We start from the raw sequence: 144,179 nt of genomic DNA, 5'->3' as shown, positions 1-144,179 counted from the left end.
TCATCTGACAGCAAAGCCCCGGGATGCCCGACTGGACTAAAGGCTTATGGGAAACACTGGTTGCTATAGTGTGTGTCTCTTCCTGGCTCTCTTATTTTTGTATTTCCTAATAAAATGGACACCACTGCAGTGGCTGTAAATGTCATTATGTCTGCAAGGACACGTCGCAGGTGACCAGTCAGTGGGTGCATGGGATTAGTCGCGATCTGGGGTGGGTGGAGAAAGCAGTCATGTGACTCTCCTCCTGCTGTCCCTCCTGTCTCCCCACGCTCCCACCCATAAATCTCTGCTTTACTGTCCTCTTTACTCTGCCGGACGGTGATCGTCGGACGGTTGAAAGGCAGAGGTATTTATGACGCAGCGTTCGCTCCGTTCTTCCGTTCCTGGAGCTCCCTGAACCCAGCCACTCAGTATGAAGTGCGGGGTTTAAAGATAGCCGTCAGTTTTGCTTGGCTATCTGTTCTGTATAAGAGAGGAGTGTGTGTATAAATATATAAATGTGTGTGTGAGCTGAGAGGAGGAGCTGAGGCAGCAAGACCAACTGGACTAAGAGGGGGGTGTATTTTGAGACCCGGCCCTGGCATTGACCGCTCGGCTAATGTGAGTGGAGAGCAGACGCGCTGCGGTTGTGGCGGTTTGTCTCATGGGTTTAGCAAAACCACAGAACATGTGCAGGTACACAGCTAATAAAATCAACCATTGCTATTCATAAAAAGAGGCAGGAACTTAGGAGAGGGAGGGACAGGGGGAGAGAGAGAGAGAGAGAGAGAGAGAGAGAGAGAGAGAGAGAGAGAGAGAGAGAGAAAGCTGACTCATATGAAGCTGTCGGGTCACCTTGAGGAGATGGACAATCTGAGACTGTCTGGCATGTTTTAATGGATGCTTTGGTAGAGGTCGAGAAAGAAAATCAAAGAGCAAATGGTGGATTGTGAAAAGAAAAGAATAAAAAAACGTAACAACATTTGGAACCTTTGTAACAGATGAGCTGATGGCCAAATTAAAAATAAATTAATTATGAAAACAATGACTTCCATTGACCATTTGATCCTTCTGAAGAGAGAAAGACAGTTGGGTTTGTCTTTCCCTGCTTGTAGCTAAGTTATTTAACTAAAATGATGAATAAAATACAATTATTAAACACCTTAATATTTCCTCTTTAAAACTGGATGTCAGTAAGTCATATTCTTCCCTTTTGGAGAATATTCCTATGTGCAGATGTGTTGTTAAGAAAGCTTTCTGATGCTTTATATAAGTGCCTGGTCTTGGAATGACAGACATATTAATATCCACTCAGCTATGCCATATATCAATCACAGATGAAAAACGAGTTCATCACAGATATTAAAACGTAAGATATAAAATCCCCTTTCCCTCCTGCAGCTGTTATTATTTTAAATGTGTTGGGCCATTAATATAGACAATCACTTAAAGATCAACTTAATGTATCTTCTATTTGTGACCCCCAAACATTAATGAAGCTGTTACCCCTTGACAAACTGATTCCTGATTAAATCTTCAACAGTTTCTGGTGAAATCTGGAAGCAGTTAGCACTTTTAGGGTTAATTCAGCACATCAGTCTTCACCATTTTTAGATGTGCTAACAGCCATGGCATTTACAGTCAGCATGCTGTTTAGGCATCACTGCTTCAGAAGTAAGATCAACTTTCATGTCATGTAGTTTGCCTCGCAGAGTAAAATCCATCTGTTGTGCCCAAAACGTCCTACAGCTGTGCATTCAAACAATTATCTAAAATACATTATTACAAATTAGCACCTGCTTAAATGTGGGTGTAAATAAATGTTTTATTTATTAGCATTTTTATTTTGTATTCATCTCTGCCTCTTTGGACAGTGTCATAAAAAACTTGCAGCACTGGAGCACATTGTGTCAAATGGAAGAATGCACAACAGAGGCGTAAAAATGCAATATATATATATATATATATATATATAGAGAGAGAGAGAGAGAGAGAGAGAGAGAGAGAGAGAGAGAGAGAATCTACATTCTATTAGATTAAAAAAAAAGTAGAAAAAATGGTTTAACCATTTCTACCATGCTGCAAGTTTCTTTGATCCCTGGACAATTTTCTGATTGATCAAAAAGAGTTAGACTATTCACTTTGTCTTTGGCAGAATAAATCGGGCGTTTCGTGCGTCTGGTCCAGCGCAACGTGCATATGCCGCCACCTGGTGGCCGCTGATGAGAATCGCAAATTCCACCCGGATTTTCCCATCAGGCCCTAAAATCTGGGTTTCTGTTGCGTCGAGATTGCACACGAAACGTCCTTTAAGAAAACCATCATATTAATTGACCAGGAGATGAGTGCGTTTGCAAGGGCAGCGGTCATAACATGATCGCGTTGCCGTAAACTGGCGTCGCGCATCTGCGCAATCAAACCGACCCAATCAGGGAGCGGCCTGGCATCCTGCGTAAAGTTGGCACGCTCTCAGGAACTCGTCCGTCATGGCAAAATAGCGGCGCCAAGAACTATGCCAAGAAATAAAAGCAAGGCCACGGCGCGGGACGAAGGGGTGGCGGGTCGCGAAGCGGAGCCGCCGAGCGCCATTCCGGCAGGCAGGCAGCTCGATCGGACGCCGCCGCCGCGGCACACGAGTGCTAAAGCTGCCCGGACAAGCCAAGAATGCGAGTTCCCGCTGAAGGATAAGGTAGCATGCGACAAAAAGTCACGCTTCATGTTGTCGCGGATGAAAAACAACAATAATAATAATTACAGGGTGGCGCATATCTGTTTTTATGCACTACAGATTAAAAGTGAACGCCTGTCACTCCTGTCTCCGTATTTGGATTGTGCGGAGAGGAGAAGCGTCCGCAGGTCCAGCGCCACGTCGGCGACAGGTGGGTGGACGGGCTGCTGACGTCACCAGACGGAAAACGAACTCCTGCGACGGTGTCGTTCAGTCTTACAGCGGGACGATCGATCGTGGACGGCCAAATTGCATGTATGCAGGAAATTAGAGAATATCATTATTATTATTTATTATTACATATTTAGATTAACTTGTAACGTTCTTATTGTCTAACTTGTGTACAGAATCTACAACAAGACTGAATAAAAAGGTTGTATTCATAGTTAAGGGTCCTAATGAACCAGAACTGATCACTTCATCGATGGTAACTTGAAAGCACGCTGTAAGTCGCTCTGGATAAGGGCGTCTGCCAAATGCCGTAAATGTAAATTATACAATTAAAAATACTAAGCACAAACACTATTACGTAATACTCCCATCAGAGTAGTAATCAGGTGATCCAAAACACAGAAACAGCAACAGGACGATGCATCATTTAAGGTAAAAATGTTTGATTGGTCCTAACTGAAACTTGCAATCGATAGGTTGTGGGTTCAAGTCCCAAACCACCAAGGTTTCACTGAGGTCCATTTGATCAGGTACCATCCCCACACACTGCTCCCCGGGCACCGGTCATGGCAGCGCACTGCTCATCAAGGGTGATAGTTAAAAGCAGAGGACACATTTCATGTCACCGTATGACACATGTCACCGTATGCTGTGCTGCAGTGTTTCACCATGACCAAAAAATCCTTTTCACAATAGGCAGTCAAATTTAAGATTCATGATAGGGTTTATTGTCAGTACAACAGTATACACAGTATACCGTGTATTGAAATAATGTTTCACACAGACCCCCCCCCCCCATCATAAAAGAAAAATAAATATCTATATACACACTAAACTATACTAACTAAAACTAAATCTTAAATACCGTATAAATGATGTCTATAAGAGAAAAGTTTAACTTTTCTGTACAACGAACAGGTCAAACAGGACATAACTGGACAACATAATGTAGGATGCTTGTACGTGGTACGAAGGTTTTGTTTACAACCGTTAATGATGTGTGTGTTGGGGCGTATGCCTTTGGAACCCCTGTGCTCTACAATGCAAGGCCGAGTTCAGTAGACCGCCTGACCAGTTTCCTGCCGTAGGTCGGCCTCATGCCAGGTCATGTCGGGTGGGGGTTGGTACAAGGTTACCGGTCAACCGCTCTGGCCTTGCTCCACAGCGAAGATGTGGGAAGCAGACAATGACACGTTTGTGCAAGGAATGGAGGGCTACGAGTGGACTGCGGCCGACTTGGAGTTTGTTAACCTGGTCAGGAAGAAGACCCAGCTGCAGCAGATCCAGGTAACGTTCTCCGCCGAAGCTCTCCACGTGAACAAGTTGGGCTCTAACCACCAAGCGATGACGCCTTTTCCTATGTTTAGCATGTAAATAGGACAAGGAGCTGAATTAACTATGAAGCTGGTGATCATGGAACTGTTCATCTATGTGAAGCCTTGCAACTTTTACAGAAGCAGCTGGCAGAGTTGGAGCAGACTCTAAAGGCCGAGGGGCTTAAGCGGGACAAAAGTGTGGCCACTCGAGAGAGCACACGAGGCGAACTCCTGAAGGTGAGCCGCTGTTCCGCCAAGACCACGCTAAGCGTGGCGACCTTGCATGTGGCTCGCTCAGGATGATCTCCCGGTGTTTCCGTAGATGCCATCGTCCGATCAGCTGCTGCAGCTTAGCAGAGATGTCCTCTCCAGGCACCACAATTCCTCTGAATTGGAGAATCTTGATCCCAAGTCGCTGCTGGGCCGAACCAAGCTTGAAGATGTGCGCCGTGCCATCACAGAAGAGGCAGCGCATGTCGCTGAGCTAGATGGCAAAGTTGCCAATGCTCAGAAACTCCGGTAAATGCATCTGCTTTCTGACTTTCTCCGCTGACTGGTAATACGTGTTTTGATTTAGTTTTATTAAATTGGTAGTTGCCTAGTGGGTAGCACACTCTCCTATGAACCAGAAGACCAGGTTCTATCCCCACTTACTGAGAGTCTCCAGGGGGTCTGTCCCTGTAACTACTGATTGTAAGTCCCTCTGGATACGGCCATCTGGTAATTGCTGTAAATGTAAGGGTAAAATCGCTTTAAAAAAAGCAAGTGATGTGAGATCTACAAACATGCTGTATGTCTGAGGTTCCAAACCATGTTCCTGGAGGCTCCTATCTTCATTGCATTCTTTTGGGTGGTGGACCTAATAATGCTTTTGCCACATTGGAATCATGGAAGGCTGATATGGCAACCATAGCATTTCGAAGTGTAAAATGCAGCTAAATTTCCAGCTACTGATTGGAACAGTAATTCCAAATGGAAGACTGGCCTCCTTCTATGCACTTTAGAATCCAAAGGGAATCGACGGTATATATTGATTGGCACCATGTTTTGAACATTTCCGTGCTAGAGGTTTTTTTTTTCTTTTTTCGAATTATTCATCAGACGGAGCGTTTAGTTTCACTCTGGGATTTCCAATTTCTGCTTAATATCCATTTGGATACAAATCAGTACAAAATCTAGCGAATGTATTCCATGTGCCCGAGTATCCCTTTTCAAACGAGCACCTGTCCGTCCACATCTGGCCCCGTTTGCACAGCCTCTCCCCTGATTGGCCACTTTTGAAAACCAGATGCTTCCAACTCTTTTGGCCGCCGTGCTTCATACTGAAGTCTTAATGTTCAAATCCTATGAATATTCTTCCTTAAGGGAGTGGACTTTGCTGATCAGCTTGCAGATCAGTGACTAACTCCAGCAACATGTGCAGGCTTATGCTTACTGCCAAAGAATCGTTCAAAAAACTGTGAACAATCCCATAAAGGTCTTCCAGTTGTAGAACTGCATGGAACCACAGAATACCAGAACCAAGTCGGGTTCTTTTTATATGTAACCTGCACACACATGTGATTTGAACTACAGTTTTTTTCATGTGGGTTCAAGCCTCATTAATGAGGTACGCTGCCAAAAAATGCCATTAAACGCAGTTTAATAAAATATTAAAGATGAGACCATTGCTTGCATAGGACAGCCAGCACTTTCTGAGTAAAGTCAATGTGAAGTGTAACAATGTTAAATTGATTATATTCTCGCAAATTCTTATCGCAGGGACCAGGAGGAGCTGAGTCTCAAGGAGCTTGAGAAGCGTGTCCTTGTTGTAAAGGTAATACTATTCAGCTCTGCATGGTTTCATGGGACTTCGGAGCAAATCAATAAATGGTTTATCCTGCAAATTCTGTCATAAAACACCAGACACTGGAGTTCATCCTCAGTTCTTTTCCACAGACAACTGTGGAATCCTTAAAGAACAGTTTAGCAGATTCAAAATCTGTGGCAAGCAAAAAGGTTTGTGTTTAGTTATTTTTTCCCTCTTCCTCTCTATATATGTACAAATTTGTTTATTATAAATCTGGCTTCAAATTTCCAGGAGGCTTCTGCTGTCAAGAAACCAAGCGCTCGCAAAGCCCCGAAGGTTCCAGAGGAAGAGACAGTGGTGGTGAGACGCTCAAGCAGAATTGCTCAGAAACAAGCAAATAAACGAGGGAAGGAGGCTGTAAAGTGATTTTCTCAATTTCCATTGAAATTTCTACAGGATGAGGCAGTAATTTTAGTTGGCGCCCTCGTGTGGACACAGATCTGTATAATATGCCATTGATATTTTGAGAAAAATCTTTTTTTTTTTTTAACTGTCCAGCACACCTCATGTTCGTGTTTATACTGTTTTTTGTTTTTCCTAAAATAAAATCAAGAAATTATCTAATTTGTTTTTATTACATGATAGCACTGGGGTAAAAACTCTGGCCTGGTAGTTCAGGTAACTGTGTGTAACTTATTGCCCTGGCGAAGGTTTTTTTTGCTCGTCATTGCACTATGTAGTGATTTTATGAAAAGGTTGATGATGTGGAACTTGTGGAAGCAAACCGTGCCCGGAAGGTTGCGGGTTCAAATCCCAAACCACCAGGCCTTTCCAAGTCAGTCTTTTTTTTTTTTTTTCACAAAAAATTCACAACAGGGGAATTTCAACTTATATTGTTTTTTTTTTTCCTGAAAGAACGTTTACTTCTCATGTAATCATGCAGGAACATCCCTATCGCACCATTTCTCCAGCACAGGTTCTGTGCACTCGCACAAACACACATCTGGCATGTAGTAGCCTTGGGGAAAGTGGGCGGAAATGAAGGGTGAACACAAAGAATCAACCAAAAGCCTCCCAGCTATGTCTGCCTCGAGAGGTGAGACAAGGAAGGGAGGATGCCAGCGTGATCTTAGCCTATCATAATCAAGCCCACCACCATTAAAAAAACAAAAAAACTGGTGAACAACCTGGTCCAGATTTGATTTTCCTCGTTCCAGTTAAATGGGAAGATCCTGGTGTTGAAGTTGGTAACATTTTCAGTACCAGTGGACTGGAGTATTCAGTTACGATTATATGAGCAGTAATGCTTTCCAGACTTTGAGTGGTCCTGACCAAACGGTACTGTGCTCCTCAGAGCAAAGTTGTGCTGATAGAACAAGTTGGCATATTTCTTTTATGCTACATATTCTCTGTTCAGCACAATGAATGCAATTTCTGTGTTCTCCGCATTTTAGATATGGTAAAATATTGCATTTATGCTGACTTGTTCACGGCAGTTCTCAGCATAATCTAAAATGTACCATTCTTGGTTCAACAGGCGTTTTTAAAACCCATTTCTTCGAGTACAAGTACACCTTCTTCTGTGTTCTTCCGTGTGTGTGTGTGTTCCTCTGTGTGCTCGTTTAATACAATTCTTGTGAATTCATATCCTTTTGGCAGTAGAGCTTTTATTTAATCTGAATATCAGACCTGCCCCACCAAAAATGTCACTTACGCCGAGATTGCTCTGACCTCTAATTTCAAATACAAACAATTTTTTTGTTCATTTACTCATATGCATATGCATGCATTTGCACATTTGTAACTCTGCACTGTAATTACTAATTTCACAGTTTTTTTTTTTAGTGCTGCCTGTCTTCTTTGTTGTCCACATGTTCTGTTTTATGTTACCCTTGTTACTCTTGCACGGCTTGACTTCTGTCCCATGTTTTTGCACTTTATGTAGCCCGGTTTGTCAATGTCGCACACGTGCACAGTGTGTATCTTTGCTTAAATGTTACATGTAGCACCAGGTTCCAGTTCCACTTTATAGTGACCAACATTCACTAATTACAGTTTCGGGCCTCCAGAGTAAGTCAAAGTTAAGTGTTATGGGTATAAGCTGGCGTTTCCTGCTACACCTCCTCCCGGTTCCAAGTTAGAGAGAAAGAGAAAATCTGGTTGTATTATACTGTACCCTCTCTGCCCCTGTCACTCAGCAGCTGAGCCAGACACGCAAGGCTCAGTCTAGACAAGAACCTACAGAGCTGCTTTCGGACACGGCCTTGGCCAGGCCTTGAAGAAAGCGTTGAGGACAGGCAACCGTTATGAACACAGCACGACCGAACACAGCGACTGCCTCATTGTCGTGAGATTTCAGCTTTTTTTTTGAGGAAGATTGATGTACCCAGCTTTCTAGTCCGACTTCATTATTAGAAACATGGAACACCCTGACTATGCTGGATTCATTCTGCACATGAATCAAAGCACATCTGGTTTTGAGCAGCTGGCAGGAGAAGAACCACTGTGGCTTTTTTTCTTGCAATTTTTCTGCTGTCCAAATCAACTGGTATCATTCTTAAGAAGGCCTATTCTTTGTAGTCCTCCGTCCTGTCTGTTTTCACTTCTCTCTTGTTTAATCTCACGTGCTGCAGAACACATTAAAACAGACAGCAGATTAAGCCCTAAATGTGGAAATGAGCTGCTTTGTGTATAGTATCTTCCCAAAGGGCGAAAATACAAAGTAATGGCGAAATCTCGAGGGTTCTCGGAATATAAACATCCAACGCAGACCATCTGTGCTGCTCAGTTTGGTGAATGTCCGTCACCAATCCAAAGTCTTCAGTAATGCTCGCTATTTGACAGCTTTACTGGATTATCTCGGTATGGGCGTGGCATCTGCCCCCCTAAGCCCCCCTGAGCCTGGTTTGCCCCCTACCCCTTCCGAAGGGTAGCAGATAACCAACGGGGGTTTATAGGGGCGATCTGCAAGCCTCGATTACCCACAGAGAAAATACCCAGATAAAGAGTCCCTGGCCCAGTCATCTCAGGGAGAGGCAGACGGTTGCAACAAAGAGAAAAGCAATAAAAAAGGCGCTCTTAGACTCACTAGGATTGAGGAGGGATGAGTTCATATCCTTAATATGGCTGGATGGACCCCAGGTGTCTAGATTGCAAACCATGGAGAGCTGGAGAATAAAGTGCCTGCCATGCTTCCTTCTTCTGACACAAGTGGATGTGCTGCGGATACGTTTATCTATGGTCTGTGGAATTGGCATGTCAACCATAAATGTTTGATTGAAGTTTGTTTTTCACTTTGACAGCCGCAGTTGGACAAAATAAATGCACAAGAGTAAGAACTTAATCCACATGCGATGTGACAAACTAGATTAAAATCTACATTTTACTTATAAGTGTAACCAGTAATGGTTGAGAGCTAATATTTGAGGGCTTTCGCTAAATCTGATAATCACACCAAAGATCCATAAATATGGATCTTTATTTCAGGGCAGACATTTAAAATGAAATGCTGACATCTTCTATCTGAGGGCACATTATTTCTAAGCCATGATCTACCAGGTAGAAGGAGTGGCCTTGCTTATTAGCATATATACAGTATATCCCCTTTTGCTATATCTTTATTATTACAATTATTTGAGAGCAGGTCTGACTGACACATTTCACACTTAAAAAAAAAAAAAAAAAAAATTTAGACGACACTTAGACGACATGTATTCAGAAACACATACTATATGATCCAATAGGGTCCAAGTTTAAATGTGCTGACAATATAGGGAATCGGCTTTAAAAACAAAGATATTCAAAATGTATTTATGTAGCATTAGCGGTCAATCTTCAGGCTGTGGTATTGCAACAGTTCTGTTTGGGCCCGTAACCCGCCAGGAAGCCAATACTTTCTGCCAAACCAGTGGATTTTGTGAACCCTGCGTTGATATCCAGCCCAGAAAACATTGAATCCAGTGTTTATATGTCTTGTGTTTGAGCAGACTTCCACTGAAGGTCACCCTGCATTCTAGCCATGTCATCTCTGTATCTGGTTCCCATCCCTAGTCATAATAACTGTGCTGCCTGGCAGGAATGAAAAGTTATTATTGTTGTATGATGTCCAGAGGCCAAAAACTTCACCATGTTCTTGGAATTTTTCTCCTTAAACGCCAGATGGCAGGGTTGAGTCCTCTCAGCACTTCACATGTGATCAGTTGAGGTATAGGTGTTCACATGTGATCAGTTGAGGAATAAAGAGGACTCTTTATTGAAACAATCTCTTCGCCAAGGACCACCTTTCCAGTATAGAAATGCAAGACTGTTTGAACTGGACAGAGTGTCAAAAGAAGGTCATGGAGGGCCAAGTAAAACCTCGTAAAATTGTACAACCTAGAGAAAATAGCTAAGGTCAAACACGTGCGACAGTAGCCTTTCCAAGCCCAGTCGAGATGTGAGCAGCAGGACACGCTGTGGGGAAGAAGTGTGAAACCCAGGCACTTCCAAAACCAAAAACCGCATGACAGACGCCAGCACGCCTGACAACTCTGTTTGATATGTTTCCTGAAGGTATACTGCATCTCACAGTGTATCGCCGCTCTCTCTGCGCCACAGGACTGGATCTGTTCGACTTGGCTTCCAAAATGCTTGTAAACGCAGAAACAACTGACAAAAAGATACAAAAACACTGAAGCAGCAAACAGAAATAATGATAAATGCAGATAAAAGATAAAATGATAAACGTATTAATATACACAAAACTACAACAAAGCTGGTGCAATAGTGTCCTACTGTGACGTCCCAGGCCCTGGGTTTGTCACAGAAGGTGCCCATGCACCTGATAATTGAGTCCTGATCCGTCCCAGCTGGCATCAATTGGACTTAATGGATTGGGACTCCATAAAACCGGAATGCAGCATGCAGAGAGGGCTGCTGCATTAATGTGTATGCGCGCGGTTCTGGCCTTATGACACATGCCTGCAGGTTTGTTTTTGTTTGTTTCCTTTATATTGGCCATCATACCATTTTCCTTTGTTTGTAATAAATCCTATTTGCAAGTATGTCCCATCTCTGTGCTTGCTTCAGCCCGTGGACATGACACCTACATAAAAAATTCTGGTTATACACATATTATTCACCTTTTATTTATTAAACGTGCTCATTTCAGAACATACATATTTGTCTGTATTTAATTGCAGCAACAAGAAATAAATATTAGTAGCCTAGTGTGTAACACTCTTGCCTCTGAAAAGAAGTCCAAATTGCACGTACTATAGTTGTGTTCCTGAACAAGAAGGCTCTCCGTGTAACTACTGATTGTTAGTCGCTCTGGATATGGTCGTTTGATAAATACCATAAATTTAAATTAAAGTAATAATTGAACCTGCATATTAATGAAGCTAGTGAATACTGGATTGTTTTAAACACAGGGATCAGTTTGCACAGGGAACAAACATGTCTCTCAGAGGAGAGTGTAGAAAAGTGCTGAAGTCATTTGCTTTGCTACTTTGTGCGGAATGCCTGCAGGAAGAGTGCGGTTTCAAAAAAGCGAAGCGAGGGGAAAAAGCGAAGCAGTAAAACAAGCAGTCGCCCAACTCGGCTAAGTGCCGAAGAGAAGCTTTAAAGTACAGCGCATCAGACTAAACATTTACACACTGTCTGCATGCAAGCTCCCTTTCCTACATGGGAAAACAGGGTGAGTAAATGTTGTTTCTGGGGTAACTGGGTTACCAGCACCACACCACCCCCTTCCCTTTTATAAAGTCACAGGTTCAAACCCCACTTACTACCACTGTGTCCCTAATCAAGACACTTAAACCTGAGTGTCTCCAGGATGTCTGTCCCTGTCACTACTGATTGTAAGTTGCTCTGGATAAGGGCACCTGATAAATGCTCTAAATGTAAATTGCTGTGAGGTGTAATGAATTAACGTCTTCAGTTGCAATGAAGAAGGTCTGATTTGATTAAAAAAAATTGTATACAGCAATAATGATATTCCACAAAGTTCTGTTTTAGGCCCACTGCAGGCAGAATTTCATGACTGTTTCTAGTCTAGTACTATATTTTTAGCTCCTGACGACACCTACCTATCTTGTAAGATAAATTCTTTCTTCAATTTCTAAGAGCAGAAATTCTTTGTTGTCTTCAAATTGTCTCAACAGCTAAGATAAATTAAATTATATTTATACAATTTTATTTTAATATTATGTTCTCCTCATTGGAGCAATAACTTATCTCAAGGCATCATCGTGACCAGGATGCCCAAGCATAGTTAGCAGAGTAGTTTGCTGAGACTGTCATTTCATTGGTCTGAAGGAAAAAAATGCCGCCAGTGTCTTCATGTCAGTTTGTCTCTGCTCTCATCCTTTCATTCTTTCTCGGCTCAGTATTCTGCAGCCAGCCAGCAAAGCCAAGGGTTTCTTTGATCATAATAAATCTCATCTTCATTATAGTACTTCAGCATCATTTGATAGATTGGAGGGGGGCCATATGGTGTGTACACTGGACCAGCACTCTTGGAATATTTGCCCAGTATGAGCTTGAAATATTTGTAGAGCTCAGAGGAACATGCAGTGTTTGAGGTGCTCACGACTCTGGTATTCTAAAATAAACGTACAGAGCAGCACAGCTTCAAAACCAATGCTGTGGTGAGTAGTGATGACTATTTAAGTCTCTGATTCAAAAGTCCAGTGTCTCAATGTTCTCACATGGGTCATTTTCTACACTATTGCATGTATTGAAAGATGAAAGATTAACCTTCATAACTCCCTGTTCAAACATCTCCACAGTTTCTGTATGCTGTCTAGATGAAAAGAATTCACCCATCTATGGACTTCTATCCTTACATACATCCAGGTCAATCCAGATTAGGTATCACAACCTTCCCAATATCGTTCAGGCCTGCACAGTCATTCCCAGTCCATTTACTGTTGAGGTCAAAAGTTTTGAGATTGACAGAAATACTGGTTTTCAATTCAGTTTGGTAATTCAGTTTTTTGTATTATGGCAATTTGCATATACTCCAGAATGTTATGAAGAGCAATCAGATAAATAGCAAAGTCCCTCTCTGCCATGAAAATTAACTTAATCCCCCCAAAAATCTATTTCACTGCATTTCAGCCCTGCCAAAAAATATTTTTTTCAGTGATCCTCTCGTTAAAACAGGTGAGCATGTTGACAAGCACATGGCTGGAGATGTCCTGCTGATTGAGTTACAACAGCAGACTGGATGCTCAAAATGGAGGGTGATGCTTGACATTATTGTTAGTCCTCTGTTAACAATGGTTGCCTACAAGGAAACACGTGCAGGCATCCTTGCATTGCATCAAAAGGTTTTTCACAGGCCGGGATATTGTTGCTACTAAGTAACCTAAATCAACCATTTATCAGACCATCAAAACCTTCAAGGAGAGCGCTTCAAGTGTTGTGAAGAAGGCTTCAGGTTGCCAGGATTGTCTCCTAAAGATGAATCAGCTGTGGGATCGGGGTCACACCAGTGCAGAGCTTGATCAGGAATGGCAGCAGGCAGGTGTGAGTGCATCTGCATGCACAGTGAGGCGAAGAAGAAGGGCAGCAAAGAAAAACATCAATTTAAATGTTGGGTCCGTGGCCAGAAAACTCTTTAATTGAGAACTTGTGGTCAATCCTCAAGAGGTGGGTGGACAAACAAAAACCCACAATTTCTGACACGCTCCAAACACTGATTATGCAGGAATGGAATGCCACCGGTCAGGATTTTACCCAGAAGTTGCTTGACAGCATGCCAGGGCAAATTGCAGAGGTCTTGAAAAAAATGGGCCAACACGGCAAATAATGACTCTATGCATAAATTTGATGTAATTGTCAAGAAAAGCCTTTGAAATGTATAAAATGCTTGTAAATGCAGAAACAACTGACAAAAAGATACAAAAACACTGAAGCAGCAAACAGAATTTGTGTTGTTCAAAATTTTGTTGTGAAAATTTTGGCCACAACTGTAACTGTCACAAGGGCCAAAAACAGGGGAAACAAAAGGGGAGAACCTAAACTAACCTGCAGGCGTGTGGCGATTGCCATAGCTGAAAACAACACTACACATGGGTTGCACGGTCTAGAAAAAAATGTGGCAGCCTCAATGGGCTGCTCAACAAGTCCTTAAAACCCGGCTCCAGCCATGTCTACCTAATCAACCACACCTATTCCATGGCTGGAGCCCTGATGTCAAGCAGATTTTATAATTATTGGCACAACTCATTATGGTTGTTGTAAGGATGTGAACTGCAAACACGAACTTAATCAGTTTAATATATTTTCCTTTTTGTATTTCAGGTTATTCCAAGTATGAAACTAAGTGCAGTGCCACTACTGTAAATATTCTACACAGCAGCAAGATATTCTGCTCATCACTGGCAAGTTTAAGCAAACTATGTTTTGTTTTTCATTTTTAAATACTATTTGCATATTTTGTTGCTTTTTTTTTTTTTTTATACAGTTTTGCTGGATTGCACTTCATCAACATTAATAGGCTTTAACAGTTGTTTAAGGTTTGTGTTTAAAAATGATTAAAAATTACTTGAATGTGTCTATTTTATCTGAAATGTGACTACTTTAACACTGTTTGTCAGAATGTCAGAATGTGCCATTTCGTCAACTTGGAACATTTAATTTATAAAACATGTGTTGGTGGAGGCCAGACAAATTCATTGGGACCAGCATGCTTTGCAAGTGCTATGAGCACATGGCACCAAACAGACTAGGACTGCTCCTGAGTACATGCATGTTATTTAGGGGTTACACATTTAGGGAAGGTGGTGGATTTAGACACCATTATGAAGTGTGCAGGACTGAAAAATAAAAGTCGCCGTTGTTTCAAAATAAAGCAATGCTGTTTTTCAAAAAAAAGAAAGAAGCATCTTTCTTTCTCCCAGTGCAATTGTCACGTCCCTGTCTAGGGGTCAGGAAACATGACAACAAATGAGGGGAATGTGTGCAGTGGGAAGACACAGATACCAAGCCCAAGTGAAATATTGTGCTTTTATTTACAGTGAGCGGTGAACAACAAAAAATCAAAACTACACAACAAAGCCACAACTAACCACACTTATCACTAACAACAAAGGCTTATCCAACCAACACAATCCAAAACTCCAACTTCAACTCCAAAACTCTCCTCTCACTTCCTCCTCCTCCGGCTCCACAACAATGAGCCCCGAATGGTGGCTGGAATGGTCCTTATGGTCCTCTCTGTCCTGTGCGTTGATTGGCTGCCAGTTGACGAGGGAATTGGTGGGTGGAGCCGTGAGCCAAATCTCCTCCCCCAGCAGACAGCCTAAAAGAGAACACGCACAAAACAGAGCACCCCAAGCCATTCTACGGCCTAAAGGACGTAACACAATGAAGGATCTCCACAAATAGTATTTCAATTTGAGTTTACTATTTGGCCTAGCTAGGCATGTTTAGTCACCAAAGAACATTTAATTAATATAATATTACATTTTAACTTCGGTCTACATTTTGACATGAGAAGAACAACAAAAACAAAAATAACTTCATTTAAACCAACTAAAAATTTTAAGGCGCAATGGGTCACTAGACAGGTTTTAGAAGGAGTAGCCAGTATGTTTTACAGTGCAATTTAAAATTTACCATTCAGTCAACTTGGAACTTTTAATTGACACAACATAATTGTAAGTGGAACTGAGAGTGAAGCACAGCACATGGTGAACACAATGGCAGTTCGGGATTTGAACTGGCAAACGTCCGATTACGAATCTGTTTCCTTGCCTGCCAGGCCACCACTGTCACCATTTAATTGACATAGTGTTACATTTTAAATGGGTCTACATTTAGACTTGATAAACACACAAAAAAAAACTAATTTCTTCAAACAATTTCAATTGGCCAAGTAACAATTGTAGGTGCACCTCATTTTTTAGTTTGAGTAGCCAGAATTTTTTTTTTTTAAAGATTGTTCAGCTCCTCATTTCACTTTAAAGTGAAGTGATTGTCATTGTGAAACACTACAGCACAGCACACGATGGACACAACAAAATGTTTCCTCTGCATTTAACCATCACCCTAGGTGAAACCTGTTACACATATTTTATGTTAGACATAAAAGTGTATTATTTGGTTATGCTCGCAATACTTGCATATTGGTTTTCATTGTATAATTGCAACATTTGCAATACTGTGGTCTGTAGCAGTTGCTAAAAGCATTTCACTGCATATCATATCGTGTATGACTATGTATGTGACAAATAAAATTTGAATTTGTGAGCAGTGGGCAGCCATGAAAGGCCCCTGGAAGCAGTGTGTAGGGACGTTACTTTGCTCATTGGCACTCGTTGCTCAGCAACTTTCCGATTCCACATCACATCAAGGACTATGATGAACCATCTGCACTATTCCCTTTAAATCTTCTTCTTGTGCCTCATGCTCTTTCAGCATATCTTATGGTTCATACTCTTGATAAATTATAAATTCTTTAAAAAAAAATTCTTAAAAACATTGCTTCCTTGTTTTATTCTGACAATACAAATGTAGCTAATCTCAGCTAAATGCACTTCAATTGAATGTATTTCAGAAGTCCCTCTGAATAAAGATTATCAATAGAACTAAAAAGTATCAATGGAATTCACAAGAACACTAAAGGACAACATGACCTCAGGAAACAATATCTGACCTTTGGCTGAGTTTTTGAATGCTGCCACCTAAAGCTTGATGTCTGGATGAAAGGCAGTGTCCTCAGCCAAGTGTCGGTGAGTGCATGTTAGTGCACTCTGGGTCCAGGCGGAATGTGTGGAATTGTTTGCTCTGTCTGCCTCTGTGCTGCTTCTGGCAAGGCCCAGAGTGGTGCTTCCCTCATTGTCTATCATGAAATTGATGAATTGATGTATTTTATCTGACTGAGGGCTCTATATTACAGTAATAAACCACAAGGCTATGATAACATGAATTTGTCTTGTATGATGGTTAAAAGTTCTCTCTCGGTCTCTCCACAATTCAAACAGCATCTGTGAGCGTCTTCAACAGCAAAAGCGAATTCATTGTTAACGTTCCAGTTTGTTTTTTGGGGGGGAAATGAGAATGATAATAATGAGCATTTTCATAGAAGGTTAGAAATAAAACAGGGCTGCATGAAGATTAACAAATGCTGTAACTGGTTCCTGATGCAGACATGTCTCTGTTTGTCATCGTATTAATTGGAAATACATTTAAAAAGCAGGGATACACACAGAATGAAGTCCAGCACATTTTCTGGGGGATTTTTGTGGTTGTGTGTGTTTTTAAAAGAAAAGCAGAGATTCTGATTTTGCTGCAAATTGCACTTGAGTTCAACCACAAAATGGTGCAGCGTGCAAAAGAGACATCCCTTCGGATAACGTAGTTAAATGCTGGTTTTTATTTTTGCTGACCATAATATCCTAAAAGTCTATGAAACCTTTAGCTTTCTGGCACAAAAAAAGCTAAACATGCCAAAATAAAACTGTAACAATTAAAAAAAAAACACGTCCAGTGTTGTGTTTATTATTACTAACCACATTTGCAGTTTTGTATATTTGAAAAAGGCAAAGCCTAAACCTTTCATAAATAAAATCAAATCAGCATTAATACTTTTTCAACATCTTACTTTTAGCAATTTAGCTAAATTAAGCTGTTAAACCATTGTCGAATTCTTGCTTACCTTTTTAAGTGGTATTCGTATTACTCGGGCAATAGTAGGGCAATGGTGGCCTAGCAGGTAAGGAAGTAGACCTGTAATCTGAAGTTTGCCTGTTCAAATCCCAAACCGCCAAGGTGCCACTGATATAGAAAGTCTTCTTATGGTGTCTTCTTCCAGCCATTCTATTACTATGCCTTTTAGCCAACACACTGATGCCAGGAATCATGCATCGCTCCACGCGCCTTCACGTAACATTTGTTCGCTCCATACTGTTTATTTTCATTAGCACTCTACATTAACATGTCAATGCCAAGTATAATTTCTTTAGGTATTTTGAACTTCTCCAAACACTTGGATCATCTTGCTTGGATCATCCCACATCTTTTTTTATTAAAACAAAAAGGCTGGAGGCAAGAATCAAAATAACTCGTCCCTCGAATAACTATAGTCCAATATCCATTAATAAAGGTATGTGACCAGTAGCAGTCCAGAAAAAGGGTTGTTATGCTGAAGAATTCTAAATTTGTTTCAAGAACATGTACCAGTGACACATGAAATTGTCCTCTGTTTGACTCTTTGGCACTTTCCAGGCAGTGACAAATGACCCAGTGACATGGTGGGACAGGATCATTCCAGACAGGTTATTCTGTGGAAGCCTCTACTGAAACGTCTGGGCTTGTTCAAACTGTAGCCATGTGAGCAATCCACCCTGCTCCATGAGCCTGTTTCATCTCAGCCCATGCCCTTCCACAGGGCCAGACAGCTCCAATCTCCACAAAGGCTGTGTGGACCTTTTTTTAAACGTTTGCTTTATTTATGACTTTTTTGCATTCTGACGCTGTGCTTCTGTATATATACTTTTATATTTAGATTGTACGTTTTGGAGTTGCCAAGTCTACTGTCTGCATCTACAACCTACCTTCAAATATTGGACAAAATGGTTCTCAGTCAGGAATCCAGTGGGCAAATAGACCTTAAGTCCATATGTCAAACACCCAGACCAGCTCCCGATCCCTCAAAGACTTCATCATAGCCACTGGCTCTAGACTAAAGGGGGGTTTGCATCTGCTTTGGGACTTTTGGTACATTCCATAAAAGGCCAGACATTTAGCTCAAAATGTGTCCAGACTGGCCAGATGAGAACCGGATGATCAGACAGTGACTCAGTTCCCTTTGACTTTACCAGCTACTGGCTCTGCATCAACTTTTTTAATTACTTTCGACTTGAACGAGACCTTCCAGGCAAAATATAAATGACTGCCACATCGAAGGAGTCCTGCAATAAGATATCCACCAGCTTGGCTGGATTATTCTTATAGGCAAATAAATAAATGGCTGAATTGAGGGGAAAGTCTAACAGAGTGTTGTGGTAGTCACTCATAAATCAAACTATTATCCAGTGGAAAAGGACTCCCAGGAGGGTAGCCATGGTCTGTTTCAGGTTTAATATGCAGTGGCATTTGTAATGATTCATTGTGGGAATGGTGTTTGAGTTATGAAAATATCTGAAAACACCAGTTATTATGCTTTATCAATTATTAAGCATATTTCTTATAGATTTGTTGGATTCTAATGTTTTCCATAGTAAAATGCTGTAAAATTAAGTGGGAATCCAGGTGTGTTATTATATACATCATTTGACATTATAATGCTTGAAAATTATTCATTTTATTTCAAGGACTAATGTCAGCGCATGGCATAGAGCTCTGACATTTGAAATCTACTTTGGCCAACAGCATGAAACTCAAGGTGAGATAACAGACGTCCTAGTGATGGGTGTAAAGGGGTAATGGGCAGCTAAGCAGGAACAACCCCCTGGACAGGGCGCCATTCCTTTACAGGGGAAACGTATATTATATGGATGAATTATATAACATAATATATGACTTTAGATGTAATGGTTTTATTATAAGCCTCTTAAGGCCATTTTAATGTCCTTTGACAAAAATCCCAGGGTTATTAGTTTAACCACAAAATGACACTCACAGAGTGACACCTGTTCCTCTATGCAATTCTTTTTTAATTATGCTCACGTAACCATTTGTGGTTTCATTTCTGCATGTGTAATTTCCATTCACGGGCGTCCTGTTTTTTTACACGAACTACCCCAGATCGCAAGAAAAAGAAAGTCTGTCTTAATCCAGACGGGAGATCAACAAAACTAACTCACCCTTTTAAAAGAACAGTGCTGACATTATGTGTGCATGGGGAGCTAGCCCCTGCACTTTATTCCTTTACAAGACCATAAATCTTCATAAGGGAAAATGACAGGGTGTTGGCAGGAAATACTTGCTGCGAATGATTGGTATCTATAATGCAATTCTGGCATTTTTCTCTGTTTTTATGAGGAGCAGCATATAATCTATTGCATCAGACCATCAGTGATTGCTTGCTGGACACTTACCTACGCTTATTTTATTGTCTTAGTTATTGAGTATGTGGGTCAAAAATGGGTCTGTTATAAATAAATCTAACTATATCTTTAATTTAAGCTACAATTCATTTCCCTTAACTAACATTAGTACAAGTTACCCTAGCCTGTCTATGGTCCTGCAGTGGCTAGAAATGGCGATAGGTCGAAAGAGTGCTTTGGCCATTTTGCTTTGTCATTCAGAGAGCGGCAGCTCATATGGTCGGATCTGGAATGTCTTTCCTTATGTCGTCATAAGGGGAAAGGTTACCTCCCCTTTCTCATGCTTTGTCCGCACCCTTCCTCTAAAAAAGTAGCTGAAACTAACCGTCATGTTCTAAACGTGTGAAGCATTGCAGTTGGTCTGTGATTGGATGTATGAGCACAAATGTATTTTTCACCAACATTGTGGTTGGTGAATGGTGTTGATGTCATAATTTCCGTGAATGCCTGCTCACTTCTATAGGCAACTCTCCTCCTCGTACCACCTCTCTCCTCCTCAGTATTATTTAAAGCTACAGACACCGAAATGCCGCATACTGGGGATATCGCATTGTGGGACTGGATCAAAGAACGATATATATATATATATATATATATATATATATATATATATATATATATATAGATATATATATATATATATATATATATATATATACTATATATTATATTATATATATATAATATAATATATATATAGATTATATATATATATATATATATATATATCGTTCTTTGATCAGTCCCACAATGCGATATCCCCAGTATGCGGCATTTCGGTGTCTGTAGCTTTAAATAATGACTGAGGAGGAGAAGAGAGAGAGGTAGAGATGATATATAGATAGATATAGAGAGAGAAGATAGAGATAGATAGAGAGAGATATATATATATATATAGAATAGAGATATAGATATATATATAGTATATATATATTATATAGATATATATTATATAGAATATATATTATATATATATTTATATATATATTTATTTATATATATTTATATATATATATATATATATATATATTTATATATATATGTTATTAATAGGGGACCTGTAAAAAAACGATAACAAAATGTATTTCAAAACTTTTGAAAGTGAAACAACAAGGTGACCTTTATTCCAGATATGCAGCTCATTATATTTCATTTAATGTAACCCTGAAGCCAAAAGGACCCCTGAAGAAACCAGAGGTCCTTTAGCAAGGCCAGTTGATTTCTCTTAAATATCAGATAATTTCACCTGAATATACCTGACGTTTAAGAGGACAAAATTGTCAGCAATTGTTTATTGTTAAAGTAGTAAAATGTGCAAGTATGTTATGAATAATGGTCTTCGTAGGTTTTTCTCGTTCAGTGTAATGTTACGCCACTGCATCATCCTTTGGCATTTCAGCGAACGTCCAAACATATTCATATTGATTCAGAATTCCTTTGGATGGCTTGCATATGGATCAATCTAAATCATCCTTTGTGTAGAATGATTCATTTTATAGAGAGCCTTGAAATTCCAACATTTTTCTGGACACATTGAAAAGCAACTGAGCTTGTGTTGTTAAAGCCTTTCACCAGGACCGACTTGCTGATCTGACAGCTGTCACAGAACAGCTCATGTAGCCGCTGTTGTCAGGCCAGAAGGTGTCTTTGGCTGCTGAGGCAGTGACTAATTTGCCACAGGAAACGTCAGAGCCAGATAATCGCCCATTTCCTACCCTTCCCCAGCATATTTTATTTTTCTTGCAGTCCATCCGAACCTCAGCAAGTAAGCACACTTTTGAGGTGTTGAACTGAATTTATTTTTTCCAAAGCCTTTGGATTTGCGAACATGTCATCACATACATCATTTGCCAAGACAGAGAAGTTCATGGTGATGTTATTTGGAAGCAGCTGGAGGATGTTTGAGGAAATGTGAGCTTACTTACTGAAGACTTCTTTAAAATGCATTTTAATCTTTAACTTAATGAAATGTGCAAAGATCTTGCAAGATGATTAATTTTTTTGTCCTTAATGCATGCAAAAAGCAAAAAGAGAAAATAAGAACAGAACAGTAGTAATAGTGCAAATAGTAAAAAATAATAAAATAACTGACAGGTATCATAAAAGGGGACTTTAATTAGATAAGTGAATTGGAAAAAGTAGCAGCATGTTGTGATGGATGAAAAACCAGACATAATACTGATCCTGAGAAGATCACCTACAGAATGGGGAAGAGTTGTATTGTCTTATTGCCATGGGTAAAAAGGACTTCCTGTGTTCTGCATTTAGAGGCAATGAGACATGTACCAGACCAGTTTACTGTCTATGTGTATCCCAAGGTACCAGTAATCTTCAACTACCTCCACATCAACTCCTCTGATAGTGACTGGGGTGGGAGGAGGGGGCTGCATCCTAAAGTCCACAATCAGTTTCTTTGTCTTTGCAATTTTCAGATGGAGGTGGTTCAGCTCACACCACTCAACAAAGCTATCCACGACCCTGCTGTATTCATCCTTCTGTCCATGTCTAATACATGCCAAAATGGCAAAGTCATCTGAGATTTTCTGCAGGTGACACCACTGAGACCTGTTTTATCCGACGTGATAAAACAGTCCCCTGTGGCTCAGGATGTTATCTGAGTGGCAGCTCTTCAGCCTGATATGCTGTGGTCTTTTTGTCCCTTTGCTCGTAATCCAGACTACCATTAAAGCACCCACCTGTATTTCACTGACCTTTTTTCCCAGCATTGATGGAAGTCAAATGATGTTTAGCCTTGAAAATTAGAATTTTCTCTCTGGGAATTATAATTTTGCATGGAGACTCAGACTCAGCTTGTTGCTTCCTCTGCTATTCTGACCCTGGCTGAAGTCTTGGCTGTTGCTTGTCTGTGGATTCATGTTGTGTGTTGTGTTGTGTTGTGGTCTGAGCCTCGCATGCAGAGGGCTGTGCAAATAAAACTTGGGTAACTGCCGCTTAGGAAACAAGGATGTTAGTTTTTTTTAACCCCATTGAACACTTCACCAACATAAATCATGAACTCCTCATACACCTGAATCAACTTAGGCCTTTCAGCCCAATCAGCGAAATTTGACAAAGTCCGGTCTCTGAAGATAAAAGCAGTGGAAGCATATGTGTGTTGATACCATATATTACAGTGGGTTTATTATGCACCTTTCTTTGATGTGCATGCACATGGGATCAATTTTATGAAACCCCGCACATAGATATTATATCTATGATGAATGTACATTGTCTTGTGTTGTGTTGGTTTAATGATTTTGCAAAAGGCAAACATAACATCTGAATTATCTATCAAACCAGCAGTGTGTTTTTTATTATTAAAATAACAGCTGCATATCAAGCATGCTGAACTCTACAAAATTACTGCTATAATTTTGAGCTATGCTGCAGTGAATTGCTTGAAACCCACAATGATGTCTACTTATTTTATGCACCACACCCCTTTTTTTTTTTTACTCCAGCCAGTGTTTTGGAAGCTTGACTGGAAAGCCTTAAATTCCTCATTAATGGCAGTGCTTCCACAAAAACATGTGCCTCTGAAAGGAAGCTATCAGATCCTGGCCGTTGTGTAACTGTCCTGTACCTTCACAAGTCCGGAGTTACATAGGTCTAATTAATTTGTGCCTCACTTGAGCATTGGTCTACCAGGAAAGTAGCCAGGAATATTCAGTAAATATATTTGCACATCAAACTTCAAAGCTTGCTTTCTGGACCCTTTAAATGTATGTATGCAATGTTAGGTAATTAGTGGCATCTTGTGGCCAAAAGGAAATTGCAGCTGAAAAAAGACTGAATACGAAGGGGGTGGGGAAATTGGATACAGGAACCCCAAAACAACACTATGACTGTATGAAATGTATAATATCTTAAATCTTATTTGCTTCCAAATTTCAATGGTGTACAGTAATCAGAGTTTTTATTACCCTGGTAATAATGTGTGCTCAGTCTGAAAAGACATTTATTTTACCTATTTGCTGCATCATTGAAAGCATTACAGGCATGAGATTAAAAAATACCTTTACTTTGATTACATTCTCTGTTGACCATAAATTGCCCATTATGGGTTCAGAGTCCATCATGAATTATGCAGTGATTATCAACAAACATATGTAAACATGTTTTTCTGTTATCTATGTATTACATTTTCTTATTTTCTTTTTTTTTCTTGCTATTTCTTTATTTCCTCTTTCCAAATACATTGGTATGTACAATATTAAGTTTAAGATTTTCTTATTTAGCTTTCACACCGAATCTGCTCACCCAGGAGCAAAATATAAAGTGAAAAAAAAATTTAATAGACAAAGCCACAGCGTGTGTGTATTATCTGATTGTGTTATTACTTCCTTAATTATTCTAACGTGTAATGCCCACACATTTGTGGGAATTACATTTTGCCGCTATAGTCGCCATAAAAATACAAATCTTACTCTACCCCTGGGAAATGGAAAATGCCCTTGAAATTTACCAAATTACTTCCTGTTATATTTAAATATTCATTAATGGCATTTAGCAAACACCATTATACAGAGCAATTTACAGTTATAGGGACAGTTGCCCTGGACACACTCAGGATTAAGTGTGTGTATTAAACGTGTGTGTATTTGTATTTACCTGCATGCTGATGCTACATCAGCGTTGGAAAATGCACGACACAGTTCTAACTGTTTTTCATTAAGCTTTATCCAATCAGCTTTCACTTTCTAGGACTTACTTAGAATGAACTGTCGAGTAGGATATGCATCAGCACTCATAAGTGCTGAATGAGAAACAGTTTAAGGCCTTTCAGCCCAGCCACCTGAATGCTAAGTTGTTCTGTAATTATGTAAATATGAGGAGGAGATGACCATTCTCAACCGCTAATGTGCCATTTTAGAGGAAACATTGACACAATTACTTAACTGTTTCAAAAGTTGAAAGCCACGGGTTCAAATCAGCAAGAGTAAACAGTATGACCTGGCATGTTTTCATTTGGTCATTTATAGTGCAAAGACTGTGTCCTGTTAGGTTGCAGTATTGCCACTTTATTGTATGTGAGAATGAGGTTTTCACAACGTCAACCAGACCGTTTTATGATAAATATTAAACAGTGTGAGGTTAGGCTCGGTGTTCTCTTATTGTAGTTGCAGTCTCTCAGCCAAACATACTCTTGGTTCCCACAAGCCCCATGAGCTACGAAGCTGTTTTTGTCTAGCCTTTTTTTGTTATTAAATCTGAATTCAGTCACATTGCCAAACGTAAAAGAAGAAGAAAAAAAGTGCTCACCAGGAGTTCTGGATAGTGCAAAAAACATTACACGAGTCTGAGACACCCTGTAATTTGCCCCTGTGTTGGAGAGCATCATGGCAGTCTTCTCAATAGTCTGCTTTATAGATCAGGACCATTACAAAACTAAAGTTCTAAATGTTCTCTAGCCTGTGACTGGATTTTGTTCAAGGAGGTTCCGTGGCATTTTTAATGTTCTGTTTAAGAACTGGGCAAGCTTTTTCTTTATAAAAAGTGTCATTTTTATAAAGTATTTTATACAGTCATTTCTGTTTCAAGAGGGACAGAATTTTATTTTGAAGATCATTAGAGATCAAGGAGTGATGAAGACCACCCGGAAAAGCAAATAATTTCAGAATTCCGAAAAAAATATAAGCTGTCTGTCACAACCACGAGCTGAACAGGGAAGGAAGCTCAGGCGAAGGTCATTGTGGCAAAAAAGAGATTTATTGAACATGAAACAACACGGCACAAGGGCCAAAAACAGCAGAAACAAAGTGAAAATAACCCGAAGGCAGGGAACTGAAAACATATCATAATATTCCATAATTGATGTTACATAATTCCAAATCATATTCCATAATTGCAAACTGTGTTCTACTATTTATATTTTTTATTTGATTAATGAATATTGAGCTTGAACTTTATCCTGATGCATGATGATGGCAAGTATTATGGAATGCTCTCTGTTCAAACGGCTTTCGGCTTTCTTGGAACAAAATCTCTAAAAGTGACTTCTGCTCTCCTCTTCTACTCGAGGTATAAAGAAGCCCACAAAGCTTCGGATTCTCTTCTTTTCCCAGACCTGCCCTTGGCTGTCACTGCCGTGCTCACATTATTGATGTTTATTTACGCGAGTCCCTGAGTGGGCGAGTGAAGTGGATTTTTGTTCACTGTTTGTAATGTCTGGGATGGACGTTTTTTATGTGTTGATTGTGAATGGCACAGTGTGGAAGTCCTGGCTCGCTGCCCTGTCCTGGAAACCGGGGAGTTTGCATGGAACACTGGGAAATTAAAGAACGCCCCAGGTGCCTGGCCTGCGCTGTAGTCGCATGCCTCTGCGTTGTAGTCACATGACGTCTGTCACGGGGGAAGAATTTCACTTTTTTTGTCATGAATGTCAACTAGACTACTGGCACCAGGTCTGTTGCATGGATCCAGGCACATATATGCAGGACTGGATACAGCTGAAGGATTTGGGATCCAAAACTGACAGTGCAAGGTAACTTATGAATTGGAACTGTTCCTGTGTACTCCAATGCTTCCAAAGCAAATGTGTTTGATTGTACTGTAGAGAGTGTGTGTGTCTGTGTGTGTGTGTGTGTGTGTACACACACACACACACACACACACATACATACATATATATATATATATATATAGAGAGAGAGAGAGAGAGAGAGAGAGAGAGAGAGTTTTTATTTAATTATTTTCTTAGGCACCCACAGTCTGGCTATTTGCAAAGACTAATGACTACACAACTTGACATAAATGAGGGCAATTACCTTCAATGACTACCTTCATAGCATGCACTTACTGTTTTACCAAGTTGGGCTAATGTTAGCATGTGTCTGCCAGTACTTACAGTACACTGGACAGTGAAAGTGTGTTACCATAGAGACAAACACCACAAATTTAAAGGCAAAGCAGCAGTCAGAATTTTTTTGACATTTGAAATCCTGGTATTTACTGGTTAATTAAAACTGGTTAATTAGTGTTTTTTTTTTTTTTGCGATTCAACCAGAAGAGCATGTCGGTAAATAATGACGGTGTTGTACCAAGGGAGCTGCATTCATTTTACAGACCACACGTTTTTCGTTGTTTTTTAATCCATTGACATCTGGAAACAACACTGTCATCATGATCCAGAGTGCCGTTACAGATCAACAACGAGCTGAGACGAGTCAACAGGACATGACCAACATAAGAACAACACAAAGCAGAATTTACATAATAACACATATAAACAATACTACAACACAACTTTGTAACTGTTAGTTGGTCGACCAGCCCTTCCTTGTCTTTTAAAATCTATTAAGCACAGTGAGATTAAACTGGATGAAACTCTCACCATCTGCAATGCTTTGTCAGATCTCTGGCAGTGTTCTTTGTCGTAAACGGATTCTTCTTTTCCACTGAAAATGAGCATGTTAAGACCTCTGGCGGCCCAGGTCATGGAACCTCATGAAAATGGATTTTGTCACAGCTAAGCAAAATTTGGAAAAGCGTATGGTAATTACTGCTGCAGAATGTTCCCATAAGTCTTGTACCGTCTGGGTTTCCTCCTTTTGGAAAATGAGACTCCCAGTCTGGAAGTGTTTTTGATGCAGCGTCCACCTGCTAGCATTAGTCACCACCCTTAACGGCCAATCTTCCAGATTAAATCTTGTTGATCAAAACCACAGGAAACACGCATTAATAACGCATTCATTTATTTATATTAATTTATAAAAGCAGCACATCAGCAGTGGGGAAACTGTGCAGGTATTATGAGGTCAGTGTTTCCAGCAGCCAGTTCAACATGATTCAGTATATCTGTGTTTTCACAATATAATAAGTGAACCTTCATATATGCTACATTCATTACACAAAATGTTATACATTGTTTGAACTTCATCTAGTATTTCAATGTACTGAAAAACTACCTATAATCAATAAAGAAGTCATTATGCAGACATATACATCTTACATGTATTTTTTATCCCTGGTTAGAGCAGAAGCCTTTTTATGACCTTTTCTGAAACATGTTTAAAACATTAAAAACACATTGGTTTCATTTAAAGCCCATATGTGAATATGGTAAAATGCCAGTTCTTGTTATCCTGCCTTCACAATCCCAACCTGGCAACACAAATCCATTGAAACCTGCTCACCTGAGCCGAACGAATGACTGAATGAGCGGATGAACTATGAATGGATGCATTTCAGCTAATCCTCCTCCATACATCATACATTTTTCTTGGCACAAGAAGTCAGTGTGTGTGCATGGTCTTCTGATGTAATGGACTGTTACAAATTGTATTTGGCAAGCAGCGGAGTATCTGTGGTAAAAAAAAATTGTGTTGAGTGATGCAGCAGGACACAATATTTTCATTTGAGATCATTTTAAATGAAAGTGTAAAATGGCCCGTGCCATTCTGGACCACAGTGGGCTGTGCGGTCAGCCAAATGTACCAGTGGTGGTGTTAATGTTTTCTCCATAAACAGGAACTTTGCAGTGATGACGTGGGCAAACAGGCGACCTTACAACACAAACAAGAACATATTTTCAATACTGTGCCAAATCTGAACCATGTGTTCTGCCTGTACTTTTGACTTTTCCTCTAAATGTTAGAAGTTCTCACCCTCTGTCTGCTGCAGATCCTGGCTCCGAACTGACACATACAAATTGGTTTCAGATCTCCATGGACACCTTTTGTACTATAGAGGAGCTGAGATTCACATAAATGTCAGGAATACTTAGAACACAAGTCAAACGCGGGAACGTTTTTCTGGATGTGGTGCTTCATTTGTGGGCATCGGTTTAAGATGTTGGGCGACCGTGCGCTGATTCAGTAAATGCCATGGATCCTTCTGCCTTTCCATTTCTCTCCCTCTCCCTCTCTCTCACTGTCCCTCTTTACCCACCTCCTCAGAAGAATGAAGTGGCCCCACCCACCTGTGCATAAAAGTGTACTCCATGCTGCTTGTTGCTGCTCAGTTTCTGTCTGGGAGTCTCCTGTCCCACTGAGAGAGGTAAGCATGCTTTCCTCACCCTCACAAGCTGACTAGCAACTTATCTAGAATATCTTCTGCTATTCTGCAAAATACCACTTGACTACATTTGTCTACCTTTTATTACTGTCTACTTCTTGCTTTATTTTAAATATATAATTGCATATTATGTTTAACACGAATATCGTGTATTTTTTTATGTATCAAGTGTACATGAGATATGCCATATACATGTAGGTAGCATGTTAGAATCAGAATCAGAAATCTTTATTAATCCCAAAGGAAATTGCTTAATTGCTTTATTATAGTAGTGGTTTATCTATTTTATGCCAGATTGACAACTTAGTTACTACCTTGTGTCCCTGAGCAAGACACTGCATTGCTACAGGGGAGCTGTCCCTGTCTGTACTGATTGTGAGTCACTCTGGATAAGGATGTCTGCTAAATGGCATTAATGTAAAATGAATAGGATCTGAACCTGGACCACAAACTCATGTAATCACATGTAATCCAATTTGTCCAATTCTGACCAGTTTGTTCTGCTTACAGTGTGACAGCAACTGCGACTTCATTAAAACATATAGGCTCTGAAGCATTAGGCTGAAATGGTTGCCTCTACTGCGACTGTGCTTGCTAGATGCAACTGATGTACCATGAGGTATCTAGATTTTATTATGCTGGATGCTGGGAATCCCATAAGGATGTTTTTTAGTAGGTTGCAGTCTGGCTGCTTCTCAACATCTCAGCATCTCTTTCAGGATGGCACAGTGTTGGCTCCAGATTTACCGACCCTTCTCTTTAAGATGTGAATGTGGAAAAATTCTTCCATGTTAAAGGTACCTCCTGTGGGCATTCATTCCCTCATAAGTCATTTTGTGACCCAGCTCAAGCTGGCGTGCGTAAGGCAGCCAATTTTCTATCACAACAAATAAAAAAATGTTTTTTGGCTGGCAACCGTGTAAACTAGCAGCCAGAATTTTGGACGTACCTAGTCTGAGAGGTTGTGGAGACTAAGATGGAAACCACTGTAAAGAAAAGTGAAGTACAGTTCAGGCCAAAAGTTTGGACACACCTTCTCATTCAAAGTGTTTTCTTTATTTTCATGACCATTTACATTGGTAGATTCTTACTGAAGGCATCAAAACTATGAATAAACACATGTGGAGTTATGTACTTAAAAAAAAGTGGAGACTTGGCCTGTTTTTTCAGAGACCCCTCTTTTTTCCTTTATGCTTTGTTCTCTATTGTCATCATCAAAAACGCTTCATGCTCATTAACATGCTTGAGGACTGTTGGAAAACATTCCCGACATCTAATTTAAGGTGGTGGAGAGAAGCCAAGAGTGTGAAATGTTTTATTTATTTATTTTTTACATTAATACAAAAACCTAATTACATAACCTCACATGTGTAATTTCATAGTCCTGTGTCATCATTTTTTTCTGTAGTGAGTAGGTGCATCCAAACTTTTGAATGGTAGTGTAAATGTAAGGCAAATGAGTGATTTTGTAAAGATCCGTTTGTATTTGAATTATTTCATTGGGGTCCCTGTCCCACTATCTTCATGGAAATTTTATTTCCTAGACTGAACAATTCTTCAGGTTTCAGGAAAGATTATTCTAGCTCAAAGTCCAGTTTGCTCTCCCACATGGACTCAGGAGTTTCCTCGATGCATTAGCGGATTAAAGCAGATTTTACTCAGCAGGCCATGGGTATGAGGCGTGCCACTAAATACATGGAATACAGTCCATACAGCTGCACCTGCTCTGGACCATTCCTTGACCACTTATCCACGATCAGCAGTCTCCACCTCTCATCCATTACTTGCAGAGGCAGCTTGCCGATGCCAGATCTGCAGCCTGGGTCCAGAATGCACGTGCATGCTTCCAAGCGCTTACTCAAAGATGAGTGCCTATTTCCAACCCAATAAATTTGTGAGATTTTTTCCTCCAAGAGTAATGAGAGCAACGAAAGCGGTCCAGTACCACTTGGGACTGAGATTTTTATATATATATATTTTTTTTGTTACGTTAAATGCGGTGATATATTCCCATTGTTGGGTTGTAAATCTTTAAGACAGTTTTGGCCCTTAGCTTGTGGGCAAGTAATAAAATCCCTGCTCCTGACGTTATCAGGAAGAGAATCTCTCCTCATATCACGATCTGACAGAATGTTATGTCACCATCTTCAGATGGGTTATGAATAGAACAATCCTCAGTGTAGCTAATTTCTGTGCCAATGCAGCTAAATCGTCTTGGTAAATCAACAATTAACAAATATGGCAACATTTCAGCAGTGTGAAGAACCAGGTGATATTTCTGCTCACTACTCCGTACTGCTCAGTAAAATAACTGTAACTTTTCTCTCACAGTGGAAACAGCTCCATCATCAGCAGTTTATGGATATGTACCAAGTTCCCCAGTTCTCGGAACCCTGGGGGAGAGCATTTCAGACCACAGTGCCTTGCTAAGCCTCCTGTTTGTAGCACTGTGCGACCTGACCCACCCTGCTCTGTTCTTTTGTGTCTGATTTTCATGGGGTGGAAAGTTCAGGTTCAGAAAATAAAAGTTTTCTCCTGTATTTGGTTTTGGCCAGCTGGGTTTGCTGGTTCACTCGCCTCCTCTGCCAGAGGTCCTTTTTTCTTGTGATTTATTGTGATCATCTGAAAAACGTGGTGCTCTCTCCCACTACTTTACCACCGTTGTCAGCCAGTCAGAGCTCTGCCGAGACCAGCTTTGCTGTTCTTTGGGAATGCAGGGAATGGGACGTGCCTGGACCGAAGTGTAGGAAGTGCTCCTCTTCTGAACATGTGCGGGGGCCATGAGAACGTCATGTTGCACGGTGAACTCTGTTTGGTACGTTCTCGGTCAGAGGAATGGGACGAGTTAGAGGAACAAATCACTCTGATCCCGTGAACACATTGGCTAGCGAGAGAAAGAGCGAGTATCTAAGAAAAAGCATGGAGCAAGGTAGCCCAGAAGCCCTCATCCATGGAGACTCATGGCTGCACCAGGGCTGAGCGATGCTCCCGGAGTGCAGGTGAGGTGAAGGAAGAGTGCAACTGAGAGCAGAGGAGGAAAATGGAGAGAGGGAGGGGGAATGTGTTTTGCAGTCCTGGGCTGTGCTCCTGGCCTACTGTCAGTGATGTCAGCTGATCTCACATTCCTCCGTCCAGTTGAACCGCCGTACCCTCCTCCTCTGTGACACTGCAGCACATTCAAACCCCTCAAGAAGCATGTGCCGAAGCACCGTGCACGGCTCTTGATTTTCCCATGGTCAGCGGAGGCATCTCGTGCCAGGCGATGACTTGATCCGCAGATCCGCCAACGTCGCGCTCACACGCCTATCTGTTCCATGGCCCACCATGCACTCGCAGAGAGGCCGGGCCAGGTGACTTGTTCCCAGAGGGGCTGTTACGGTCTGGGTGAAGAGGGGGGTGGAAGGGTGGAGAGCAGGCCAAGGTACACTTCACCTTCCCAAGGCATGAAATATAAGAGCCCTGGTCGCACTGTCTTCTTTTCTGTCTCCTGTTTACTGTCATTGGGCCGTCATCACTGCAGACGTGACAATGAATCGTGGTTCTTCTCTGGTTCGTGGTTCAGCTCTTCGGCAGGGAGCCGGAATCGGCGGAATTTTTCTCAGTCGTTTGAGTAGGTGGTCTGATTATTCGATCAAATTCTCCCAGGCTTGTTATGATGCAACAATCATATTTCTGTCTCTCTTGCAACGGGCAATGTTTAATGTTCAAACGCAGACAAACAGTAAAGAGAGAGAGAGAGAGAGAGAGAGAGAGAGAGAGAAATCTTAAATCTCTGAACAGATGATCCTTGGTCATCTGGATTACTTTAGACCCTGCTTGAACATGACCTGCAATTCATTTAAATCATGCTAACTTGATTTCTGGATCAAACAAAACCAGAGTGACGTTAAATGAGCGCCTACCTGCCAGACATGTGGTAGAAGAGACAGACATTCCTTTGTCTCCCGTTTTTTGCCGTATTCTGTCAACTCATTCCGCTGAATCAAACAAAACCACTAACCACCTGGCATTCAACCTTGCGCAGAAGAACTTCAGTACCCTATGTGTCTGTGCACTAGAGTCTGGAATCACTTACTGAATAAAGTGCTTCATTTTCAATTATTTTTTTTTTTATTTTTGTCTTGGAAACAACTTAAAAGTACTTCATTTTACCAACATGGCATAACATACCTTTCTTAAATTGTACTCTTTTGTTGGTGTGTGTGTGTGTGTGTGTGTGTGTATTACTGTAGACCAGCAGAAGAGTTGGAATTTTGATTCTTTTAGAATAAGGCACAGGGCGACGAAGGTACTGTGACTTGAACTGAGCAGATAGCTGCTGTGACTATACATTTTGGTTAAGACCCTGTTCTCTCCTCCTCTGTCATGAACTGTTTCTCTGTATTGTGAGAAACTGCATTGAATCTCTATACATTGAATGCTACTGACAGATTTGTTTTCTAATTATGGCTTTCAGAATAAAATCAAAATTTAGTATAAATCAAGTACATTTAGGAATTATGGAATAGCCCGAAACTTTGTCATCATGTCTAATCTTACTCACATTTAAAATGAACTGTAAAGAGCATTTTCTCTTTTACTGATTTTCTTTTTGTCTGATTGTTAGTTTTTTATCTCTGAAGAAAACTGATTGAGGCATTCTCAAGCATGTCCTCATCTGCCTGATTGCAGAGGGCAAGGATGCCGCCATGGGTGGCTGAAATCACTGTGAGTTTTGGAAAGGTCTTGGCCTAGAGGAAGCACTCTGGAATCTCTGAAAACAAATACTAGAAATGAGATATAAATTTGAGTTGGGCTGGATGAATGGGTGGAGATTCTTCTCACTGTTGTGTTTGGTTCCTGTTCATTCTCACTGATGAAATGGGAAGATCTTCCCATATTGGATTTTACATATTTCTATATTGACATTAGCAGCTGTTGAATTAGAGGCACAGAAAAATACCTTCCATGGAGTGATATCAAATCTATTTTTTCTTTATACTTGTTCACTTGACAATTTATTTGTATGTTCACAAACACATTTTTCAGTAATCATTGTAGAAAATTTTGCTATCAACCTAAGCTGACATTTTGTAAATGTTTATCTTTTTCTTTTACGACTGTGACTTCAAGAGTAGGATCCAAGTAGTCTCTCTAAAGGACCTACAATGCAAGCTCGCTGATCATAGACGCTACTGTCATGCCATGACTGAGTGAACTTCCATGTGTTTAAAAAACATTTGGATGAAACCCTGGAATAAAATGAGAGGGATGTCAAAGACATAAGTACTCCCATAACATAAAACATTCTTCAAGCCATATGTTTTTATTGCATTTTTTATTTGGATTCTATGAAAACTTTATGACGCTTGGAATTCAAGAGTGCAGAAAAGCATTTCTTACTCTAGATCAATGGCATATGTTAGCAAATGTAGGAGTAACCATGTATATCAAAGTCCTATAAAAGTCACATATACAAAAAATTGAGTGTGGGGTTGCTGTGGCAGAAACGATGACTGTATGTTTTCGGAATGTGGCCCTTTGAACACTGTATTCTTCTAGCCTGGCTCTATCCATGGTGCTGGCTATATGCTTTAGAAGTGACAGCAACATGACGTGCCATATCTTGCTCATAATTAGTGTTCACTGTCACTTGATTTTTGATGTAGGTGTTTATATATTGCATCATGTTTTTTTATTATTAAATATTAAGCTCCCACATTGTGAACTTCAGAAAACACCTTTTGTCCCTGGGTTTGCATAACATCAGCTTGCTTCACATAGACTAACAGGAGACAAGGACAACTAATTGACTGCAAGACTAAATATTTACATCAACATATTGCAAAAGGTCAACTTAATTTCCACCCGGTGTGAAAAGAAAATACAAATAAATGATTATTATTAGAAGAAGAAACGAACAAGAACTTTAACATGTATCGTATCCCTGCATTTGAATGATCATGAAATTACACCCTATTCCAGAAATTGATCCAAACAGCTGCTTTCCCAAAAACCTTGAATGTATTTCAGTGCACTGAGTGGTTTGATGAATGACCAGAGCGTGAAGCAGTGGTGGTACGGATACTAGAGGGACACACAAAGCCGCAGGTTACAGTCAACAGCTGATCCCCTTGGAAATACAACTTAGTGTTCACCTTGAGATTTGAATATTTTTATTAATGGGGAGGAAGTCAAAGGCTGGATGAGCAGGGGAGAAAATGTGGAAGTTGGTCTGGTGTTAAACTGAGAAATGTCAAAGTTCATTTAGTCTGCTGGTCTCTCATCATCTTAGAGTCCTGAATCCAACACGACCTGCTGCCATTGTCTGACCCATGCCGGTAGAAGCCCAAGGACAACCATACGAGCAAAGTCACGCCCCATCAGACACAGTACGCCCACGCTCTGCCGTGGGCCTCCAGGTTGGACGAACTTGAGGAGGGCTGGAGATGCTGAAGGTAAGCAGATATTCCTGAGATCATCTTCTGTTCTACGCCGATGCTTTACATAAATATCATTGCGCAGCTATGACTTTACCAATCATGCTCTGAAACTGATCAAATATGTGTATATTATCCTAACAGCAACCCTTATTATATCAAATCACAGTACAATAAGGCTGCCAATCTTAACCATTCATTTTCTCTAAACAAGAGTGAGGAACGAAGTAGAGAATCTATAGAGAGCTCTTGGTGGAGGGAAAAACACCCTAAGCTGAAGACATACTTTTACTGACCCAGATCATGACTCGGCAAGCAGCTAGAAGTTCATTAAGGCAAGAGAAGAAATGTGATTATTGGTTCTGTGAGAAGCAGGAGAGGAATGTGCAGCATATACTCATGAAGTTAAAATTTTCTCATGGAGAAGGAATGAGCATGTGTTTGGGTGCCTAGGAGCTCCTTCAAAGGCTTAAGATGCATTTTGGATTTCAATGTTGTATTTTCCCATTTTTAATGGTAACCTAAACATACCAGTAATCCTGGACAACAATAGATTTTAGTTATTGACCTGCAAAACATTTGACAAATTCTCAGAGCAATAACTTGCTGTTGCTCAGTGAGTGACTGTGAATGGTGGAATGGGTCTGTGTAGAAAGTGCAGGCATTGTGTGGGAGTTTAGAAAGGTTCTTGGTCACTTAAAGCTTGCATTCACACTGAAAACTGTCTATGTCCCGCGTCTCGCCAGCATTCACTGAGAGCACGAAGTGGCCTCCTCCATCCTGCAGCACACCCACTAGTGGTCACATGAAGTAACAAAAGAAATTTATATCCTTATATCCTATAAAGGATGGACATAAGACACATACAGTACAGGCCAAAAGTTTGGACACACCTTCTCATTAGATGTGTTTTCTTTATTTTCATGACCATTTACGGTGGTAGATTCTCACTGAAGGCATCAAAACTATGAATAAACACATGTGGAGTTATGTACTTAACAAAAAGTGGAGACCTGGCCTCCACAGTCACCGGACCTGAACCCAATCCAGATGGTTTGGGGTGAGCTGGACTGCAGAGTGAACGCAAAGGGGCCAACAAGTGCTAAACACCTCTGGGAACTCCTTCAAGACTGTTGGAAAACCATTTCAGGTGACGACCTCTTGAAGCTCATTGAGAGAATGCCAAGAGTGTGCAAAGCAGTAATCAGAACAAAGGGTGGGTATTTTGAAGAAACTAGAATATAAAACATGTTTTCAGTTACCTTTTTATTGTTAAGTACCTAACTCCACATGTGTTCATTCATAGTTTTGATGTCTTCAGTGAGAATCTACCAAAGTAAATGGTCATGAAAATTAAGAAAACACATGCCTGCACTGTATACTCATTGTTTTTATAATATTTGCTTTCATGATGTTAGAATTCAGCAAGAGATATCACTTTGCAACCATTTTTTCTTTTGACTTCAATAGATTTGGGTGACATGAATTATATATTGTTATGGTATAAGACTGAAGAAAAACATACACAAAGTACACACTGTCTCGTAGCTTACACCGTGAGGTCTTTGCAAGTTCTATTTTTATTTATAAAGAAATTGAAATTATTGAGCACATTGGCACAAGCCCAAACAATGGCTGAGAAACAGCAGGCTTTTTCCCATGAAAAACTACTCGAACCCACGACCCTCTGTTTCGCTGTGTATGCCATTTGTATCAATCTAAAACATGTCAGTGAGAGCCCTAAACACTAGAAAAGACATTTTAATTTGTGTAAATTTACTGCTCTTGATTGTTTCTGAAGTATTGTTTAAAAGTATTTCAAAGGAGTCTAAAACCAACCCACACACACACACTCACTCAAAAAAAAATCATCTAGCACTTAACAATTCCCTAGCATGTTCTATTCTTGACAAGTTAGGCCTTATCAGGGCTCTTCGTTTTTTTACTCACAATCTATGGAAACCGAATGAGAATTGCTGGTGTTTTCTCCCTGTAAGTTGCTTTGGATAAAAGCGTCTGCCAAGTAAAGTAAAGTAAAATAAAGTTTCTGTTTTGGAGTAACTCACAAGGCTCCATGTATGTTCAGAAATAAATAATCACTGTTTACGGACTGTTAACATCCAAAAAATGGATGCCATTTGGCTTAGTAACAGTGTTTTGCTTGGGAAGATTGCTTCCTGCCAAACACTGTCTGGTATTTGGTGTTAACAGAGAGAACATGACAAATATTACTTTGTTCTCATGCTGATTGCTGGGGCTCTTTGATCCTGCAGATAGAACATTAAAGATGTTTGAGTCTAAATAAAATCTCCATTGCAAGCATTAACTGGAACTTGTGTGTCAGTAGTTTGAAGAATGTCTCCCACCTGGAAGAAATATATTTGAAGCATATTTGAAATCATTCCAGCCAATGCCGTTTAGACTAATTATTATACTGAAACTTAGCATCATAATGTCACCTATTTAAATGGTGGAAAGCATGAACACATATGGAATAGGTACAGCACTATGGTGACATTTATTGATTGACATTTTTAATGTGTTACGAGGAACAGACATGCTTGGTTTGTGTAGTTGCAAGGTACCATCCCCACACACTGCTCCCTGGGTGTGAACCGCTGTATTTCAGGCCATGGACCCACCGCTGTGTATCACACTGATAAAACAACAATCACTTTCACTTTACAGAACAGCCAAAGCTTCCCTAGTGTTATTTTGATGTTATATTACCACCTAGTGGTTGTATTCTGAGCTGGCATATGGAACTGGATTACTATTATATTATTTTACAAACAGTCATACAGTTTTAAAAATATATGTTCTTATATGTTGTGTTATGAAAAGCTGTATTCTGCATCTTTAGCACCAATTAATATTTAAAGGTCAGGCTGCTTGTCACTGCTCCTCAGACACACACACAAGCGCATGGACAAATAGACACAGCCGTGGCCAAAAGTTTTAACAATGACAAAAATACTGGTTTTCACAAAGTTTGCAGCTTGTAATTACGAGCATTTTCAAAATTTCAAAGGCTTTTATTGACACTAAAAAATCAAGCTACTGGAAAGAGTCAATATTTGCAGTGTTGGCCCTTTTTTCAATTCGTCCTGGCATGCTGTCAATCAACTTCTGGTCCTATTCCTGACTGATGGTGACCCATTCATTCATAATCAGTGCTTGTTTGTCCACCCGCCTCTTGAGGATTGACCACAAATTCTCAACTGGATTAAGGTCCGAGAGTTGCCTGGACGTGGACCCAAAATTTCAATGTTTTGTTCCCCAAGCCACTTCTCACTTTCTCACTTATGGCACGGTGCTCCATCAAGCTAGAAAAGGCATCGTTCGTCACCACACTGTTCTTGGATGGTTGGAGAAGTTGCTGTCAGAGGATGTTTTGGTACCATTCTGTATTCATGGCTGTGTTCTTAGGCAAAATTGTCAGTGAGCCCAGTCCTTTGGATGAGAAGCAGCCCCATACATGAATGGTCTCAGGATGCTTTACTGTTGGCACGAGACAGGACTGATGGTAGTGCTCATCTTATCTTCTCTGGACAATCATCTCTGGGCTTCATCAGAGAAAATGACTTTCCCCCTGTCCTCAGCAGTCCAATAACTGTACTTTTTGTGGAATATCAGTCTGTCCTTGATGACTTTCTTGGAGAGAAGTGGCTTCTTTGCTGCCCTCCTTGATACCAGGCCATCCTCGTGGTGTGTGCAGATGCACTCTCGCCTGCTGCCATTCCTGGGCAAGTTATGTCTGATATTCTAATCCAATCAGCATGAAAGAATGATCTCTAGCCTTGTGCTGGTCAACACTCTCACTTGTGTTAATGAGAGGATCTCTGAAATGATCTCAGCAGGTCCTTTTGTGGCAGGGCTGAAATGCAGTGGAAATGTTTTATTTGGAATTAAGTTCATTTTCATGACAAAAAGGGATTTTGCAATACATCTGATCACTCTTCATAACTTTATGAAGTTTACACAAATTGCCATTATAAAAAAAACAGAACTTAGTGAAAAACAGTATTCGAGCCATTCTCAAAACCTTTGGCTTTGACTGTACATTTGTATATGTATGTTGCCACACCCCTCTTTTTTTATTTCAGGACATGACTGTATCTCTCCACCCTCTTCGCCTGTTGGTTCCGGTTTTCCAGCTTTATCTCCTGCAGCATGCCCAGGCAGGGGCATATTACAACCATAAGCAGATACCGCAGCATCACCAGTCCTTACCACAGTTACCTCACATACCTCTGGGTAAAGAAGGGCTACCCCAACAGCAATACTTGGGCAAGGAGATTCCACATGCACCGTATGAAAATGAAATGCCTATACTGCCCCACTACAGAAAGGAGCTCCCACAGTTTCCTGTTCCGCTGGGCAAAGGAGAAGGAAAAGGTGGGTGTTACAGCATTTTTGTAACCCTTGGAGAATCTTTATTTAAATCAGTCTCCAGCATTTCTCATCTGACTTATTTTCCGCTCTGAACCTTGCACTGAGTGTCATGACGAAGGCCAAACCTAAGGGGTTGTCTTTGAAAGAATGGCCAATAACAACACTGAGCAGGGTCAGGCTGTGCCGCTGGAGCGTCTGATACATGACAGTTAACTCTGTCTTGCTGACATGTTAATGCCACTGAAAGCACAACAGAGCCCCCACTTGCCAAAGCAAACTTCAGTGTTATCTTAGCGAAATGTTCGTCCAAATCCAGTATCTTAAAACAACATTGCACATGCATGACAAATGATGTGCAAGTTGAAGAAAAGCATGACACACTGAGATGGATAGATTTGTTTAGTTTTTATTCTACCAGAAAATGTGGGCAATTTTTACAGTGCTACAAGCATGCAGCTTGTTCACTAGCATGGGTGGTAGTAGCCTAGTGGGTAACACACACCTAAAGACCCAGGTTCAAATCCCACCTACTACCATGGTGTCCCTGAGCAAGACACTTAACCCTGAGTGTCTCAGGGGGGACTGTCCCAGTAACTAATGATTGTAAGTTGCTCTGGATAAGGACGTCTGATAAATGCCTTAAAGGTAAATGCAGTGTAAGTTCTCACACATGCTATCTCCTCATTCTGCATCATCAATATGTGCAAACATCATAAAATCCTGTGTTTAATCATTTCCTGAGGACTTTTTTGACCTTACAGTAAAATATTATGTTTTTCACCTCACCACAAAATAAAATCAAATACTTTTGAAAAAAAAATACAATACAAAAAATACAATACAAAAATACAAAAATCATCCATGGTATGAATCAAAATGTTAAAGACTGTGATTAAATTACAGGTAGCAGCACTTTAGTACATCTTTGCATTTTCATTTATGTATAAGATTCTGTCATGCCTTAACATTCAAAATGGTGTTAGAAAGGTCTGGACCCCAGATCCTGTGTGCTTAGAGCCCTCAGAAGCACCCCTGGTCTGAATAAATTAATCTTGGCTTCATGGTCAAGTCCAATTTACAAAGAGCACTGACAGGTTGGTTACTGGTTTTCTCAATTGTGAAGAAAGTGTACAGCATGCATTTGGATTAGGGTCTGTAAAACATGTATGGGCAATATTTCACATATCTAAACAACTTTTTTAAAACGCTTCAAAAACACTCAAAACACACTCAACAAACATTGCTCCTTTTCTTTCCTCTTTAATGTAATACAATATAAAGATTTTGATAGTATTGTGCTCTTAAGCAACAAAAAGCATGTCTAAAGTCAGTGCTGCTGGCCTCTGGATCATTTTAAAAAAAAGATGAAAAGATTCATTTAAAATGAACAGTTTAAAAGTTCAGAACTGGTTCCCTAAAGTACATTAATTACATCAGGGCCCTATATCTGCCATGGTTCCATTTTACTGTTATTATGATGTCATGTTTACCTAGAAAGCATATGTTATTTCTTAAATGAGTCCACGTTGTTTGCTACTTCCTCTATGCTACTATTTCTGGTGTCAACAACTCATAGTCTTAATCTAATCTGAAGGAAAAGCGTACATAATTATAATGAAAAAGGACAAAACTAATTGAGCCTCGTGTCACATAATATATATATAAGGGATATAAATTTGAATGATGAATGTAGTCAGTATGAACAAATGTTACATAGAGCTCAATCAAAGAAAAACAAAGTGGAAAATGAGTTATGCCATTGCCTGCAATCATTGAACTTTTTTTTTTAAGTTTAATTAACCACTATTTTTTTTTTTTTAGATGTTCCTAGAGGAGAGCAAGGCCCGCCAGGTTCTGTAGGACCACCAGGGCTTCCTGGACCCCCTGGACTGCCAGGTCATGGTTTACCAGGGCCCCCTGGAAATCCAGGTCCTCCAGGTCCACAAGGATATCCAGGTGTGGGGAAACCTGGATTGCCTGGATTTCCAGGTAAACCAGGAGGTATTGGTTTGCCTGGACCAAAAGGGGAACTGGGTCCAGGTGGTGGTGAAGGCCCAATTGGATTACCTGGTCCACCTGGTTTTCCAGGCCCACCAGGACTACCAGGTCTGGGAAAAGTTGGTGGACAGGGACTACCAGGTCAACCTGGACCTCGAGGAGAACCTGGGCACAAAGGTTTGCCAGGACTTCCTGGTCTTGCTGGACCGAAGGGTGAAAAAGGAATTGGTTTACCTGGATTGCCTGGAGTAAAAGGACCAGCTGGGCAGCCTGGACCAATAGGTCCAGGAGGTTTTCCAGGTGTAGGAAAACCTGGATTAAATGGTTTACCAGGGGCCCCAGGGGGGCCTGGAAAACCTGGAGCTCCTGGAGAACCAGGGTTGGCAGGACCACCAGGTGAAGCTGGTGAACAGGGGCCACCAGGTCTACCAGGTATTGGAAAGCATGGACTGGATGGACTTCCAGGAAAACCTGGATTTCCAGGTCGAAAAGGAGAAATTGGTCCAGCTGGCCTACCAGGAGGTCCTGGAATACCTGGATTTGGCAAACCAGGTTTTCCAGGCCCCAAGGGTGAAAAAGGTCATGGTGGATTTCCTGGTTTACCAGGCCCAAAGGGTGAAAAAGGCCATGGTGGTCTTCCAGGAATGATTGGTCCACCAGGACCCAGTGGCCCTCCTGGTCTGCCAGGTCATATAGGGCCACCTGGAGGCCTTGGATTTCCTGGTCCAAAAGGGGAAGGTGGTGCGGGAGGTCCCCAAGGGCCAGGAGGACCAAAGGGTGAACCAGGGCCCCCTGGCCTTCCTGGGAAGCCAGGAATACTAGGAGAAGGAGGACAACCAGGACCAAGAGGTCTACCTGGCCCATTAGGGCCACAAGGAGAAAATGGACATAAGGGCCTACCAGGTCTTCCTGGTATTCCGGGAAAACCAGGAGGAAAGGGAGAAATTGGTCAGCCTGGTGAAAAAGGCCCCCAAGGTCCTATTGGAATTCCTGGACTTATGGGGAAAGGTGGTCCAATTGGCCCCCCAGGACTTCCAGGACACAGAGGTGAACATGGACAGCCAGGCAAGCCTGGACTTCCTGGAGAAGGCAAACCAGGGATTCCAGGTCATGTTGGCCCTCCTGGACAACCTGGAGTCATTGGTCCACCTGGACAACATGGACACCCTGGAGAACCTGGGCCACCAGGACCACCAGGGCCCCCTGCCCAGCCCCTGGATTTCGGACATATATCTCCTGAAGTAGGTCCCGGTCTGGATGGTGCTAAGAAACCTCATGGAGAGTTTGTTCGCAGGAATGGTCTTGAAATGCCAGCTTTTACAGCCAAGCTTACAACACCCTTCCCACCAGTTGCCAGCCCAGTCATCTTCAACAAGATTTTATACAATGGTCATCAGGACTACAACCCTCAAACTGGTGTCTTCACCTGCAGCATACCTGGAATTTATTATTTTGTCTATCATGTTCATTGCAAAGGAGCCAATGTGTGGGTGGCACTGTACAGGAATAATGAACCAGTGATGTACACATATGATGAGTATAAAAAGGGCTTCCTAGATCAAGCTTCGGGAAGTGCAGTGCTTCCTCTTCAAACACGAGATACTGTATATATTCAGCTGCCTTCTGACCAGGCTGCAGGACTTTATGCTGGCCAATATGTTCACTCTTCTTTTTCTGGATATTTATTGTACCAACTGTAAAATTTATTTGAAACCTTGATACGATAATGTGATGGAGTCTAACAAAATCATGTAAGAGCAACAGATTTTTTTCTATTCAACCAGTGTAGAGTAGTGTGCTTTAACAGTAGGATTTGAACAAGTAACTGAAATAAAAGTCTGTTTTATACATGTTTTCACATCTAGACAGGATGATTTATAGGGGACACAAAGAACATTAATTTCAATCATGTCCAGAAATGTAATTCATGTGCAAAAATACAGGTCTGTTTTGTATTTTTATATCATGTTGTCTACTATATACTTCACTTGTCCAGCAGTAATACATTGTTTTGGATTAATAAAGCTGAATAAATCTTAGGAGTGTTGGATTGCACAAGTTGGATAATACAATACCAGTTCAATTACCTGACCAACAAGAATATTGTGTATGAAAGGTTACAGTACTACATTTCATATATTTTATTGAACCATTCAAAATAATCACATGGAGCTGTTAAATGCAGCACTATATTTCTATATTCTCATGCAAACACTGTTTAGAACTGAGTTAGTTGATGATTGAATTCTTTATCTGTAATTTATTTGTTTTACTACTGAGTGCTTAATTTTTTTATATGTGCTTGTATGAGATGCTGGTGCTAAATTGTAAAATTCTGACAATGGTGCTAAACATATAAACAGTTCTGTTAAATTGATAGGCAATGTTTTTATTTGTTTTTAATAAAATGAATGATTTGAAAATCTCAGAGTTATTTATTGGTAATATACAGTACAGGCCAAAGGTTTGGACACACCTTCTCATTCAATGTGTTTTCTTTATTTTCATGACCATTTGCATTGGTAGATTTTCACTGAAGGCATCAAAACTATGAATGAACACATGTGGAACACATTATGTACTTAACAAAAGAAGGTGAAATAACTGAAAACATGTTTTATATTCTAGTTACATCAACATATCCGCCCTTTGCTCTGATTACTGCTTTGCACACTCTTGGCATTCTCTCGATGAGCTTCAAGAGGTCGTCACCTGAAATGCTTTTCCAACAGTCTTGAAGGAGTTCCCAGAGGTGTTTAGCACTTGTTGGCCCCTTTGCCTTCACTCTGCGGTCCAGCTCACCCCAAACCATCTGGATTGGGTTCAGGTCCGGTGACTGTGGAGGTCAGGTCTCCACTTTTTGATAAGTACTTAACTCCACATGTGTTAATTCATACTTTTCAGTGAGAATCTACCAATGTAAATGGTCATTAAACTAAAGAAAACACATTGAATGAGAAGGTGTGTCCAAATGTTTGGCCTGCACTGTATATTAGTAGTTAAAAGCACAAAAAATAAATGAACCAATAGTTTTATTAGACACTGATTGTGTCACTGAATTAGCAGTGTTTGGCCACATGTGGCAACAATACAACTGTATTGCATGATTTAGCCTACATTCTGCAACAAGGTGTACGGATAAGAGCACTTGCATGACTTTTATGGATGTTTTTTGTAGCAGTATGTGTAAATAAGATGAACGTGTAGTGCGCACACAGCATGATCAAGCAAATGACAAACACTAAGATTCAAAAGCACCGAGATTCAAAATAATGTTAGTGTTTTAAAGAAACACCTGGTGCAGGGCTTGCAGTTGGCCTCCGGGCCTGCAGGTGGCAGCAAGTCGCCGCGCCTTCGTGTTCCCACGAGGAAGACTCAACCTACACGTTTCTTCCTCCTTCTGCTCCGGACCCGGCCGGCGCTCTGCTCCCGCGGCAGGAGTGCTGTTTCTGCCTTATTTCACCAGCGCCCGGGATCCGACGAGTCAGAAGATCGCAGCGACGGAGTGTAACGTTATCCCGCCGCGGCGTAGAGTGCGAGTAAGTACTCGCTTCAGTAGCGCACAGACTGTACACCAGGTTTACACGCGGCAGCTTGTAGCGGGTATGTTCATATTTACTTACAGACGTAGCGAAGTTGACTGTACACCAGGTTTACACGCGGCAGCTTGTAGCGGGTATGTTCATATTTACTTACAGACGTAGCGAAGTTGACTGTACACCAGGTTTACACGCGGCAGCTTGTAGCGGGTATGTTCATATTTACTTACAGACGTAGCGAAGTTGACTGTACACCAGGTTTACACGCGGCAGCTTGTAGCGTGGGTATGTTCATATTTACTGCTCAGTGCGACTAATGCGCTCAAGGAAAAACTGTAATAACACATTTTCAATCATCTTCAGTGATTTATGATGACAACACATTAGGCGTGTATTTGGTGTGAAAATGCGTTATTAGTTTTACGTTTTACATTTACATTTAAGGCATTTGGCTGACGCCCTTATCCAGAGCGACTTACAACGTGCTTTCATGTTACCATCGATGAAGAGATCAATTCCGGTTCACTAGGACCCCCAACTATGAATACAATCTTTTTATTCACTCTGTTGTAGATTCTGTACACAAGTTCAACAATAAGAAAGTTACAAGTTAATCTAAATATTCTCTAAAGATGAAGGTCTTGAGCTGCCGTTTGAAAATACTCAGTGACTGAGCTGTTCTGACCTCAAGGGGAAGTTCATTCCACCACTGAGGGGCCAAGACGGAGAAGAGTCTAGATGAATGTCTTCCTTTTACCTTTAGCGATGGAGGGACCAGGTGAGCAGTACTGGAGGCTCGGAGTATACGAGGTGCAGTGTGAGGTGTAATAAGGGCTGTGAGGTAGGATGGTGCTACTCCATGTTTGGGTTTGTAGGCCAGCATCAGTATTTTGAACCTGATGCGTGCAGCTACTGGGAGCCAGTGGAGGGAACGTAGCAGAGGGGTGGTGTGGGAGAATTTGGGAAGGTTGAAGATCAGTCGTGCTGCTGCATTTTGTATGAGTTGTGGAGGTCTGATGGTAACTAACTTTGAAACTAAGGTATGAAAAGTATTATATCTGCAAATGTGATTTTTCACATGTTCAATTGGATATATGAAAATATTACTTTTTTTTTTTTTTTTGTAATATATATTTATTTTTTCAGTGGTGTTGCCCGTGGGGAAAAAATAACTAATTTTTAATACTTTTAATGAAATGGAAAGGCCTTCAACCCTGCTGGCCACCCTTTAACCTTCAGGATTTCCTCTCGCTCACCTTTCTAGATCCTTGGCCCCTCTGCTGTGCCAGGGTGACATGGCTTCTCGAGCAGGTCCCCGAGCCTCAGGAACGGATGGGAGTGATTTTCAGCACCGAGAGAGGGTGGCCTCGCACTATCAGATGAGGTGCGGTTGTTCACTACACTTTCTTAGAATCACTGTAATGACCCTGCAAAGTTTCCATGGAAACACTCCCTGCTCATAATGGTCTTGATGCTCTTGCTGCTTAAATTGTCCCCTCGATCCACAAAGCATCCATCCATGTTCAAAAAGAGGAGGTGGTTACTTTTCCACAAAGTGCTTCATAATTTTTTAGGAGTTTACGTAGGTCATTTTGGAGAGATTTAGGATGATGGATTCTGCACATGATTGTTATTTTTATCACGTCCATATAATTGTTTTACATTTTTTTTTATGCTGAATGGTTGTTATAAAATGCTCTCCAGCACAACCTTTCTCAGCCATATATCATGTGATCTGCTGTACAGGTTATAATTTTCTTTGTTTGTTTCTGACATCAGCGTGGCACTGAAGTCTGAGATCCGCAAGCTGAACATCGTCCACATGATCATATGGACCCTGATACTGGCCCAGGCGATAGTGAGCCAGCTCCACCTGGTTTCTCACGACATGGTGGCTGTGCCGTACCACTGGGAATACCCTTACCTACTAAGTGCCATCCCAATGGGCTTCAGCTTCCTGGCGCTGCCTCGCAACAACATCAGCTACCTGGTGATCTCCATGATCAGCGCCGGGCTCTTCTGCATCGCCCCAATCATCTACGGTGGCATGGAGATGTTTCCGGTGGCCCAGCAGCTCTATCGCCATGGCAAGGCCTACCGCTTCATTTTTGGCTTCTCTGCTGTGTCCGTCATGTACCTTGTCATGGTGATCGCCGTGCAAGTTCACGCCTGGCAGATCTACTACAGCAAAAAGCTCCTGGATTCCTGGTTCACTACCACACAAGAGAAGAAGAAGAAATAATACAAAAAAGACGCGTGTAATAGTGGACGAATCGTTTTAGTCGCGGTGTATGCCTTGACTGTGAGGCGGTCTGTTCGGTCCTGTAGGCCACTGTCTAATTGTTACTGTAATTCCACCATCTCCACCTTGAATCAGGATTTGCGTTATAAGACTTGAGTTGCGCATCACCGACTGAAGGCAGATTGTCTGTGTGGCTTAAGCTTGACCTGTCGACTCTTCAATCTTGTTCTGTCTATTTCTGACGGCAGATCTGCAGCTCTGTGAAGAGGACACTTGGCTGACAGATTGGTTGGTAAAGTGCTGCACATGAGGTGACTAGTTTGTTGGGGCGGGAAACAGGAAGCAACTCGAATGACTAAATGGATTCCATTTATGGTTTTATTTATCAAGGTAGAAATGTTATTAAGTGGCCTCATTATTCATAGACGTTTAAATAAACACTGGACTGAATTAACAGCTTTGTTTCTTCCTCTTTTTTTTTTTTTTTTTTTTTTTTTTTTTTTTTTTTTTTTAATGAACGTAATAGATGTTGGGAAGAGTATTTTTTTTCTTTTATATTTGTGTTGGGGTTAAGATTATTATTATGCTACCTAGATTGACCCTTTGAAACTTTGCTAAAATATATTAAACATATACATCTCACACACACAACATACAGTTTGAATATTTACAAACTTATAGCATTTTTGCAAATATTTTCTTGCGGATTTTCTTCACATTTTTCAACTGCTGACAAAATGTTGGGTTAATGAATTTGAATCATAAACCATAAGACCATATAAAAGCCACCTGGCCTTCATTTGACTCCCAGCAAACCTGGCATATTTGAGGCTTCATGCAAAATAATGACACTTCAAACAGCAGCAGCAGATTATTGGTCACAGGTTTTCATTCAAATGACTTGTGATTAATGCAATGGTAATAAGCCAATGCAAAACATGCCTTGTTACTCATGAAGAGTGAATAAGCATAAAGCACCTTACACAGATATGAAATTTGTGTGTTTTTCTTTTTTTTGTGTCCTCACTGTGCATGTGTGAGCATGAACATTTGGCCATTTATGGCCTTGTAAACCTTGTGGGTTCAAGTCCCACCCCAAGAACTAACCCTAAAGGGTCTGTGGGGGCTAGCAGGTAAGCGGACTAGTAATCCAAGGGTTGTGGGTTCAAATCATGAACTGTCAAGGTGATACTGAGATCCGCTTGAGCACTTTAGGTCCCCTTGTTCACTTTTTTTTGTTCACTAATTCCTTGGAGACATACATACATACAAACATGAAAGTGGTGAGATAACTTTGTGGATAAAGAATGAAACTTAGAACAGAAACTCTGCTCAAGGTGAATTAGGAAAATTGGGCGGACAGGCAGTGTTTAGCACTACGGATTAAAGCAGGGATGGTGTATATTTAGTTTGACAGGAATAATGTTTTTCGATGGGTTGCCAATAGTGTTGTTTTTTTTGACTATAGACTCCATCCTGAGCAATTCACCTGAACAGAGGCAGGCTGCTGTGTTCCTGCAACTGTAATATGTAATCCATTAAACCACCGGTGTTAATAAACCCTTGCATGAGCCACCATAAAGACTTTACCAACGCGGGCCATTACTCTGCTTCAGGCCCCACATGAATCTGTGAGGATGAGACCCTGGTGGCTGATAGGGGTGCTGGTCACAGGTAGGATGCCTATTTAAGGTGGTCATGATGAGTATTGATGTGTGAGTGTCTGCTGATACTGATTGCACCCTTTGGTTGTCCACTTAAAGCTTATTTGCTTCATGGTTTGTAACAATATCTAGATCATTTTTAATAATATCACTAATGTGCACATTCTAAAGCTCACAAATAATGAGTAACCTACTCCACACATTTGTAGGTGCATACTGTAGTAAACATTGCATATTATGTTGCTTTCAATCATTTAATTAGACTCCATTACTTATTTTTAATTTGATTTTTTAGGAGTGAACATGACTGCTATTTCCTGTTCTACCACACAATTGATCATATTTAGGTGCAGCTGGTTAAAACACCTTTAGACAAAAGTTGTTATTATTTAAATTGCCCTGCCTTCAAACATATTATTCAAAGGAATGCGATTGAAGTGGAGGCAAAATATATTGATTTTTGAGCAAACTATACATACAAAGACAAAAAAATTTATAACGTTTACTTAATACTGGAACTGGAAATACTGTACCAAACTATGTTACTGTTTTTGATGATTGATAATATCATTTCAAGACGTCAAGGTCAGTTTATGTGTCTCATACATAGTTATACAAGGTACAAGATGCAGTGAAATGTATCCTGAACTATGTGCAATTGGATTGTTTAAATCACATAAAAATTAAGTGATGTGCAAGTTAAAAAAAACAAACAAGAAGATAATGTTCAACATGAACATATATATACACACACACACACACACACACACACATACTAAACTTAAATTATAAAAAATGTCTGTACACTAAACAAGGACAACATAATATAAGATACTCAAAGTGGCTGTGCATTGTGCAGTGGACTGGTACAAGTATGTAGGATATTTCAAACGAGCCACACAAGACAAGACAAACATAAGTCAACAAAATGTCAATGTGCAAAGTAGGCAGATTTAGTGTGAAATGTCAAAAGGGGCATAATACTGAAAGTGTATTGTTGTTGGTGCTGGCAGCAAGTTGAGTGTTCTGTCTGCTTGTGGGAAGAAGCTCTTGCATTGTCTGGTTACACTTGCAGGAGGGAGAACTGGGCATGTGAGGGGTGGTGAGTGTCCTTCACAATGGTGCGAGCTTGAGGTGTTTCTTGTAGAGCTGAGAGATAGGTGGAAGTGGGACCCCTATGATTCTCTCTGAGGTTTTGAGGCTCCAGGAGAGGTCATGTGTCTTGTGCACTCTCAGGTTGTGCACTCCCACTGCTGACTATCTCAACAGCGGATCCATCGATGTGGGGTGAACTGGGGACAGTTAGTTTCCTCCTGAAGTTGACAACCACTCTTTGGTCTCACTGACATTGAGAGTCAGGTTGTTAAGTGTCTTGCTCAGGAACACAATGGTAGTAAGTGGGGTTTTAAACAGTGACTGTGGTCTTCTGGCTCATAGTCAAATGTGTTCCCACCCTTTACTTATTTATTCAGTCTATATGTGTGTTTTTTTTTATCTGTTCCAGTGCAAGCTCGAGTTCCAATCCCAAGACTTCAGGGACTGATATTTTTTATCCCCATATCTCTTCCTTCCCAAAGTCCTATTACTGCCCTCAAAATTCCTTCTTTTGCTCCTCCTGGCTTTCCTTCACTCCGTGTTTTCACCCCAACTCCTTCAGTTAATGTTCCACCCCCTGAAACCTCTGCTGTCCACATTCCCAAGGCGGAAAGTGGCTCTACTGTCACAGCTGCCTTAGAAGGTACAACTGATACCCATCATCGTATGACTTCTTCAGGAATTTCCCCTGAAAGTGTTACTACTCCAACTGACTCTTCTCCTGCTGCTTTACTTACCACTACAGCTACTCCCATTTATACCACTTACGTGAATCCCAGTCCTAGTGCTACATCTCACATTACAAACTCACAATTTACAGAGACAACCACTGTGACAGGGGTTACTACATTTCCCACTTACAGCACTGCTACTCCTTTTATTAGTGCTCCAGCAACAAGTTCACTTATGACCCCTGAAGCTACTACTACTGTCACTCAGGCCATCATTACTTCAACAGAAACTGCTACGAGTGAAGTTTCCTCCACTGAGACTGATCATACTTCCATTATATCTCACATAGTTTCTAGTGCCAAGCCAGTAGAGACTACATTTTCTTCCTCTACCCATAATGGTCCAACTCCTATTGATTCTGGTACTACTTCAGTCCCTACTACGGCAGAAATTATGACACTTTTCACCTCCACCACCATAACAGACAATGTCAGTCCAGAGAGCACTGCTACACAGATTTCTCCCACTACCTATACTACTACTCCAGTTCTTACGCATGAAATGACCACTTCTACAATTTCTACTTCTACCAGCCTTACTCCACACCCTGACAATACAACAACACCAGCCAATGACACCACCTTCAGCCCCACTACGTTTACAATCAACCTCCCTTCTATCACTATAACAGACACTGTCAGTCCAGATGCCACTGGTACACCATTTTCCTATTCTACTACTCCGCTTCCTACGACTGAGAACACCACCCATTTCATTCCTACGTATGGATTGAGCACATCTACAATTCCTGCTTCTACTGTACATGCTACTTTGCGTCCTTCTACCAACTTTCCTCCCACCACAACCAAAGCCCCACTAGTGTGTGTGAATGAGGGCAAGCTGGAGAACGGCGTCTGCATCTGTCCAGATGAGTGGATTGGTGTGAACTGCTCCATACGTGAGTATCGGCTTTTTCCTGAAAACTATATTGTGGGCATTCATTACAGTTGTTCTGGCAGCCTGATTTAGTTCTTGCCACTAAGAATGGAAACTAACTAGCCTGGATATATTTATCATATTAGTTTTCGGCTATGCTTGAAAACATGAAATAGTTATTTACTACATCCAAAAGGGCAGCGTTGCACCTAAAAGCAGGGCTGTCCACCAACACCGAAATGCAAAGCCTTCCTTTAAGGTAGTCACCATGACAAGCTAAAACCAGATGCTCATCTATTAATATCAACAAACAAAATCAAATAGCAGATATATATATATATATATATATATATATATATATATACACACACACACACACACACACACACACACACACACACGTTTCTTCTGCAACATTACACTGCCAGCATGAACAAGGGATTGTCAAATATTTGTTGTCAGTGAGGCTGGTGGAGAACAATGTGCTTCCATTCATTTACATTCAAGTGTAGAGAAAATCAAGGTATATTTTAACACATCTTCAGAACTATGTTAGAAAGATGCAAAGCAAACACTGTAGCATTTAAGCAGAAGCACACAAGAATAAAAAAAAAACAAGTAGGTGGTGCTGAATCATTCATGAGGACTTCTAATGAAGATCTCACCTACAATCACCAATCGCTAGACAGATGCTACAGAAACCTCATGAGCTGCAACGTGGTGTTAAAAGGGAGCTGCTGCTAGCTGGCTGTCGAGGCTGTTATTACATTCTATTATAATTTATGGTTTGAACTAAAATGATGGCACTTTAAGAGCACACTGCTAATATATTGCAATCATAGTCCAATATATTTTCGGTCGAGCTTCAGTAAAGATATAAATATTTTTTTTTATTATTTTCATGTCATAGCTAATTTCTGTGAGAAGAAACATTTTGACCAGCATGGTTTAACCTTCCCAAGAACTGTCCTTGGTTGGTCTACATACTCCGAGGAAAAGTGTGATGCTGGCACCACCAACGGTGAGAAAAGCTAATCAGTACAGTTTTATCAAGGTTACTTGGCAAGGGTCAATCAAAGTTGAACTTTTTTTTTTCCTCTAGAGGGAATTTCCAAGGCCTCTGCCATTTGCTGGAATGTCACAGGAAGTATAATGTTTATAGGAATTCGCAAGGTGAACTGTGGATTAACCTTCAGTGATATCGAAATGAGTGTGAGTAATCTGGCAGACCTTTTTCAGTGTACGTGTTTATCCTAATTACAATTATAAATGTCTCATTCCTCAATCAGATTGACTCTGCAAGTGATGAACAGATAACAGAACTGGCAAGTAACACACAGATCCTGACATCCAGGCCAGAGCAGCTGACTGCTTCAAACATCTCTTCTGTTGCAAGCATAATTGTTCAAATTTTGAACAAGAACGTCAGCGTAAATGAGGTACTGCAGGAAAATAAGGGGGTGCTGTAATGTTTTATGCTCTACTGAAACATTTTTAAAAAGTGTTTCTCACACACACACACACACACACACACACACACACACACACACACACACACACACACACAGAGAAAAGTATTTATTGAGTCTTGTGCATGCATTTTCTCTTCATAGGAAGTTGCTGTGGCAGCTGTGACAACTGTCAGCCAGCTCATTAGTGCTGATCCTGAGGTGTTCTCTGAACTGGCCAGCAATGGTGTCACAAACACGTAATTTTTTTATTACTGGTGTTGTTATGTAAATAGAACAATGAAAGTGTCATATAATGTAGGACTTACAGGAATCGCCACACCCACACTAGATTTTTATTGCTCAAAGGTTGATCATTTGTCTAATCTTTTAGAGAACCTTATTACCACATTAATAACACTTTCAAAATGGAATAAATTAGTTCAAGAAAATATGAAACAATATAGCCTTATATGAATGTCAAACAACAGTGATACTTCCTCAAAACTAGTTTAGAATGAGCAATGTCTGAGTTAACTTTGGGGATTTGTGTGACCTAGTTCAGCTCTCTGTTGAACCTCATTCTTTCAGACCTACTGGCTTATGTATATGATCTGTTTGTCCATCTACATAGCCTCACACAGACCTTAGAACACTTCTCACTGAATCAGAACAATGTGTCAGTGGTGGTGCAACCGAGGCTGGTGGTGCAAGCTGCACAGGTGCTGACTGGCCAGACAGCAGGCATCCAGTTCACTGCTCTAACAGGTACGCATCAAAACAGCATCTGCAGTTTCCCTCCTACTACTCAGATGTGGTCTTCACAAGGGATTGGACATTGTCCAGGCAAATGTAACAGTGCATACTGAGTGCAAAGCTTATCCCCTCTCCTCAGGAACATCTAACAACTTCACAGCCAACAGAATACAACTAGACAATGACATCTCAGAACCGACTGAAAGCAGTGTTCCTGCTGAAGTCCAGATTTTTATTAAGCTTACCCCTGGTATGTTCAAAAAGGTTTCTCTTAATCTTTTTGTCATTTAATTTGACATATGTCTATCCATTGATAACTCTGTCCATCTAGGTCAAGCTCGTGAAAGTACAAACATTAGTATTGGTTTTGTACTCTACGATAATGACCTCCTGTTCCGATCAAGATCATTCAAGACTCCGCTGGGCACCAGCAGGAGAGTGATCTCAGGCAGCGTGGGTGGAGATAACATGATGGAGTTTGTAGAATTCCATTTCAGACACTTGGTAACACTCCATCTTGTGTTAGTGTGTGGGCACCCGTTCATTATTTTTATGTGTGTGTATGAGCTCATTGTCACTCACATTTTTTTACTGCCCCAGAACGTTTCCGGCATGTCTCTGTATGATTTTGTCTGCGTTTACTGGGACAACGACACAAATGATTGGAACAATAGGGGTTGCTTCAAAACCGACGTCGAATCCAGAGGTCTCCAGTGTCGCTGTAACCACACCACAAACTTTGCTGTTTTAATGGTAAGTGCAATGAACAAACAAGTATCTAATGCTAATGCTGAATGCTAAAATATGTATAAAGTGCATCCTTAAAGTATTCACAGCGCATCACTTTTTCCACATTTTGTTATCAAATCCCTAACTTTAAAGCGCATCTTTAAGTATTCACAAGCTTAGGTGCATCCTGTTTCCCCTGATCATCCTTGAGATGTTTCTGCAGCTCAGTTAGAGTCCACTTGTGGGAAAAACAGTTGATTGGACATGATCTGGAAGACACACACCTTCTATATAAGGTCCCACAGGTGACAGTTCATGTCAGAGCACAAACCAAGCATTAAGTCAAAGGAATTGTCTGTAGACCTCAACTCTGGAGAAGATTACAAAACGTTTGCTGCTTTGAAGGTCCTAATCAGCACAATGGCCTCCATCATCCATCATTGGAAGAAGTTTAAAACCACCAGGACTCTTTCTAGAGCTGACCGACCACCTAAACTGAGAGATCAGGGGAGAAGGGCCTTAGTCAGGGAGGTGACCTAGAACCCAATGGTCACTCTGTCAGAGCTCTAGAGGTCCTCTGTGGACAGAGATCCTTCTAGAATGACAACCATCTCTGCAGCAATCCACCAATCAGACCTTGTCAACGTGCGAATTCAGGGCTGCACTTGCAGGCATGCTTGGATCGGGGGGACAAGTCGTCATACGGGGAGTGGACACTGGAGGAGCTGAGGAGGATGACCGGAGGCACTTGGTCTGTGAGAGGGAGGCAGAAGGTGAGTGGGAATGGGAGTGGAGCAGAGAAAATGCCGCAGCACGGCAGGAGGGGAACTCTGGCTCCGTGGGGAGGCGAGGGGATGAGGCTGGGGTGGACCGGGGCCGAGGAGAACAGGAAAACGGCTGGCTTGAGGACAAACCAGGATGGGATGGCGTCTTGGGTGGCACAGGTAGACACTGTTGCTTGGCTATGGGTGGCAGGAAGGTGGGGAAGCATATACATATCGTCGTAGCAAAAGGGGGCAGGCAAACTCAAGGTCGATGGCAGGCAAAGGTCATGGTCAAAAGGCAGAATCAATCAGGCGAAATTAAAGAAGGCTAGCATCTCTTGGAATTTAATTCAACAAAGAGAGGGCAGCATCCCCCCTGGCCACCTGACTTTTATAATGGGTGTTGCCAGCTATCACTACCACTTCCAGGTCGCTGTCTCCCTCCCCGGCCGATCTTGCTCTCTCTCGTGGGCTGGAGGTGGTACGTTGGTCGTACGGTGGAGTGACCATAAACAAAAACTCTGGTCTGATTAAACAAAGATTGAACTCCTTGATGTGAATGCCAGCCATCCCATTTGGAGGAAGCTAGGCACCAACCTGATGGAGCAAGGATAGGTGTGCCAAGCTTGTGCCATCATATTCCAAAAGACTTGAACATGTAATTGCTGCCAAAGGTGCATCAACAAATGTATTGAGCAAAGACTGTGAATACTTATGTATATGTGATTTCTCAGTTTTGTTTTGTTTTTTAACTTAAGGTTTTGCCAAAACCTTAAGCCAATTTTGGAATAAGGCTGCAACAAAAAAAATGCGGAAAATGTGATGTGCTGTGAATACTTTCTAGATGCACTGTATTTTGAGGAGTGAGTATCATATTGGCGTAAGCAACGTTTAGCCAACCTTACAGGAGGGCTAAACAAATGACCATATTTTGATCTGTTGATTTCATTAAAATGATTAAGCATGATCATAAAATGATCAAAAATGATTAAGAATTTATTCATATCCTATTGCAACTTTCACTTGATACAATTGTGTTTGTTACACAAACAAGTATTTGTTATTTTGGAAACAAATAATCTATGAATAATAATGTCAACTAAGTTTGATTTTGGATATTTTATTGATACACTGAGTTGAAACAAGAAAACAACAAAAATTAGAGATGCAAATTATTTGCCCCCTGGCCTTTAATAGTCAATAGTGTACCCTGTTTGAGCCAAAACCGACACCAGTCTCTTAGAGTAGTCCTTTACCAAGTTGCCACATGTTCCCTTAAGGATACTAGCCCATGCTTCCATTGCAGATTGTTCTAGCTGGTCCAAATTGTATGGTTTCTGAGCATGGACATTTATTTTGAGCATTCACCTTAGATTCTCAATAGGGTTCTCAGTGGGCCACTCCATGATCTTGGTTTTGGTATCCTTGAGGAACTGTTGGACTAATTTCAATGTATGCTTTGATCATTGTCTTGTTGGAAGACCCAGCAACGACCAATGCCTAGAGTACAAACATATTGTTGCATTTTCTCCCTAGATATGTCAGCATGATTTTATTTTTTCATGATGCCATGCACCCGAACAAATGCTCCCTGTGCATAGACTGCAAAAGAGCCCTCAGCATGATGTTCCCACCACCATGTTTAAATGCGGAAACTGTGTTCCTAGGGCTGAAGGCCTCTCCCCTTCTTTGTCAAACATAAGCAACTCATCTTTACCTTTCAAAACAAACCTCAGTCAGGCTCGCTGCTCTTTGAGTAAAGGGGTTCTTCTGTGACGATGGTCCTGAAACCCACCACAATGAAGAGCCGTCACAACTGTGTTCCTTTAAACACAATATACAGCAGTTCTAGACAGCTCCAAACTGAAAATGTATTTCATATTATAAAATGTACCAAAAGCAATTAAATGTTTGGTGAATGTTTGATTATTTTATGTTTCATCAATGCTTGAAACATTTAGAAGAAGTTTAGGAATATGTTGCATAATTCTTGGGGGCTAACAATCTTGCCCTCAAATATATGTATCTCCACTTTGCCCATAATATTTGGTGAATTTAACATAAATTATTAATTTTGTGTCTTTTATATTTGTGTGCATTTAATTATGCCATGCTGTTTTGTTATTACATGTTAGACATTTATTCCTTTTAGTCTTTCAGGCCAACGTTTATTCATGCAGAAGCTTTGAACTGGATCAGCATTGTGGGATGTTCTGTGTCTATTTTGGCCTTACTGATTACTGTAATATACCAGATTATCTCAAGGTAAATTCTACACAAAAAATTTTACTGACTGTAAACTGACTGTAATTGTTTAGCTTTGCTTGAAATTCTCCTTTTGTGTTAACAGGAAAGAACGAAAAAGCAGCCCCACAATGCTCTTGGTCAGCATCTGCATGTGCATGCTCATCTTTTACTTTCTCTTCCTCTTTGGAATTGAGAACTCCATTCTGCCTGAGGTATCACAGGCCAACAAACTCCTTTCTTCAGACCTCCACCAAGATCCAGACAGAGGCCTGTGCACAGCAGTCACGGCTCTGCTGCAGTACTTTCTGTTGGCTACCTTCACCTGGAACACACTCTACGGCGTAAACATATTCCTGCTAATCAAGCGCACCCTGTCAGGGCCTCCAGCAGGCTTCTTTCTCTTCTCAGTCTTGATAGGTTGGGGTAGGTTTCCTCTCACAGAACATCTTGAACATTTTGATTGGTTTCTGTCAAGGGGGAGTGCACAGTCGCAGACAAGTGTGAGAGGGGGAGGATTGTGCTTACATTTACATTTAAGGCATTTGGCAGACGCCCTTATCCAGAGCGACTTACAACGTGCTTTCAATCGATGAAGTGATCAATTCTAGTTCACTAGGACCCCAACTATGAATACAATCTTTTTATTCACTCTGTTGTAGATTCTGTACACAAGTTTGACAATAAGAAAGTTACAATTTAATCTAAATATTCTTTAAAGAGGAAGGTCTTGAGCTGTCATTTGAAGGTGCTCAGTGAGTGAGCTGTTCGGACCTCGAGGGGAAGTTCATTCCACCACCGAAGGGCCAAGACGGAGAAGAGTCTAGATGAATGTTTTCCTTTTACCTTTTTGGGAAGATTGAAGATCAGTCGTGCTGCTGCATTTTGTATGAGTTGTAGAGGTCGGATGGTGCATAGTGGTAGACCAGCTAGAGGGGAGTTACAGCAGTCCAGTCGTGAGATTACTAAGGACTGAACCAGTAGTTGGGTGGCCTGGGTTGACAGATAAGGGCGGATTCGTCTGATATTGCTTGTGACGGGTAAATGTGCTGAGGTCTCAGTGAGAGAAGCCAAGCTTCGCGCTTCCGTGGGTGTGTCCGCAGTGTGCCAAGCGAACACGACCTGTCTTGTGGTGCCGGTGTGGCTGAAGCGAAAGCTGCTCATGTAGAAGAATTGAACATACAGGGTTGAACGAGGAAGCCAGTCAGAGCAGAATCACAGAGCAGGGAGAACAACTGTGAGAAAAATAAAAAGTGAACAAAGTGATGACTTATGTTCTCACCATGTCATTATTTTGGTCTGCCTCAGTGAATGTTCCTCCGGGGGCATCTGTGCCCCCTCTACTTTTGGTGACAATGACAATTTCTAATACCAACATGTGTCAGTCATTATAGTGTTTATTTATTAGGATTTCCTGCAGTTATGGTTGCCATCTCACTGGCAGTGACTTATCGTGTGGATAATCCCTTGGATTACAGACGAGAAGAGTTGTGAGTATCAATTGAAGAACTACATGACATTCTGAGATTAAATTAAATCAGCAAGATCAACAAGGCCAATTTCAGCCAATGTACCAATGTTTGGGTAACAGTCTCCTAGTTTTCACCATTTTGCTTTTGAAATATTGATCTTTGACACAGTTTGATTACTTTTAATCTAATTACTTTATGATTAATATTTCAGCTGCTGGTTAGCTGCTCAGGACATGCAAGGGAATTTTGATTTCAACAAACCAATGCTGTGGGGGTTTCTGCTACCTGTAGCCCTAATGCTACTTTTCAACACTGGTGTACTGATATACTTTGCACTTTCAAGGTGCAAAAGGAATCCATTGTTAACAAGGTAACTGTCAGCTATAAACCTTGTTAACTGCTTGTAAAAAGCAGTATCTACATTGGACTATTACAGTGGTGTGAAAAACTATTTGCCCCCTTCCTGATTTCTTATTCTTTTGCATGTTTGTCACACTTAAATGTTTCTGCTCATCAAAAACTGTTAACTATTAGTCAAAGATAACATAATTGAACACAAAATGCAGTTTTTAAATGATGGTTTACGTTATTAAGGGAGAAAAAAACTCCAAATCTACATGGCCCTGTGTGAAAAAGTGATTGCCTCCCTTCTGAAAAAATAACTTAACTGTGGTTTATCACACCTGAGTTCAATTTCTGTAGTCACCCCCAGGCCTGATTACTGCCACACCGGTTTCAATCAAGAAATCACTTAAATAGGAGTTACCTGACACAGAGAAGTAGACCAAAAGCACCTCAAAAGCTAGATCCAAAGAGATTCGGGAACAAATGAGAACAAAAGTAATTGAGATCTATCAGTCTGGTAAAGGTTATAAAGCCATTTCTAAAGCTTTGGGACTCCAGCGAACCACAGTGAGAGCCATTATCCACAAATGGCAAAAACATGGAACAGTGGTGAACCTTCCCAGGAGTGGCCGGCCGACCAAAATTACCCCAAGAGCGCAGAGACAACTCATCCGAGAGGCCACAAAAGACACCAGGACAACATCTAAAGATCTGTAGGCCTCACTTGCCTCAATTAAGGTCCACCATAAGAAAGAGACTGGGAAAAAATGGCCTGCATGGCAGATTTCCAAGGCACAAACCACTTTTAAGCAAAAAGAACATTAAGGCTCATATCAATTTTGCTAAAAAAACATCTCAATGATTGCCAAGACTTTTAGGAAAATAACTTGAGGACCGACGAGACAAAAGTTGAACATTTTGGAAGATGCATGTCCCATTACATCTGGCGTTAAAGTAACACAGCATTTCAGAAAAAGAACATCATACCAAGAGTAAAATATGGTGGTGGTAGTGTGATGGTCTGGGGTTGTTTTGCTGCTTCAGGACCTGTAAGGCTTGCTGTGATAGATGGAACCATGAATTCTACTGTCTACCAAAAAATCCTGAAGGAGAATGTCCGGCCATCTGTTAATCAACTCAAGCTGAAGCGATCTTGGGTGCCGCAGCAGGACAATGACCCGAAACACACCAGCAAATCCACCTCTGAATGGCTGAAGAAAAACAAAATGAAGACTTTGGAGTGGCCTAGTCAAATGAGTGGGCCAAAATTCTTCCAGAGCGCTGTAAAAGACTCATTGCAAGTTATTGCAAACGCTTGATTGCAGTTATTGCTGCTAAGGGTGACCCAACCAGTTATTATGTTCAGGGGGCAATTACTTTGTCACACAGGGCCATGTACAGGGAGTGCAGAATTATTAGGCAAGTTGTATTTTTGAAGAATAATTTTATTATTGAACAACAACCATGTTCTCAATGAACCCAAAAAACTCATTAATATCAAAGTTGAATGTTTTTGGAAGTAGTTTTTAGTTTGTTTTTATTTTTAGCTATTTTAGGGGGATATCTGTGTGTGCAGGTGACTATTATGGTGCAACTTAACAATAAAAAAAATATATACCCATTTCAATTATTTATTTTTACCAGTGAAACCAATATAACATCTCCACATTCACAAATATACATTTCAAAAACAAAACAAAAACAAATCAGCGACCAATATAGCCACCTTTCTTTGCAAGGACACTCAAAAGCCTGCCATCCATGGATTCTGTCAGTGTTTTGATCTGTTCAACATCAACATTGCATGCAGCAGCAACCACAGCCTCCCAGACACTGTTCAGAGAGGTTTACTGTTTTCCCTCCTTGTAAATCTCACATTTGATGGACCACAGGTTCTCAATGAGGTTCTCATCAGGTGAACAAGGAGGCCATGTCATTAGTTTTTCTTCTTTTATACCCTTTCTTGCCAGCCACGCTGTGGAGTACTTGGACACGTGTGATGGAGCATTGTCCTGCATGAAAATCATGTTTTTCTTGAAGGATGCAGACTTCTTCCTGTACCACTGCTTGAAGAAGGTGTCTTCCAGAAACTGGCAGTAGGACTGAGAGTTGATCTTGACTCCATCCTCAACCCGAAAAGGCCCCACAAGCTCATCTTTGATGATACCAGCCCAAACCAGTACTCCACCTTCACCTTGCTGGCGTCTGAGTCGGACAGGAGCTCTCTGCCCTTTACCAATCCAGCCACGGGCCCATCCATCTGGCCCATCAAGACTCACTCTCATTTCATCAGTCCATAAAACCTTAGAAAAATCAGTCTTGAGATATTTCTTGGCCCAGTTTCATTTCTTGACGTTTCAGCTTGTGTGTCTTGTTCAGTGGTGGTCATCTTTCAGCCTTTCTTACCTTGGCCATGTCTCTGAGTATTGCACACCTTGTGCTTTTGGGCACTCCAGTGATGTTGCAGCTCTGAAATATGGCCAAACTGGTGGCAAGTGGCATCTTGGCAGCTGCACGCTTGACTTTTCTAATTTCATGGGCAGTTATTTTGCACCTTGGTTTTTCCACACGCTTCTTGTGACCCTGTTGACTATTTTGAATGAAACGCTTGATTGTTTGATGATCACGCTTCAGAAGCTTTGCAATTTTAAGAGTGTTGCATCCCTCTGCAAGATATCTCACTATTTTTTACTTTTCTGAGCTTGTCAAGTCCTTCTTTTGACCCATTTTGCCAAAGGAAAGGAAGTTGCCTAATAATTATGCACACCTGATATAGAGTGTTGATGTCATTAGACCACACCCCTTCTCATTACAGAGATGCACATCACCTAATATGCTTAATTGGTAGAAGGCTTTCGAGCCTATACAGCTTGGAGTAAGACAACATGCATGAAGAGGATGATGTGGACAAAATACTCATTTGCCTAATAATTCTGCACTCCCTGTAGGTTTGGATTTTATTTTCTCCCTAAATAATAAAAACCATCATTTAAAAACTGCATTTTGTGTTTACTTGTGTTATCTTTGACTAATAGTTAAATGTGTTTGATGATCAGAAACATTTTGTGTGACAAACATGCAAAAGAATAAGAAATCAGGAAGGGGGCAAATAGTTGTTCACACCACTGTATATAAAAGTGGTACACATCCTTTTTGGATAAGATGAGATAAGATGATCCTTTATTAGTCCCACAAGCGGGAAATTGTCTCTGCAGGAAGATAAGAGCAGCAAAAGACAATAGCACAGACACTATGTTGACTGGATAATCGACATGCTTCTATATTGACATGCTTCTTTAACACAGAAGCATGGCTTGGTAGCAGCAATGGCGGACGAAAAACAAAAAACAAGGCAGAATAGTAATCCAGGGACAGGCAATCGTTTGGCATCAGTTTCAGAACAGGAGAGACAAAGGGCAATCCAGAGAACAGGTTCTTCCGCCAGAGTTCCCCTGGAAGACCACCTGGATTCGTTCAAGGAAGGCAGTTTTGGAACAGGAGAAAGGGCGCAGGAGCAGGACTCTGTATGCTTGGAGTTGGAACAGCACTTCTTGGGGATTAGCTGGGTGGCCACACAGGCCGTGAAGTGAGGATACAGGATACAGTTCGTTTCACGGTGGAGGTGGGAAAATTGCACACTGGGATTAAGCAGTTTGGGGTTACCTGAGGGCCTGAGTCAGGCCTGTGGTGGAGCTGCAGCCGTGACAAAAAGACATCCTTGAATTTTTTAAAAGGGTTTAGTGGTATTAGTTATTATAAGTTTAGAATTTATTAGTAGGTAAATTATGTTTGTAAATTTATTTTAAATTATCAGATATTTTTGTACATTCTTATAATTATTGGTAAAATTATGAATATAAATGTTGCATTGCTATGAGAAATTTTACTACTTGCTTAAAAGAGATTGTAAATGTAGGGTGTAGAGACTGAAGACTGTGGTGTGTCAGTGTGTCAGTACATGTTTTCTATTGAATTCTGCAATGATCACAAATCTGCATTTATGTTTTACAGCACAAATAAACCCTCTTTAATGAAGAAGTACTTAAGTACCTTCTCTCTCAGCGTAGTTCTTGGCCTGTCCTGGGTACTAGGATATCTGGTACTCACCACCTCAGGAAATGATGAACTGTATACCACTCTGAGCATAGCATTCTGTCTGTCAACCACAACCCAGGTCTGTGAAACTTTATGCTAAATCTTAAACCTGTACTGAACCGATAAAATCAATGAGATTCTCTCAACCTTGATCTTACGACAGGGACTGCAGATCTTCATTTTCTTCACAGCAACGGATCCTGTTTTTAAGAAGACCATTGCTGACGCTCTGCGCTCGGTGTCAGTCCCAGAAATTCCTCTTCACACAATGAAGTACAGACTGTGGATTTTCAAGGATAACAACTTGCCTGAGTTATACCAAACTTTCAATTCAGACTTTTCCAGTAACAGTTATGTGCTTTAGTGGAAACTGTGGTGAGAAAATACTACACTATAACTACAACTACTACTGCTGCAACTACTACTGCTACTGCTCCCACTACAACTACTAAATTAATAATGTAATTGTCTGTCATTTTCTCTATTTTATTCTGATACTGAGTGTCTGCATGAGTGGTTTCCCGATCCCTTTCATTTTTGTAAACTCTTAGAAAGAATGTGTTGAAAAATAACACAAATCATGTGAAGCACTTTAGTTTATACATTTTGTGTTAATGTTTAAGAATACCAATATGTAATTTACATGACTGCACCCCAAACCTTTGCGACATGAAGGAATGGAAGGTGGCAAAGAGGCTCCAAAGTGAAAAGCAACGCCATCACCACAGAGGTAGAGCATTACTATTTCAATGATATAAAGTTGTTATTTTAATCAGGTGGAGAGGAATAAAATGGTGATGTTTAATAAGTGAAATAAAAAGGTAATAAATTGCATGTATGGAAGCAGATCACCACACCATAACTCACCAAGTTATGAGTGCAATGAAGTTTAAAATATCTGATTGTATCTTTAGTATTTTGAAATTATTTGTGGAAGAATGATATTGACAGTAAATTTTTAATTTTTGAGAATTGTTTTATATATGACCTTTTTTGTCCTAATCAGGAAGAGGGTTTTTCCTTATGCAAGGCTACTTTTTATTTTAACTAAGTGATGGAATATGTTGGTGACCTTAACAGTAAATACTTTTCAATGGCATATTTTATGTTTGTCTAATACTCTTCCACTTTTCAGCTTGGTTAAGGAAATGGTTAAGGAAAACCAGGGCTTTTTTATTATCTGTGATTGCTACATTATAGTAGTAGTTGTAAAAGCATGTAGTTGTAAAAAGCATGACAATATATTAAGTAATTCAAAGCATTCATAATACATTGCACAGGCATTTGCGCAAATCATATTTTTTAGACCGCAGAGAGCAGCGCCTCACTATGAAACAAGCACTGGGTCCTAGAGCCGGTCAATTACTAGCCAATCAAAAAAAAAGACAGCCCCGCACAACAGCCAATCAGAACATAGCAGTATTGTATCTGGGTAACACCAATCAATTAAAAGTGTCCTGAAATTCGGTTATTCTGTTACTTGAAATCTTCTGATAATGATGCTCTGAACATTTTTTGTTTTAATGTTATAACATATTCCAATTTATTTGACACAAACAATTACAACTTGACTGCTGTTAGAGAAGATCACACAGACACTTGGCATCAGTTTTTCAATGCTGTGTGTCTGTATAATGCTCAATACTTACAGCTTTGTAAGCAATTTGGCAGCTTTGGCAGCAAGTACAACCTCAAATCTTTTTGAATTTGATGCCACAAGCTTGGCTCACCTATCCTTGGCCAGTTTGGCCCATTCTTCTTTGCAGCTCCTCTCAAGCTCTATCAGGCTGGATGGGAAGCATCGGTGCACAGATTTAAAGATCTCTCCAGAGATGTTCAATCGGATTAAAGTCTGGGCCACTCACAGAGTACATTCAAGGACATTCACAGAGTTGTCCTAAAGCCAATCCTTTGATATTGTGGCTGTGTGTTTAGGGTCATTGTCCTGCTGAAAAATTTCAAGTTCAAGAGCATCAATCTTGACTAGTCTCCAAGTTCCTGCAGCTGAAAAACATCCCTACAGCATGATGCTGCCAGCACCATGCTTCACTGTAGGAATGGTATTGGCCTGGTGATGAGCAGCGCCTGGTTTAATCCAAATATGATGCCTGGCATCCAAACCAAAGACCTGATTTTTTTTTGTTTCCACCTTCCATAGATAATATCTGGAGCTCTGATCAGATTCTTGGTCTCCTTCCTGACCAACAAAACCACAATACTGCCCTCTTGTTTTTCTTGTTTAATGGTACAGTCTTAGACACAAACTGTATTTCATTTTTACACAATATTGGATTTGAGACAATGTTTCAATGAGTTATCATGATGATAAGTTCACATTCATGAGTTAACACTTGCGACAGAATGAACACGTCCAGAAAAATATTCCTGATTCACTAATATCAAAGTTGAGTGCAGAATTTAGCCATCTAGCTCTACAGGTGAAAGTAAAAGTGAAAGTGAAGTGATTGTCACAGCACAGCACAAATGCACACAACACACATCGTCCTCTGCTTTTAACCTTCACCCTTGGTGAGCAGTGGGCAGCCATGACATGCGCCGGGGAGCAGTGGGTGGGGACGATGCTTTCCTCTGTAGCAACTCAGTGGGACCTTCAAATCCCAAACTGCCAATCTTCTGATTACGGGGCTGCTTTCTTACCCACTAGGCCACCACTGCCCTTTCATCATCATCAGAGGCTTGTGTGTCCCCTGTAACACCAGAGGGGGCCTACCGGGACAGGGCTGGCATGGTCCACGTGCCTCTGGAAAAATCGAACCAGGACAGGGCTGGTGAGGTCTACAGACCACCAGAGAGGACATGCCGGGACAGAGCTGGCATGGTTCACGTTCCTCTCAAGTGATCAAGCCAGCAAGGTCTTTTGTCACAGGTTACCAGTTCTTTTGTGTTTGTTTTTTGGCCCTTGTGCGTTTTTTCCTTTCCGTTAAATAAATAATATTGAGAATTCTTGGATATGCTTTCGCAGGTCACTCCATATATATCAGGTAACATGACACCTCATCATCTACATATCTTTTCTGCAATCTTTTATATCTGTCCAAATGTAATGGCTTACAGTACCATATAGCCATTATATGTTTACATTTTGTATGAATTACAATTCTGTACATATACCCCCTGCACTTTAATTCTGTTCTTTTGTTGTTGCTGATGTTGAAGCTGTACTACATGCACTACAATAAAGCTGAACAAATCTAATTTTCTGAACCTGTCGACTTGCCCCTGCCACTCGCAGACATTTTGACTATGAACCTGTGTTGAATTTGCATCTAAAAGTATTTATATCAGGCCAGTGTGTGGATAAAGGTAGAGTGCTTGACAGCCGTTTTCCAGAAAAGCAGTACCCATACCAGTCTTAATGTTACTTATTTTTACAATATTGGAATCAACTGAAAAGACAGTTTCTAAGATGAAGGCATGGTGTTTGATTTTTGCTCTCATCTCAGGTAAAGAATTCATCTGATTAAATTGTATTGTCTTTGCGCATTGTACAAAGATATAGCCTCGTTAATTGCTCATCAGAAAAAAAAAATGTATTCTTTGCTCTTCAGATCAGATGACTCAGTTTAAATGAGTCGCACCTTCTCAAAAATGATAATTTCTAGAATCATTTAAAAAATGTACCGATCATGTTTACACTGCACCTCTTTTTTTGTTATTATGATATGCTTTATCTGATTATTGTTTGTAAACAATGACATGGGTGATACATTGCACTCTGCATTCATGCAAATTCTCATCGTCTCATTGCGTAGATGACTGGAAAATGCAGATTTGTCTTCCAAATACATTTCTGGTTACAAATCTGTCATACGTAACTATTCACATATTCCAAGTAATTTGACATCAGCAATTCTCTATTGTTTATCTCTATAGGATCCCACTGGAAGAATAATTTAAACAATATAAGTAATTTTTCAGAAGACACTGTAGACCTGCAGGAGAGATATTTTTTTTAATGTGACATTTTGGTTTGTTAAGACTGGCTAATATTTTCAAATGAATGTGTAGATAATGCTGTGATGCATAATAATATAGGTTTAATATAGAATACAAAAGCAATTCATGTCTAAAATGTATTTAAAGGTGCAATTATGGTGATGCTTGTTCATAGGTTTTGCACAAATCATTCTTTGAACTTTTTCATTGAAAACAAAGTCAACAGTAGTTTAAAGTAGAATGAATTCCTCAATGAATCAATTCATTAAGCCCCAGAAATTGAGCATAATACTGCAAATTACGTCAATGGATTAATTTAGCTGTTTTTTTCTTTCAGAACAAGTTTCATCACAGAGTAGTTCTTACAGCAGTTCTTACTCATATGCTTCTTCTGGTAGCACTTCTGAAGCCACTAATTCTAGTACAGATACTACTACTGCAACTACTACTACTACTACTACAACTACTACTACTGATCCAACTACAACTACCACTGCTGCAACTACTACTACTACTACTACTACTACTACTACTGCTCCTACTACTACTACTGCTGCAACTACTACTTCTGTTTCTACTACAACTGCTGCTGTAACTACTACTTCTGTCTCTACAACTACTACTGCTCCCACTACAACTTCCACTGCTGCAACTACTACTACTGCTCCTACTACAACTACTACTGCTGCAACTACTACTACTGCTCCTACTACAACTACTACTGCTGCAACTACAACTACTACTGCTGCAACTACTACTTCTGTTTCTACTACTACTGCTGCTGTAACTACAACCTCTGTCTCTACTACTTCTACTGCTCCTACTACAATCACTGCTACTACTACTACATCTGTGGTGTGCCAGAATGAAGGTGAGCTGTGTAATAATTTCTGCAAATGCCCAGATAAGTGGAGTGGTCCAGACTGTTCAATAGGTGACTATGTTAACTGACATTTGGACACATTTTCATTGATCATATGAAAGCTATGTAATTAATCCAATATTGAACATAATAATTTGCTACCATGATAGTGCTAGTGATTATACTTTAACATTAAATTACGTTATTTGTACACATATGAAGTAGTTGTATTGTGATCATATCATTACAATCATAAAATCATCATAATAAAGAATAGCATTGCATTTGTAGTAAAAACAGAGAGCACAGCTTCGTGTCTAATAAAATTATTGTTTCACGTTTTATAGCCAACCACTGTGTAATCATAACAAAAGACAAATACACATTCCCAGAGACTGTAATTGGTTACTCTGCATACTCTAAAGAAACGTGTCAGAATGACATCAATGGTATAGTAAATTTTACTATTCCTTTCTTATTCTAAATCAACAGATTGTGTTGCTAATACTTTTGTGTGAACTCTCAGTCTTAATTTAATTCCATGTTATTGTATTAATTCCCTATTTTTCAGCTGGCTTTTCTAAGGCAACAGCAGTGTGCATGAATGCATCTGGAACAATAGAGTTTGGCCCACCCAATGAGATGAACTGCAGCTTAATGCTTAGTGCTATTGATAAATACGTGAGTATTCCATCTTGCAGGAATATTACGAACATATATTACCATTCAAATGTTTATGGTCATTAAAAATGTCCTTGTTTTTTGGTGAATTAAAAGACATCAAATGAGTCAAACCGCCAGTCTAGAAATGATTCATGTTGTAAATGACTCTGGTAGCTGGAAAGGGCTGTTAATAATGGAATATCTGGACCCCCATTATCAGCAAAATTTTGTCTTAATTAACAATGGAATGCAGAGTTTGTTAACCTTTTAAAGCTTTATTAGAAAACCCTTTTCTGTCAAAACTGGGGACCTCAACACAAGTGTTTAAACAAGAAACAGAGTTTATTAAATAAACAAAACCAACCAGGGTCGACACCCCATAACAAAACCAGATTCAGTCTTGGATTCAGAATGGAGTGTCAGAAATAGATAGATATATTCAGAGGTGGAGTAGGGTGTTATGATTGGCAGAGTGTTGGCATGATTGAATATTTGACAGATGACTCTGAATGAGGCAGACAGGCTGAGGACATTTTTTATTGATCATAGTACAGTTAAATACTGATTAAAGATGCAAAAACTGGTTTTCTAGTACAGTATCTAGTACATCAGCAGGTAAAGGTTTGACTATCATTATTTCAAACTTTGTCGATGATTTTTTTTCTTCATGGAAAAACAAGAAAATTTCCAAGTGACCCTGAACTTTGGAACAGTATTGTATATACATCCATATGCAAATGTATATAATTGTTTTATTTTCACTTAAAACAAATTATTTCTTTCTTTCCTTGCATTAGCTTAGTGACCACTCTGATGAAATTTCAATACAAGTGCTGGCATATAGCACACAAATTCTGACATCCAGACCTGAGCACCTGACATCTTCAAATATCACCTCTGCAGCTAACATACTTAACCAGATCTTCTCCATGAAAACCAGTGTAATCTTCAAAGAAATGATCAGAAACTATATCAGTAATTATCAGTAATCAGAAAAAAAACATTTTCTTTACATTATTATATCTTCTTCTTTGTAGGACACCACTGTGGCAGTAGCAGCCATGACTACAGTGAGCCAGTTGCTATTTGTTAGTCCTCAGCTGGTCACTGGACATGACACAGAATTGTATGAACTTCTTCACTACTGCTTGTGGAATGCCCCAGTGCTACCCCTCAGAATGCTTTTTCCCCAACCCTGTTCTTTTAGTACTAGTGCACTATGTCTGCTGGCATGCCAGAAGAATAGCAGACAAACTTTTCTGACCAACTGAGATAATTCAGCTGGTTTCCTCTGTTCATTTTAGCACAGCAAAATGTTTATATTCAATAACATTTTAGAATTTTGGTAAAACAAAACAAAGCTAATTGAAATTAGTGTGTACTCTCATTATTGTGACAATCGGAAAACATTCATCTCTCTAACTACATCACCATGTCATAACACTTTTATTACAATGTACCATATCCTGGACGTCACTGCTTAGCAGTAACGTAAATTGATCAAAGATGAAACCAGAAGTTTATTTTTGTCACTGATATGGCGAAATCCAAACACAAAAATGTGTGTTTCTCTCAATCTAGGATTCCACAACAATTGGAATCTTTTTTACTGAACCACACTGAATTGTTAAATGTGGTGCAACCCAAACTGGCAATCCAGACTACACAGGTAAAGATAAGTGAGACAGCGTTCATCCAGTTTCAAGCGCTCTCTGGTGAGTTTCAGAAGAATACAGACCATGTTATTGAACTGAAATGACAATATTGGCAAAATGTCGGCTGTATCTTTTTGATGCTGAGAACCATCTTTTATAGGATTATCCAACAATTTTACAAGCAGCAGAATAAAACTGAACAGCAGCAAAACAGAAATCAAAGCCAATGACATTCCAAATGATATGCAGATTTCCATTCATCTCTTTCCTTCAGGTACGTGTTAATGACAATACTTGCATATTACACCCAGGAACATAAGACTCGTTGTTGTCTATCTGTTAAATTATGAATCCATGTATAAGATTTACATGATAAGAAGATGCCACAACTTTTTATGCAAGTTCAAATGTCTTTAAGTCTTAACTTTTTGGAAAGCCTCCCCTTGCCAGGAAATTTGAAGCAGTAACTGACAGCTTAGTTTACTTTAAAGGGCAGTTTGGTTCAATGTGTATGTGCTCCGTTTTGTTGATCATGCATACCTGCCCGTTGCCCCAGCCCACCCCCCTTTTACATATGGGATTATTTTGCCTTTTTATTTGCATACTGCTTGGCATTCTGCTTCGTTGGGTCCACACCCCTCATTTTTTGTTCACTCCATGTAGCAAGTCATGGTCATTCACACACATGCACTCACACATAATATAATTGCTCCAGGGGGACTTGTATAATTTTTCATCTCCATTTTCCCATTCAGAAAGTTAAATCTGGTGTATTCTCTGTAGAGAAATGATCAAATAGTTTTGCTGTTTTTTTGATAATATTGTAAAAGACTAGTTATCCTCACTGTGCTTGTGCTGCAATCTTTGCATGGCTTATTGCACTCCAGTGTCTAGAATTGTGCTATGCATAATCTTAAAGCACTGGAGATGAAGCCTATTGTATCCATACCTTTTTGGGAGTATATTTGCATGAGAAAGTAGTTGTATTGCAGACCAAATGGCAATGGCATTTTCACTCTTTTGTTGTTTATATTTAGCAATTTTAGAGAATTTTGTTTAATGGATACAAAAGCTACCATATTCTTAATCTAACATACTTATATACTGTATTTTTAGATCATGCTGATGAAAAGGAAGAAGTTAAGATGGGTTTTGCATTATATGACAATGATGTCCTCTTTCAGTCAAAAATCTTCCAACCTCAACTGGGCACCCGCAGGAGAGTTATCTCTGCCAGTTTGGACAATGCTAACATACAAAAAGATGTCAATTTCTCCTTCAAAATGGTAGTTGCAAGTAAATTTATTATTCCAAGATTTTTCATCTATTATAAATGATGTCATAATTGTTCTAAATATTTCCCCCTAGGATGTACAGGATGTACTCAATGAATTAGTATATGACATTGCCTGTGTTTCTTGGGACTTCACGCTGAAAGACTGGAGCAACAAGGGTTGTTTCAAAGTCCTATCCAAATCTGGAAGTCTACTGTGTCGCTGTAACCATACCACTAACTTTGCTGTTTTGATGGTTAGTGCAGATGTCAGTGAAACTCTGAATGAATCAGCCATATACTTTACATGTCACATGAAATAGAAAATGTAAAAATGACACATTCGGATATATACATTTTCTGTCAACCTTGGTCTAATTAATCATTGCTGTCTCAGTCTTTCAGTCCAGACTATAAGTATGCCCAAGCTTTGACCTGGATAAGCACTTTGGGGTGTACTGCATCCATTGTTGGATTGGGTTTAACAATATTATTCCAAATTGTGACTAGGTAAGTGTCAGGAATATTACACCTCATGGATGTGATTGTGTCTTCTGACTTTAACTTGGGAATATATGTGTTAACCTAGGTGTACCTGAATGCTCCAGTTTCCTCTCAGATTAATTGGAGAACCCTATTATGGCAATTGGACAAATTTTTACTTTCAGGTTGGAAGAGTAGCTTTGCCACAGTTAAATACTTTGCCAGAGGTAGATCCATGAAAACTACTTTTTTAGGACATAAGCATGCAGAAACTGCACTGGCCTTCTGTTCATCATGTTGCGAGGATGTGAGAGGAATTGTATAAAAAATGTGACAGGGCAGAATCAAACTTACTTTGTATCAACTGTTTAGGTTTTCCCCAACATATTGTCCTCTGTCTCCATTCCCAAAGAAAGTCCAGGAGTACCAGCCCAACAGTTTTGCTAGTGAGCATTTGCATGAGCATGATGATCTTCTACTTCCTCTTCCTCTTCGGAATTGAGAACCCTAATCCTAATACAAATCACACAATATCAGCAGAAAACATCATTCCTTCTTCAGACCTTCACCAGGACCCAGATAAAGGCCCCTGCACCATCTTCACGGCCCTGATGCAGTATTTCCTGTTGGCTACTTTTACATGGAACACTCTCTATGGTGCACACATATTCCTGGTGATAAAAAAAACACTGAAAGGCCCACCAAGATGGTTCCTTCCCTTCTCCATAGTGATGGGTTGGGGTAAGTGACTGCTTCAAGTCTAGTAATAAGCAAACTTTCTATAGCTAACAATTTACATGACAGTCACCTTTATGAGCATTAATTTCATGGACTCCAAACTTTAGGGTCTCCTGCAATTATTGTTGCCCTGTCTTTGGGGTTGACCTACAAAGTGGAAAGACCCCTGGACTATCGACAGGAAGAGTTGTGAGTATTTTCATTCTCCCTGAATTTGTTGTTGCAGGCATAATTTAAAATAAAGTTTATTTTTTTGCATATATCATTTAATATGTAAAACAAATTGTGTAACAGACTGTATGAAATGTATTATTAAAATAACTATTGTATTACTCTGTTCTTTCTTAAAACCAAATGTAGAATGTATTCATAGAAATGTTTCAAGGTGGTAGTAGCCTATGAACCAGAAGATCCAGGTTCAAATCCCACTTACTACCATTTTGTCCCTGAGAAAGACACTTAACTACTGTAACTACTGATTGTAAGTTGCTCTGGGTAAGGGCATCTGATAAATGCCATACATGTAAATATTTCACCTCTATTGATCTTACAGCTGCTGGCTAGCTGTTCTAAGCATCTCAGGGAGTTTTGATATCACAAAGCCAATGCTGTGGGGTTTCCTGCTGCCTGTTGGTATCATGCTCCTTTTCAACACTGGGGTTCTGGTATACTTTGTACACACAACATGTAACACTAATCCATTGTTAACAAGGTAAATGTTTTGCATGCTTTGCATTTTTTGTCGATATTATCAGAAGGAAAATTTCTGGAATTTGCCATTATACAATTACTCTGAAAAGAGAACATAAACTCTATGCATATATAGAATCCGGGCACAAAACACTCTTGGGGTGTTATTGAGAGTAAAACATTGAAACCGTAACCCAGTATTATATTCTGCCATATATAGTATTGTCTATGTACTGATATTTGAGTAAAATGCAAATGGTTTAAAAATAATAATAACAATAATTTAATTGAATTGAATTACTTACACCTTCAAATAAGTTTTTGCTAACATTGCCAATATGAAGAGATCCAACTTCTTGTATTAGTATCTATTTGTTGAGGTGCAAAACTATTTGTTGATATACTAGGATAAATCTGTTAATATGTGTGCCAGTCATGTTTTTGTTCTTATTGCATGTGGTATTATTGGATTCTCAAAGTGTTTGAGTACAGTACAGGCCAAATTAGGCTATGTTAGGCTATGTTTAAAATATGTTGATTTGTAAACAGATAGGAACAGACCATTGTGTTCATTCATAGTTTTGATGCCTTCAGTGAGAATCTACCAATGTAAATGGTCATGAAAATAAAGAAAACATATTGAATGAGAAGGTGTGTCCAAACTTTTGGCCGAACATTGCTACTTGTTAGTAGGAAGAGACCATTTTACAAATCAACTTATTTTAAACATAGCCTAACATCATAATATGAGAATCATGCAATATTCTTTATGCCATTTTCTGTGACTATGTTGCTTGCAAGAGTGACTGAGTGACTATTTTAAATCAACCATTTTTCAACCAATCATCTATATATGGTCATTCTGATCTTCTCCAGTACAAATAAAAAGACTCTGAAGAAAAAGCTCATGAGCAGCTTCTCGCTGGGATCAGTTCTTGGCTTATCTTGGGTGTTGGGCTACCTCCTTCTCTCCATGCCCCCCAGTCCAAACCTCAATATACTCCTTAGTGTTGCTTTCTGTGTGGCAACAACTACACAGGTTTGTGGAAACCCTTTAAAATAAATGCACAATAATAATAATAATCAGCATTTGGCCTGAACCACTGTCTCTGGTCTCTCTCCACAGGGCTTACAAATCTTCATTTTGTTCACAGTAAGAACGTCCCTGTTCCAGCAGAAGTTTTCACACGTTGTAAACTCCATGCCTGCTCCAGAGATAGCACTGCATTCTGGGAAGTTTATATTATGGGATAACAATGAGTCAGGCACACATGAGTTATATAGAGGTATAGACATGGATTCCAGAAATGAAAACACTTATCAAAATCAGTGAAGTAAAAGACCAATGATATACATTCACTGGCAGCCTTTAACCAATCACACCCTTCATTGTTTCATAATAGCATGGATATAATTTGACTGTATCATGTAGAAGAAAATGCAGTGTAATTTAAGGTGAAATTAAAAATATAATCATCAATTGCCATTATGATTAACATCCATAATACTCTATACAAAGCATGACCTCTAATGTTTTAGAAGTCACAGTTGTATAGAAAACTATAGTTTTCTCATTTAATTTGATCTTACATCCAAAATTATACCTGGGTCTTTTTTTAGAAAAGCTGTATATTTGAGCTGCAGGTCAAAAACACTGCTTGATGATAAATAACGGACCTTAGTTTCACTACTGTTTAGTTCATTTACTAAAATAATATGATGTAATAAGGATTGTGCAGTGTGTGCAGCATGCAGTGTGTTTTCTTTCTTTTGTTTTTTTTGTTTTTTATGTAGACAACAGATGTAGTCTCCCTTACATACAGTGGTACTCTTGCGCATAATTAAAGTTCATAATAAATGTCCATGTTGTCAAAACAGGATATAATTTTGTATACCTTTTATATAAAGTCTTTTTTATGTATTTTATGGCTATGATTCAATAAGTTTATTTCTATTGTGAAATTTTGACCTGAATTTATCTCAATGGCCACCAGGGGGCTATCAGTACCATGCTTTAAGTGACAACACTTAATCTCCCTAATTCCTTAGTTGTCGAGTATTGAAAAATATGGGACTAGTGATAAATGAAAAATATAACATTAATAGATCTTCTGGATAGAATAAAGTAATCCTTTATTAGTCCCACAAGTGGGACATTTGCATTGTCATGACAGAAAGTGGAAAGTATAACAGCAAAAATAAACAAAATAAAAATTATTCCAACATTACATTACAAACTATACAACATCTGAAAATATAAATATGGATTAGTGTATTTAAAAATATATATCATTGGTGTGCTGAAAAAAAAAATTCACTTCCAAGACAATTCTGATCATTCAACTATCTTTAAAACCACACGTGAAATTTCAATTAACTGGTACACCTCACCTGAGTAATCAATCAGCATTGCGCCTTACGTAAAGAACTTATGTACAAAAGGTTACATAAGGATAACAAGGCCAGTACCACTTAAACATTTGGACTACTCTGACACTCAAAGTAAGAAGCAATTTCATCGTTCCATAATAGAAACTAGTCCAGACCTCAGTAAGAGAATAGTAGATGCTCATTGTGAAAGTGAAACCTACACTGCTGCTTCCAAACGTTTCACAGTGTCTAGAAGAGCTGTATGATGCATCAATGAAGGTGAAAGTGAAGTGATACAAAGTGAAGTGATTGGCACATGTGATACATTGTCATTGTCAAACACTGCAGCACAGCTCATGGCAACCATGCATGCTCACCATGCAAGACTCCATTGCTGAACAAAAAGCATGTTGAGGCACGGTTAAAGTTTGCAAAACAGCATTTGGAAAAGACTGTGGATTATTGGGAAACTATAGTATGGTCAGATGAAAGCAGTCATTCTTCAGTCCATGTTTGGAGAACAAATGGACCCACCAAACCAAGAACAACTGTTAAGGTTGATGTCCCATCTCTGCGCTCACTTTCAGGTTCAAATACTGGTGCCCCCCTTAATTAGAAAGAGAAACTCACATTTGCTTTTGCAGAGAGAATTGCTGGTTTTTAGAGCTGTCTAAATGTGTTGTTTTTTTCCCATCTAGGATAATCCAGAAAAGACAAGGAAAAGGATGTGTGGTCTCGCTGTTCTACTTAGCAGTTTGCTTAACAAAGTTGCAGTTCTGAAAGTTGAGCTTAATTAAAAAAAATTTTTTAAACTAATTTAAAGCATGCAAAACACTTTTACTAATCACCGAATCAAAAATCACACAGAAAGGATAGGTACTACAGACTGGAAGTTTGTGTTTGCTGACCTAGCAAGCTTGGTTCAACCCGAACCGAGCATGACTAAAATCGAAATTGAGCCTGACCCCCAAGATTTACAGCTCTGACATGAGTTGTTTGCTCATGTTTACAGAAGGATCTACTGTTGCTGTTTAGCCTCTTCTTTTCTTTTTAACCGGTCGACTCTTCTCATTTTTTTGGCTATTTGTCCTGATGATTTATGTCTTGCTTGCCAGAGTCGATTGAGGGTACAAGGTTTTTGTGTGAATATTTACTCTGTGATTGTAGTGGTAGGTGTAGGGCAGTGGTGGCCTAGCGGTTAAGGAAGCGGCCCTGTAATCAGAAGGTTGCAGGTTCGATTCCCGATCCGCCAAGGTGCCACTGAGGTGCCACTGAGCAAAGCACCGTCCCCACACACTGCTCCCCGGGCGCTTGTCATGGCTGCCCACTGCTCACTCAGGGTGATGGGTTAAATGCAGAGGACAAATTTCACTGTGTGCATCGTGTGCTGTGCTGCTGTGTATCACATGTGACAATCACTTCACTTTGTTGTTTGTTGTTGTTGGTAATGGCCCTTCTCGCTGTGGTTTGAGGTGTCAGTACTCTCGCTCATGCTATTTTAATAAATAGATCTATGCATTCATTGATAAAATAGCACAAGGGAGGGAAGGGATGCTGGTTGTAGAAGGGAGTGATTTTAACTGTTTTTATTTCAGGGGGGTGACATTCCTCCTCATGAATTTTAATATTTTTGTATATTTATATTTATAAATGTCAGGTTTCACCCAGGAGGTGTTAACCTGTATCAGGCCTGTATTATCATTCAACCAGGGCAGCTGAGTTGGCAGAGACGGAGCTACTGGTGTGACAAACATTTTACTGTGGAGACAAGCGAGGTCTCAGTATTGATCCAGGACCAGGTTGGAATAGCCTGCCCAAAACTGTATTTATGTTTTACATTTTCTGTTTTTGTTATTGTCATGTTTGATTTATTTTTTTAATTTTCTTCTTTTTCTACTTCCACTCATATTTCTGAATTCACCTTTTGGGGGAAAAAACTATTAAAAACAAACACTACTTTTTGGAAGCTCATTGTCAAGATCCTCTCTCCACTGACACTGCCGCTAGGTGTCCTGCAACACCCATCTTAATACGAACTCAAGAACCCATGTGGTCAGCTCTATTCTGCTTTTGCAAGTTAACTCTGATCTGGAGTGTTCTGCAGTGTTCTGCCTTCTCCGCAGTGTTCATTCAACATATATAATTGCTCATTTTAAGTCTCTAGTTTTTATAGATCAATGTAAAGAGCACAACTTAAACATTTAAGTATATATAACAATAATGGTAATGTGGTAATTTCTTAAAATGTTCTTTTTTTTTTTTTTGCATGGACCTTTCAATAAGTGTTCATAAAATATATCAACTTGTGCATTGTGCGTTTAAGTGACAACCATACATTGCTCTCGTTGTCTCTCGAAAACAGGAAAAATGTCTTTGTGGTTGATTCCTCAAAAATTAACAGTAATAAAACCTGTTACATTATATCACAAATGAGATACACAATATCACACATCAAAACGTGTTCCCATGTTCACTACATCCACAGTGACCATTGGTCACCAGAGATCAGTGTCACAAGTGGACAGTTACAGAGTTCATAGAGACAGCAGGCAAAGAAGCAGGTATTATTTATGGTTACATTAATAGTACAACACATGTTACCTTTTGTTACACTTACAGCCAGCAGTTGGTATGGCAAGAAGAAGGGTGTGCCGGAATAGAAAAGTTGTCTGTAAAGTATGTACTGTCTCATTCACTTTGACTTTGAAGCGAGTTCATATTTGCATCTAAGAGTATTTGTTTAAATATGAAGTCAGCGTATGAAAAGAGCAGGTTGCAGAACATCTCCTCAAATTTTACTTTTCCTGCTTTGACAAGCTACAAATTTGAGAAAATGAGGGCTTGGTGTCTGACATTTGTGTCAGGTAAGGAATCAATTTACTCAAATTTTTAAATAGTGTGTTTAAAACAATTAAGTAACATATAACATTGTTCAATTTGTTAAATGTCATTTTCTTTTTTTCCAATTCAAGATCTTTAATTATGTGTGAATTAAACATTTTAGTTCAAGCTAACTAAATTCCAATCCGAGACTTCACATAAAAAAAAAAATTGATTGCCTTTAAAAATGAAGTAATGTACAAAAAGAACAGCATTGGGCTGGCGCCCTGTCCTGGATGAGTCCCGCCATTCCCCCCATGTCATTGGATGGGCACAGGCAGCTGCTTCCCTGAATATGAATGAATAAGAAGTGTTTTTTTGGGTATGAGTGTTGAGAAGGGTTAGATTTTGTAGGTCTGCCTGGTGTGTTTTGACTGAACATTGACTTGTTGCTGGCCATGAAGAAATAACACTTATACCTACTTTTTTAGTGTGTTAGCTGAAATAATGAGGAATAGTTTTTAAACACATTATGTGGTGGGATCCTGGGGGGTGGTGCAATTTAATTGTGTTAATTACACCAATTTTTTATTACATCTATATTTCAGTTTGCAGCATGAAGCATTTGGTTAAAAAAAAAAAAAAAAAAGTCATGATTTTTTTTCTTTGATCCATTAATCTGTCTAGGTACAATTCTTACCTCAAACGCTTCAACAGAATCTCCAAATGGTAACACGACAACAACAGATCTTCTGAGTAATTCAGCACAGATGGAGAATTACAATTATTATTATTATTATTATTACGATTATTATTCTCTGGGTGATGCTGAATATGATGCCACAAACCAAACAAATAACCTGACAAGTAAGTACTCTCCACAATGTAATCATATTTACAACATTAAACTCAAGCAAATGCAAATAACAAAAAGCAATTAAAATAAGATTTTTTATTTCTGGAAACAACTGTTGCGTGTTCTTAACCAGTTCAGTTTCTTATTTTTCTAGAACAAGAAAAATTCTGTAATCAAGAATCTTGGAAAAATTTAACTTTCCCACGCACCAGTCTTGGTGTTGTTGCAGTCTCTGAAGAACTGTGTGAAACTGGTATGAGAACTTCTCTAATTGGTTTGTCATCATGAAATAATTTTTATTTTTTAATAGCTTTCTGCAAAACATTATTTTTAACCTTAATTTCCACAACAGTAATTAATAACCATTAAGTGTATATAGGAAATAAGTCATTTTGAAGACTCTTTATCATTCAGGAGATTTTTCAAAAGCAACAGCAATTTGCTTGAACTCAGACAGTCCACTGTTCCAAAGGTTTCAGTTGATTTCCTGCAACATTACGCTTGATATGATTCATGCCATTGTGAGTAATCCAGTTGCACCAGTCCCTTCTTCTTAAATGTTATAACCAATGAATTTAGAAAACACTTCTAAAACCTCTCCCCACGTCTTCTTGAATCAGCTAACGGACCAAAGCAATGTCAATGTGACGTATGAAGTGGCATCTAACACACTCCTGCTGACATCCAATCCTGCTATATTGAATTCTTCAAATGTCACCCAAGCAGCAGGGATCATTAACTGGATCTTGACCAGAAATACCAGCAATATGGTACAATAAGCTTATTTGATCCAATACACAATTATGAATTTATTTAATGCATCTGGTACAATTGTTCTTATTAACATTAACAATTATAAAAAAAATAAGCATATAAAATATATAAAAGTACTAAAAGCAGAAAAAGAGAACCCAGTCAATGATATAAAAATATATGCTTGGTCCCATTTTGGGGGGAAATATTAGATTTTATAGCAGTTTTTCTAATAGCCTTCTGGCCTTTCCATGTAATCTTTAGAAATCTGAAGATGAGCAGCAATGTTCTTTTTGGAGAGCAATCCTTGCAACCCTGTCATGGATGCCATCGTTGTTAAGTGTTCTCTTGATGGTGTACTCATTACTCAACATTGTGAGAGAGCTCTGTAGTTGCTTAGAAGTTAACCTGGGGTCCTTTATGACCTCACAGACAATTACATGCTTTGCATTGGGAGTAATGCTTGTTGGTCGACCACTCCTGGAGAGGGTAACAATGGTCTTGAATATCAACCATTTGTACACAGTCTGCCTGACTGTGGATTGGTGGGGTCAAACCCTTTAGAGGATTTTATGTTATCTTTTCCAGCCTGATGAGCGGCTATGCTTTTTTCGAGGCCCTCAGAAATCATGCCATGATACACATCTACAAATGTGTTATGAAGAGCAGATTTGCATAGATCCATATTCTTTAAATAAAAGAGGGTGCCTGCTCACACCTGATTTTTATCCCATTGATTGAAAAGACCCGACTAATTTCATCTTCAGACTAACTGCTATTCATAGAGGATCATATACTTTTGTCATGCACAAATATGTAATATTATATAATTTTCCTCTATAAGTATATGACCACATTTATTTTATATATTTTATATATTTTTTTAATTTACTTTTAGGACTTGTATAACAATCTAATGCTGTTTCAGGTCATATTTATACAGAAAAATTCTAAACTTTCAAGCACAATTGTACATATATACAGACAACAGTAAAACAACAATATTAACTCTAAAACTCTTTATAGGCCATTGCCACTGCATCTGTGACTACCCTCAGCCAGCTACTCTCAGTCAATCGTCAGCTGTTTCTTGAGCCAAACAGCAGCAACTCCTTTCAAAGGTTTTCTTTCTGATATATGTACTTGGTTTTGGGGGATATTAATAAATTGGGTGGGTGCAATATGGTGCTTTTTTTTTAAACTGGACTGCATGATAACACCACATCAGATTTGTATGAGGGGTAAGGATCAGTTGTGTCATTTGAAACTGATTAGTGGACAGGATTTATCAATCAACCATTAACACAATTCACATGGATTTAAAATTGTAAATTGTAGTCAAGTTTGATGAACATGATCAATCATATGTCCTTTCATCTAGACTTACAAACAATATGGAAAGCTTTTTACTGAATAAAATTTTGCTGAAAAGAGGTAATGCATCAGTAAGAATAGTGCAGCCCAAACTGGTGGTTCAGACTGTACAGGTGCCAAGCAACCAGACAACCGGCATCCAGTTCAGTCTCCTATCAAGTGAGTATAAAATGTGAGAACAGTAGGACCACACTGCAGAGCAAAACTAAAAAGTTAACTCAGCAACATTCACAGACAATTCCACAGAGGACCCCCACATCTTCAGAAGAGACAGAATAACAGTGCAGCCAAATATGTTACAGTTAATGGAAAGTGGCTGTAGCACCGATATGCAGATTTTCATCAGGCTCTTTCCTTCAGGTAAGACCTGCATCCAGGTCTCTTGTCATTATTTAAGAAGGAATTATTAATAATCTCAGGTGTTTCAAAGTGTTTCTGCTCTGCTCCCTACTTCATTTACAAATCATCAGTCCATTATGGACAATAAACATAATCAAGGTTTCATTCACAGGTCTCATTCAGGGAAATCTTCTAAAAAAAACACATGAAGGCACTATTTTGCCTTATTTGTTTAGACCACAGATGCAAGCTATAAGTATGCCGTACTTATAAATATAGAAAAATATTATTTGTGTTACATCTTTTGACTGTCTTTTAACATTTGATTTTATGGCCCATTAACTTATTGTTCCTGTTTGAACAACTTATATGAGCATGCATGTGTAACAGATTTTTTTCTGTTAATATTTTACAGGTCAAACTGAAGATAATACAAATAATATAGTTGGTTTCACATTATATGAGAATGATGCCTTCTTCCAGTCAAAAATCTTCAACACATCTAATCAGACCAGCAGGAATGTGATCTCTGCCATCGTAAAGAACGCTTCTGTGCTAGACGAAGTCAAATTAAGCTTCAGACCAACGGTATTTCTGTTGACATCACTTTAGATTTACAACTGGTCAACATTGGCTACTGCAAGACTGCTGCTTACTTTTTAAGTCCATTTGTTGTTGTTTTTTTGTTGGGAAGTTCACATTTTTGTTAAAATGATTATCAGATTCCACTGATATGCTGAATTGGTTCTGAAGCTTCTGAACTGGCTCACATGCTGGGCATCAGGGCTTTAAAAAAACACTGCATCACAATTAATAACAGGTTCACTGAGAAAAATATTCTCTATTCACTGCTGTAATCTACATAAAAGATAGATTATTTGTAGAGATGGACCTTAAAAAAACACACGTAATCTTAACTGGGGGAAAAAATTAACCTCATCACTACGTTTTTACAGCTTTTACAGCTCTCCTGAGCTTCCATTTTGTAAAAATGAATTAATCCATATCAGAATTGTAAAGGCCCAATATTAATAAAATATTTTTAATAATTTCTTCCTGCTCTCTTTTCTTTCTCAGAATGTGTCTAATCTAGTCCTGAATGACTTTGCCTGTGTTTCATGGGACTACGATCTGAAAGACTGGACCACCCGTGGCTGTTTTAAAGGCAACATATCATCTGAGAATCTTTTGTGTCACTGTAACCACACCACTAACTTTGCTGTGTTGGTGGTTAGTACTGATTTCAGTGTTGGTTTTAGCACCAAAAAAACATTCACCAGAGTATACTTTAATTAGCTTCAGTTGTTATGTGATATTTCCAGTCTTACCGTCAGGATTACAAATACGCAGAGGCTTTGAGCATCATCAGCACAGTAGGATGTGTTATATCCATCTTTGGACTGGGTTTCACAATAATATACCAAATAATTACCAGGTATTACAGTCATCAGATTTCTCTTTACAACATCTTTAAAGGAAATACTGTCAAGAACATACACTACTCTTTAAATATAATTTTTCCCATTCCCAAAGGAAGTCCAGGAGCTTCAGTCCCACAGTTATGCTAGTGAGCATCTGTGTGAGCATGATGATTTTTTACATCCTCTTCCTGCTTGGAACCGAGAACCCCAATGCCAATATCAATCATGTGAAATCCCAAGAGAACATCATCCCTTCTTCAGACCTTCACCAGAACCCAGATGAAGGCCCCTGCACCATCTTCACAGCCCTGATGCAATATTTCCTGTTGGCTACTTTTACATGGAACACTCTCTACGGTGCACACATATTCCTGGTGATGAAATACCCCCTTTCTGGCCCACCAAGCTGGTTCTTTCCTTTCTCATTAGTGATGGGCTGGGGTATGTGACAGCTCAAGTCTTGTAATTTGTCATTTTGTTACAATAAAAATACTATTAACATTAATAATAGTTTCCGATCTTTAGGGCATCCAGCAGTTATTGTCATTATTTCACTGGGGGTGACCTACAGAGTCAATGATCCGTTGAGTTATCGACAGGAAGAATTGTAAGTATTTGAAGATAATTTATATGCCTGTTGAAATAGATATGAGCAATTTTCACAATTTCTTGACTAACTAGTTGCCAACTGGTTGTGAAATAAACTAAAATGGACAGCTTTTATTGGGCAACTAGGTCTATTTCAAGTGGCGTCATTCCAAAGCGTGGTGGAGGGCAGAGAGTGAAGTTGCTCATATGCACTGTTATCACATTTAGTACATTTTTCACAATACATGCTACGTGGGCATAAAACTGTAAACATTGATAAAAATTATACTTGTGTTGTCGTTGACTAATATTTACATTTAGAATATGGAAAAAAGTCATCCGAGAGGGGGAAACACTAGTAATATGAATAACACTGCACATTTGCATTTCTTTGATTGCTCTGGGCTGGACTAATGTGAAAATGTGTAAGTCCCCCTGTATCGGCATGGTAAATTTCAGTCCAATTAAAAAAACTGTTTGTTTTTTTAAACATGCTGTCACACAACGTGACAGCAGATTATTAAGAGAACTGACACTGGGATACAGATGTGCTTTGTTTGTGGAGACATTTGAATAATAAGCAAATATTGAAAGAAAGAAGAAGTAGAAAACATTTGATTATTTCCATGGTCTATCAGACAAGAACAGGAAAGTGCACGCAATGTTAAAAAATGTATTATTGTTGCACTGTAATCTTTTAAATTGTGTTTCTGGGACATTAATACTTATGAAATCTATTCATATTTTACAGGACAAATAATGGCAATTTGAAGAAAAAACTTTTGTGCAGCTTCTCTCTAGGATCAGTTCTGGGCTTGTCCTGGTTTTTGGGTTACCTGGTGGTCTCCACACCCTCAAGTCATTATGCCCATACATTTCTAAATATTGCTTTTTGTATATCAACCACAACCCAGGTTAGTGGAACCCCCAATTGTTGTCTCCTTTTTTTGGCTGCATGTTAGAGGTCACCACAGCAGATCAACTGGTCTGCACAAAGTTTTGGTAAAAGTTATAAAAAATTTGCTTTTCTCCACACTTAGCAGCACAAAATTATGTTTAATTTCTCCATTTTTCACATTTTATTATTTAATTATTTATATATACTTAAGGCACTCCATACAAAATATTCTATTTTACCACACAAAGATTTTGGCTGACGTTTAAAATGACGTTAATACTGTAATTAATGTAAAGTATTTTTTGTGCAATTCCAACAAAATGTTAAGTTTATAATGTCAGAACTTATTTGCCTGTGTCTAGGCAGTGAACAACTTAACTGAAATAAGATTGTCACGACTACGGACTTACGGGGGAAGGAAGCGCAGAGGTCTGACATGCTGGGAAGGGGGTTTTATTATAACAAACAATAACGAAATACAAAGAAACAATGGCGCGGTGGCCGAAAACAGTTTAACGTAAATAATGAACTGAAACTAACCCGTAGGCGTGTGGCGATTGCCAGAACTCAAAACACATAAAACTAAATCAGGTCAAGTTCGTGCAGAGAGTTCACGAAAATGCCAGCGACCCCGAACGGGCAGAAACTTCCGGCATTTATGGGGCGTCAGGATTGGCTTCCGGTGTGGAGCCCAGCTGCAGGCAATCCTGACAGAGCCCCCCCTCCAAGGGCTACGTCCTCGGAGCCCCAACAGTACCATCAGTGGAGGCGGCGGGGCGGACGGCGGCAACCACAGGGCTCCTGCCCTGCTGTATCCTCCCCTTGGTGGACCCGGTCCCTCGGGCTGGCTCCCCGGCGTGGTCAGGCGTGGCGGCCCCGGTCCCTCGGGCTGGCTCCCCGGCGTGGTCCGGCGTGGCGGCCCCCGGTCCCTCGGGCTGGCCCCCCGGCGTGGTCAGGCGTGGCGGCCCCGGTCCCTCGGGCTGGCCCCCCGGCGTGGTCAGGCGTGGCGGCCCCGGTCCCTCGGGCTGGCTCCCCGGCGTGGTCCCGCTTGGCGGCCCCGGACCCTCGGCCTGGCTCCCCGGCGTGGTCCCGCTTGGCGGCCCCGGACCCTCGGCCTGGCTCCCCGGCGTGGTCCCGCTTGGCGGCCCCGGACCCTCGGCCTGGTTCCCCGGCGTGGTCCCGCATGGCGGCCCCGGACCCTCGGCCTGGCTCCCCGGCGTGGTCCCGCATGGCGGCCCCGGACTCTCGTACCTGCACACAATAATCAGGGCCGATCCATCTGGGTATGTGTGGGCCCTGTCTCCACACATCCCCTCTGACACGTCTTGTGTCACCCCCTGCACCGCGCAGGGAGATTGTCCCAGAGCCTCTGGCGACTGTTCCAGGCACCCCAGGCTGGTGCCTTCTGGGACTATGCAGCCCCTCTCGCTGCACGGCCCTGGTGCCAAGGGGGGGGCATTGCCAGACCATCCGGCTAGCCCCTTCTGCGTCCTTTGGGACAAGCAGGCCCTCTTCCTGCCTGTCCCAGCTGGGTCCTCATGCCTACCCGGGGGCTCTATGGCGCTCCACCCCTCTGGAGGCAGACGCAGGCCCATGCCTGGCCCGCCCTCCTCACTGGCTACCGGAGGACCCAGCTCCATCGCTTCCCCACCTCCCCTCCCCTCAGGAGGAGTCCCCAACCCGAACTGCACCCCCCCAAAAAATTCTTTGGGGGAGCACCCCCCCCGGCTGGACTTAGGGGTACCTTGGGGCTTGTCCACCTCGCCTTGGACCAGCACATTCGGGTCAGGAACCTCCTCCCTGGGGTTCGGCTCCGCGGCTGGGTCGCCATCTGGTGGACACAAAGAGGGGAAGTGGGGGCGACATACGGACACATATGCCACGCACACACACACAGACAGAGACAGACAGAAGAGAGGGTCGTCTAGTTCCCTCTCTGAGCACTCCGGGACCTCCTCAGGGGGCACAGCCAGGATCTCGGGAGGCGCAACCTTCTCGTCGCCCGCCAGTGCTTGGTCTTCTTGCCCCGGATCCTGACTGGCGCTGGATGTGGTGGAGGGGCAGAGTTCGATCCCTGGCTCAGGCTCTGGCCGATCAAACTCCGCCCTCAGTCTCTGCTGGAAGTCCCGAAAACTGCTGTCTGTCTCTCCCTGCTGCCAGAGGGCTGCGCTCCAGCCCCATGCTGACCCAAGCAGACACGAGAGGATGGTGGTGGTCTTATCAGTGTCTGCTGCCCCACTGAAGGGTCCCGGGACAATTGGGCTGTCCCACACGGGGCTGGGCACGGCGCTGGAGATGGTGGTAGGTGTGTGGTGTGGAGGGGGGTGGACGTCTTCTCCAGCAGGTGTGGGCGCTGGTGCTGCGCTGCCATTTCGCTGGGGAACGTCCGGGCAGAGGGAAGGCGGGTCGGCGACTGGAGCAGGAATGGAGGATTCCCTGCGAGGCAGTCCCGGCAGCGCAGTTGCTGGCTGGCGACCTCCCGTCGCCCTCTTCCACCAGCTTTCCTCACACTGCTGGGAGGGACGTGGGTTTCCACGGACCTCGTGACGCTCCTGGATGGGCGCGATGGGCGGAGCCATCCCGGCACCGACTGCCCAAACGGCGTCATCCTGGTCGTCGTCCGTGTCCACCTCGTACCCCTGGAAGTCACATGGGTCATCACGGACGCCGCGATGATCTCGGACGCGCACGCTGGGCGGAGCCATCCCGACAACGACCGCCCACCGAAAATCCACGTCATCATCGCTTTCGTCATCCGTGTCCTCCCACCGGTGACTGCAAGGGTCGTCCACCCTGCGGACATCCTGGACCCATGGCGCGATAAGCTCCCATGGGCAGTACTCTGGCCATTCGGGCTGGAGGCTGCCCACCTCCTCGCTGGAGGAACGCCGCCGTTGTTGCCGCTTCTCACCCCCCTGGAAGTGACGTGGGTCCCCACGGACCTTGCGACGATCGCAGACTGGCGCGATGGGCGGAGCCCAACTCTCGTCTCCCGTGCTCTCGTCGTCGTCCGTGTCGTCCCAGTCCACGGGGAGCCTTGCCAGCAGAGCGCAGAGTTCTTGGCTCGACATGGCGAAGATCGTGGGGGTCGCATCTTCTGCGCTCGCTGCCCACGTCACTTCCTCGCTGCTGCCGACGCCAACGTCCTCGCTCCGCCCACTCACCCGCCGACGTTGTCGCTTCCGGGTTTCGCGGAGTTTCCCGGGGGTGACGTCATCACGCGGCGCCGCGTACCACGGCTTCTCGGGGAGAAAACGCTCGACCAGAACAGGCGGCGCGTCTCTCCCCTGGCGTCCGCGTTCGCCGCGCCGGGCTGCGTCTTTCGCGGCGTTTCTTCTCCTCTGCTTTCCACCTCTGCGCTTTTGGGGGGGTCGCTGGCATTCTGTCACGACTACGGACTTACGGGGGAAGGAAGCGCAGAGGTCTGACATGCTGGGAAGGGGGTTTTATTATAACAAACAATAACGAAATACAAAGAAACAATGGCGCGGTGGCCGAAAACAGTTTAACGTAAATAATGAACTGAAACTAACCCGTAGGCGTGTGGCGATTGCCAGAACTCAAAACACATAAAACTAAATCAGGTCAAGTTCGTGCAGAGAGTTCACGAAAATGCCAGCGACCCCGAACGGGCAGAAACTTCCGGCATTTATGGGGCGTCAGGATTGGCTTCCGGTGTGGAGCCCAGCTGCAGGCAATCCTGACAAAGATTTCAGAAAATCAGCAAACAGAAGGTCTATGTTGGATTAAACTGGTTTACAGAATTATGACATTGTGTTTTATGAGTAAATAAATTAATCCATTAACATAATTTTCATATATTGACATATTAGTAACTGGTCGTCCAGAAAGTGTCCAGAATTCCAGACAAAGCAAACCACAAAGAAAAAAAATGACCAACATTGGATTTTTATCAAATATATTTATTTGTAAATAAGCAGTGGAACCTGTATGTTTTATCAATTTTAATGTCCTTTTAATTTGCAATGTAAATCACAATGATAATGTCTTTTGACTCTCCACAGGGATTACAGGTCTTTCTATTGTTTGCCGTGAGGACAACCCTTTTTAGACAGAGTTTTTCTCATGCCATGATTTTCACCATGGATAAATTCAATGTCTTCAGAACTTAAGGGTAGCGTTTGCATTGTTTCATTAAGATTTTTTTTCTTTCCATTTCTTACTTTGTTAGTAGGTCCCCACCAGAATTACACTGGAGGGAAAACCCAGTGAAACAACATTTTCTTCTGTAAAAGTAGCAAGCCATCCTTCTTCCCATGTATCTGGTGTGACAGTGTGAGGTTAGTCAATGGCAAAAAGAAGCACAGAAAAGCAAACTGCTGTTGAGTCATTACAAGCATATATTATATAACCAAGCAACCACTAATTCCTAACAGTACAGTGCATATTTAATACAGATTTTTCAAAACTAGAACTTTACTATGTTTTGTATTAAGAATTATTTGTGTTTTGCATTGGTCTTTCTCAATAAACATTTATGAAAACATTTATGAATGTCTGTGTGACTTGTGGTCAAACATTTATCAAACATATATCTTTTGAAAGTATTTGTGTAGGCAAATAATATTAGAAAGTATCCTGCTACAAGATAATGGCACTGTAAACATGTTATTTTATGTAATTCATCTCAGCAGCCACCAGAAGGAGCCTTGCACAAAGCTATGAAGAGACAACGGGCCACTGGCCACAATACCCAAAAACTCAAATTCACCAGAATACTACAAGTGTGGGTCAAAAACAAAATAATTGGCCTGGAACTACTTAACTTTTAGTGTACATTGTAATAATGTTTGGGCTCTCTGAACTGACTCCAACATGTCTTCCATTATCTTAATTACTGTTTATTTCTCTACATTAAATCACCTACCTTTGAGCAACATACAGAGGCACCAAGGTATCTGGGCACAAGGCATCTATTATTCCCCACTTGTCAGGAAGTAATATTTTCAAACCCACTGAGAAGCTTCCATTCACTTTGAATAGAGTAATGTCATGCACTGCTGAATTGAATCATTTGTCCTTTCTTCTGCTTAAAGAAGAAAGTTTTTTTTTATTTTGTATATTAATATTGTATATTATCATTGTGATACACAGCACAGCAAATGGTGACACAATGAAATGTGTTCTCTGCTTTTAACCCACCACCCGTGGTGAGCAGTGGGCAGCCATGACAGGCGCCTGGGATGCAGTGTGTGGGGATGGTGATTTACACAGTGGCACATTAATAACACCTTGGTAGTTTGGGGATTCAAACCGGCAACCTTTGGATTACAGGTCCATTCCCTTACCGACTAGGCCACCAATGCACAGACCACCACTGCACACATAAAAGTTTTCCAGCACGGCACAAGCACCAGCCAATCAAATCCGTTTCTGTACAAACTTTTTGATCAATCAGTCACGTTCAGCCAGCCAGTTCATGGCAAGTTAAGACAGCTGCAACAAACAGCAACTGGTTGCCTCTCGGCCGCTGTCAAGCGCTGACTCAATGCCACAGTGGATTCTTGTAAATTCAGTGTGAATGCTTTGTTCTGCCATGATAATGAGTGGTAGTAGCCTAGTGGGTTAGACAATCGCCTATGAACCAGAAGACCACAAAGTCACAGGTTCAAACAACCACTTACTACCATTGTGTCCCTGAGCAAGACACTTAACCCTCAATGTCTGTAACCCCCTACTGTCCCTGTAACTACTGAAAAGTTCTTTGGATAAGGGCATCTGCTAAATGCTGCAAATGTAGTTGCACTATAGAAATATACTAATAAAGAGACATTTGCATGCACTATTGGCACATCTATCAAAGTACCTAGTGAGCAAGGCAAAAATAGAAAAGGTTTTCTGGTTGGTACTGGATTACACTGGGTTAAATCAAGTTATAGTGTAGTGATCTAAGTCAATCTTGGGGTAACTTACATTACATTACATTACATTTACAGCATTTATCAGATGCCCTTATCCAGAGCGACTTACAATCAGTAGTTACAGGGACAGTCTCCCTGGAGCAATTTAGGGTTAAGTGTCTTGCTCAGGGACACAATGGTAGTAAGTGGGATTTGAACCCGGGTCTTCTGGTACATAGGCGAGTGTGTTACCCACTAGGCTACTACCACCTACCAACTTGTTTAAGTTCATTTTTGAGTGCCATCGTTAAGACTATCTTAGTGGTGTTAAAAGCACTAAAATACTACTGTTACAATGAAGGGAAAAGAAAGAAAATAGTCATCAAGATAACATATTCCCATGGAAACCACATGGCTAGATGTTTGTGGGGTCATTGACATCAGTGGGTGCTGCTGAGGCTCCCAGCACTTTCAAGCACTGAATCATTGCTCATCCTCACAGTAGTTTAGATGATTTTCCTGGGGCTGCTGCCAACATCCTGGGAAGGAATTTGTGAAGTCAGTTGATGAAAAAATATTGGGGAATAAGAGTTAGATGGGGGAGAATAGATGGTGTGCGACTCACCTAGGAGGGGGGAAAAGAAGATCTCTCCCACCATGTGCTAAAGCTGGCTGCTGTTCCAGTCTCTTTGTTGTACTTTCTCCCAGCTGTTTCTACCTTAGCATCCCATCTGCTATCTGTGGACAAGCCAGCACGTGTCAGGAAAAATTCTCATAGCTGATAAGCTCACGCCCTTTTTCTCCTGTCACTGGTCCTAATGACCATTGCAGATGTTTATCAGCAGTCAGGTCCAGTAATGACAGTGTTGAGACTTTATGCTAAATTTTTGACTCATCTTTCCACTCCACCCTCCTACAAATGATTGAAACATTGCTTGATGCAAGAAACAAATTATCATGCAACTGTATGAATAGATATAGTTCTGATTACAAGAATAGATGAAGGTGCGTGGGGTGCACGGCAGTCAACATTGTGGCCTTACTTCTCTGAGGTCTGCAGTTTGAATTGATACCCAGAGTCGAACCCGGCAGCCGTCTTCTAAATATCAAGTATCTCCATGATGTTCATGTTCATGTAACTGGTTCACAAAGCTTTTCATTGCATGGAATGATTTTGACTGTTCCCCACAACTTCATATGCAGAGAAGTTCAAAAGCTGAAAGCTGGTTCTGCTGCTCCAGGAAGTCATTTTATGCCATAGACAACCTATTGACTGATGGAGATCCAGTAATGTTCTTGACTAGGAATATTCTCCAGAAACAGGGGTTATTATAGGATTTCATTGTGTGGGGTACACATGTGTGAGGAATGGTCCTGATTAGCCAGACTGCACATGTTCAGGGCTGCATGCTTTGAGGAGCCTGTCCCCTTTGTTTCTCTAGGCCTCCTTTTCCTGCACAGTCAAAAATGGCCTCTGTTCTCAATTATGTTGTAGGTCTGCTAGGTCTTGGTTAATATTAGAAAGAGGCTGCTGAAATAAACAAGACATGAGTGAACAACGTTTTAAGGTGGCATAGAAAAAACGTGTTTACAAATCTGAAATAAGGAGAGTTTTTGCACAAAACTGAAACTCATTTAAACATGTCTCCTTGCATAACAATGCAGTAAAACAGACCAGTTTCAACAACTGTTTTGTAAAATTTGTGACTCATTAATACTGACTCGCTGTGAAAAGGACCACAGAATGCCTAGTGTGATGTGATGCTTCCACAACTTTCTGACTACAAATTCAGGCCTAGTAGGTAAGTCACAGGTTCAAACCCCACTTACTACCATAATGTCCCTGAGTGCTTCCAAGAGGACTGTCCCTGCCACTACTGATTGTAAAGTGCTCTGGATAAGGGCATCTGATAAATGCTGTAAAAATGGGACATCTGGTTTAATCTAAGCCTACTTTTAGAAATAAAGAACAACAACTAGGACCCCAGCCAATCAGAGCAGATCTTATCAACATTTTAAAGAACCCACAAAAAAGAAAAACAGCTGATTTCATTCTAAGGCTGTATAAAAGGACTGAAAATGCACATGCAAATTTGCATCTGGAAATGTTTAGACTTTCACAGGCCTTTAGGGTAGACACCAAAAACAACATTAAAAACTGAGCAAATGGCTCCTTTCTATGGCACCTTCAAGCCCCGCCAGCAAATGTTGGTTCTGCATCAAAGGTGAACTCACATGGGCAAACCCACCCCTTTATTGATCTTTTCCCAACTACTTTCCCTTAGCTGCTGTTTAATCTGTTACAAACAAATACAAGTTACTAAAATCAGTAACAGTAGTAACCAGAATAAATCAAAGTCATCAGATGTTCTTGCCTACAATGATGGCACATGAATAGAGAACTGTATCTAAGCATTGTGCCAGTGCTTCCTCTTGCAATGCCTGAATTCGTTCAGCATAAGCAAAAGCAGACATTTATATAACCAAACAGTAAAATCTTTTGGAACCATCACAATGTGGAAAAGAACTGAACAGAATTGAAAATACAAACAACCTAAGAAATGAGAAATGTTCCATAAACTCCACATCAAACACGTTATTGTTTTGTTATGCATATTTAGTTTTCCTGTTTTCCGGATTACCCAAATGATGTTCACCTGTTCCCATGAGTACATATAGCTCCCTTGGCTATCTATTGTATTAATCTTACTAGACATCCTGTGAGCCCTTTAAAATAAAAATACATTGTGCATAGTTGACAGTGTATTATTTAATATATATAAATATAATAAAGTAGCCACCTAAAAAAAGTTCAGTGGAAAATATGATGATGAGAATCTTAACCTTTTTTATTGTGCAGCATTGAGATGATGGATGAATCTTCCCCATTGTCACATTACATGGTTCAGATTTTAGTTTTGGAAACTGTGTCATGCAAAATATATCATATTCAATTTAGTGCTTCAAGCACCCAAATCCCTGCAATAAAAACCTTATATCTCCCATTATTTTGAACTCTTTTGTCATGTGAGGGTCCAGATGGCTTCGGGAGATATACTGGGTCACCTCTGAGATTTCCATCCACCTGCATCACTAAGCTGTGTTTGAGCTTGAAGTTATTAATTTGCATTTTCCTAAAGCATAAAAGCAGTGACATACAAGAAAGTAAATTCATACCAAAGAGGATGATTAACTGTGTAATTCATTTTAGTGTCAAGGTTGAAAAAATGAAAAAGTAAAAAAACAATGTAACCCCAAGTCAGTCGCACTTCAATGAAATCAAACTGTCCACTTAAAAAGCAACACTGATTGTCAATCAGTTTCACATGCTGTCGTGCAAATTATAGACAACAGGTAGAAATTATAACCTCCCCAATAAAGGCGTGGTTCTGCTGGTGCTGACCACAGACCTAGTTCCTATGCTTTCTGCCTGATGTTTTGGTCACTTTTGAATGAATGGTAGCTGGAGATAAGTGGCCCAGATAGTGCAGCTCATCCAGGATGGCACATCAATGTGAACTGTAGCAAGAAGGTTTGCAGTGTCTGTCAGCGTAGTGTCCAGAGCAAATGTGCATGTGTTTGCTCAAACGGTAAGAAACAGACTCCATGAGGGTGGTATGAAGGCCTGACCTCCACAGGTGAGGGTTGTGCTTACAGCCCAACACTGTGCAGCATGTTTGGCACACAGCATGTGGGGTTGTATTTCTTGGGGGGGGGCACACAGCCCTCCATGTGCTTGCCATAAGTTACCGAGATGAGAGCCTCAGACCCCTTGTGGAAGCATGCTGGTGCTGTTGGCTATGGGTTCATTCTAATGCAAGACAATGCTAAACTTCATGTGGCTGGAGTGTGTCAACAGTTCCTGCGTGACGAAGGCACTGATGCTATGGACTGACCCGCCCGTTCCCCAAACCTGAATCCGATTGAGCACATCTGGGACATCATGTCTCACTTCATCCACCAAGAGCACGTTGCACCACGGACTGTCCAGGAGTTGTTGAATGCTTTAGTCCAGGTCTGGGAGGAGATCCTCCAGGAGACCATCAGCCTCGTCATGTGCTTGCCCAGGCATTGTAGGGAGGTCATACAGGAATGTGGAGTCACACATTAGTGTGACTCTAAATCCAGACCTCCATGGGTTGAGTTCCATCAATTTTTTTTTGTGTTATTTTGTTTTTTAGCACATTCAACTATGTAATGAACAAATTACTTTATAAGAATATGTAATTCATTCAGATCTTGGATGGTTTTTGAGAAGTGTATATTCTGTAAATACTGTGTGTTTCATATTTTGATTTATGCAGATTGGTTATGTATGCATATTAATATCTATATAATCTGTGTTAAAAATGCCATGATGTCTAAACATGCATAAACATATTTGAGTCTCAAATATGATTTTATTTTCATCTCTACCAGCAGAGTATTATGTATGTGTGGGGCATTTAGTTATTTGCAGTAGTTCATATTCTGCCTTTTCCCAGCTGGAGTATCTCAGGATATGAAAGGCTTGAAACAGCTTCCTCCACTTTTCCAGGTGTGAATGAGAGGTGGATTTAGAGCCACTTTAAATCTTGCATGGCTGTATGCTGGGTCAAGTAGAAAGAAATGGAGAAACAAAGAATCAGTCAAACATTGAGAGATTGTGTAGTGAGCATGTGATATGGGTCATAAATTTGATACCTCCTGAATCTACACTGTTTTCTCCAAACAGGTTTGGAAAAAAAGGATTCTTGTGCACTAAGGTCATGCTGGCAGCTGCCACTCCCTCCGTCTCTAATGGTACCTCTGAGTGTTGATAAATTGGCAAAAAGGTGTTATACCATTAAATCATTGAGATGACTGGCTCATTCATTTCTCTTACTTTGTTTTCCAGTGGTTTATTTAAGCAAAATACAAATTCCTGAATCAGACTACCAGAATGGTCAATTTTCAATTAAAGTATCTCAAAAAGTGACTACACCCCTTAAATATTTGTACATTTTTCATGCTATCTTTTCTTTGGGACAATCAGAATCAGAATCGTATTTATTGGCCAAGTATGTGCAAGCACATACAAGGAATTTGATTCCGGTAGATGGTGTCTCTCAAGTACAATGTAGGAAAAAAACAACAACAACAAAAAACAACAACAATGTGCAAGGATGTGTGCAAGTATTATTGTACAAGTTGTGGAATTAATTTGTACTGTTTATAAATAACTATATCTACTGAGTATAAATAAATATATGTCAGAATGTACATAGGTCTATAAATAAATAGGCAAAAAACGAAATCCTATATACAGAGTGTACATAAAGTGCAGTGTGCAATGTTGAAGGCGATTTGCAGTGTGACAGTTTCAGCTGTTTAGGAGGGAAATGGCGAGGGGGACGAAACTGTTCCTGTGTCGGCTGGTCCTGGTCTGCAGGCTTCTGTAACGTCTGCCAGAGGGCAAAAAGTCTGTGACCAGGGTGTGAGGGATCTCCACTGCCCCAAAATGTGTCCTCTGCTTTTAACCATCACCCTTGGTGAGCAGTGTGCAGCCATGACAGGCGCCTGGGAAGCAGTGTGTGAGGACGGTGCTTTGCTGAGTGGCACCTCAGTGGCACCTTGGCAACCTTCTGATTACGGGCCGCTTCCTTAACCGCTAGGCCACCACTGGTTGTTAAAAAAATGTTAACTACCAGAAAGTATTCCCACATTTGGGGAATTCGCAGCGGTCAGCACAGCCAGAGTGCAAATGGCTGAGCCTCGCCCTGGGTGAACCGCGTTTTTGTGAACCGGTATCTCCCATGCCAGGTAAGTAAGGGTAGTGGCGAGACGGAAATAACTGTTCTGGTGTCAGCTGGTCCTGTTCTGCAGATTTCTGTCTCATTTGCCAGAGGGCAGCAGATCAGAAAGTCTCCACAGACGAAACATCTTCAGCTTGTTCAGCTCCAGGTTGTGCTGACTGCACCAGAGTACCAGCCGCTAAACTTCCTGTCTGTAAGCAGATTTGTCAACATCCTGAATGAGTCCAATGATGGCAGTGTCAACTGCACACTTCAGGAGTTAAACAGTTAAATTCCTGATGGTGCGGTCATTGGTGTAGAGGGAAGGCAACTGGTCTTGTGACCAGGATGAGGTCTCCAAGAAATCCACTAGTTACACTGGGCAGTGGTGGCCTAGAGGTTAAGGAAGCAGCCCCTTAATCAGAAGGTTGCTGGTTCGAATCCCGTTCTGCCAAGTTGCCACTGAGGTGCCACTGAGCAAAGCACCATCCCCACACACTTATCTAGCATGACTTTCAATCTTGCTCAGTGGGGTAAGTGGGGTTTGAATCTGTGAACTTGAGCTGTCTGGTTTGCAGACAGGCAGGTTACCCACTAGGCGATGAGTGAATGCACATCCAAGATTAACATATGTATATTACTTTTTATCCTAAACCTAAATATTTTAAAACGTTCCCCAAAACTTCCCTGGAGCTTGTTTTCTTTTAAGAGAAGCTCCCTTTGGCTCCCATTTAACTTGAACTGTACTGTCTGCATCTGTGGTACTGTCATCTGTGGTACTTTTTCCTGTAAGGAAAAAAGAAAAAAATCCCCCAAAAATCTTTTCAAAGGCTTCGACGTTCTCTTTCCCTACATTTTCTGTACCTTTTAAACAAGTCGTCAAACCCCAGAGTCACCCATCTAGCTCACATTTTAGATCACAAGTCACTTACTGCTCCTTCCATTTTTTGTTCAAAGTACACTTATATAAATCTAAAGCTTACAATCATTCAATGCACACACATCCACTTTGTCTTTATTTATATTTCTATGTGCCTTGAAGTGCAGTAACTTTTGTGCAATATTACACATCTATATGTTCGATCATCATAATCTTACTTTAAATCACTGCTTACTTTCAAATTTAAATATTTACACCTGTACATTTTATTTAAAAAATGTATCTATCTATACTGATAAACCGATTTTATAAAGTTGTAAGGTGTGAACTTTATTTTATCAAAAGAATGTAAAAAATGTATACATTTATATATTTATATCTTCCCAAGGCTCAGTTTGGATTTGTTCTGAAAGCCAATTTCTTCAGGCTGTTTAAACTAGTCAAGTATGAGTGTAGTGTAGGGTATCAGGTTCATGTAGTGTCCTCATGTCACTGTCAATCATGGAACAGCATCAGTTCTAGGCATGAGTGTGTCACTAAGATCAAGTCAGGACATGTTCCTCAGCTTCACCATGCCATGACATGTCATGCCAGACCACCTAAACCAGATGGTACTGTTTACTATGGCTTGGACTTAAACAACAATTGTGGCATTTTATAGGGGGTGATCCTTCACATCTTTACACTCCATCGGCCAAAATTCATCCTTTTTTATTAGCCATATGCCTGTGACTTTATGGATGCACTCAGCAGATGTTAGATAAAATGTTTACAATGTTTTCAGGGTTTCTATAATTTGTCACTGTTCTCTTTCCATCTGAATCCCATTTATATGCACATCCTGGATGTGACTGTGTTCACATATCTGCTGGCTGGGATAACTGCAGCCAACCAGGAGTATCCCCTGAAAGATGCATAATATTCTGTTAAAGTAAGAGCTCTAAGCTAGTTTACATTTCTTTGATTAGTCTTACTGATTGTTCTCCAATGATTATTGGACAATTGAGCCTTTTTACTGAGGATTATGGAGAAATGTGTGGTCGGTTTTGTATGTAGTGATGTGCTTGTGTCACCTACTAATGTGGTGCTCCAACAATTCAAAACAAGAAGCCTTGCTGGACTGACATGTAGAAAGTGTCGTTTTTTTTCTGTTCATCGGGCACCTCTTTCACGGAGATGTAATTGGAACAAGCTCCCATGGGTGAGTACTGTAACCCTATGCCACCGTCAGCGCAGCTCGCCTCCACTGTGACATCACTGGAGCCTTTCCACTGCTGCAAAACAACTCTCCTCTCTGCAGAATGCCTGTCATTAATAAACAGCCTCTCCTTCTCATCAGTTGGATTTTTCCTTTTCGGAAACTGCCAGGAGCCAGCAGTCTGTCCTGCTTGCACAGTCATCCTGGGGTCATCCTATTTAATTATTCATTTTTGATTATTATTCCATTCGCAGTGCTTTGAATTTGCAGATGCTTTCAGAAGTCTTCTTCTCCTTCTGCAGTATTCTTCTGTTGGATAACAGAGGGCAGCTTCATTGGTTGTATTAGCATGTTCAATGAGGTGGCTCAGATTCCCCGCCCTTGTCTCGAATACCATTGAACTCGCCCTTTGAACTCCATACTGCATTACAGAGCCATAGAACTAGATGTTGCAAATGTTTCACGTGTGCTGACTTCAGTCACACATGTAACTCTTGGAACAAATCTTTAATGAAAATTACTGGATTTTTCGTTTTTATCCAGTCTTACAAACAGGATGGGGTCAGGCTCTTAAAATGTCCAAATAAAATCATGACAAGAGCCTCAAATCACTCAGACGTGTAACCTTGGCCTCCATGTATCTCAGCGGCCTAATATTTGCAGTCAGTAAACAGCTGTCATTTTAAGGCCTCAGACCTCTTGGTCCTGTTTGGTTCATTAACATTATGTTTGGCAGACGTAACAGGTGAAACGGGTGTTCCCACTGCCTCGAGGGAGTGTTCGGACCCGTTTATAGAGCTCATCGTGGTGTTTTTTGGATGCCTCGGGTACCTTCTTATGTTCAGGGTCTTTCTTTGGGTGGTTTTGGCAACCCTGTCTTGAAACTTACAGGCCTCATGAGAACGACTTCAGCCGCTGTGTCCTTCCAGGCCCCTGCTTTATTTAAACAATGAACCCCTTTAAAAAATCTAGGATTTCTATGCACCTGTTACCTGGCAGTTGTCCTGGCATGCCTGACAGCAGGGCATTTAATGACGGCAGGGTAAAAAACTGGAAAGAAATCATGATATTATTAAAAATCCCAGGCTGCCCGGATCACTCTGTGCTGACAGGTTGTTTATCTCAGGAGAATGAGCGGAGGTGGTATTTCACTCATTCGTTGCAGATGATATATTTTCTCCTATTTCTTCTCTCTTGCTCTGTCTTTGCACCTTTTTTTACTCTTTGTTTTCCCTTATGCATGTGTCATCTTTAGGAAAGCCAGATATACCGCTGGGAATGTCATTATATGTATGTAATGGCTTCCTGAGGTACACCGCGTCTTCAGGAAAGGAGGTTGCTCCCCATTAGATCATTGCTCGCCCACGCCACAAAACCACAAACACAGGAATGTAAAGAAATGTCTCATGTTTCGTTGACCCGGTGCCTTTTTTTATTTTTGATATTCCAGCGGTTTGTGTAAGGCTCCTGCAGTTTTTCCAGCTTTGGCCTTGATGTGGGGAACTTTTGCTAATTCTGAGCCAGTGCGATTTAGCCTGACCCCAATGTGGTGACTGCGGTGAAACTGCAATGACAGGTGAGTGCACAGAGTAAAGTTTATACACTAAAGCACAATTTTTGGAGACTACATGTTGCCAAATCTAAAGCACCCGAGACTAAAAGAGTCTAAAATGTGATTAAAGAATGATTAAAGTTTATATCTTAGGCCCTCATGTTACATGATCTATTCTCATGGGATTCTAGGAAGGCCTGGACCTGAGCCATATGAAAGCAATTTTATTTCTCTCAAACCTCATGTACTGTACCCGGTCTAACTTGCATTTGATTGATTATAATTGCTTCCATATTGGATAAGCCTTGTTTTTCAGAGCTTTCAGCTCAAATGGATCTAGGCAAGTGAGACAGAAAAAAAAAACACCATGGAACTGGCTTGACAAGAAGAAGTCCAATCCCTTCTGAGTTCTTGGAATGATGATCTAAACTGATACGCAGTTAAAAAGAAGATATGTAAAAGAAGGTATGTGTTTAGAGTCCTTGATGCATGTGAGCTAGTCACAACCTTTTAAAGCACAAATATCTTTTTAACTGAATTCTGTAATAAGAAAGCTGCTAAGATTGACAAAATATGAATGTATTTATACTGTCTCTACATGCTATCTATAAAACATTAGGTTTTCAGTTCCAGTTTCAGTTTTTCACCATAAATATATATACACAAAATATATTACACTGCCTGTACAAAAAAAGTCACACATTCTAATATTTAATTGGAACCCCTATAGCCTTGATTACCGCACACATTTGCTCTGGCATTTGTAAGTGGCATTAATTTGTCACCAAGATCTTCTAGAGAGGATGATTCTCAATGGGATTTAGATCTGGACTCTGAGGTGTTCCATCCATGTGTGATAATTATGACTTACAGTCCCTGAAGCACTCTTTTAATAATTGAACTTTATGAATTTTGCCATTGTCATCTTGGAATATGCCTGTGCCATCAGGCAAGTAGAACTTCAGTAATGGAACAACCTGGTCATTCAGTAGATAGGTATTCAGCTGACCTCATTCTTCTGGGACATAATGTTGCTGAACCTCAATATGAGCAACTGCAGCATCCCCAGATCATAGCACCGAGGAGCCCATTACTCTGGAACAGGGTAAATATGGACTCATCAGATTACATGACCTGCTTCCATTGCTCCAGAGTCCAATCTTTATGCTTTCCAACAAATTGAAGCAAATTGATGCCTTAATGGTCAGATATGCCTCATTGATCAGCAGTTTTCTCAAGCCTACATGGTAGGTTGGTCTCTTTTCATTGTAATGTCACTGTTGAACATAGCTGTTTTTACAATTCTTTCTCACAAAACATTTGTGTCGCCTATCACGATTGTTCAAGATTTTTTCATACCACTTTTCTTCCACAAAGATAATATTTTATCACTATTCTTCAAGTTTATATATTTCACTAGACGGTTCTTAATCCAATTTTGGAAGTTTAAGCATTCTCCTTGGATGATTTTTTTTTTGAATGATGCATGCATAACTTGACTCTTCTGAATCAGATGAATATATTGCAGTATATATCTTAAGACATGATTATTTAAGAAATGACACGTGTCTAACTTACATTACTAACTGTATCAGTTTTCTAAAATGATTCTATTTGCACTGTTAAATCCAGGTGATTACTTTTTGTTTGATGGCAGCTTCTCAGTGCAAAAAATTCCAAAACTCATGTTATGCGTTAATCTGACCTCTTCAAATTGTCTCATGGTTCATGGAATGTACAAATGGCATTGCAATGTAAAATCAAGCATGTTAAATTAGAGCAATGCAATCATATCTGATAGTCAGTTGTGATCATCCAGAGACAGAATCACTAAACAATAAAAAATAGAATGCATATTCACACATGTGACTCACATTCTGCATTACAGCCCCCACAGAATTTTCTGTTCATTCCTGCGAACTCCCAGCAGTGCAGCTCGTTCAAGAAAACCTGGCCTGGTGCTGAGAACTACTCTCTGGTCAACTGAGGTTATTAATCTGTTACTCCCCTTATGATTAGTAGACATTTGGCACCTCCCTGTTTTCTGAACATGAACAAAACTGTTTTAAGACCACCAAAAAGTAAAAAAAGCAGTCCACCCAAAAATTATGCATTTAAAACAATGGTATAAAACAATCAGGAAATATATAAACTAAATATCCAAGTTATGGTTAATCCTGACAACATATTTATAATGGTTATAAATACTAAAAATAAACAAACCGCAGACTGAATTAGTATAAAATGACTAGAAAGAAACTCCACACATTATTTAAAGTTTTTAGGTTGCTGTAGATTGTATAAGATATATATAATGGGACTAACATACTTGGCATGTATATGTATAAAATAAACCGATAACAAGAACAATCCAATCCAATCCAACTTTATATATAAAGCACGTTAAAGCAACCAACAAGTGCTGTACAGGGAATAAGTTAGGGCAATAAATAAAAAATACTAGCATCACATAAAAAAATAAAATACATGATAAATAAAATCAGCATATTTAAAACATAAAACAGTATAAAATGACTAAAAGTGACTAAATTAAAAGTAAAAATAAGCTAAAATTCAAACATCTCATAAGCTAGGGTGAAGAGATGGGTTGTAAAACTGTAAAAACTGACAGAAAAGAGGCCTGTCAAATCTCATGAGTCAGATCGTTCAAAAATTTAGGAGCTGGTAAAGAAAAAAGCACAATCTCCACTAAATTTGCACTTAGTCCTGGGTACCCTCAGGAGCAGTTAATCGCTAACCTGAGGGAGCAAGATGGTATTTAAGGTTGGAGCAGCTCAGAGGGATAGGATGGGGCCAGGGTCCATGGAGGGTTATAAAAGCAAATCAAAGAATTTTAAAATGAATTTTAAATTAAATGGACAGTGAAGGGAAGTGAAGTGATTGTCACATGTGATACACATGGTGCACACAGTGAAATTTGTCCTCTGCATTTATCCCATCACCCTGAGTGAGCAGTGGGCAGCCATGACAGGCGCCCGGGGAGCAATCTTCTGTTTACGGGGCTGCTTCCTTAACCGCTAGGCCACCACTGCCCCAGTGTAAGATGGGACGTCGCAGGGCCATGACGTTTCTGCACCTTTGTTTTGCGTAGAGGTTTTTCCATATCTTTGTCAAATGGTAAGAGGTGTGAAATGCCAGCCATGTGTTCTGAGACCTCCTGTCCTGCCACAGATGGGAGACACTGGGGGTGTGACAAGACAGAAACAACAAATTCTGATTGGTCTGTGACAACTTCCTTGCAGTCAAATGTATAAAAGAATGTTCACTTGTGGTCTCAGGAGCTTTTCATCTTCTTTTCCATCGGGAACTGGGCCTTCCAGCTTCTTAGTCTTTTCCCTCTACCTATTTTTCTCCTGGATCAGGTGATGTCTCTGAAGCTTGGTTCAGGCTTTTCTGTCTTTTCCTCCTGTCTTTCATTTTTGTTTTTTTGTAACATTGGTACCTTTTTTGCACACAATATTTACATGTTACTGCAATATTAATTTACTTGTGTTAATAAATTATAAACTGTTAATTCTTTTAGCCTCTATTGTGCGATGCCTCTTTCTGCCAGGTGTAAGAATGGACATCACGGGAGCCTGCTTTTGCGTTGCATAACAGATGTCTGCAGGGGAAAGTGTGACATTCCTGTGTCGATGGTTGTGCGTGAAGATTCGACACCTCTGTTTTACATGTCTTTTGTCTGACGGTTACGTGTGAAGTATCAGCCGTCAGGACCGCCCACCCTCTATGTCTTCCCCAAATGGGAGGCACCAAGGGCGTGACATCAGAAACAACAGGTTCTGATTGGTCAGTGACAACTTCCTGTAGGCCAGTGACAACTTCCTGTAGGCCAGGGGTATAAAAGTCTGCTCACATGTGGAAAAAGGGGCTCTGAGCTTCTTGCTCAGGGGGTTTTCCATCGGAAGCCAGAAGGCTTCTGAGCCTTTCTCTCCCCCTCTCTTTCTCTTCTCCCACTTTACTCTTTCTTCTCATTTTTATTTTCTCTGTAACCTTGGTACCTTTTTACATTGAATATTCACATGTAACTACAATAATTATTTACCGGTGTTAATAAATTAGAAACTGTTCATTTTTAACCTCTATTGTGCCATGCCTCTTTCTGCCAGGTAACATCAAATTGGAGTGGTTGAATACAGTGCTTTGTGTGGAGGGAGAAAGAGTTTTTTCTACACACTCTATTCTCTTCTCCCACACCACATGGTCTTTTTTACACAGGTAACATCAGGTTGGAGTGATTTTAATGCAATGCTTTTGTGTGTAGAGAGAGTTTTTATTCCATTCTCCACAGTTTTACAGCAGCCAGTTTATTGAACCTAATATAGGGGTAATGTGCTCAACCTTCCGAGTGAAGCATTTTGATCCCTCTGGAGATGCATGACCCCTATATAAAGTGCAGTAATTTCAGCATAAAAGGGAAATTTGATGCCATGTTTTCTGAGTATAAAACTAAGAATAAAAAAGAAAAGGGGGGCAAGAAATGAGCCCTGTGGGACACCACACGTCTGGTCACCAAGACGGACACAAAAAGTTCACTCTGTCAAGTTGGACATTTACATTTTTTTATAAAGTAAAATAAAGTGAAGTGATTGTCACATGTGATACACAGCAGCACAGCACACGGTGCACACAGTGAAATTTGTCCTCTGCATTTAACCCATCACCCTGAGTGAGCAGTGGGCAGCCATGACAGGCGCCCGGGGAGCAGTGTGTGGGGACGGTGCTTTGCTCAGTGGCACCTCAGTGGCACCTTGGCGGCTCGGGATTCGAACCGGCAACCTTCTGATTACGGGGTCGCTTCCTTAACCGCTAGGCCACCACTGCCCCAGCATTTGCCCTTACCCAGAGCGACTTACAACGTGTTTTCATGTTACCATCAATGAAGTAATCAGTTCTGGTTCACTAGGACTCAAACCATGAATACAATTATTTTATTCTCTCGGTTGTAATTTTTCTTGCATAAGTCAGACTATAAGAAAGTCACAAGTACGTCTAAGTATTTTCTAAAGCAGAAGGTCATAAGCTGTGGCTTGAGAATACTCAGCGACTGTGCTGTTCTCACCTTGAGGGGTATTTCATTCTACCACCTAGGGTCCAAGACAGAGAAGAGTCTAGATGAGTATCTTCCTTGAACCTTCAGAGGTGGAGGGACGAGACGAGCAGTACTGGAGGGTTAGAGAGTGCAAGGTGCAGTGCAAGGTATAATAAGGGCTCTGAGGTAGGATGGTGCTACCCCATGTTTGGCTTTGTAGGCCAACATCAGTATTTTGAATCTGATGTGGGCAGATACTGGGAGCCAGTGGAAGGAGTGTAGTAGTGGGGTGGTGTGGGAAGGTTGATTTGGGAAGGTTGAAAACCAATTGTGCTACTGCATTCTGTATTATAGGTAGAGGCCGGATGGTATGCTAGAAGGGAGTTACAGTAATCCATACAGGACCTGAACCAACCCAGTGCTGTTCCTATGATACCCACCCACTGCTCCAAACAAGAGAGTTAATTAGCATGATCCACTGTATCTAATGCAGCAGTCAAATCGTAAAGGACAAGAACATTACAGTCAGAATACTCAGCGACTGTGCTGTTCTCACCTTGAGGGGAAGTCCATTCCACCACCTAGGGTCCAAGACAGAGAAGAGTCTAGATGAGTATCTTCCTTGTACCTTCAGCGGTGGAGGGACCAGACGAGCAGTACTGGAGGGTTGGAGAGTGCAAGGTGCAGTGCGAGGTATAATAAGTCTGTAGCCAAACGTATGTCATTAAAATCTTTTAAAACAGCCTACTCAGTAAGGCAGTATTGGCCTAGCAGGTAAAGAAGCGGACTCAAAATCGGTAGGTTGTGCTGTGCTGCAGTGCATCATAATGACAATCACTTCACGTTCACATGAGCATCAGAACTGGACAATGAAGCGATGGAAGGAGATGTCCTGCTCTGTTGATTCATGTTTAATTTTGCATCATGTGCATGTGTGTACCTTGGGGAAGACATTGAAGCAAGATGCATATGAGAAGATGATGCTTTTTGCTGGGATTTTCTTTTTTTTTTGTGAAAAGGTTTTGTGTTTTTTATTTCTTCAGTCCATGACCATCACAAAACTTTTTCATGGTTTGACAGATTACAAGCCTTGTGGGTAAAGTCTGTGGTGTGTCTTAAATCTGTTTTCAAACTCACACATTTTAGTTTGTGTCATGGCGGCATGGTGCATGGATGATCACATTTGCACTGCTTCACAAAGACGTTTTTTTTTTTTTACATAAAACAGGTACACGCATCAGAACAGGACTATCAGATTAAGGACCTTACAGGGAAGTGATACAAGAGATCGACATTTATACACTCACAACAACTGCACACACTCAGGATAACAATGAACAAAACACAATGAATGAGGCAGTGGCCCGAATTGGAGTCAGTCCCCTGACAGAATGGTGTCACTCGGGATATCAGAGAGCTGTAAAAGTGTTTTTTTAGAAAAGACCTTCCTTAGGTGAAAAAGAAAAACAACTGGCAATGTTCTCCATGAATTTAACAGTATGCTGTGCTCAATAACAGCAAGTCATTTCACTACACACACCCACTGTGTTTTCCTGACCTTTACTGTGGTTATGCAATGCAGAGCTTTTCTCCAGGTAAAGGAAAATAGAGAAATAATAACCATATGGTCTTTGTGAACAGCATGTTCTCATTATTACTAGTCTTTGTGTTGTGTGATGGAAGTGTTTTTGGAGCACTTGACCTTGGAGATCTGTGTTGTAACAGCGTTTATTGACATTAAGGTCTGACCACACTGGTTAGTTCCATGTTTGTGTATTCCTCTGTGTGGCAGATGAGCAAAGAATAAGGACTTTATTCTTCTCTGTTGTTGTTCTTGAGAAGAGACTTTACAGACCTTTGATAGTTCTTTCATGAACCTCTAGAATGGATCTGTTCTTTTTGATAGATCATGCGCTCATAAAAGCCTATCTAAAGAAAAAAAAATGTTTTTAGGGCCCTGTCAGATCCAATTTTCTGAGCTTCATGGATGATGTAAGTTCACCAGTTTATCGCATGGTGCTCTTACAGTAGACTCTGAATCTTGGTCAGGGTAGATAGTGTACATACCTTGTCTTGAAGCTCCTAAAAGAACAATTACAGCTTTCTTCATGACTTTTTGTACATTTGGCCATGGTCCTTGGTCCCTGCAGGATCCTTGGATCCCTGGACTGCTTCTCTTTGAAGTTACATCAAAGTCCTTACTGTGTTCCTTCCAAGTTTGTAGCTGGTGAAACAGGTGGTACATTCAGCTGACTGCATCCTTTTAAACCTTCAGGCACCTTAAAGTTAAGGTGAAGTAATTGTTATTATAAAAACACTGCAGCACAGCACATGGTGCATACAATAAAATGTGTCCTCTGCTTTTAACCCATTGTCTTGGTGAGCAGTGGGTAGCCATGACAGGCGCCGGGGAGCAGTGTGTGGGAACGGTGCTTTGCTCAGTGGCACCTCACAAGCACCTTGACAGTTTGGGATTTGAACTGGCAACCTTCCGATTATGGGTCCGCTGACAGTTGTTTCATTGAGGCCTTGGCTCAGGTGATGAAGATGCATTCACTCATGAACATTGCCATTTTGCAAAAAATATATATAATAATAATAATTAATAAAGAACTTATTAAAAAAATAAATAGGTGAATGCTTATTTATAATGGACTAGAGAGTATAGCTTACTATATGCTGTAAATCTGACTACTGATGTACTAGAATATCTAAGGAAATGCATATTTTGCGTGTGTTATTATAATCATTTTAATAAAAATATTCCAATAAAAAAAGAAGAATATTAAGCCAGGACACGTGTTCAAGGCATGTGTTTTCCCATGTGCTCTTTTTTCCCCAGAATCAGGGACTCTCAACACTTCCAGGAACACATTCCTCTTGACTGCACAGAACACTTTATCTGAAGAATCAATACTGGCTGTCCCCTAATTAAAACCAATCACTATATAGCTGGAGGCTTTCGTAGCTCCTGCTGTAATTCCACTCTGCTGCAGGGATTTCCCTTGGCTGCTGCAGACAGAAAGCATGCAGAAAGCATATGTGTTGCCTCTGGATATTGTAATTCAATATGGATGATGCATACCAGGCAGGTGCCTCACTTAAAGCAAGCATGTTACCCCCAAACTCTGATGGAGTCCACAGTTCTGTATGAACAATCAGCCACAACTGACCACATTATGACTGGTGATATAAAATGCTTAATCCAATTTTAGTGGCACCTGGCTGTGGGTGTGACGCGTAAGTCAATAGGTAAACATTTTTTCCTTAAAGCTGATGTGTTAAAAGCAGAAAAAATACACCAAAGGGTATGCATCAAAGACCATATTGTGATGACTGGACAGTGGTCATTTACATTTAGAGCATTTATCAGACGCCCTTATCCAGAGCAACTTACAATCAGTAGTTAGAGGGACAGTCTCCCCCCGGAGCAACTGAGGGTTAAGTGTCTTGCTTAGGGACACAATGGTAGTAAGTGGGATTTGAACCTGGGTCTTCTGGTTCATAGGTAAGTGTGTTACCCACTAGGCTACTACCACCCATACAGAACTAGGTTATAGCATCTGAAAAGCTGCAGATTCTCAAAGAAGAATCCTTGTCCAAGAAAAACCATGTAATGTCCTTATCTGATTAATCATCTTTTACATGAGGATGGCAGTCTGCACTGCTTACGTGGGGACGACAGCATGATGCACTAAGATAAAAAAAACATTAATTTTATTGCTGCCTAGTTCTATCCATATGTAGACTGTTGGGGTCTGATCATTGAAGATACTGAAAGAAAATTAGATTTTGGCACCTTTTGAAAAAGGTATCGAATTATAATTGATAGTTGTGCACCATACCCTCTCTCAATGATGTTGTAATTACTTGATTATGTGAGTCGGTTTTTCTCAACCATTTTCCTGCAAGACCACATGCCAAAAAATGTTAATTCCAACCTGTGCTGCTTATATTCTTATGGGTTCATTATCAGATTATTAAGATACACATGAGCCTAATTAAGCAGTAAATTCTGGCAAAGGCACTTCCAGGAACAGGACTGTGAAAGCCTGATGGTAACACGTGTTGTATAGGGGAGTGCCAGAGTGATGAAAACGTGCAGAGCTGTGCCTTAGAAGCTTTTTAAAACTTGGCCTATACAAATCCTGGCTGATATTATTTTACCTATGCAAACCATACAATGTAGAAAAGGATTATATGCTGGAAAAGAAATATAATAAATTATGAAATCAACATGGGACACTCGCACAAAGGGTGTAACATCCAGATCCGGATCCACCTTGAGTCTTACAGCCAGGCTCTGCTGGCCCCCTTTGACATTTGGTACCTGTAGAAACAATCAACAGGAGGCATTTAGAAGCTTTGAGTGCCCTGTCTTTTGTCTGTTTGAACAATCAAGTCCTGGACAAAACAGCAAAAGGTCCCTAATAAAAAATCTTGGTCCAGCACTGATTAACTGATGTCTTCTGGATGCTCTGTTTTAGTCTGATTATTTCTTCAGTTTGAAATTCCAAAATCTCCACAGGAGCAGATGGGTTACAGGCACAGGTGGCAACACATTGTTCCACACATGCACAGAAGGCCTGTCGGCTGTCTACAAGTTGTCTGCTCCTTATTTCCCCTCTCTTGGTATAGAAGTGCAGAATGTAGACTTTATTTCCTCTGTCTTCAATGGCCTAAGGTAAGATATCATTGCGCTTATCTTTCTTATCTAGTATTTGACTTTATGTGCTGGAACAGAATCAGTATTATTTAGGTATAAAAGCACATGTAAACTAAATGAACAAAAAAGGCTGTTTGCTCACACTTTTCCAGGTTTCACATCTGGTGAGATGCTGTTGAGAATCAGTTGACTGGAAAACTATTTCTTGTTAATAAATGTATATTTACATGACCATTTGTGGAAATTAAAGATGATAGTTTTAAAGATTTAAAATCTAAGGTTTAAGGTCTCAAGTAATCATGATTCATGACATTTTGCTTAGATGTCATTATTGATTTACAATTGATTTCTTGGTATGTAACAATCCCAATAAAACACATCCCAATGTATGTAAAAATCCGAATAAAATTTGGAAATAAATATTTTTTCCTCATATTTTGTCCCCAGAGTCTTTATAAGCCTCCTAAAAACATTGTCAAGAGTGTATTTGCACTCAGTGTATTTGCAGATGCTTCTTTTATTTCCGCAGCTCGCTGTTATTGGCAAATAGTTCAAAAGAACAACCGAAAGTTCACATGTGCCTATATCCACCATTATCTCATGAGGTCTGTCTAGCATGGGATGTGAGTCTGTGAATGTTACTGTCGCAACCATGGGCTGACCAGGGAAGGAAGCGCAGAGATGGGACATCTTTGCAAATGGGATTTATTAATAATAATAACACGCCTTGCACTAAAGAAGGATCCCTCTGATGCTAAAAGTGTGCCTCTTAGGTTTGCATGACACCACTGCCTGCTTAGTCAAACTCCACCAGTCCAACGGCAGTCCAGACGCACGGACATCCCTTGGAAAGCCACCTGGATGCGGAAGACGCTGGAGACGCTGAACCAGAAGGAGCAAGGTCAACCAGTATAAAAACACCACGACCCACTTCATCATTGCCTGCTCATTGTATGGTTTACTGTCAGTGCTGCTAGCCTTCCATTCCTACTTACCTAGTCCTATTCTTTGACCGATCCACACTCACGACTGTCCGGCACTTGACTCTCCTTACGGATTACCCTATGCTCGTTTCTCCCCGAATGCTGCTTGACCCACGACACTGAGACCGTCATCATCATAACAGACCAGCAGCTGCCAAGGTGAATTACCCATGACTTCTACAGCCTACGCCTACACCACAAAAAACCTGAACTTGCCATCACCCGCCCGGGGCATTCACACTGCATTCACACTCAGCAACACAGTATGGCTCTCCCTCACATTTCACAGCTCTCCCACGCTCCAGACGACGACACACGTCCTCCCCGTACATTGCCGCGTCACAGCCGTATCCTTCACTCGATGCACGTGTGCCCGTTTTGACAAAAGGTTATCTGTCAGGAAGTTTATTAAGTCAATTAAGTAGGCTTTCTTTCAAAATGAGTCAACCAAATATTGACTGAAATAATTCCAATGTTTAAATGCTTTTATTTGTCTGGTAAGTACTCAAATAGTCTCAATATATCACCAGTACAATTCCATGTTAAATGTTAAGATTGGGTAAGAAAATAAAGAGCATTACAGGTATTGTGTGATCCACCATATCAAGTTAATATAAAATATTGCAGAATCATGCAAAAGTGCCAGGAGTTGCATTTGCTTCCTGACAATTACTGCTGTGAATTATAAGAAGGGCCGTGACTGAGGGAGAGTGATAAAAAGGCCTCAACTAAACTTGCTTTCCCTTTGCACTGGGCTGAGGTAACAGGCCCTGGCCAAACAACAGCCTCTGCTGTCCAGAGTTGCATAACTTCCTTGATGGATGACAGGTCAGAGCCAAAGTGTAGAAGCCAAGTGGATTTGCACACGTCAAATCTTTTACAGGTACAAAGAATTTAAGTCTTCTGGCTGCACTGAAATGGGCCTGAATTCTCCCCCACCCCCCTCACAATTTTTTCCAATCATTGAGATCTCATATGGTCATCGAGATTATTAGTCTGCACTGATTAGTCTGCCATACTTGATTTTTTTTGTTACTAGTCAGATTTCCAGGAGCTTTCCACAAGTCAACAGCATGTTTCTTGATGTACAACTACTGCGCAATCATGGTAGGAAATACTTTTATATTGCTTTTGCAGTATTGCTTTTGCAGATAATTGGAAAAAGGATGAGAGATGAGGTACTTGGTTGTGTTAGGAAATTTAATTCACGCACAATCAATGTCAACTGAAATTCTAATAAAATTTAAACGTCAAGTGCTGTTTGAGCACAAAGTGGTTATTCCCTGTTGTTATATCCAGTGCATCCGGAAAGAATTCACAGTGCATCACTTTTTCTACATTTTGATATGTTACAGCCTTATTCCGAAATGGATTCATTCTTTTTTTCCTCTGAGTTCTTCACACAACACCCCATAATGACAATGTAAAAAAGATTTACGTGAGGTTTTGGCATATCTATTAAAAATAAAAAGCTCAAAAAGCTCAGGTGCATTCTGTTTTCCCCTGATCATCCTTGAGATGTTTCTGCAGCTTAGTTGGAGTCAATCTGTCAAAAAACTGTTGGTTGGAGCTGTCAAAGCTCCAGAGGTCCTATGTGGACAGAGCAAGACCTTCTGGACGGACGACCATTTCTGCAGCAATCTGCCAAACAGGCCTGTATGGTAGAGTCGCCAGACTGAAGCCACTCCTTAGTAAAAGGCGCAGTTTTCCAGAAGGCACCAGAAAGACTCTCAGACCATGAGAAACAAATTTCTCTGGTCTAATGAGACAAAGATTGAACTCTTTGGTGCAAATGCCAGGGGCCATCCATACAGTGAAGCATGGTGGTGGTAGCACCATGTTTCTCATCTGCAAGAACTTGGAGACTAGTTAGGATAAAGGGAAAGATGACTGCAGCAACGTACAGAGACATCCTGGATGAAAACCTGCTGCAGAGCGCTCTTGAACTCTGGGGCGACAATTGGGCAGTGGCTGCCTCCCCGGTGGCTGCTTACCGCTCACCAAGGGTGGTGGGTTAAATGCAGAGGTCACATTTTGTTGTGTGCACCGTGTGCTGTGCTGTGTTTCACAATGACAATCACTTCCCTGTCTCCACTTTTTGTTCATTTTTCTGCAGGACAATGACCCTAATGGGCGAAACTGGCCAAGGATAGGTGTGCCAAGCTTGTAGCATCATATTCAAAATACTTGTAATTGCTGCCAAAGGTGCATCAAAAAAGTACAAGGCAAAAGCTGTGAGTTTTTTTTTTAAAATAAATTAGCCGCAAGTAAACGTTTTCATGTTGTCATTGTGGAGTGTTATGTGTAGAATTCAGAGGAAAAAACAAAATGTGGGAAAATTGATGCACTGTGAAAACCTTCTGGGTGCACTGCAGATTATTATTGATGTCACAGTTTGCCATGTGAAGTGAAAGTGATTAGTTGTCACATGTGACACACCACAGCACAGCACCCAGTGCGCACAGTGAAATGTGGTCTCTGTATTTAACCCATCCCCTGAGTGAGCAGTGGGCAGCCATGATAGGCACCCAGAGAGCAGTGTGTGGGGACAGTACTTTTGCTCAGTGCCACCTTGGCAGTTTGGGATTCGAACCGGCAGCCTTCTGATCACAGGTCTGTTTCCTTACTCGCTAGGCCAACCACACATATACAGTGCATCCAGAACGTATTCAGAGTCCATCACCTTTTCCACATTTTGTTACAGACTTACTACTAAAATGGCCTTGCTATACAATGCATGGCCTGATAAGGGAAACACAAAAATTATTTACTGATGGCAGCTAAAACAGTCAGTCGTATGGGTTCTTTCAATCAAGGAAGCAGAAACTAGAAGTGAGTCCAGATGCCCTTCCAAATATTACCTCCTTTTATCTTTTTCATTTTCTCAACCATCTCGTGCTCATTTATTCTTTTATTCTTTCTGTCTTTGTAGTTGTGTGTTCTACATCTCATGGGCATTTGTTTATTGCCAATGAAGGGAAACTAATATGCACACATTTTGTTTATTTCCTTATTAAGATCCAGAGAATTCTGTTATACATTTCCCAGTCAGCAGATCAAGGTGGCTGCTGGACACTTTATTTAAACATCTTAATCATAAGGCATTGTGTCGGTCAGGCTGTCTCTACTCTCACCCTAGTAAGAGGCCTTCACAGCATGAAAAATAAATTATTTTTAATGGCAGATGAAAAGTTAGTCAGTCGTGAAAAGCTTTTGTTTTTAATTGTGCTTTTTCACGAATGCCCTACTTTTTGTGCCATGCATTTAGAGCATTTGGCTGGACTGAATGGAAAGTTAAACTAGGATTCTGGAGTTGCCTTAATCCTCGGGTTCATTGTGTATTGCATCAGGAAGCCTTATACTAGACAAGGTTTTATGTTGTCCAGATCATCATGTCAGACAAGACACTTTGAGTGAGGACAAGTTCTCAAGACAAGACAGAGACAGCACGATCAGGCAAAAGTAGCATAGGCCTATTAAACTACTTTAGACAATTTTATTCATAATATGAATATAATTTATTACTGACTGCTATCCTGTCAATATTGCACCAAGTCAGGATATTAAGAACACACAGCAGGTATGAGAATTCTACAAAAGACTAGAGGTACCACTAGAGCAAACCTGTGTACAATCTTTTGAGAACCATGTCCTGTGCTGCAATTTTCTTCATATATTAATTAGTATTTTTTGCCACCCACTACTCATTTGCTAAATTTGATTTTATATTACTTTGCCCAACTGTGTGCAGCTTGCATCGTGGTGAAATCGGTGAATTACTACAGTCACCATTGTCATGACCGAGTGTACGAAGGGGAATGAAGCGCAGGAGCAGGACATCATGGATAAAGGGATTTTATTGATACAAAAACAAAACCAGGGCCGAAAAGTAAATAGAAAAGGAAGTCAGACCCACAGGCAAAAACAGGAACTGTGACCCTGCTGAGCCATACGTCACACAAACACGCACACACACACACACACACACACACACACACACACACACACACCTGAGCACCATCCCCGGTCTACTAATCATTTACTCATTTCACTTTCACCATTATTGAAACTCAGAGACTCCTGGCAGAGGTTGTCTGCTCTTCCTTGCTCTGAACCACAGATAAGATCACCTACCTGAGTGTGTATATTATCAGTATAGAGTTTTCCGAAAATCTTCTCGTATTTGAGTTTGTGTTTTGTGTTTAAATAAAACTTTTCTGCACCTGGGTCTTTTAAATTTGCCTCATTCCCCATGACATTACGTCAGCAAGTCTGTGCTTGGCAAATATTCAACTCATTGCCATAGTCCTGATTCTGCAAAGCCTGCTGTCTTCATGCATGATAAATGTGCTGTTGGATTGCGTTTCCCTGGCATATATATTTTTTGCAAGTATTTAGTCTCGTACATTGCCATGTGAGACAGCATGGGAAATGGGGGGAAATGCTGCTTTTCATTAGGGTTCATGCCCTCCAGAAACACTACTATGGAAATCCTGGATTGTCTTGCTTTTGTTGTCATGTATTTCTTTCCTGGGGGACATTTGACATATTAAATATGGCCTTAAGGAAATTCCCAAATCTGATCTGGGCAGGGAATCCCTGGTTAAGTTTCTTTTTTCCCTATTTGACTAATGGAAAGAGAGAAACGAGGATAATAGAAACGGGGAGATGAAGCAATGGAAGAGTGAAACAGAAGAGAGACAATGCAAGATAAATGATTTCTTTCCTTCGGTTGACCAGCTTCACTGAGACCAGGCAATCACACAGCGTCATAATGAAAATTGCAGTCTTCAACTTCCATTGGTCTCTTGCCCTGTGTTCTAGTCAGGGGGATTACTTTGGGCCTCTGAGTATTTTTCGCTGACATGAGATATTACTCCTTAAACTGGGAAGAAGGGGAAAATAGCCCTCACAAACGGCCTCCCTCAAAATGTTATGTTTACATCTGTTTTCATCATTCTTCATTTCTTTTAGAATTTGAGTACAATAACATTGTGATGATTTTCTTCTTGTAAACTTTTTTGTATTAGATTTGAAAGTGGCCTGAAAATATAATACAAATGAACATCTGTTTCTGTAAAAAAAAAAAAAAAAAAACGCAGACCACAGAGAAGTAAATAAATCGAAATCGAGTGCAATCTATAGGATAGAATGCAAGTCAAGCAAATCATATATGTATCAATCATGGTAGTAATTACAGTAGATGCAAAAAATAAAGAACTTATTAGAAGTAAAAGCTTGACAGTATTGGGAGACATGATAAAACATGCCAGGCAACATCATGTTCACCTTGAAGCTATAATGTATACTGTATTATGGTCCTCAGTTAAATATGAACTGAATGTCCATAATTTAAAAGACAAGTGATTTTTAATCATTAGACGACTGCACACAATCCTCTATCCACTCTACAAATGCACTGCTCTCTGGTGCCTCATACATACATGAACCACATTACCTGAATAATTACTTTGTTATTTTTCTTTATAGCAAGGAAAAGTGCCCTTGTCCTGTTAAATGAATTAATTACATGTATTTATTTGTTCTTCTGGCAGCCTGCAATGCCCTGCCTGGAAAAGTGTGTCAAATTAAGCACTCCGGCTCATTCTGGATCTATCTCTCTCTCACACACACGCGCACACACACAAACAGACTGAAAAGTAAAACAGTTATACAATGTTTGCTTTGCCCACAGGCATTAGGAATGGCACATTTTTATACTTCCTGAACAATTTTGTTCTCATGTGGTTTACCAAGGTTTTGCAGACATGTTTAATCAAATGGTTGGTTTCATTACATGAAAAAAACATCAGTTTTTATACTGCTTTGAACGAGCAGTTGAAGACGAAATGCGACTCGCACAGAAACTAGAGCTTAATGCATCTAGTTTACAAAACAACACAAGCGTAAGGTCTGCTATGGCATACTCCTCCTACAATGGGATTCATGCACTGTCCGGCAGTGTTGCATTTGTTTTCCACCAGTCACTAAAAGAATAGAATTTAATGTAGAAGTGGCATAAAAATGCAACATTTGACAAAGAACAAAGGAGATCACCATTTAGAGCTATAAAACATGGTACAAGAACTAAGAACTGTAATTTACTGCAAATGCAATGATGTTGAGACTGTCAAGAGAAACTTGGGAGTGATGTTTTGTTTTAAATAAAGGATGCTTTTGGTTTGGTGTTGATGGTTGTTGTTGGGTCTGTGAGCCTCTTCCATTAAAAATATGAATCGCTAAACTTTTCAATCTGTGGCTGGTTGTCCTTCCTTGGATGGACAAAAGGCCAGGAGCTATGACCTCAATCACTTTTTGTGGAATGACATATTGTTGTGGACAATGAGAAACAACCTAAACCCTGGCGCTCCTACTTTGTGTGGGATGTTTGCCGTGGTATGTACAGTCAAAATGTTTGAGAATAACTCAAATACCGAGAATAACACAAAGTTTGCTGCAACTGTGTTTTTCTATTTTTTTGTCAGTTGTATCTGTGGTATATTGAAGTATAATTACAAACATTTTTACAAACAAGTTTATAAGGCTTTCATTGACAATTTCATCAAGTTTATGCAAAGAATCAATATTTGCAGTGTTCCACCTCTGTAATTCGCCCTAACATGCTCTCAATCAACTTCGGGGGCAATTCCTGACTGATGGCGACCCATTTCTTTATAATAAGTGCTTGGAGTTTGTCAGAATTTGTGGGTTTTTCCACCCGCCTCTTGAGGATTGACCACAAACTCTCAATTTGATTGAGGTCCGAAGAGTTTCCTGGACATGGACCCAAAATGTCAAAGTTTTGTTACCTGAGCCATTTAGTTATCGATTTGGCTTTATGGCACTGTGCTCCATCATGCTGGAAAAGGCATTGTTCTTCACCAAACTGTTCTTGGATGGTTGGGAGAAGTTTTTGTACCATTCTGTATTCATGCTAAGTTCTTAAGCAAAATTGTGAGTGATCAAGATCTGCACTGGTGGCACTCTGATTCTGCAGCTGAATCATCTTTAGGAGAAGGTCCTGGTGCTTCCTGGATTTTTTGGGGATTTTAAGTCCCTGGGCGTATGCTCCCACATGTTCTGTGGCTGGCTGTGTTTTTGTGTCTTGTCTCTTTTAGGTTGACTTCGTGGGAGAAGATGAGGCCAACCAGCTCCACCTACCATCTGCCTATTTGCTCCACCTACATAAAGAGACTTCAGATGATGTTTATGAGGTCCCCAGGGTCTGCGAGGCCCTTACTCTTTTGGGAGGTCCCCAGGGTCCACGGAGATCTGCAAGGAGCTCCGTTGGGGATCTCATTTGTGTGTCTTGCTGCTTTGTGTGATATACCCTTTGTTGTTAGCCTGTGTTAGCCTGTTTGCTTTATGTGTATCGAAGCATTCGGTCCCTCATTGCCAGACTGTGCATGAGACACGTGTTCACTCAGGGTCTTTCCACTCTGGTCTGACACACACACACACACACACACACTCACAAAGTAATATTATCTATTATTGCATTTTATCAATCTATTGTTTCATTTTGCCAGTTTTTGCACTATTTTACTTTGCATATTTATTACTCATTTCAGTAGTTTAGCGCTGTCTGTCTTATTGTTGTCTACATGTGTATTCTGTTAAATGTTACTCTTGCACTGCATGTGTCTCCTGTGTGCACTTTATGTAGCCCAGTTTGTCGATGTCGCACATGTTCACTTTATGTTAGTATGTAACTTTGTTTACATGTTATATGTAGCACCAAGTTCTGGAAAAACATTGTTTCGTTTTATTATGTACTGTCTAACATTGGCAATAAAGCTCAACTTCAACTTCAACTTAATGGCAAAGACAGACTGACAGACAGGAATTCATCTGATCACTCCTCATAACATTCTGGAGTATATGCCAATTGCCATAATAAAAACGGAAGCAGCAAACTGTGTATTTGTGTCATTCTCAAAACTTTTGGCCACGACAGTATACACAATATAGATTTCAACTTCTTCTTCATCTGGATTTATCTTGTATCCGATCAAATGTTCCACCTCAAAGTGAAATTTGCTGCTATGCCCAGACTATAACTTTCTCTTGGCCAGTTCAGTAAAGACATTCAGATCCATTTTAAAGTTTTCATGGGCTCTTTTCCTGGGCCTGTGGTTGCTGAGAATGTTCTTGTGTTGAATTTGGATTTTGTGAGCCCTGTCTCTAGTTTTGGAAAAAGTGTGGTAATCCATGTATTTGTGTATATTTTTCTAATTGGAGAAGTAGCATGTTCTAAAATGGAGGAAAGATGTCCAGAATGTGTGCGCATGGAGCAGATCTACTCAGTGGTGGTAAAAAAAAACTTTACAATGTGCATCGGAACCAGACCTTGGAGCAGCAGGAGTGCTATCTTATGAATCATGGTTTTGTGAATCATCGCTTACCTGGTGAGGATGTGACAGCAGGACGCAGCAGAGAAGGAAGGTAAGCTGGTGGACGCAATGTGGCAACTTGCTTGTTCGAATCCAGAACCACCAAGGTACCACTGAAGTCCCCTTGATCGAGGTACCGTCCCCACACATGTGGCTGCCCACTGCTCACCAAGTTGATTGGTTGCAGAGGACACATTTCATTTTGTCACCATGTGCTGTGTATCTATTGGGGCAGTGGTGGCCTAGCAGTAAAGGAAGTGGACCTGTAATCAGAAGGTTGCCAGTTCGAATCCCGATCCGCCAAGGTGCCACTGAGCAAAGCACCATCCCCACACACTGCTCGCCGGGCGCCTGTCATGGCTGCCCACTGCTCACTAAGGGTGATGGTTAAAAGCAGAGGACACATTTCGTTGTGTCACCGTGTGCTGTGCTGCAGTGTATCACAATGACAATCACTTCCCTTTCACTTTTAAGAAAGAATGGTTGAGAATTAAAGTTTGGCCTCTACTTCAAAGGTGATTCAATAAACGCTCAAAGCAGATTTAACTACTAAGACTAAATGTGAAGAAAGTAGACAACACAAGATTTTTTATAAAAAAAAACAAAATGTCTGATTTTATTATTGAAAATAGATACAGAAATTGAATTAAGCATAAAAAGTGAAACAATCATGTTACAAACAATCAAGGGGTCATGAACACATGTTAACACACTTCTGTACAATTATAATATAAACCCCCCAAACTGTTCTTATTTAAAACATTACATCCCTGGTTAGGTTAACTCTTTGCCCCACTTTAGGCAATGCACCACTGCCAGAGACAAGTGACATAACTACTGCGTTCACAAGCTTGAAGGGGCATTTTCTTGCGTAAGTATGCGGAAAAAATCAACCAATATCAATTCACTCTCTCTCTCCATATACATATAAATACATTTACGCTGTGCAAATTGCAAGTGTTATGTCCTCCACATCTGCACTAACAAGTGAAAGTAGGCAAGCACTGGAGGACAGGCAAGAGACATCTACTTTGTGGGTGCGTGATTGTGCGTGTGTGTGTGTGTGTGGGTCTGTAGTTGTTGTTTCGGACTGTACCTCAGCTCAAAGTGTGTGGCGAACTGAAACTACGGGTCCTGTGGGATGGATTTTCTGAAAAGACATCAGGTGACAGCGCCAGTGTATTTGTCAGCAGGTGCAGCGCGCAGCCGCAGCCTCCACCGAATGCAGAACAGTCAGAGCTGAGGTGCATCCAACATGTAATAGAAACAAAAATCTAAACCCTATCTCGTAGCTTAACCTGAACCTCTCTGTTAGAACAGTTCTTCGAATGTTCCTCATGTTTTATTAACTGCGAAGTGACTACACGAAAGATGGAACCACAGAAGTTGATGAATAATATTATACAAAATACATAAATAGTTTCAGGGAGCCAGCTTCCCAATATCTTTTTAAAAATTAGTTAAATGTTCATCACTTCAATGCATTTAAAGTAACTTTTCCTCATACTGTTTGTTCTTTTATTATGTCTGATAAATAGTGAGATGACACTAAATTGCTACTACATATGACAGATGTGCTCAATAAAAATCCCTGACACTTGGATCCTGTACACTTTTATACACGCTTATGGTTTGTTAGTCAAGGTTACGTCAGAAGACCGACGCTAACAGACAGCTCATCTGGTGGCCTCCGTTGTGTCTCCCGGACAGTCCGAACATCTCTGGAACTCTCTGCCGACTTCAGTTCCTACCATTTACCAGGTATAGGTAATCCACACTCATACCATGACACGTAGGTGATGTGGGAGTTTCCCCCTATCATGCCAAAGTGAACAGGCTCTTGCCGCACTGCCCGGTAGAAGCCTGTACGGAAACACCAGCGTGGGTTTGTTTCACCAATAAAAGACAAGAATTTCACATGCAAAGGATGCAAAGGAACCCGTGTGGGAATGCAGGCAAAGTGCAAGGTACCTGTTCTTGCTAGAAGATCAGCAGCTGGAACCTGGGTGCCTGTTCTTCCATCCAGGAAGGAGTCCACAAACTGGCAGTGGTCTTCACCGTGACCTGTCTGGTCTCCAATGTTGTAGAATTTTCCTAGGAAAATTACACAGTGGCAAATTTGTTATTGAAAAAGGAGCAGATTTGAGCACATGGCTTTGCTGTGCAGCACCGGTGTTGGCTTACCATTGAGCGAGTCACTCAGGTAGATCTTGTATCGCAGAGAATTGCACAGCTGTATCCCCACAAACTTGCGGTACCACGTTCTCTTCACATACTGCTTCCCATTGCACTCAGAGAAGGAGTCGGTCTTGAAGGGGAATTGTGTCCAGATGGCGTCTTTTCCTGAGGGAAAGGGAAGCTGATGAAGTGCCGTCGCTTGGATTTACCACGTGGCCGACACATGCAGATATTCACTACGGTGCCTCGACTGCAACGATGACGTAGCTTAGCTTGAGGATGTCGGGTCACTTTCGCTTGACAGAAAGGGGAGATATATACCGTAAAAGGGGCAATCACACACTTCATTAGACTCTATTTGTTTCCTCCATCATCTTGTTGAGGGGATCAGAGGCCGTTTAGGTTTGAACAGATCCAGACAGTAAAAACAGTGTGCCCCAGTGAAAACAGACATTTGAGCACATCAAGGTAATTGTCTCTGCATTTGAAGGCAGGAGGGTTCCGAACGAAAAGAAAAGGCCTCCTTCGTGTGCTGCTCCTGAATAAATGTTTGATCTGGCTGCGAGAAGGGTGTGGAAGAAGTGAACTCATAGGATGAGAGCGAGCGTGCGTGTGCGAGTGTGTTTTGTTGCAGTCTGGGTGTCTAACGACTCTGTCCTTCCCTCCTTTCTGTCTTTATTTCCTTCGTACTTTGGCACCGTCTGCCGGCACTGCTCGATAGATTATCCATTCATTCAGCGGTGTGGAATGTGTCACCTGGGAGTGGTGCACGAGAAGGAGGAGCAGCAGAGGAGCCTTACCTGAGACGTTCTCGCTCACCCGTGGATCCGCTGCAGGAGGGAATTCACAGAGAAACGAGGTGGTGAGAGGTGTTCATGGCGAGTTTAAAATGCACCGCTACTGAGCTTGTTTATTGCTCTCTACTCTGTGGAGACTGCGAGACTGTGTGTGGGCAGCATTAACAACCACCGGGTCCACAAACTGAAATTCAGTTAAAGAGCCGTGTAGACTTAAGGGCTTTTTCCAAAGTTCTGCCCTTCGGCCGATTCAGTGTGGAGATCCGCTGGCACAGCGTAAGCTGTTGGGGCTGCCAAACATGGCTGAGACCAGAATCTGCGATAAAGAGTTTTCATGAGGTTCAGCTCAAACGTGGGGGCTAAGCCTGGGGCTCAGCTCCCCCAATAAAACACTAAGATGATGTGAGTCGTGATTGGCCATGTATTTATGATATGCTGTTAGCAAATGTTAGCAGTTTATTGCGGCGTAAGACAAGACATTGCTGGACCCCTGTCAGGACCCTGGGGGCGCCAACCGTCTGAGCTCCGGAGGAGCCAGGGTTATGAAAATGGAGAGTCATGCTGAAATCATTAACTCAATGCTAATTACATACATCTCTGGCAAAGGTAAATGAGGGAATCATCAGACACGAGTCGTCCTACGCTTTTCTTGTGTAGATAATAAACTGGCATGCACTGTGTTAATTGTCTTGCCGTGAGCAAATAATCGTCTACTAATGAAAAATAACTATTTAACAGAGCAGACCATAAAACCTTACAAGCCTCGTGTTAACACATGCAGGTTCAATTATTGGCAATTGTGCATTAGTTTGGCATTAAAGTGTGCTCTGTGCTTCACTTTTATTTCATGCTTGATGGATAGGTATGCGTAGAATGTGCAGGCACACCTGACTCTGTGCTGAAAGACACTGGCTCACTAGGTGGCCCTTCTCCAAGGTCATTCTTGGGTTTGACTTTGAACTCGTAGCTGTTGAGCAAAATAAAGACACATCTATGAGGAATCATAGGATATCCAAAACATTTTTATACTGTGATATTAGAACTGAATTCAGCATCTAATGGGGTTTTCTCTGCTCTGCCGTTGTTGATACTTTCAGCGGAAAGAGGATCATATTCCCTCATCTCCAGAGCCTTGACAAATGATATATTTATTCTCCAGACCAAGAGGAGAGCGTGCCAGCAGCCTCCTTTCTAATGTCTCTTCCATATGAGATGTTCAGACGCCGGGATGGCCCACGTGCCTCCACGCTCTGTTCATAGGAAGCCCTGGTTTATATTCTGTCAGTCACACCAAACCAGATCATCGTCCCACATTCAGCCTCATTAAAAAGTCGCAAGCGTGGCAGCTCCCTGTCCGCCAGATTTTTCTCCACACGTCTTGCACTTCTTTTCTGCCCCAAATAAACTGCAGCTCCCACTAGCCTTGTCTTTGGGTTAAGCTTTTTGAGCAGATTTAGGAGAGTTAGATGCTTCACAGTTGCTGACTGTAGGAGACACAACCGTTTGTGATGCAAACTGGTGCTGAAATGAATTGTTCCCCAGTACCTGCTCTCTGGTCGAAGGTTCTCCACGGCAGTGTGGGTTTTGTCTGTGGTCAAAATAGAGACCTGCTCTCCATCTGGCCCTTTGGTCGTTGAAATGACTTCATACTCTGCAGAACAAAAATGGGATCAGGAATCATTTGAGAAACAACGAGACAATGAAGGAGACAATGACACAATGTTTTTTTTTGTTACTGACCATGTTGTAAAAATCAGTGTGTTGATATACAGTGATGATACTGCAGCAATTGCTGCAACTTTTTTTTTTTTTTTTTTCAATTGCTGCAACTAGGCCTGCAATGTATATTGGACAATTTTTTTTCCTTGTGTCACCTACCTGTTGTATCATTATCAGTCTTTTCCCAGTCCAGGATGACAAATGATGGGCATCCTTCTACTGTGACCACTGTGAGGTTGGAAGGTGCTGTTTTAGGTGGAGCAGTGACATTCTGTTCCCCAGGCTCATCATCAGGAAAGTAGGTGAGTGAGGTGGTGATGGAGCAGGGTTCATCGGGCTTCTTATCCGTTTTATAGACAACATGAGGAGCTGGGACCGTGATATGCAGTTTAGTTAGAGGAGAGGCAACATTACATTTAAATCACAAATTGCAAATGAGTAAAATATTGAAGCCCAGCAGAAGAGAGTTCACCTTTGATTATTTTCATTAGCAGGAGGCATCATAAAAGCTACCATGTAATTAACAGACCAGATCAGACATAAAAGATGGTTTTAACAATTGGTTTACCTATGAAACGTTTCTTGCCCATGGCATCAACCTCAGATGCGGGGAGAGAACTGAAAACTGAGGAGTTCTCCCAGGTTTCAAAATTATTTGCTGGAAGAGGAAGAAGATAAAAGTGCATAGCATTTAGGCATGGCATATTATTTTTATTAATTCAATTAATTGATAAAAACACTCTTCAGAAAAGAAACATTGGCAAGGTTGAGACATGTTTTTGCGGTCTTTTGGATTTGGAAGCAACCAATGAGTAGGAATGGATAGCATCCTTAAACCCTCCTGTTGGCTGGATCACCCTGCTTGCTCCCCAGTTTTCTCAATTCAAGGGGTTTTCCCTGGAACAGATTTGTGTGTGTTTTTTTTTTCAAAACTGTATGTGTCATGGTTATTCTCTGGCCAATATTTTCTAAGAAAAAGCCAAGGGAGGGAAAGTCAGCTTTTGGGTGATTTCATGCCAGTGTACACTGGACTATTGGTTATAAGTTATATTGTGAAATTCAATACTGTCAAACTGGCAGCTTTCATAATCTCCTGGCAACATTAGAATGTTTTTTGGCCAGAATATATGAGCTCAGTTCTTGATGCCATTAAGACTAAACGCGGCCAATAATGCCAGAATCGGAACACAACATCACATTTCCTTATATATAACAGAAGTTTTTTTTTCATTTCTTTTAACAAATGTTTTTATGGTGTAAGCATCAAAGAGATTTTAGTTTCAGCCTCATTCAACTACATCACGTAATTATGAAAAAATGACATTTTGAGCACAGAAAAATATATAGATTTTCTGTCCTTATTTTTTGTACCTCCATGTGTTTCCTAGGCTCATTCAATGCAGAGCGGGCAGTTTCATAAATCTTTGATCATGCCAGTCATGAACTTGCCAGAATAACTTAGCTGCTTTTACCATTGACTGCTGGGGAAGCTGTTGTTGTCCTGCGTTCCTGTTTTGCTGGCTTGGCGGTAACGGCTGGAATAACGTTGGGCTGCAGGAAAGTGGTCTTGTCTGATTGCTTTACGTCGTTGGTCTTGTCTGATGAAAAACAAAAACATCCAATAATACAGTTACAGTTACGTTTATGGTATTTGGTTCACTAGGATCAATCATTCTTTGCACTCTGTGGTAGTTTTTCTTACATAAATCAGACTACAAGAATGTTTACTGTTCCTTACCAATGCCACCAGGTTTGCCCACAAGGTTCGTCTTGATGTTCATGGGTGTACGAACAGGAGATCCTGTAGATTGAAAAAAATGAGAGGTCAAAAAAGAGTAAAGCATCAAATGAGTTTGCCAGAGCCAGCGGTGTCTTTCCTGCACTTGATATACCGATTGGAAAACAGTGGAACACTAGCCTCACATCTCAACTAACTTCTAAATCAGTGTATCGACAACCCATTCTTTTAAATCAGTAAGGGGAATTTAAAACAGTATAAAAATAAAATTATTCCAGGCGGCAGCTCTCCAAAGTTTTAAGTGTTTTAAAGGTCCCCTGTTATGTGAGATTATTATCATTAATGCAAATTCCCCTAGCCAGTCTATGATCCTGCAGTGGCTAGGAATAGTGATATATATATACATATATATGTATAAAGTGTGCTTTGGACATTATGCTTCGCCGTTCAGAGAGTGGCAGCTCAGATGGATGGATCTGGAATTTAGCCCCTTATGTCGTCATAAGATGAAAGGTAACCTCCCGTTTCTCATGCTTTGTCCGTCCAGAGAATTTCCCACCCCTCCCCTAAAAAAGTAACTCCACTGACCATCATGGCTTCCAAACATGTGAAGCATTCCAATTTCTCGACGATTGGATGTGAAAATGAGCACAAACATGCTTTTTTAGCTTCGTCACGGCAGACGCTGTGGGTTCGTTTAATAGTTTTTCTGGAAAAACGTTGACATGACTTCCTGGTTGCACTAAACACTGTGGTTGGTGAATGGTATTGGCGACGTAATTTATGCAAATTCCCCATCACTTCTATAGGCCGCTCTCCTCCTTGTCCCGCCTCTTTCCTCCTCATTTGCATTTAAAACGACACACATTGAAACAGCGCGTCCTGGGCAAACCATTGTGTGAATTGGTAAACGTGGCTACAACTGTGCACCATGGCTGAATTTCGGAAAGAGACTTCAGATACAATATGAGGGGACCACTAAGACTTAAAATATATTTAAAATAAGGACCTTTAAAGAAAAGAAAGAAATCAAATGCAGTGTAACTTGATATTATGCGTATGCTTTTTACAACCTATGGTGAAGCCATGAAATAGTAGTGTCACCCTATTTTGTGGAGATCTGCAAACTTTCAATCAAATAATAATCTCTAAAATCAAGCAAATGAAAATTAAGGACATGAGGGATAAACAGCTTGTGGTAAGAAACATTCTGGGCAATTTATTCCACATACTAAAACCAACCCTAAAATGAACACAAACAGGGTGTTACCATTTATCTATGCCTTACAGCTAGGACATGGGCCAAAAGCTTTACAAATACTGCTCCGGCTCTATTGCCAAATATAAACCAACAAAAGAACATGCCCAGATCTCAAATAATTGAATTAGGATGCAGTGCTTTCAACTAATGCATAAATATCCACATTCAAGTCAATTGGTTTTTCACTGAACAGACATGACAATTTTGCAATGTTCTTCCATATTTTGTATCTATCAACAAAATGAAAAATTCTTTATATATAAATGTAAGCAATTACCCACTTCCAAAAGTACTACAACCATTTTCCACAAAAAATCATAGATGTAACCATCATACTATGCTGCTGCCAACATGTCAGATGCACTGATGATTCTGCGCTTCATTCCAAGTGACCAAATTTATAAATAAGATCTTGTACAATCATAAATGAGTTTTTGCTAATCATCACCACCTTAGCAATCCACTGTTCTTTGATTCTTCAGATATAAATGCAATCCAGCCAAAAGCAAACAGGCTAAAGCAAAGTCTAATTGTAGACTCAACCCCAGACAATATCTTAAAAAAAAGAATCTACAAAAACTATTCAAAGAAAAAACAAACAATTAAATGGAATGCAGCTCATTATGTCTTGTCAGGGAAGAGTGCAAAGCTGGTGAGGAACAAGCCAAACTCTATTTCTTAAGGTTAGCCAGTGACCAAAATATGCCATACTTTCAATATGAAAGTATTTTCCAAAGACTCCGTCAAGGCCTTTGGAAGTGCTAACCAATGTTGTGGATTTTCCAAAAGCGTTTGCGGTCTCATGCTGATTTTGATCAGAGCGCAAAAGTGCAGACGGCCAAGGCTTGCAGCTCAAATGAACTCAGTTCATGCCTTTACCGTAGAATCTGTCCGCAATGGAAGACCTTGGCTTTATGTCCTCCAATAGTGTGTTGTTGGCTGCAGGAAGAGCACCGCAATTAAATCATTATTCTCATTATATTCGAGGAGTTACAGGCCTTCCTTGAGTGGTGGCTACAAATGTTACTGTAGTTTACCACAGTACTACAACTAGTACTTACAAACCTGTCATGTGAAATTGTGACCAATAACCAAGTATTCCACTGTTTTTCAAAGTTCTATGCTGTATTTAACCAGATACAACCAGATCTTAAATTCAAACAACTACAATCATTTCAAAACATAGAACACATTGTGTGTAGACTTTTATCTCAGTTGTGAGACAGACCATAGTTTTACAATGGAAGAGAGTGACAGAACTGTCACCATGATTTAAACTCATGCTCCAGTACACAATATCAGGACTCTCATGCAAACATTCATGCACATGATGAACCTCAATCAAAAGCTGCAAAAAATCACAGTCCCAAAGGAACCTCACTTTATGCAGCTGGACATTTACTGAAGGGTTGCGACTGCATTTTGGCGTGCTCAACCAGAAGAAATTTTTTTTCCTCAGTATTTTCCAGCCTGCTGTTTTGCAGTTGCAACTTTTGTCACTTTCCAACATTTTGAAAGAAAAAGAGCTGATGGGGAAAATATTTCATTACCTGCTCGACAGCTCAAGCATAAATATAGCCAGAGTTTTCCAATCGAGCTATTTTCCCCCTGGTTTAGTGTTCTCTGTTATTGTCGAAAAATAGCAACTGCTGGGTTTAATCGTGAGCACTATGTTTCTGTGGGACACAATAGGTTTATAAGCTTATGAAGCCCGCAGCAGCATTGATTCTGCAGAAGCTGGCAAAAAGACCACAAGTCAAAGACACATGAGAAGATGACACATGGATGGGTGGATGCGGTGGACTGATGGAAAGACAAACAGAAACATGTACAGATGGGCATGGATGGGAACACACCACCAACATGGAGCTGGGTCACATCAGCAACTGCGGAGGTTAATGGGTGAAAAACATAAGATGGACAACAATCATCTCTTTTGTTTACCCATTCGTATTCTGGGCCACATGGCGGGTTTGTGGAGGGCGAAACCCTTATGATGTTCACCATTAGCTGTTGGGGGAAAAAGAGGGTACGTTATGGAGAAGGGTCCATGCCAAACCACAGTCACACTCTTTAAGTTTCAGTCATGAAGGGTGTAGTATGACAGCCTCTCAGGCGCTTTAGCTGAGTAAAAATCTGGAGGGCTTTTTGGAAAATCTGAAGGATCTCGATTGGAGTGGGAGGAATTATGGGTGTTGGTGTCAATTCATGTCGGCACTCATGATGACCAAAGAAACATGCCCATTAGAGGAATTGAATGACACTGAGCTTCCAATAAACCCGTCAGATGACGAAGCATTACAGCTGCTTTGCACACACATCATATGTTAAACTACTGACTCTCAAGCCGAACGATGCAGTGCAGCGTTTTGTTCAAAGAGAACTACTGTAACTCAGCTCAGCTTTAAGACACAACAAAATGTGTCTTATGCATGTTACCCATCACACTTAGTGAGCAGTGGGCAGCCATGAAAGGTGCCCGGGGAGCAGTGTGTGGGGATGATTCCTTGAGTGGCACTTTAACAGTTGGAGATTTGAACCCTCAACCTTTCAGTTATGAGTCCACTTCCTTACCGGCTAGGCCACCACTGGCTATAACTATAAATAGGGCTAAGGGTCTCTGTGTAAGGGCTTTAAAAGTTAAGTTATACGGCAGTTGTGAGAGGCTAGGAAGAAAAGATGGATTTTGGTTCCATTACCCCCTGGCCTCATGGAGATCTTTGCAGAACCATTGCCCCTGGGGAAGGAAGGATTTCTCATGCCATTAGTGAAAGGAGAGAAAGGGGTTCTGCCTGGAGACGTCATGTTTCTGGATGTCACTGTAAAGATGGAGTTGTTGGGTTTTGTGGGCAGGGATGAGGCAGGGCTCCTCAAGGTTCCTTTACCTGGATGGACAATAGAACAAACAGGAGCATGTTTGGTTACAGTGTGTGGACAGTGAGGTGAGGTAGAGTGAACCTTTGTCAGCAGCTGTGGATGGTGGGACAATGAGGTTAGTGAACACAGTTAGCTAAGAAAGCAGCCGAATAGGCTTGGTCCGTAAGATGGATGGTAAGTAGACAATGTCAGCATAATATCAATAAGTCTTTTTCTGTTTGAAGATACTACAGTTTTAGGATTCTAATCTTTGTTATTGTGATTCCAACATTTTTTTCCCAATCACAGACACTGTGTGAAACCAATTCACACCAGCTCTGGTGAAGAAGAGGGTTGCAGAGATTGATAAAAAGGGCCATATTGAGAAAAGCCTATTTGCCTGGGAACATTTTTTTTTTTTAGGGAATGACCTCAGGAAATCTGGACCTGTTTTAAAGTCATAACTAAGGTACAGCAGTTTTCCCGCATGTTCCCATCACTGTACTGGAGCATTGGCATTAACGCGGACCACAGGGTAAGCACACCCAGTTGGTCAGACTAACACTGCCAGCAGCAACCCCCCCAAAGAGGTCTCCCATTCATATACTAGCCAGGCTCAAAAAAGCCTAGCCCAAGTGGACTGCCTGACGTCTGGCTAAACCTCACATTCTTCCAAATGATACTAAGCTAGAAAGAGGGACATCTTGAGCAGACCAAAAGCTCTTAACAACACACAGCCACAACGCATGGATCACAATATGGACAATGGGACCATGGAGCATGGCAGCCATTCCTGTGGATAAGAGACTCAGTAAGAGCTAAAATGGCAAAACAGGAAAGCAATGAAAACAGACAAGACAGACAAAATGTTTAGCAATTAGATAGTGGAGCCGCCTGTGCCACAGTTGGAATGGGGCTGGAGGGGTTAGCTGGATGATGTGACTGTTACCCCAGGTGTTTTTATTGGCCTGCTCCCTGACAAGGCCCGGAATTAGATGAGATTGTCCTTCCTGCAATGTGACGGGAGCTGTGTGGGAGAGAAAGCCTGTGAATGTTTGCAGAGGGTTAGGTTACACTCTGAGGACAGAGCTACAGTTTGTCTCAGGTTGTCTGAGATATTTCTGCTCTAGTGTGTCCAGAAGAGGACTTTTTCTTTAACTGCCTTTGGGAAATTGGGCAAATGGTGTTTTTGAAAAATGTTGCCCGATCTCCTGATCAGACCAATATTAACAATCAACGAGGAGATCAGCACAAGATTTGAATAAAAAAAGAAATGAATCAAAAAGTCTGCTTTGAGGTTAGCTTTGAGCATGATCAAAATGTCAAGTGCTGAAAGAAAAATTAACATGAAGAATAATAAGCTGTTGAAAAAAAAAAAACAGGGGCATTTACCAGATGGTTTATGTGGCTTCTGTGTGGCACTAGTCTGTCCTTGATGCATATCACCATGTAACTGGGACTTAGGGGCAGGGGTGGCTGAGGAAGTGTGGGGTTGGGTGGGTAGGAGGTGGGGAAGGGCAGATGGGATCTTCACAGGATGGGAGGAGGCATTTCTAACATGGTTGTCTGTGTCTGTCAGAGAAAGAACAGAAGAGAAGCTTTGACTGAGGAGACCGTGATATGGGGGGCAGGTTAGATTTCAAAAGAGGAGAACATGTGGATTACTTTTTCGTAGCCATGTCTTTTATGGTTGTTTATGTGAATAAGAAGTGATAGACAGGTATTCAAATGCTTTCCATCATCTCCAGAATCAACAGAAAGATATGTCTTCTGAATACCTGTTTCTGACTGATGTGACATTTTTGTCGCATATAAATTTGGATAGCAAAGCCAAAATATCATTATTTACTGAATTATTCATATTAAATTTATCAAGTCAAGATCCCTCTATGGAAAAAGAAATCCACAGATAGAGAAGAATTTGAATTGTATTTGAAAGAGAAGACAGAGTGAAGACCAGAGTCCGGAGTCTTGCCTTTCCCTGAGAGAGGACAAGAGAACTGTGACCCTCATGCAGTGACCACATGCAGACTTGTGCTAACTCAGCATACATGGCATCTCAGTGCGCAGTGACTCTGGAAATCAAAATCTCGGGATGACATTGAAAGTGAATGTGAATGAATGACAAGTATGAATTACACAATTTGTGCTTAAAACTACTCATTTCGGAGACAAAATGAGTCTTAAATGAATACAATATTGAAAAGCCATGAGAATATGAAGGCATAAAAATAAATAGATGATGAAGTCCATAGTGGGCGATGCATGATCAAGCAATCAGACTTCCCCAGTGACCCACAGAGTTCAGTGCAGATGACACACTACATCATGAAAATCATGCATGACCAAAGGCAATGGATCTTCAGCCTCTGTCACCCAGTTGACGTTCCATCTTCTCCAGGAAAGCAGGACTTTCACGACCTTCTATACTCAAAGTGTGACTCATTTGCATGCAGCAATTGTGCGTTCGGTGGCATGCAGCCAATCAGATGTTCTCAGACATCCTCCCTCCTGCCCTCCCCGCACAGCCACACTGTAAGCCAAGCGATAACCTGACTGCTCGTGCTCTTCATAAGCTGAGGTTTAAAAAAAAAATGAGAACCAAAGAGTGATTATTGGTTACCCAATGCGAACTGTGGCCATTGTGGCTCATTTGGGTTCAGGCTGGGCACAGTTTCCTGGCGACTCATGGGAGGTGCTGTGGGAAATAATGTTGTACAACCAAAACTCAACGTCAGCAGAGAAAATAAAAATTTGAAGAGTTTCGGCACTACATATGAGAAAAAAACATTCATCGCAGTCTGTTTTAAAACACTCAGATGTTGGAAGCAGGTAACTGTAATAAAAAGAAAAAGTCAGACAAAGCCAGAAGGACAAGAAAGAGAAGATGGAAATTACCAAAAGATGTCTTGGGAGCTACAGGAAAACCAGGTTTGTGAGCGGGCAGTCTGGCCTGTGTCCTGTTGTGAAGAGCTGTAATTCAGAGCGAAAGGTGGCATAGAATATATTGCACTTTCAAAGCACATTCACACGGTTGCATTCCAGTTTTCGTCATGAAACAGAAATAAAATGAGTAAAAACTGCTTGGGTAGATTCAATTAGAATATTTTTTTAAGGTTTCATTGCAAGGGCACTTACCAACTCGTGGGGGGAAAACTGTGTGAGGTCCAGCCATGACGGGTTTCTAAGAAATAAAATATAAAATTGTCAGTTTCATTGTTATATACAAGAAAACAACAACTCCACATCCCTTAAATCTGTTATCTAACTCCCTGGAATCTGTCTGCTCCATCATCTGTATCTAATATTCACCTAATGTTACCCTAGACACAAATCATCTTCCGCCAACTCAGCCAAAATTTAAATATATGAAATATATATTTTCTACATAATACAAAAAGTCTCATTTTTAAAGTCTCCAAGGATTCATTCCGATACTTCAGGGGTGTGTATGCTGCTGATAACCCCCACCACCACCACCCCTCACCCACTTCACCTCACACCTCTTCATTCTTATTCTGACAACTGCTTATTAAACTCTGATGAACATTTCCATAAGACTCGGGGTGTTCCTGACTGGTAATGCAATTTGGAGGATGAGAGGTCATGCCTTTTTACACAGAATTTTGACAATCGGCAAAAATCAGTATTTACCACAGGCTTGCTGGGCTTGAAAGGCTTCTGCATGTTTTTGTCTGGATGAGAAATATATAATAAATGTTCAATCATAATAATATTTCAAGTAAACATTGAACAAGCAGGCAAACCTTTTTAACTAACCTCCCATGTTGGTGTTGTGAATAACAGGTTTGCTCCAGCCTCCACTTCGGTCGTCTTTATTGGACCGAATGCCAAATTCATAGGGTGTGTTGGGCTTGAGGTTGTCAATCACTGTGTCACTGGTGGGACATGTCTGATAGTTCCACTTCCTGTTCCTCTCTCTGTAGCGAATTGTGTAGTATCTGGTTTCGATTTTACAGACAAAGCACAGCGATCAACCACATTGTTATAACTTCATTTGGTAATGCTAAATCTGGCTAAATCGATGCCAGTCTATTAAGCCTGCCAGCGCTATTATGTTTCTCTCTGTCATTAAGTTTTTTTCTTCAATAATGTACATTTCAGTAGCCAGGCTGTAAACAGATGGAACTAGCACTAGACTGCCATTTTTGTTTTTTTACTTTGAATTGGGTCAAGATTTCCAAAGTCTATTCCAACACCCTCCATATATATCTTATCCCATGTGCACACACACAAACACACCTGCAATGGAACAAATCCACCACTCTCCCCCCACACACATATAGACATGTCCATGTGACTAAAATGAAACATGTCATGCAACATAAATCAGGAGTGTATAAATCTACATCCTGCAATATTAATAATTCTGGTACAGATGAAATAATCCCTAAACATGCATATAGGGAAGTGCATGCAGGTTGGCATTTGCGTGGAAAGCGACACAGATGCAGATCTGCAGCACTCACCCATCTTCTAAGCAGTCATTCATGATATTTCCTTCATAGGGCGTTTTAACAAAGGTTCCCCAGGACAATAGAACAGAGGTCGGGGTGAGAGAACCAATCACGAGGTGGAGGGGTTTATCCAGGTTGACTTTTCCTGCAGAAGATCACATGTCTCAGAAACTGAATTTACATGCTGCTGGCACATGCAGGAGTCCTGCTTTTACCTGTGCATTGCTTCTTGACGTCGTTGGTTGGAATTGGTTGCACTGCGACCAAGTACTTTGGCTCTGCATCTGGTGGAAAACAGTGAGGTGGTTGTGTTAGGTGCACTGTAATGGAAAACATCTAATGACTCACCGCAGACTTCGTTCAAGCTACAAAATCAGCCATGGCAAAATCGAAACACGTGCTTGTTGCATACTCGTGCAGGTATCTTATTCACAGCATAATCCTACACTGTTGAACCAACGAACAAATTCAACTTGTACCAAAATCTTCAATTGGGACTTTGATATATGGCAAATGCACAGAACGTCCATTAAATGTAGCACTGTTTGTGAAATTAAATTATTCAATTATTAAATTACTATTAATTAAATGTTGACATTAACTACCTGAGGCACGTTTCCTGCCAGGGGGGACTGGCTTCTGTCATTTGCTTTGATGTCGACTGTTGTTGTGTACCTGTCTGAATGCCCAGCATTCTTAGAAGAAAGCAGACCCTTGGAATTGGCTATGGTTTGCTTGCAAGGTCAAAATCAGTTTTTGCCCAAGGTGTGTTTGGATTGCACACACACTGTACTCATTTGTTCAGGCCACACAGCCAGCTGACTGTTTGAAAGAAAGGCTGCAGACTGCTAGCATAACAACGCAGAGCATTGTTTTGGCGCCTGCCATCCTGTTTTAATGCTCTTTGCCAGAGGGGAAGCACAGACCATGCAATTCCAGCCATATGGCCCAGTGGAACACCTGATCCTAATTTGTTCCAACATGGAAAGTTCTGGACTTCATTAGTTATTTATTCTCCATCTTCTTTGAGATTTATGATGTGAGGTTTTGCTGCTATGCTGGTGAAAAAGCTCGCAACAAGTAGGTCATTGGACTGTGCAATCCCTGTGCTTAGGGCACACAGTCAACTTGGCCTTATGGACAGGGGACAGTTTCTCAAAACCTCCTTCACAACTTCAAAGTCGTGGTTCTGGGTTTGTTTATCAGTCACTGTAGACCCAAAATCCCATAGACAGTCCTGCATTACTTTTCTTAACCAGTCCCTAAAGATCATCTGTACCAAAGACATTTGTCCTGTGGTTGATGGATCTAACGTTGTTCCTTGCTAACTAAAGACTGACAGATTTTTACTCCACTTCACTGGGGTTTAAAAGACTGCATTAGCTGATAATTGAACATATACACTTTATCATGTAGCATTTCACCAAAAAAAAAACATCTGATGAAATATAGCCAGCTATTCTTAAAGAGAAGATCCATTGTAGCATATACACAGTGAAGGTTTCTGGGGGTTTTATCCTTTGTGGCTACTCCACTGATGGAAGGTTAAAGCTTCAGGATATTCCCTTTCTGACCTTCTGCTGACCTACAGCTGTATCTCTAGAAAGAGACTAGGTTAATGATGATGGATAGTGAAAAAGGAAATGGCTGTAAGGATGAAAATAAACACTCTACACATTGCTTTAATTATCCTCCACCCTTTTCACCTTTGGGAGGAATCACTATCCAAATCACGCTCTGGAGAGGAAATATTATACGGAGGCCCACTGATTTGGTCTCCTGCAGTAACAATGCCACTAATGCCTGAAGAACTTATTGCACATGCAAACTCACCAATCTCAGTCTCATAGGGTTCCCCATTTTCAGGCAGCTGAATGAACTGTTTAGAGAACATGCTGCTGCCATAGCCAAGGATGTAGCCTTCCAGCTTGGTGTCGGGGTTGGGTCGAAGAAACTTAAGCACAATGGTGTCACCGGTGGCGTTGATGCGAACTTTCATGTTCTGTCTTCTCACTACAAAAACGATTTGGAGGAACATTAAGATTTAGCCAAGATTTAGCAGAGCTTATATAACACCATAAACGGTACACTTGCATGTGTCTGCCATCTACAGACACATGTCTATGTCAATATTAAGGTCATATTGTAGATATAATTATGCCCCAATCCACGCTTCTGGTATCATTTCAGCAAGTTGTTCTTAGATTGTTCAAATGTGTTAAGTAAACACTTCATGCTTCAAGATTCCAAATTTGTTGTCAGCTAATAATCACCAACACTGCATTTAGCATTTAAATGCTGACTTGGCATTTAGCATTTGCAGACATCTGACTAGCAGATAGTTATGCAAAACCTAAATATTAATCATTTTAAATTTTATTTTATTTTATTTTAACATGAATGATATGCACAAGAGCAATCGGATCATTCAATGTATTTTCCATGCTTATTGTCATTCCAGCCAAATTTCAGAACAGATTAAATCTTCTGTCAATCTGAAAAACAAAGCATGTCAAAAGTCTCCTTTCCAAAACATACTGCGATGTACATGAGTAATATTTCTGGATTCTTTATAACTCTATACATAAAAAGAAAATGATCAATGAAAGCTTCATTTATTGTAACTGAAACTGAACATTGTTCTTCTTTAAGCTGCTCAATTCCCATTGATTTACAACATTTCTCATCAATATCTTTAATATGGGTTTATTTTTTTAAGGCTGGACTAGTCAAAGTTGGCACAGTTATGACTGTGGTATGATAGTCTCTACATGACACTAAAAAGCTTGAAAATAGGTTCATGTACTCACCAAATATTGACAAGCTGAGCTTCCATTTGAAAGAATAGTAATATAAAGGTCAGTTTTTTTTACAGTTATATTAAATGTACATTTACAGCATTTAGAAGACGCCCTTATCCAGAGCGCCTTACAATCAGTAGTTACAGGGACAGTCCCCCTGGAGACACTCACAGGGACACAAGTACCCACTAGGCTACTACCACCCTGTTTTTCTTGGCCTCATAAAGCTGTTTGTCTGGTTGTAATGAACTAATATGTCTGCCCTCATCTTCCCCCACCCAATTTGGGCTGGTATATTTAGTAAGACTTTGCTACTCACAAAATACCTGTGATTTTGACCAGACCAGACAAGTTCATTCTGGGCACTGAGATCTTGTTTCAAGTGTTCCCCCTCATCTTGAAAAGCCATTGTAACCATGTCCTGTTTCGTTCCCTGAGCTCAAGGTACATCAGATGTGTTTTGGTTTCCCAGTTTAGTTTTGCTCAAAAAATTGTTGTAGGTTATGGATTGATGTTAGTTGGTACACTTTTAAACAAACTCTCACATTGCATCAAGTAACTGTTAATTAAATTGTGCTTAAACGTTGATATATTGTGCTCTATGTTCACCTTGCCTTATGAACTTCAATGAAAGAGGGGTTGATATTTTACAGCCTACTGTGGAATCAAAGCAAAGACTCCCACCCTCATACTCTATATCTTCTGGTCACATTTACAACGTCTGTGATTTTTAAGTTCTGCAGCTGCACACTTTTCCACCCAAGGTGGGTCATTCAGGTTATCTCCTCTCTCGCCTTCTCTTTTCCTCTGTCTAGCTCTTACTGCCTGCCTGTCACTCATGGACACTCACATTTGTTATCACACTGTTGCTCTCATGTCTCTTTCAGACACAGATACAAACCTCTGTCCCTCACAACCCATTTTCCAAAAATGATAGGGCATCTCTATGTGTCCTGTTTTCACAATGTAATTGAATCTTTTTTTTAATGCCAAAGATAATCAGATCCTATAGCTGTGAAAGCTCCCGGTCACATAGAAATAAACACTGCTCTGCATCCAGAAGCTGTTGTTTTTATCCATCACCCCCTGCTTTCAGTTGTAAGGGATTCGGTGTAACTCTCCGTCTTTGTACTGCCAAAAACCCGTTGACTACTGACACGGCTGCCCCATGGTCTGTAGTAACCAGATCACAGACCTCTACATGAACCAGCTTCAACTCTCTAATCAGCGATATATATGATGCTATACATCTGTTCTCTATCTTGTCACTTAGGGCACATTCTGCAGTCACTTGGGTTATTACTGCTGTGTGAAGCAGCAGGCAGGACCAGACACCAGAGGAGCCAGTGCCAGAGTTTCCCTGTGGAGATCAAACACAGACCCTCTGCCACAGATGTTCAGGGTCCAGCCAGTTGAATATGCAATCGGACATCCAAAGTGGATCCAGGGCATTCTTTTCTTACATGCTTTCTCTCTATTGCCTCACCCAATGCAGCACATACTCTGATTCACAGAGTGCAAAAAATGCTAATTAACCATACAAAATTTTCTGAAATATCCTATTTGTTGCAATAATACGACAGATTAAATCGTCAAGAATGTTGGCATGCCACAATGGTGAATAGCAGCAGATTTTATGTCTGCAGATTTTAAGCAATCAATCTACCCCTCTGCCATTTGTCAAGGTTCCTTTTCGTCTGTGATTAAATAAAAATGTCACAGGATGCAACTATGTAGTTTATGATCATAAGGTATGGCCGGTATGCAAATTGCACACACTTTACACACACTTTACACTTTATTCTACACACTGCAAATTTCTCACTTGAACTAATAATGCTTCTTGCATTTTATAAGGAAAAAAATACTTTCCAACCAGAACAGCATCTGCAAACCCAGAATCCCCCCTCTCTGTCTATCTGAAAAACAAAGCATTGGTTTGAAAAGCATCCTTTCAATGGCATGAGGGTTGCACTTGCCTCTGACTCTCTGCGCGCTGATGCAGCTGAAGAGTAGAATCCCAGCCAGGATGAGGACACTGGTTCTCAGGAGCGCGATGCCGTCCATGGCCTCGTAACGGGATGCCGGAGAAGCTTCACAGCTCGGAGAGGAATTGTTCAACTTGCTCGTCTTTGACTGTTGAGTGATGGCCAGTGCAGAGTGCTGCAGCATCTATAACAAGGGAGGGAGGGAGGAGACTGCTGACATCACAACTACCCCACACACACTTGCGTCTACACCCTCTCTTGGGGGGGTGTGTGGAGTACATCTTTTATTGTTTTTTTCTCTCTTTCCTTCTGGCTCTCAGGGTGTATCTCTCGTCCTCATCCCTCCTCCTCATTTGTGTTTTTTTTTTCTCTATTCCAACAAATTGTTTTTTTTTTTTTTTTTAAAGAGCTCTTTTCTTTCTTTTCCTTCTTTCTTTTTCCCTCACTCACTCTCTCGCAAACCACATGCCGGGGTCATTTGTGTTAGAACAGAACAGCAGAGAGTGTTCTGTTCCAGCATAAGCTCCATAAAAAGAGAGAAGAAAAAATATCGGCACCAGCCTGATCCAGATGCAGATCTCCTGTCCCCGACCCCTGTCCCATCCTCATCTGGGGTGTATGTTTCACCTGTGGCCATGACGACAGCCGAGAAGGTACTTTTATCCAGGACTGGGTGTCAGCTCACCATGCACAACATTCAGTGTGCAGGGGTCAAAGGGCACGTCTAAGCTAATGGTTATTATGACGTGAGATCTGGCAGCCAGAGGGAAGCGGAGAAGCTGTTCCCACTGTCCCAACCATCCCAGTCCAGAGGGTCTTAGGAAAAGAACCTCTTGTGATTCACTCTTCGTGGCCAGTTTGTCCTGAATTATTTAACGATGTGACGAATCAGCTGGCTTAACGAATTACGGTCGGTAAAACCCCATTGCGTTCTGTGCCTGTAATTCAGTTAACAACTTTAACGTCAGAAAATGATGCGGTACAGCATGTGGGCACCAAAAAAGACAAAACAGGTTAGTATCTGCTGAAAGTCGACACCATGTCCTCGGTTGTAAGATCCCTTTCCTGCTGCAAACATAAATGCAGTTATAGTCACGGTGGAGGCCAAGGGTGGCTCATTGCCCGGTCAGTAAAGTTTGGCGAAACCACTTCAAACAAGAGCGAAGTGCTCTTTTAGGGGTGGAAGACAAAGAGTGATTATGGGGCCCTTAGACGTCATAATCAGCCAATTAGCACATTTTAAATAACCTAAACTGACATTTTCTCTCACCAGAAGTCTCTGTAAACTGGTCAAAAGGGTCATTGTTGGGTCACTAGACTGGCATGTCCCCTAATTCCATAGAAAAGGGGATCAATATGTGTCAATTCCCTAATTGCATTGAGGCCTCATTAATGAGCTCTTTGAGATCTGAGGAAAATAAAATCTGTAAAGTTTTCATAGGATTTTTGTTGTTGTTATCGTTGCTTTTCTGGCACTCATTGTGCTCTTAATGAAACACGTTTTAATGTATCTGGACGACAATCACAGACTGGAATCTTGTAAAACATCACCTCACTAACAGGTCCACTGGTACAAACCACAAAACATCTGAGGGTTCCTCCTGCAATCTTATTGAGCGCACCGTTAAGATGGGAATAAAGTTTGTGCAAATGGGCCATGAGTTCATGGAACATGAGCTGCAGACTTGTCAAGGTTGACGGACATTGGAGAACTTTTGTGGGCATGAAAAGTCCCCTCCGTAAAATAAGACTCACCAAAGCTAAGCACACACACACACACACACACACACACTTCTTTTCTTAAGCCAAAACAGCACCTGCAACGCATCATGGTGATGAGTGTTAAAGCTACAGTAAAGAAAGCTTGTAGCCAGTACAGTGAGAAGGTTGCTCAGCTTATATAAGTTCTTCATGCCTGGCCGGCAAACCTAGCTCTCATAGAAGGAAAAGTCATTCTGCTTCCCACAATGAGCCCATTGTCTTCCCAGTGTGGGCAGTGGCTCACACGCTGTGAGTGTGAAAGTGAACTTTAAAATATCACTAAAAGGAAATAAACCCTAAAAAAAACTCTCTTTAAATCCGTTCCCTGCCATATATTCTTCTCAGATTACATAAAGACATTATTCTGTGATTTAATGGAAAGGAAATATTTTCTTTCTACTGGTGATGGCCAAACTGGAACATGACCTACGTACTGCAGCAACTGCCCAAGCCAGCCATTGCTATTTTCTCCCCAGATGCTGAATGTCAACCAATTTGATGCTCTTAAGTTATTTTTGACACTTTTAATAACTAACGCAACCCACTGCATCTCTCTCTAAAGCCTGACATCATTTGAGACATTTCATTGCAACACAGATCTAAATGAAGATGCTGTGGCAGCAGACAACCACACACCAAACAAGAAAATAAGCTTAATGAAAAGAGAGGACCATATGTGGAGAACTGCAACAACCATAGTAAAGGAAAAATTTGGTTGGGGTGCTCTTGGTAGTGCAGTACTCAAAAGGTTGACTAGGTCAAAAGGTCAAATGTACAGATATATCATGAAAAGACAAGCAAGTGAGATGCTGTTTTTAATAATACAAACCTTTTAATTAGATTCACTAAGTAATTTGTCACACCTAAAATTTTAGCATTGCCGTAATGTGAATAAATCAAACTTACATCAGGTTTGTTTGGTTTATTCACATTACATCAAATTATTACTTAAATTTTTTGAAAAAAATGCAAATGCAAAAATGTCACTTGTCAATGCTGCTCTTTACTCACCTACTACTGGTCTTTTTCCAGGCTTAGACAACATCCAGACATGCTACCAATGACCTCTAAGGTGCCAGTCAGATTGATGACTGACAACTTGCCAGGTCTCAATCATCTCCACTCCCTTCAGTTTCTCTTAGTGACAGGAATGTCAGGGAATTCACAATGGGAACAGGCTAAAAGGTCATTTATGGGTCCATCTGAGGAATAACCAAATAGACCTTCATGATCCTGAAGTGTGAGAGGATCATGGAGATATCTTCCATCTGGTTCCGGCACAAAGCACATACAGGGGTTGTAACATTATTATTATTATTACAAGTAATTAGATTAATCTTCTCCAGCAAATGTAGATTTTTTTTCTCTTTGGAAGTAGGTCTCAATCTGTCAAGTTTTTTTCCCCTTCACCACGGTAAAGTAAGGTGAGTGGCAGAGCACTGGATAATGTAGGTCACAGTCTCTGCTTTTAATCTGCTTTATCCATCAAGGTCAGTTCAACCAACCCACTCACCCCTCCATGTCACATGGCTTTAAAGATCCTCACTGTCTAAGGCACCATTTAATCTCAATTCCTTTTTCCCACCTCAAATACATCAATTAAGATAACAGTCGTCTGTGTTGCTCAAATCAACTGGTTTAATTTACCTGTTGGTAAACAGGGTGAATTACTTCCTGTCAGGCAGAAAATACATCTAAATAACTTTAACAACAAAAATGTTCAAGTATGAGGGGTTTTCCTGTGTAGTTTTGGTGACTTGGAAAGCTTTGCAGATGGAATCCATATGGCCCAGTTCTTTATAGTCTCTTCCCCTACTTGGACCATGCCATAGTTGGACACATAGTGCGTAAAAACTTCCTGATTTTTTTTCCATTGCCCAATAAAAATGCTTTAAACTCGTTTGTAGATGCTTTCAATGAAGAAGTTTATTATGTTCTTGGGAAGCACACAAACTGTTTATGACGAGCTCTCAACTCTTCTGTACTTCAGTATATCATGACAAAGTGCAATGGATGTCAGCTGTAAAACAAAAGATGTTTATTTACTCCTCTGTTTCTCCTACTGCATTGCCTCAGCATTTATTGGGACCAGACAGAGTATGTTCTACACTATGGTAATGTACAGTAAACGTTATATTGACTTACTGCAATACCTTCTTATATATTCAGTTGTGTCGTGATGTATAAAACTTGATGATTTCAAATTGCTTGATTAAATTTGTTCATTTGTTTTCAATATTTTTTTCAAAATGGATGTTGGCATAAGTGGTGAGTGACTTTTGAAGAGAATTTGTCAGTGACTCTATTTTAATTCTTAGGCTGCCATTACTCGTTGGTCAGCTATGCTAACCATGCACTATCTACCCTAGTTGTCAGGTGCAACAATGTGAATGGATGGATGCACTTGGAACAAACAGGGGGTTTAATACATAAAACACTATCACAACAATCCATGAGCCGACAAGGACATGAAACATACATTTATAATCACACACAGATGCAGACACTGAGGGCAATCAGGAACGCTACGTAACCAATATACTGTAAGAAGTGGGTAGAGAACAGAGTGTAAAAAAACTCTTTCTCTACACACAAAAGCACTGTATTCAAACCACTCCAACTTGATGTTACCTGGCAGAAAGAGGCATGGCACAATAGAGGTTAAAAATGAAC

General features: G+C 40.7%; 7 protein-coding genes and 1 non-coding gene across 25 annotated transcripts; 6 read left to right on the top strand and 2 right to left on the bottom strand.

Annotated features, from left to right (window-relative positions):
• The first annotated feature begins 2,236 nt into the window (after window positions 1-2,236).
• On the top strand, window positions 2,237-6,602 carry LOC114790957 (uncharacterized). 2 transcript variants are annotated; one of them, XM_028981405.1, is made up of 8 exons: window positions 2,237-2,668; window positions 2,768-2,858; window positions 4,044-4,165; window positions 4,333-4,431; window positions 4,517-4,713; window positions 5,956-6,010; window positions 6,133-6,192; window positions 6,275-6,602. In XM_028981405.1, exons 1-8 carry the CDS (start codon window positions 2,492-2,494, stop codon window positions 6,407-6,409), a joined length of 936 nt encoding a protein of 311 aa, XP_028837238.1. In that variant the 5' UTR covers window positions 2,237-2,491; the 3' UTR covers window positions 6,410-6,602. The 2 variants fall into 2 exon arrangements, with proteins under 2 accessions (XP_028837238.1, XP_028837239.1); XM_028981406.1 differs by having other exon boundaries at window positions 2,613-2,668; window positions 2,768-2,962.
• A 22,342-nt stretch (window positions 6,603-28,944) lies between these two features.
• Window positions 28,945-44,272, top strand: col8a1b (collagen, type VIII, alpha 1b). Its single transcript, XM_028981682.1, has 4 exons — window positions 28,945-29,019; window positions 35,312-35,474; window positions 39,563-39,854; window positions 41,673-44,272. The coding sequence occupies exons 2-4, from the start codon at window positions 35,466-35,468 to the stop codon at window positions 43,547-43,549; spliced, it is 2,178 nt and encodes a 725-aa protein (XP_028837515.1). The 5' UTR covers window positions 28,945-29,019; window positions 35,312-35,465; the 3' UTR covers window positions 43,550-44,272.
• A 949-nt stretch (window positions 44,273-45,221) lies between these two features.
• Window positions 45,222-48,086, top strand: jagn1b (jagunal homolog 1b). Its single transcript, XM_028981304.1, has 3 exons — window positions 45,222-45,388; window positions 46,653-46,772; window positions 47,168-48,086. Exons 2-3 carry the CDS (start codon window positions 46,684-46,686, stop codon window positions 47,628-47,630), a joined length of 552 nt encoding a protein of 183 aa, XP_028837137.1. The 5' UTR covers window positions 45,222-45,388; window positions 46,653-46,683; the 3' UTR covers window positions 47,631-48,086.
• Window positions 48,087-51,514: 3,428 nt separating this feature from the next.
• On the top strand, window positions 51,515-65,837 carry LOC114789893 (adhesion G-protein coupled receptor G7-like). The gene is given in 16 exon segments (XM_028979346.1): window positions 51,515-52,019; window positions 52,908-53,018; window positions 53,100-53,237; window positions 53,318-53,436; window positions 53,611-53,705; window positions 54,080-54,213; window positions 54,341-54,451; window positions 54,533-54,705; window positions 54,802-54,954; window positions 57,847-57,959; window positions 58,045-58,364; window positions 59,347-59,428; window positions 59,622-59,753; window positions 63,767-63,929; window positions 64,014-64,123; window positions 65,786-65,837. Coding segments are annotated over 16 exon segments (2,511 nt in total).
• A 2,802-nt stretch (window positions 65,838-68,639) lies between these two features.
• Window positions 68,640-76,097, top strand: LOC114790656 (adhesion G-protein coupled receptor G7-like). Its single transcript, XM_028980898.1, has 16 exons — window positions 68,640-68,678; window positions 69,017-69,118; window positions 69,241-69,350; window positions 70,130-70,273; window positions 70,370-70,458; window positions 70,914-71,047; window positions 71,148-71,261; window positions 72,104-72,273; window positions 72,356-72,517; window positions 72,658-72,770; window positions 73,116-73,189; window positions 73,281-73,484; window positions 73,589-73,670; window positions 74,035-74,193; window positions 75,048-75,210; window positions 75,298-76,097. Exons 3-16 carry the CDS (start codon window positions 69,270-69,272, stop codon window positions 75,502-75,504), a joined length of 1,896 nt encoding a protein of 631 aa, XP_028836731.1. The 5' UTR covers window positions 68,640-68,678; window positions 69,017-69,118; window positions 69,241-69,269; the 3' UTR covers window positions 75,505-76,097.
• Window positions 76,098-79,288: 3,191 nt separating this feature from the next.
• Window positions 79,289-89,990, top strand: LOC114790736 (adhesion G-protein coupled receptor G7-like). Of its 2 annotated transcripts, XM_028981040.1 has the most exons (15): window positions 79,289-79,405; window positions 80,049-80,228; window positions 80,372-80,470; window positions 80,632-80,738; window positions 80,838-80,987; window positions 81,997-82,091; window positions 82,352-82,503; window positions 82,579-82,704; window positions 83,099-83,271; window positions 83,761-83,913; window positions 84,006-84,118; window positions 84,217-84,545; window positions 84,630-84,711; window positions 85,444-85,606; window positions 89,616-89,990. In XM_028981040.1, exons 1-15 carry the CDS (start codon window positions 79,375-79,377, stop codon window positions 89,721-89,723), a joined length of 2,061 nt encoding a protein of 686 aa, XP_028836873.1. In that variant the 5' UTR covers window positions 79,289-79,374; the 3' UTR covers window positions 89,724-89,990. The 2 variants fall into 2 exon arrangements, with proteins under 2 accessions (XP_028836873.1, XP_028836875.1); XM_028981042.1 differs by lacking the exons at window positions 85,444-85,606; window positions 89,616-89,990 and having other exon boundaries at window positions 84,616-84,670.
• A 7,083-nt stretch (window positions 89,991-97,073) lies between these two features.
• LOC114791441 (U1 spliceosomal RNA) lies at window positions 97,074-97,240 on the bottom strand. Its single transcript, XR_003750038.1, has one exon. It is a non-coding gene; the product is annotated as a U1 spliceosomal RNA (small nuclear RNA).
• Window positions 97,241-120,514: 23,274 nt separating this feature from the next.
• On the bottom strand, window positions 120,515-139,944 carry abi3bpb (ABI family, member 3 (NESH) binding protein b). 16 transcript variants are annotated; one of them, XM_028979627.1, is made up of 24 exons: window positions 139,737-139,944; window positions 136,790-136,969; window positions 135,172-135,240; window positions 134,969-135,101; window positions 134,259-134,440; window positions 134,133-134,173; window positions 133,617-133,662; window positions 133,377-133,451; window positions 133,102-133,176; window positions 131,871-132,050; window positions 131,428-131,505; window positions 130,322-130,507; window positions 129,567-129,632; window positions 128,502-128,561; window positions 126,362-126,424; window positions 126,096-126,221; window positions 125,192-125,281; window positions 124,783-124,992; window positions 124,450-124,555; window positions 123,792-123,871; window positions 122,908-122,937; window positions 122,114-122,272; window positions 121,901-122,023; window positions 120,515-121,792 (listed from the first exon to the last, which is right to left on the bottom strand). In XM_028979627.1, exons 1-24 carry the CDS (start codon window positions 139,927-139,929, stop codon window positions 121,677-121,679), a joined length of 2,667 nt encoding a protein of 888 aa, XP_028835460.1. In that variant the 5' UTR covers window positions 139,930-139,944; the 3' UTR covers window positions 120,515-121,676. The 16 variants fall into 16 exon arrangements, with proteins under 16 accessions (XP_028835460.1, XP_028835461.1, XP_028835464.1 ...); XM_028979628.1 differs by lacking the exon at window positions 128,502-128,561; XM_028979631.1 differs by lacking the exon at window positions 131,428-131,505.
• Between the last annotated feature and the right edge of the window lie 4,235 nt (window positions 139,945-144,179).

This window comes from Denticeps clupeoides, chromosome 5 (genome assembly GCF_900700375.1).
Source record: "Denticeps clupeoides chromosome 5, fDenClu1.1, whole genome shotgun sequence".
Lineage (NCBI taxonomy): Eukaryota > Metazoa > Chordata > Actinopteri > Clupeiformes > Denticipitidae > Denticeps > Denticeps clupeoides.
The sequence above is the reverse complement of the archived record's forward strand: the minus strand, read 5'-3'. Positions and strand labels throughout refer to the sequence as shown.

Excerpts from the sequence above, each read along its gene's own strand:
- LOC114790736 (XM_028981040.1), top strand. The coding sequence starts at position 79,375 with ATGAGGGCTTGGTGTCTGACATTTGTGTCAG. Across the intron at positions 80,739-80,837 it reads TTGATATGATTCATGCCATT|CTAACGGACCAAAGCAATGT; the intron begins GTGAGTAATCCA and ends TTCTTGAATCAG. Across the intron at positions 84,546-84,629 it reads CTCATTAGTGATGGGCTGGG|GGCATCCAGCAGTTATTGTC; the intron begins GTATGTGACAGC and ends TCCGATCTTTAG.
- LOC114790656 (XM_028980898.1), top strand. The coding sequence starts at position 69,270 with ATGAATGCATCTGGAACAATAGAGTTTGGCCCACCCAATGAGATGAAC. Across the intron at positions 70,459-70,913 it reads ACTGGACATGACACAGAATT|GATTCCACAACAATTGGAAT; the intron begins GTATGAACTTCT and ends CTCTCAATCTAG. Across the intron at positions 73,190-73,280 it reads CCAGCCCAACAGTTTTGCTA|CAGAAAACATCATTCCTTCT; the intron begins GTGAGCATTTGC and ends ACACAATATCAG.
- col8a1b (XM_028981682.1), top strand. Across the intron at positions 39,855-41,672 it reads GGGCAAAGGAGAAGGAAAAG|ATGTTCCTAGAGGAGAGCAA; the intron begins GTGGGTGTTACA and ends TTTTTTTTTTAG.
- LOC114790957 (XM_028981405.1), top strand. The coding sequence starts at position 2,492 with ATGCCAAGAAATAAAAGCAAGGCCACGGCGCGGGACGAAGGGGTGGCG. Across the intron at positions 2,859-4,043 it reads CAGCGCCACGTCGGCGACAG|CGAAGATGTGGGAAGCAGAC; the intron begins GTGGGTGGACGG and ends CTTGCTCCACAG. Across the intron at positions 4,432-4,516 it reads CACGAGGCGAACTCCTGAAG|ATGCCATCGTCCGATCAGCT; the intron begins GTGAGCCGCTGT and ends GTGTTTCCGTAG.
- abi3bpb (XM_028979627.1), bottom strand. The coding sequence starts at position 139,929 with ATGCTGCAGCACTCTGCACTGGCCATCACTCAACAGTCAAAGACGAGC. Across the intron at positions 131,506-131,870 it reads GAAGCCACATAAACCATCTG|CTCCCGTCACATTGCAGGAA; the intron begins GTAAATGCCCCT and ends TCTCCCACACAG. Across the intron at positions 130,508-131,427 it reads GGCCAATAAAAACACCTGGG|GTAAAGGAACCTTGAGGAGC; the intron begins GTAACAGTCACA and ends TTGTCCATCCAG.
- jagn1b (XM_028981304.1), top strand. The coding sequence starts at position 46,684 with ATGGCTTCTCGAGCAGGTCCCCGAGCCTCAGGAACGGATGGGAGTGAT. Across the intron at positions 46,773-47,167 it reads GCCTCGCACTATCAGATGAG|CGTGGCACTGAAGTCTGAGA; the intron begins GTGCGGTTGTTC and ends TTCTGACATCAG.